Below are 144,179 nucleotides of genomic sequence, written 5' to 3'. Positions count from 1 at the left end.
TGCTGAATGCACGCTAAGGAGTTGCAGTCGGATCATCTGCTGGCTTCCTGCTGCTGCTGCTGGCGAGCTGTGTGTTCTACTTGCCTCTTGTTGTTGTTTTAAGAGCTGGGAGCACATGATGTCTGTCTGCCAAAAGCATTCCAACAGCTGCTTGGTTAGATGTCCATGAACTTGTTTTAAATGTTGTCTCACTGCCTTGTCTCACGTGACATTAAAGTGTCTCTTGCAGGACGTCAAATTGCAATCTCTTGGCACCAAGTCTAATGTTTAAGGTCCCAGCGAGACGCTCCGTGGTCTTTAAAGTGTCTTCCGAGAAGGTCACATTTCGTCTCCCTGGTCTCCCTTCCACCAAGATTTTTTTTTATAATAGATGTATATATATATATATATATATATATATATATATATATATATATATATATATATATATATATATATATTATATATCAAGTGATGACAAATGAAAAAGGGGAATAAAGTCACTTCCCTGTTAATCGAATCAAAACACTGGAAAAAGGATAACAACAGTGTTAGTCCAGTAGACGTGGATGTTATATGTCCCTTAAAGCCTCTCTGTACAGGCTTTGGGGGACTCCTTTTCTTGAGGAACTTTGTGCTTTTGTTTCTTGGGTTCTTATATGAACTTCTAACTTCTGCAAACTCTGTTATTGAAGTAGCCTGCAAGACAGAAAAGGAAGGTTTTTTTGACCAAACCCAAAGTAACATTAGTGGGAGCCGCTCTCTGGGCTGCAGGCAAAAGGAAAGAAGGCTGTTAGCTGTTCCTCCTGGTGACATCTGTATTCATCCATCCATCCATCCATTTTCCAACCCGCTGAATCCGAACACAGGGTCACGGGGGTCTGCTGGAGCCAATCCCAGCCAACACAGGGCACAAGGCAGGGAACCAATCCCGGGCAGGGTGCCAGCCCACCGCAGGACACACACAAACACACTCACACACCAAGCACACACTAGGGCCAATTTAGAATCGCCAATCCACCTAACCTGCATGTCTTTGGACTGTGGGAGGAAACCCACGCAGACACGGGGAGAACATGCAAACTCCACGCAGGGAGGACCCGGGAAGCGAATCCAGGTCCCCAGGTCTCCCAACTGCGAGGCAGCAGCGCTACCCACTGCGCCACCGTGCCGCCCCCATCTGTATCCTTGCCCCCATAATGCCTCATATATGATCCTGACTTGCTTGTTGGAGAAAGCAGGACAAGACAAAATGAGGCGTTGGGGTGTCCCAGAGAATCTGGCTTAATAGAAACAATGCTGTGAATGTTTAAACACAAAGGGAACTGAAAGAAAAGTGCAGAACCAAGGTATCGTTATGATCTCTTCTAATTTAAAAACTTCTGTTGGTCGGTGTGGCTCCAGCAATAATGAATACCAACTTCTGGTCGTTTTGTTTCTTATATAGGGGCAGGACCAGAAAGGGTGGGACTTCTGGGGTGGTTCAGAAGTGAGGCTATGGTCTTCTATGGGCTTCTTCTCCACTCATGGACTGAAAGAGGAAGAGAGGTTAGTACCTGTGCATGAGTATAATCAGGGCCCAGCTTGTGCTCTTGCACAGAGCATCCAACACACTCTCACAGTGTGTGTGCATAACAAAATATATGTACAGTATATACAGTATATATATATATATATATATATATATATATATATATAATATATATATATATATATATATATATATATAATTTATGTATATGTATATATTTGTATATATATATTTGTAGTGTGCATAGTATAATACATATAGATATAGATACATGATACCATATGCATAATGCTTTATATAAAGTTGTTCATTGAAAACATAATTGTCTAGCAGTATCATTACTTGTATTGAGTACAGTGAAATTCTTATTTGCATTTTTGACCAACATGTACCACATTGCCAATCTCTAGTGCCATGATAACCAATAAAGTATTAAAATATATAACTGCATGTTATTTAATGGAAAACTCAAACCAGCCTATGTGATGTACTACTTACCTCATGCCCATTAACAAAGCTTCAATCCACAATGCAAGCCTTCAGGGACAAATGAACCAAATAACTTTGACTTCAAAAATGCAAAACTTATTTGTCAAGTCTATGTGAAAACATGAGCAGTAAAGTCATGGGGGAGTAAGGCTTGATAACAAGAACTTGCTGAAGTCCATCATAACTTAAGTAAATACCTCAAACTATATAAGGAAAGAAGATTATTGTTATGAAGATAATATACTGTACATGAAGGCAGTCACAAACATGCAAATACAGTGCCCTCTAAGTTTGTCGGCAGCACTGGCAGAGATGAGCTGAAAGAGCCTTAAAAATATGTCAGACAAGATTTTAACTGTGAAATATCTGAGGGTGCCCTGCCCCCATGGAGCTCTGGTGATGCGTTGTCTGGAGTTTTTGGTGTCACTCTTGACAAACAGGTGTGAGGTGAGGGGCCAGCAGAGTCTCACTGGCCTGCTTTCATGTCTGTCTGTAGCTTAGTTGAACATTTTGTTGAGCAACTGTATCTGCTCAAATGATTGCCCCAGATCCTGAGAAGGCAGAGGCAAACACCGTAGATTTGAAAATCATAAGACTTTTTTTTTATTACATTTAAGGCTAACTATGGCGTGCACTGGAGTGTTGCTGTAGTGGTCAGGAAGCTGTCTTTGCTAGCTGAGGTACTCTTGGTGCCCTCAGATAATCTCCCTTTCTCCAAACATATATGCATTATGGAGAACCACAATTTAAAATTTCCAGGGTTTAGTAGGTCAGTGGTTGTGGTGCTCCAACGTTTCTAGGGTTCAGTGGTAATGGGGTTCTCAAATACCAGGGTGTGGTAAGACATTTTATAACTGTTGGTTCTATGGTGAGCCTATTTTTCCCTTTAATACTCTTTATTGGATGGTCAGCACAGACTTCACTATAGAAAGCCCACGAGCGGATAAAGGTCTTCAGGACTATGACTTTATTTTTGATTTTCTTTTGTATGATTTTAATCACCACCATTGTCAACTGGCCATAGCTTATCGATTAATTAATGAACATCTATGTTTCACCTTGTTATTTGTGTATGTGTAACCCGATTTGTACATGGTCCGAGATGTTCGTGACCCGAAGTTCCACTGTATAGGGATGGATATCCATCCATCCATTTTCCAACCCGCTGAATCCGAACACAGGGTCACGGGGGTCTGCTGGAGCCAATCCCAGCCAACACAGGGCACAAGGCAGGAACCAATCCCAGGCAGGGTGCCAACCCACCATGGATGGATATTTGAGGAGTAAACCGCAAGATAATGATTATATTTTTATAGCTTGTACATTAAAGTATCATCAACAACAAATCAAATTAATAATATTGTAGCATCCCAACCAGGTTGAAGGCCTTTTGGAGTGACTGTTGTGTCCGAATCCGATTGAGGGAGGGTGGAGTACAGCGCGGAGGACTGACAGCGAGGGTATGATTGATGCGGTAAGGGGGGGCAGTACCCGGAGGTTCGTTAGAGTAGGGCAGGGGTGGCGAACTCCAGGCCTGGAGTGCCGCAGCGGCTACAGCTTTTCTTTCTAACCCTTTTCCTAATCAGTGACCAGTTTTCACTGCTAATTAACTTTTTCCCCATCACTTTAATAGCCCTGTTAGAAGAGTTCAGCTCTCTGAATTGATTCCTTTCTTCATTAAATGACAGCCAAGCAGAAATGAGATGTGAAACGAGCCAACAGATGACCAGTTAAACTGGGGCTTCAAACTCCAACCAATTTCACTCCAATCACTTTCTTAATGAGAAGCCAATTCTTGCTGTTAATTAAACCCGTTATTTAATTCCATGGCTTGTTGCTGCTCTCATTCTACCGCAGCACACTTTTTGAAAACTGTTGTTTTTCTGTTCGTTCTAAGAGCACCGTCAAAATTTTTCGGTGACCTGAGAGAGCATCCTTACCAAGACCATCACCTCTCTTTAATTTCAGATATTATGTAATGGGCATAAGGGAGCTGGTCATGTGGTGGCTTGTTTTGTGTCTCATTATTATTTGGCTGCTAATTAAAGAAAAAGAAACAACTATGGAGCCTGAGTCAAGTTAATTAAAATTAAGGCAAAAGAAGTTAATTAGCAGCAAAAACTGGTCACTAATGAAGAAGATGGTTAGAATGAAAACCTGCAGCCACTGTGGCCATCCAGGACTGGAGTTGATCTAGTACATTTTAACATTTTATCTTTCTTCCTGGACATTTTAAGGACTAAACCCAATTCGGAATAGTTCATTTTTTTGCCATACTAGTGTGTGTGATTTGTTTATTTTGTGTCAGGTATAATTATTGAGACGGTTATTGAGGGTTAACACAATGGGGATTAGTACTTGTATTATTGTTTTAGTGGCTTTCATCATTTTGAATGCATTTCTCTTTGTATATGCTTTTTTGAATCATCATTTATGGGGCCATTATAGATTTAACTGTGTCATTATTCTGTGGTTAACAGGAAATTAGTGTTTGCTGACACTCTAGGGAAGCATGGCATATACAGTGGTACCACGGAACATGAACTTGATCCATTCCAGAAAGCTGGTCGAGTTTTTATTTGGTCGAGTTTCAAACTGAATTTCCTTATAAGAAATAATCTAAATAGGATTGATCCGTTCCAGACACCCAAATGATTGCTTATTTATACCTATATATGTACATAACTAATGATAAAAATCATTTTAAAACCATTGAAATCAATGCACAGAAGAGATAAACATATAAAAAAATAGAAATGACAATTTAACTGAACATTTGTTTGCGTCTTTATTTTTCAAAAATGTGGTTATCGTCGACTTGGCCATCCCATACTCTTCTGCAAGAGTTGACACACATGAATCATTTTCATGTTTCATTATTATTTCCTTTTTTAGTTCAATTGAAACATGTACAAGCTTCTTCTTTGCTTTCCTACTCTCACTGATAACTTTCTTAGGGGCTTTGATAATTACTTTTAACTGGAACAAACCCCCAAAAAAGCAAAAAAAGGAACACGTTCACAGAGAGCACTTTACAAGAAAAGATCTGCGGAGATCCTGAGACTGAGTCATAGGCATGTACAGCGTATGTAGGCCTGCTTGGCTTTGTCTCGGCTCCTCACGGCCATGTCTTGTCCAATGCAAGTTTTAGCAGGATGTTCATGTTCTGGGTTTTTGTTCGAGGTTGCAGGCAAAAAAAAAGAACAACCTGTTTGTGTTCTGAATTGTTTGAGCCTGGAGACGCTCTTATTCTGAGTTTCAACTGTAGTCATGTGCCATCCAGTTTAGTTCAGAGTGCATTACAAAGGGGAGCTCATGGACAAACTCCATGAGTACTTGTATGGTGCTCAACATGCAATAAGGACAGACAAGAGCCCCATAACTTATATACTCACCACTTACAGTTTTGATCTACAGTATTGAGAACATTGGGCTAACATGCATGCTGATGCTCTACCAATTTAGAGAGCACCAATTCCTGTGGCATGTTGTTAAAGTAAGATCCTTCTCCAGCAAGTGAAGTACATTATCAACCAAGAAACAATTTACAAAGAAGGAGGTGCCTAAAATATCAGTAACATTATGGAGCTTATCGCGCATGGATTGTCCTGTGGTACAAGGGAATGCATGGGAGATGTCTGTTACCAAGATGGTGACTTCCCTGTGAAGTTAGCATTGAAAAGGAGAAGAACTGTCATTGAGCCAGGAAGACACGAATTGGGCATTACGGGGTCCTACTGGAGTGACTCTTCCTAAAACATGACTAATCAGATTGGCATGCTGGATATCTCAGAGTACATGACTTGAAATCACAGGAGTGCACAGCGACTGCCTCCAACTTGCGACTGGAAGACATTAAATACATCATGTAATGTGACATAGTCTGTACATGGGGGAAAAAAACAACACTGTGCTGTGATATAATTAAGAACGAATATACAGTGTTTATTATGTGGACACTATGGCGTAATGGCTACAGTAATGGTTTGCAAACCACAAGGCTGCTAATTCCGTCCCCATCAATGATCCACAATGGGAGTCAATTAACCTGTCAGGGCTTCACTGCTCATTAAAATGAAGGGATCACTTAAATCACACATTGGACCTCCATGAATGAAATATTCAAGTTGAAAATCTTTACTGAATGATACTGTGAAATTTGTTGAGAACAAAATGATGTAACAACGGTCAATGGAAACCAAAATCACCAACCCCTTGAAGGTTGACTTGAACATCATACTGAACATAAAAGTCAAAAATTGAAATCACAGGCTCTTCCAGTTTGCATGACTTACATAGCAACTCATAATGTGACTTATAGTGTGTATGTCCCCCACGTACCTGTATGTGTTCCTGACAACGTCTGGGCATGTTCCTGATGAGGTGGCAGATCGTGTGCTAGGGGATCTTCTCACAGACCTGGATTGGGCCATCAGTGAGCTCCTGGACAGTCTATGGTGCTATTTGGTGGGCTTGGATGCACTGATACATAACATCCCAGAGGTTCTGAATTGAATGCAGGTCTGAGGAACGTATGGGCCAGTCAATGGTATCAATGCCTTTGTCATCCAGGAGCTTCCTATACACTCTCGCCATATGAGGCCAGGGAATGTCCTATACCAGGAGGTATCCAGGGCCCACTACATTAGCGTAAGGTCTGACAATGGCTCTGAGGATTTCAGCCTGGCACCTAACAGCAGTCAGGGTACTGTTGTGGAGCATACAAGGTATGCCTCCCCAGACCATCATTAACCTACCACAAGACCAGTCATGCTGGATAATGTTGGAGACTGCATGATGTTCACCACAACATTGCCAGACTCTTTCTTGTCTCAGTGTGAAACTGCTCTCATCTGTGAAAAGAACGGGGTGCCAATGGAAGACCTGCCAGTTGTGTTATTCTCTGGTGAATGCCAATCAAGCTGCACACTCATGTACTGTGAGCACAGGTCCACTAGAGGACGTCAGGCCCTCATGCCACCCTCTTGGAGTGTTTCTGACAGTCTGATAAGAAACATGCACACCAGTGGGCAGCTGGAGGTCGTTTTGTAGGCCTCTGGCAGTGCTCATCCTATTCCTCTTCACACAAAGGAGCAGATACGGGTGCTGCTGCTGGGTTGATGCCCATCTACAGCCCTGTCCAGCCCTCCTCATGTATGTACCATCTTCTGGTATCTCCTCCATGCTCTTGAGACCTTCTGGTGACAGCATGTATGGATGTGCCATCCTGAAAGAGTTTGACTACCAATGCAACCTGAATCGGCTGCAGGGACCACCTCATGCTACCAGTAGTGTCAAGAACACTTGCAAAACTCAAAACTAGAGAAGAATCAGTCAGGAAGGATAAGGAGAGAGCAGTTGTCTGTGGACACCACCTTCTAAACCATTCCCTTTTGTGAAGTTGATACACAAGACTGGTATCCTTAAAGCTTAACTGACTTGGTGCTAGACTGTGATGATTAAGTGTTGCCTTCATTTATTTGAGCAGTGTATATGGAAGCAACAGAACTGTAGTTTTATGCTTTTTAAATTCCTTGGATTTGTTTTCACTATACAAAATTAAGGATACGTGTGTGCATGAATTGCTCAGCCTTTCTTTTTTTTTGCCTTCAGAGTAATCACGTGCATGTTTTTCTAATTAGACAGGGATGAACTGAGATGTTTAAGAATAGATCGAAGGGGGCATATTTTTATTGTCAATGCATCCCTGGAAAGATGAAACGCTCCAATGCCACTGACCTGAGTAACGGCAGCCGCCCTAACTTGTGAAACTACAAATACCGTATGTGCTCACATCTAGACGTGCTCAATGAAATTGAAATGAAAATGAAATTAAATTCAAAGGTCTTCTGCAAGTTTTGTAAAAAAACCCAAAATGTATTGTTTTCTTCTATGTTTAAATGCATCTGTGAGAGAAGGCTATCCCAATGGGAATATTACAAATAAAGTTGGGAATACAGTGTTTCATCTGCTAACTCACCAATTACTTAACTTCTAATAATTTGATGGAACTCTTTCAGTCTGGTTTCAGGGTGCAGCCCAGCTGTGAAACTGCTCTTCTTCGGGTAACCAGCAATTAGCTTATGGTAGCAGACTCTGGACAAACCAACATATTACTTCAGTTTGATCTTAGTGCAACATTTGACACTGTCAGACATGACATTCTGCTGTCCTGAATGGAGAACATGCAGGGTATCTCTGGCACTGCCCTCCAGTGGTTCAAGTTCTATCTGATAGGCAAGGATTTGTTAGTCTTGGCAACAGTGGGCCCAGCTCAGTGCCAGTCACACAAGGAGATCCTCAGGGCTCTGTCCTTGGCCTCTGCTCATCTGTATCTATATGCTTCCCCTTGGCCATATTTTTCATAGTGTGGACCACCAGGGGGATGCACCACTCCCCAAACCCTGACACAGACAGGCTGAGACACAAGGCTTACTAGACAACACACCTTTATTTAAGTGGGGAAGTGTTTTTCTTTCGCTCCCCACTACACATCACAGTACAAAACACTAAATATATATAACACAGTCTTTTTCTTCCTCTTTCTTTCTCTCTATTTCCACTTCACCTCCCGCAAGCTTTGTCCTCCACCTCCTGACTCTGGCTCTTCAACTGGTGGTGAGGGGCTCCTTTTATAATGCACCCAGAAGTGCTCCAGATATTTCTTGACCTTCTTCCGGCTGCACTTCCGGGTGTGGCGGAAGCGGTTCCTCTAAGGACTCGGCTACATCTGCAGCACCCCCTGGTGGTGAACCCTGGAGCTCAACAGGGCTGCTCCAAAGTACAACTACCGGCATGCCCTGTGGGAATCCGTGGTGCTGTAGCAATCTAGGGGGGCTGCCCTCTAATGTCTCAGGGAGGATAATGTCCTAAATATGGTCTCTCCCTCGGTCCTTCCACCCAGCCAGTGTCCCAGCTGGGTAATGGCCCTGTCCATCCGTCACAGTAGCTATGGACTGGGTTATCATTTTTATGCAGATGATGCTCAACTCTATTTCAGTGTTAAAAGTGAAACTTCATCAGGGCTTTCTCAGCTCACAACTTGCATCAGTGAAATTAAAACCTTAAGAAAATGAGCTCCTTCTCAGCCACTCTTGACGGTGATCTCATCAGACCTTCTTCTGATGCAAGGACTCTTGGTGTCATTTTTGATTCCTCCCTTTCTTATTCCGCCACATAAACCACATTAAGAACTTTCTTACTTTCACCTCCGTAACATATCCCGTGTTTGCTTATCCCTCTCCTTTTTTAATGCTTAGAAACTTGTCCGTGTTTTTATCACATCCCGAATAGATTACTGTAACTCCCTACTGCCAGGTGTCACTTCTAATCTTACATCACAGCTCCAGTTGATTCAAAACTCTGCTGCAAGAGTCCTAACACAAACCAGCAACAGCGAGCACATACGACCCACTCTGCTTTCCCTCCACTGGCTCCCTGTGTCTTATGGAATCTATCTATATATATATATATATATATATATACAGTGGTACCTTGAGATACGAGGGCCCCAACATACAAGTTTTTTGAGATACGAGCCGACACTAGGTCGATTTTTTGCCTTGAGTTACGAGCCACAATTTGAGATACGAGCCATCAAAGAGCTTGTCGCTGCACATTCCGAGGAGCTGACGACGGAGGAGTTGATGGAACTACAGACACAGCAACATACGGAGGTTCTGCAGGAGATTGGTATCGCAGAGGAGCCAGAGGCGAAGGAGGTTATCTCTTCAAGTGAGATAAAGGAAGTGTTGGCAATGTGGGAAAAAGTTTCGGACTTTATTGAAAAGAAACACCCTGAAAAAGTTGTAACTGGTAGTGCAGTGGCGCTATTTAATGACACTTGCCAAATTCATTTCAGAAACATTCTAAAGGGGAGGAAGAAACAAAGCTCCTTAGATGGGTTTCTATTGAAACGCCCTGCGAATGAAAGTGACGAAAGCGTAGCAAAAAAGAAAAACACTAGTTAAGAAGAAAATAAAGTTAAGCAAAAGTGAAGTGAAAGAAAAAAGAATAATACAATATGCTAATCGGTTCTGCCAACATCTGTTTACTGTATTTCTTTAGATTCTTTTTTATGTATTAGGTTTTACTTTGTTTGTATACAATGTTTGTTCATTATAAATATATTTTTCTTATGTTGAAAACATTTAACAAAAAATTGGGGTGGTTTTCTGGGGGCTGCCGTGAATTAATCACATTTCAATTAATTTCAATGGGGAAAATTGATTTGAGATACAAGCATTTTGACTTACAATCTCAGTCACGGAATGAATTAAACTCGTTTCTCAAGGTACCACTGTATACAGTATATATAAAATCCTAAGCCTAAAAGTGCAATGGTGACATTTTTTGTCACACTTTAAATCAGGCTTATTTTAAAACCTACATATATATGTTTGGTTTCATTCGTTTCAGAATTTATCAAACTTTAATGTGATGCTGTTAGATTTTGAGATTCTTATTCCGTTTTTTAAATTATAAACTAAAAAATATCAAGAACTCCCATCCCGCGAGATGGGATTTTGTGCCAAAAGATTTAACCATGCCCGGGGCCGGAAATAAAACACAAAGAGTAGGACAGCTGCTGTGCAGGCTTTTAAATGTTCGAAGCGCTGTGTGAGATGCAGATCATGTGGCACGGCAGCAGCAGCAAGCCAGCAGCTGACTGAACAAAGAGGAGGGAAAAAAAACTGTATTTGTTTCCCATTGTCACCATTTCAGAGGGGGTTTCGGAGGAGCGACCACGTCTCCTTGGGGTGCGTTCAGCCCCCCTATTCACAACGTGAGTGGCAGAGATGCGAAGTGCTAGCAAGCAAAGCAAGCAGGGGGGAACCCCCTAGTTGAATATTAAACTATTATTAACTTACAAAGCTTTAAATGGCCTCACACTGGACTACATCAGTGACCCTCTTCATCACTAAGCTCCTCTGGCAATCTTGTTGTGCCCCACACTAACCTGTATTCTATGGGTGACAGGGCCTTCAGCTGTATAGCGTTCAGACTTTGGAATGACCTTCCTAAATTAATGAGATCAGTGGACTCCATTCATTCTTTTAAAAACACCTTACAACTCCTGTGTTCAGGAAGGCCTTTAACTTTACCTACCATTCTGCCTCCTCTCTCAGTCTTCCTCTCTGTTCAGGCGCTCAGTCTAATTTGTGTGTGTGTGTGTTATATCACAAATGATGTTATCTGCTAGGCATTCTTTTAGTATTGAATTTAGTATTTTACTCTGGTTTTTTGTCTGTTATTCAATTTAATGTTTTGTGTATCCTGTATCTGTCTGTTTTAATGTTCTATTCAGGAAACATTTGTATCCAGTGTTACTTATACCTGCTGTTCTTTCTAAGACTTTGTGAAGTGCATTGAGCATGGGAAGGGTGCTATATAAATTAAATGTATTATGATTAAGTACTGTTTGTTTGCATACTTATTTATTATGAAATGTTTACCTGAATTGCTGACTAGGAAAGGTACTTTAAATGAGAGAGGTGTAGATTATTTTAAATATTATGATTGAAGGTAATAATAACTACAATATTCAAGTTAACTGTCTCACCGCTCCCGTGTGGAGTTTGCATGTTCTCCCCCTGCCTGTGATAGTAAATTGGATGGGTGAGTGTCCGAGTGCATCTCAGCTTTTGCTTTGCACTTGATGGTCCTGAGACTACCAGATGGATGCTGATCCTTTTCATAGCACGTTGTAGTACTATGTGTACTGTGAGTACTGTTGCCATTTCTTACTAAAAACCATCAAAACACGAGTTACTTTCTACTCCATCGTAGTGCTTAAGGTAGCAATGAACTGATGTGTTGCTTTGTGAGTAATTTGTGCACAGATTTCAAATTCAATGCTTTGGATCACATAGCTATTTTTTAAGAGGACTCAAATGCAATCTTGTTAATTGCTAATTAAGAACTCCAAAATGCATTGGTTTGAAACATGGCTCATCATAAATTTTGTTTTCTGTATAAACGACCTTAAAAGTCAAGCATCTTTTGGTTTGCTGCACTTCTCTGGAGTTTTGTTTCTGCTGCTTCAGGGAAGGACACCACCCCTGCAGTAACCGAGCAAGATGACCCTCCTCACCCAGCATGATTAGCATTCCTGAAGATCTTTGCATTTCATTGGTTTATTTGATAACGCCTTGGGCATTACTCTATGTCTTCACTAGAAGCATTTAGTGGCTTTTATTGTGCTTTGGATGTGTGGTTCCCACAGCATAGTTTGGCGTGGAAGAAGTGTACTAAGTTATGCAGAGTATCATCTGATGAGTCAGATGCAAACTTTGTAAAGAATGCAGATTCACTGTACACACTATTTAAGATTAAATCTAAAAAGAAGGCAAGATGTTTGTTTACTACACTGGATTCAGAAAATATTCAGACCCCTCCACTTTTTGCATTGTGTTGCGGATATAATTTTAAATGGATAAATTTGCCATTTTTGCCCATCATTATACATTCAGTTACCCATAATAACAAAGTGAAAACATGTTTTCCAAAAGATTTGTAAATTTATTAAAAATGAAAAACTGAAATCTTTCATTTATGCAAATTTTCAGGACCTTTGCTGGGACACTTTAAATTGTTTGTCAGGTGTGTCCTGTTTGCTTTAATTCTCCTTGAGATGTGTCTAGCACTTGATTGGAGCCTGCCTGTGACAAACTGAATTGATTGAACATCATTTACGAAGGCACATACCTTCCCACAATTCACACTGACTCTCAGGACAAAAATCAAGCCATGAAGGCCAAGGAACCCTCTATAGACTTTCACAATCAAATCTGCGGTAAGGCATAGATCAACGCAAGGGTGTTAAAGCATTTCTAAAGCTTTGATTGTTCCCAGGAGCACAGTGGCTTTCAATAATTGTGAAATGGAAGAACTTTGGAGTCACTAGGACTCTTCCTAGAGTTGACCATCTGGTCTAATTGAATAATCAAGCAAAAAGGGCCTTGGTCAGGGAGGTGACCCGGAACCCAATGGTCACTCTAACAGAGCTTCTGCTGAGATGGGAGAACCTGTTAGAAGGACGGCCACCTTAACAGTACTCCATAAGTCAGGCATTTATAGTAGAGTGACTAACCCGGCATGGATTTTGAGAGCATGAGGAAAATGATTCTCTTGACTGATGAGAAAAAACTTAAGTCTTTTGGTAGAACACCAAGCACTCTGTCTGGTGAAGTCCAGCCACTGCTCATCACCTGGATAATACCATTTCTTTAGTGAAGCATGGTGTTGGCAGCATCATGCTATCGGGGTGCTTCTCAGCGGCAGGGACAGGGAGAATGGTCAGAATTGAGGGACGGATGAATGCAGCCAACTGCAGAGAGGACCTTGAAGAAAACCTTCTCCAGAGTGCCTACCGCCTCAGACTGGGGTGATGGTTAACCTTCCATCAAAGCAATAACCTGAAGCATACAGCCAAGACAATGCTGAAGTGGCTTTGAGACAATTCCTTGAGTGGCCAAGTCCAAGTCCAGACTTAAACACCATAGAACATCTGTGGAGACACCTGAAAATGGCAGTTTACAGATATTCTCCATCCAGTCTAACAAAGCTTTTGAGGATCTGCCATGAAAAATGGGATATGCAGCCCAAATCCAGGTGTGCAAAGCTTGTAGAGACTTACCCAGAAGACAGTTATAATTGCTGCCAAAGGGGCTTTTACAAAGTACTAACTAAGCGTTTGAATGCTTATATGAATAAGAGATTTCAGCTTTTGATTTTAAATAAATTTCAGACCTTTCTGAAAACATGTTTTCACTTTGTTGTTATGGGTTATTGATGTATATTGATGGAAAAATAGCAAAATTATACATTTAAAATTAAATGTACAACACAGTAAACTGTGCAGTAAGTGAAAGGGTCTGAATATTTTCTGAATCCACTGTATGTAGTAAATCAGAAATGTAAGGCTTTCAAAATTAAACATAGAAAGATAAAAAATAATACAAAGAGAAAGAGTCTAAATACTTTCTGAATCCACTTTACATTATTTGGATGGCGACAGCTCCTCTTTAATAACCAGCTACAGAAAAGAGCTAAAAAGACTGATCGTTTAAAATATGATCATGAATCAAATCGTGTCCTGGAAATTCAAAGAAGATTCTGCTTTTAACTTGGTCTATTTGTAAGGTGACACTTGCTGTAACTATACTGTACATTCTATTTCCTTTTCAGACACTTTTTTTTTTAAATCACAGTATTGAAATTTCTCCAATTAAATTGTATGTATTTTTTGGTAATCATTAAGTAACTAGTTTTTACAGTGCTATTAGACGTTTTCCTTTTGCCTAAGGGGACTGGATTGGCCAAATCCTTCACTCCAACTACACAAAGAAAACTAGAGGTGTGGGAATCTTAATACACAAAACAAGCTCATGTGCAGTTTCATACCTAGTACCTGATCCTGAAGGTGACAGGTAATTTATTTAAATCTAAAGTAATTTGACAAGTATCTACACAACTAAAGTGAATGATAGATAATTCATCCAAAATGTATTTGCATCTGTTCCTAATGTGAACACCTATTAAATTATCATGGCCGGAGACTTAAATCCTAACATGGTCTTCAACTTCAGTGGTGTTAACATCTAACACTGCAAAAATAATCACACAGTTTGTAATGGATCATAACTTATCAGACCCTTAGAAATTTTAAAATCCAAACTTAAGAACATATTCCTTCTTCTCATCAGTACCTCATAGTTACTCAACAACTGATTATTTTTTTATAGATATTAATTTAGTTCCCACTATAAATCTTGACAGTTTGATGCTATTGTTATCTACGACCATGCCCCTCTGATCATGAAGCTTAAATCACTGTGCCCTAAACACTCATCTTGTAGATGATGAGAACTGTGCAGAATTAATCTCTAAGCAAATTGATTATTTTTTACAGACAAATTCATCCTCAGAATTCTCTGCAGGAGTACTCTGGGGAAACTCTTAAGAGGACAGATTATTTCATGTCTTTCTCACAAAAATAAACTGGAAACAAGAAGGCATCGGAGCTTATCAGTGAAATTACCAGAATCACCTCCCTCCCATTTTTATTCCAGAGGTAATCCTGATCAGTCTTGGAGACTCCAACAGCATCTCAATAATATATAAAAACATCTTAAACTCCCTTCCTTTCAAAGATCCCAGGGTACTATAGGGGAAAGGATCTTTCACTTAACAACTCAGAAAAGGAGTGGAAAGCAGCCATGCATAAAATACACTCTAGCTCCATATGGACAAAACATTCAATTATTAAACTTAAAATCTTTCATCAATCACATTTATTTAATTTAAAATTGTCTGAAATGTTTCCAGGGCAGATCCACCCTGATAAAGTTACATTTGAGCTCCAGCCTCACTGGGCCACATTTCTTGCTCTTGCATTCTGAACAAAAATCTTTGAGTGACTATCAGACAGCATTGGTGTCACAAACACTCTTAACCCAGTAACAGCCGTGTTTGGTGGACTCCCAGATGGGCTTAAAGTGGAGAAGGACAAATTGATTGTAATTGCCTGTACCACACTACTAGCACACAGACTTGTCTTGCTCAACTGGAAGAATCCCAGCCCACCTGTCAAAAGTCAGTGGGTAACTGATGTTCTGTACTATTTGAAATTGGAAAAAATAAATTCTCACTTAGAGGATGGCAAGATCTTATTAATCAACTCTTAGAATAAGCATTTATATTGGGCAAAAGAACATTCTCCACTCTTTGCTTTTATTTTTATAAAAAAAAAAAAGATTTGCTCATGTTGTAGTCTCACCTCTCTTTCTTTTGGGCTGGGGGTGAATTTATGGTTTGTGAAATTTGACATGATTGTATGGAGTGTTGTTTTTTTCAAATAATATCAATAAAATTAAAAATAGTAATACTGTAATAATAATAATCAGCTACTGATAGACTCCCACTGAAGCCATTTTGGGGAATGTCTGTTATTTATTGACTTTAACAATAAAATAAATATGGACTGAAATTTGTTTGTTGAATCAAGTTATTCTGTTTTTATAGTAATTTTCTTGATTTTTATATAGTGAGCCTCATCCAGCATATTTTCTCTTTATAAGGCTGGGAAATGCTTGGCAAGTATTATTTAGTTAGTCAAACAACTAGTGGGCAAGTGAGGCATTGCCACCCCCTCATCTCCCAGTAGATGGTGATGTTGTTCAAAAATTTAAATAGTAAACTAGTATCAATAATTTAAGGTATTGTTAAAATATTTATAACAAACTCAACTTAGTCATCATAATAATTTTTTTTCAATTATCCACGATATGCTTAATGCATTTTGTTTATTTGGAGGGTGTGAAATTTTCTTTGGGCCTGGCGCCTCTAGCCTATTATGGGCTTATGGACCCTGCAGTCTTTTAGGTTTAGGTTAGGTTTAGGTTTATTTGTCATATATAGCTTAAAAAAAGATTACAAGTTAAAAATAGACAAGCCATATAAAATAAAATGTGTATGTTTTAAAAGAAGTTATAGAGCAATATGAGTTGAATGAGCAGCAAGTACAAATGACAGTTATTGCACAGATAATGTTTTATAAGTACAGATGCATATTCCATAAAGTGCAGATGCATGTTCCAGTCAGTATTCTGAGTGTGTGCAGGTACAGTTTGTGTGTGAGTAGTGCAATGTAGATGTAGTGCAATGTAGGTGTAATGTAAGTGTATGTAAGTGTCCAGGTGTTGCTGTTGAGGAGTCAAATGGCCTGGTGGTAAAAGCTTTTCAGCAGACCTTTGCTCATTTATATGAATGTGCAGCCTGAAGATTCAGGTCAGCCATGGAGTTTGAAGGCTGCAGCCCTTTTAAGCAATCCCAAAGGGGGTATGATATTCTATTATGGTATTTTGGAATAGTTCTTATCATTATCATGAATTACTTCCATTACATAATGCACGGTACAATTTAGCACCTTGGCCATTGAGCAAAAATGATAAATTTATTCATATTTATTGGCATTTCTGATTACAGTTTTGATTATTTGATGTTGAGATATCTTTTAATATTGTCATTTGGTGGTTGTTCTGTATGACAATATGTTGATAGATTTTCATTTTGTATGATTCTTTGTGGCATTATTTGGTTGACAGGTTATCATAACTGGTGCTTGTAGCTTAATACATTGTTAAACAAAGTGTTTCTCTGTCATTCGGTCAAATAAGGTTTACTGGATGCTGTCTCTATCCTCAGCCCTCCTCTAATGCTGCTTCCTCTGCTTCAGTCTATTAGAGCTCCTTCCAATGATGTGTTGTCTGCCACGTCCTTAGCACACTCATGCTGCCAGCTCTGCCTCACACTGCTTATTTGGGGGTCAAAGGAAACACAGTCCAAGTTAGGATCCTTAAAACATGCTGGGACAAAGTGTGTGTCTTCTAAGTTCTGCATTTTAAGTGCTTGATAACTCACTCACTGTCACTCACTTACACTCCGCCCTATGTGATTATGATTGCATTTCTCTCCAGAGTCGTCATGGCCCCACCATGATGTTCATGCCCAAAACACTTCTGCAAACAACAATTCAATTCAAGCAACAGTAATCATTTCTGAATCCACTTTTGCACTGCAGGGTTGCATAGATCCCATCAGCATAACACCCTTGGCAAAAACCAACTCTGTATACACCTAAAGTCTGTCATGCACTCTTAAAAATAATGGTTCTCTTAACAACACTCTATCTATCTATCTATCTATCTATCTATCTATCTATCTATCTATCTATCTATCTATCTATCTATCTATCTATCTATCTATCTATCTATCTATCTATCTATCTATCTATCTATCTATCTATCTATCTATCTATCTATCTATCTATCTATCTATCTAGTCAGGGTTATTAGACTCACCATTCAGCGTCACAGTTCTGGGGTTAATGTCAGTTTGCCATTGATAGTATGCACCTTGACAGTAACAGTGTGCAACCTTGTACTTACGTCAAGCCATAACCCAAATGTTTCTGTCTCTCAAGTCAGGAGTCTTCTCCTGCACCTCTTAAAGGGTGTACTCTATCACCGTAAAGGTTACCTGTGCAACATTTGCTAACTCCACACTAAAATGCAGGCAAGCCACCTCCTTAATTTCAGCAAGCAAGAGTTTGAGTTGGTGGATCAGCTGTCATCTGCCGCAGATGTACACCTCTTGTGAGCAGGTCTTGTTAAATGAAACCTCCAAGAAGTCCAACATCTTACAGGACTTGCATTATATTTTCCATAAAATTTGTTTGAGTGACTGTTGCCTGTATTTGCTATTAAAATACTTTCACTTGTAACTGACATGAATTATCTGTTTTGTTCATTTTTTTCTGTACATTTATTTTCATTTGCATAAGCAAATGATGTATGTTTATGATTTCAAAGACCAAATTAAAATGAATGAGGACACAAATGGACCAATTAAAATCTGTCATCAAAAGAAGTGTTATGTTTCAGCCTGGGACTCATCTTGGCTTAAGCGTGTTTTTTGTTTATTTTATCTTTTTGTTTTTTCATATCTCTCTATGGGTGGCATGGTGGCGCAGTGGGTAGCGCTGCTGCCTCGCAGTTGGGAGACCTGGGGACCTGGGTTCGCTTCCCGGGTCCTCCCTGCGTGGAGTTTGCATGTTCTCCCTGTGTCTGCGTGGGTTTCCTCCGGGCGCTCCGGTTTCCTCCCACAGTCCAAAGACATGCAGGTTAGGTGGATTGGCGATTCTAAATTGGCCCGGGTGTGTTTGTGTGTGTCCTGCGGTGGGTTGGCACCCTGCCCAGGATTGTTTCCTGCCTTGTGCCCTGTGTTGGCTGGGATTGGCTCCAGCAGATCCCCGTGACCCTGTGTTTGGATTCAGCGGGTTGGAAAATGGTTGGATGGATGGATAGCTCTCTATTATATAAAAAAATCTTGGGATGAGACGAGACATTTTCAGAGAGCTAATTTCACGTCCTGCGAGACTTTGTGCCAAGAGGTTAATTGAAAACCTAAAAGAGATATGAAAGTACTAAAATTTCAAAGACACCACAGTTTGTTCAGGTTTATATTTATGATCACGGAGAAGCGATGCAACATAGAATCGAAAGAGTTAAATTATCAGACGTATTAAAAATTCTACAGCCAATAATGGATGCAAATATATACATCCAAAAGTATTGTACTTTACACGAAATTTATCTGAAAAACACAAAGCAGTTTTCTTGGATTTCTATGTGAATTTGAAAGATCACGCTCGCAAATATAATGATCCAACATGTGACGAATTGTCAGCGATAATAGTTTTGAAAGACGGAAATATCAAAGACAGAGTTGATATTCGTGTTTATCCAAAAGCACAGCACGATTCGTCGTACCCCCAGGTATATTACAATTTTACAACTTTGCATCCTTTCCTGTGTTGTCTGACTTAACTAATATTGTTTTTTTTCTTGCTAAGTTTGTGTTTATGAGTAACAATAGTGTTGTGGTGTGTAGTTGTTTAAGTTCTCATCCTTACCTTTTTTATGTTGAGCCTTTCACCTGATGCCGCCCCCACTAGTATTATGATGTCCAAACTTTAATGCTTTTTTACATAAATTCCTTTGTAGTTCCTATTAATCTGTATAAGGATTATATGGTTTTGAGACCAAAGGGATTCAAATATGAGGTATGATTTTATTTAGTACCTGTTTTGAGAAAGTTCATTGTTTAATCCCATTTTGTCACAATATAATATTTGCTAAATATCTGTTTCTTCATTCTCTATGGGGATCTTGCCCAGAATTCAGGTTGTGCTCATTTGGGACATCAGTTTGGTGACAATACAAAAGTCACCCAGGCATTTCTATGGTATACAAGCTTGACACATAAACCTTGCTTTGCTGTATTAGATGATCTTCAAATCCCTGCTATTGTTTTTGAGTTAGATTTTTCAAATCATGTTTTGTCTTTGATGAAACATCTCCTTAACTGTCAGTTTTGTTCTTTAGCTGATTTTTTGACTTATAATTCTCCATGGCCTCATTTATAATACTTTGTGTGGATTTGATTGTGAAAATATGTACACGCCAAAAAAAAAAAAATAAAATGCGTAAGGCAAAAAACAACCATATTTATAAAACCTGGCATACGCACTTTCAATACAATTAACTGTTTATAAATCCCAATCACCTTTTAAGTATGAGTACATGAACACTCCTCCAGTGCTGCCCTGAAACATTCATATATGGGGCATGCTAATCAACCTCATAAATGTGCAATCAAGATGCTGCAGAACTTCATTGGCTGGTAGAGCAGCTTCCTCCTAAGGCACTGAGATCCCAACACCTGCATTCAAGATTATCTGGTTGTGATCCGCAACTGACAGCGTAAGATCACGCGTAGCATTAAAGAGCCTCTCCTCTGCAATCTGGGGATTCGGAAAAGGCGTACAGCACCAGCGTCTGAGCGAAGAGCCACTCTCACCTGACACATTTAATGACATGATTGCTGTTACAATGATTAATACAAGCCATTTGAAACACTCAAGGTTCCAAGAAGCCATCCAAATTTTATAGCATCATTATGTCTGTCAAAGATAGTTTGCCTCAAAATAAATGACTCACTGGTTGACCTAGGCTGTGTCACACACGTGCGCATGGGAGGCAGCTAAAGGGCTTGAGTGATGGCAGTTCTGAGGCATGCCGGGAGGTGGCAGAGTGCACTGACTCTTTTTCTCCCTTTCCTGTAGACCATCCACGGGAGATTCCACCTGGCTCTCTTGACATCACTTCCGGGACCGAGCCAATGAAAGGAGACTTTACCGGCTCCGGCCCCTGTGATGTCACGTCTGGGCTCAAACCAGTGGTTGAAGAACATGGGCCAGATCCTTTTGACCTCACTTCCTGTCTTTCCCTTTAAAAGCCTGCCCCTTTTCCCTATTCCCTCAGTCTTGTTTTGGACTCGGTTGTAAGCACATCAGTGCTGTATATTTTGAGAAAAGCAACTTTGCAGCCAGGATACCAAATTATATGGGTGGCTGCCCAAACCTTTATGTGATTATGTCTCGTTTTTGTGACAGCTGTTGAGACACAATGTTTGCCAGTCACATTTTGCATGACTTGTGTATGTAGTAGCTGCATAGAATGTAACTACTTATGGTTAACAAAAGCAGCTTTGTTCCCATAAGGTGCCCTTTTTGCAATATGAGTGCAGTAAATTGCTCCAGTTACTATTGCAAATTACTTTTTTTATGTTGGCAAAACATGTTATGTTTTATGTTTGTACACCCACACTTTATCAAAATGGAATATACCGTATTTTTTGCACCATAAGACGCACCTGACCATTAGACGCACCTAGGTTTAGAGGAGGAAAACAAGAAAAAAAATATTCTGAACTAAATGGTGCACTAATATGTTTAATAAAATATAGCAGAATAATATTTCAACCATGTAAATTCAACAGCGGTATTAAGAAACATCATCACTGTCATTAACAAATAAGGAGAGACTTTAAGGTTCAAGCATTCTTCTAGTTTTATGGAAACCCCAAGAACTCCACATCGCTAGTGTCAGAATTTATTAAGCTCAGTTGCTCACAATCACTTTGCAGCACCACGTACCTATCATCACGCGACATAACCTGTCCAAAACCACCAGGGGACAAAGCACGTTTGGACCAATGCTCCCTGAAGTTATATCGCCAGTCTAGTCCCATCTATATTTGTAATGCCACAAAGCCCTTCATCTCGTGTTTTGTTGTGGGTTTCCAGTTTGAAAAATGAGAATGCGGTGCAAGCACAGCCCTCGATTCAAAAAATTGCTCTGCATACCTGTTTGTCTCGTCTGACAGTAGCTGAAAGGCAGCTTCAGGAAAGAACAGCCTGAAGTAGTCCAGCGGCTGGTAATCTATCGAGTCCAGAGTCCAACTCAGTGATAATGCGCTTCGCTCCCTCATGAGATGTAGACGCTATCTTGCCTTTGTTTATATTTGTTTAGATTTCGCAACTCACGCACACGCAAGGATTAGATGCCGAGTCAATGAGTCTAACATTCCTCCAAGCACAGAGGGAATGCCTGTAACGTAACAGTGAGTTTTGTCGCCCTCTAGCCCTGGATGTCGACTTTTGTCAGGTATTACACATCATGGTCTGTGATACAATATTCGCACCATAAGACGCACAGACATTTCCAACCTTCTTTTGGGGAAAAAAAAGTGCGTTTTATGGTGCGAAAAATACGGTAATCCTTGTCAGTCAGCTAATGGCTTCCAGCATAGCACCATGATGAAGTGCAGTTTGGCTGAGATATTCCTGACCTGTCAGCCAGTTCTCTGAGAAGTGACAACTGGTAGCCAATAAAAACTGACAAAAAAATCAAAGTTCTGCAGTGCAAATACATAGCATTGGCCTTTTAAAAAAGGGAACTAAAATACAGTCTGTGCATCATATTCATTGTTTTTGAGGTGTAATATGTTTGTCACATCACACATTATAATAATGGCTCAGCAATAACAATTATTACACATGTGAGTCATCATTTAACTGGTTTGGCTGCATTTCCCTGCTTGATTAAGGGTATCCTCATTTCCCAGTTTGTCTGAAATGGTGCGTACGCACGGGTCAGAGTTGCCGTAAATATACACACGTTGTTTATGTTCTGCTGTCTCTTGTGAGTCACTATAACTGGTATTTAAGTTAAATCATCAGATACAATAACTGCTTTAGCACTGAAATCATTCCTGTTATTTGGTTTGAGCTTTCTGTTTGTGGATTTCTACTTTTTATTTATGATTTTCCCTCTCTCCTTTTGATATTTGCAAATTTAAAAGCCTTAAAAGATATTATTCAGTGTTACAGCACCTAGATGACACATAGTTGATGATTCTTTGTTACTGCCATGTAGACCTTAGGATCTACACGTTATCAGTCAACATGCAACATGCTCTGAGCATTGTTGCATTAGAGACACATTTATAAATTTCACTAACATACACAGGTGACTCTCCACCTTACTAGGAAGTTATTGGCTATTCATGGGAAAGCACAGCAACTTTGACATCCAAAAAAACAATGAGCTCAGATTAACTTCAACTGTTGGTTCATTTTATTGGCAGCTAACATTACTGATTTAGTTAATGCCTGATTGCGATCTGCTGTCACTGGAAGGACAAAATGAAGTTTAGATAAATTCGTAAGTGGAGGTGACACAGGCACATGTTCATTTTTAAAGTATCTAAGTATTCAACTTCATTTTGACCCTGTAGTAGAAATTGTTGTATTTTATATATTACAATTTCTACTACTACTAGTACTAATAGTATTTTATATTATTGTTGTTATTATTAGTACTGGAAGTATTTTATACTGTATATTATTACTTTCAGTAATAGTAGTAGTAGTAGTTTATATATTTTTATTAGCAGTAGTTGTATTGTATATTATTATTATTATTATTAGTTGTAGCAGTAGTACTTTATATGTTAGTAGTAGTAGTAGTAGTAGAAGTAGTGTGTGTGTATATGTGTGTGTATATATACATATATACTGTATATTAGTAGAAGTAGTTGTATTTTATATTATTATTATTATTACTAGTAGTAGTGGTGGCAGTAGTTTTATTTTATAGTTATTATAATTATTATTAGTAGTTATGGTTTATACATTAGTAGTAGTAGTTGTTGTGGTTGTGTTTTATATTATTATTAGTAGTAGTAGTCATATTTTATATTATTGTTATTATTAGTGGTAGTAGTAGTATTTTATAGTTTTTGTTATTACTTTTAGTAGTAGTAGTTATATTTTTTATTATTATTATTATTATTATTATTAGTAGTAGTAGTAGTAATTATATTATTCTTATCAGTAGCAGTAGTAGTAATAGTAGCCATATTTTATATTGTTTGTTATTAGTGGTAGTAGTATTAATATTTTGCAGTTTTTATTATTACTATTAGTAGTAGTAGTTATATTGATATTATTATTAGTAGTAGTAATAGTTAGTAGTATTAGTAGTAGTAGTAAAAGTTATACTTTATATTATTATTATTATTAGGAATGACTGGTAGCTGTATCAAGTATCAAAGAGTAACACCATATTGATACCCTGGACTATTATTACTATTGTTATTATTATTATTATTATTAACTAGGCTTTCATTTATAATGGAAACAAATCATTGCCATTAAATACAATTAAAGACCACATTTATAGACTACCCTCCAGATTGTAGCAACTCTCCCAGTTACAGTTGCATGTGCAGAGCAAAGCTTTTCAAGATTTCAGCTTATCAAGACATACTTGAAGTCATCCACAGCACAAGAACATCTAAGCAGCTTGGCTATCATGAGCATCATCTCACAGATGACTTTGCCTCCATAAAATGTAGATGTGTGCTGTTGTAATAAGCCACAAAGACACTGAAGAAACCCCTAAAACATTCACTTTCAAGTTTCAATTATTTTAAATTTTTAAAGTATTTTTATTTAATTATTTAACCACATTCTTGCATCACACTCATTGTAAAGATGTTTTCTGCTTTCCTGAGGCAGCGAGAGCTGTGCAGTTCATCCAGAGAGAGTAAAGAACAGCCGATGATCTGCTGGGCAGTCTTTACAATCCACTAAGGTGTTCTCCTCTGTGCTGTTGTGCAGCTGGAAAACCACACGCAGAGGCAGTAGCACAGGATACTCTCGATAGAGCAGCGATAGAAGGACACCAGCAGTTTTTGGGGGATGTTATTTTTCCTGAGGACTCTAAGGAAATAAAGTCTCTGCTGAGCCTTCTTCGCCAGCTCAGCTGTGTTCACACCCCAGGACAGGTCTTCCATGATGTGGACTCCCAGGAAGTGGAAGTCTGACACCCTCTCCACACAGTCCCCTCTGATGTAGAGTGGTTTGATGTCCGTTTTCTTTTTCCTTTGTCCACAACAAGCTCCTTGGTCTTACTTGTGTTCAGGAGCAGGTTGTTGTCAGTGCACCATGCTGTCTGCCGCTCCACTTCGTCCCTGTAGGCGGACTCATCCTCCCCAGAGGATGGTGTCATCTGCATATTTGATGATGGTGTTGCTGTGGTGGGCGGGGGCACAATCATGTGTCTAAAGCGTGAAGAGCAGGGGGCTCAGCACACACCCCTGAGGAGAGACAGTGCTGATGCTGATGGCCAAGGAGATGTCAGGGCCCACCCAAACGCTTTGTGTGCAGTCTGTCAGGAAGTCTTATATACAGGTGGAATAAGGGAGTCCCAGGGCTAGCAGCTTGCACACTAATCTGTGAGGGAGGATGGTGTTAAAAGCAGAGCTAAAATCAATAAAGAGGAGACGTGCGTAGCTGCCCTGGTGCTCCAGATGGGACAGGGTAGCATGAAGAGCTGCAGCAACAGCATTCTCAGTAGACCTGTTAGCCCTGTAAGCAAATTGGTGTGCATCAAAGGTGGGAGGGATGAAGGACATGATATGACTCTGGACCAGTCTCTCAAAACACTTCATCAACACAGGGGTGAGCACTACTGGCTGATAGTCATTCAGGCAGGTTATGGGTGATTTTATTGGTAAAGGGAGTAAGATGGAGGATTTCAGACAGGGAGGAACTGAGGCCTGGAACAGTGACAGGTTAAAGATCTTTGTAAAGACCCCAGCCAGCTGCTCTGCACAGCTTCTCAACACATGTCCAGGGACACTATCAGGACCTGCTGCCTTCCTAGGATTGACTGCCTGGAACGAGCGTCTCACCTCGTGTTCCTCCACCGTAAGGGAGGGGGAGATGTTGTTGTGCGTTGCTGCTGCGTGTGTAACAGCTGCCTCTGGTAGTTCCATCTCAAAGCGAGCAAAGAACTAGTTCAGATCCTCTGCCATTGAGGCGTCACCTTCAGCAGTTCCATGGCTGGTCCTGTAGTTGGTGAAGTCCTGGGCTCCCTGCCAAACCTACCTGCTGTTATTACTGTCCAGGTGCTCCTCAATCATTCTCCTGTAGTCCCTCTTAGCCTTTCTGATGCCTCTCTTCAGGTTGGACCATGTCATACTGTAGAGAGCCTTGTCACCACACCTAAAGGCAGGATTCCTTTCCTTTAGCAGCCACTGAACCTCTGTTGTTATCCAGGGCTTCTGGTTTGGATAGACACGGATATGTTTCTCCACTGTGACAGTGTCAATGCAGATTTTTATCACAATACACTGTCGGTGTAGAGTTCCAGGTCTGAACTTTCAAAAATGTCCCAGTTAGTCCTGTTGAAGCAGTCTTGCAGCTGCAGAGAGGCGTCATCCAGAGGCGTGACCACAGGGGGGCTGGGATGGGCACTGCCCGCCCACAGACAAGCCGTATCCCGCCGCGAAATGCTCTGTCTGTCCATTAAAAACTCTGGAGAACAATAACATTTGATTTTCAAAACTGAGTTGCTTTCCAATCGGCCCGTTTGAATTTGGGGCCTATCCGGCAGTGTCTCCTCCACTAGACAGGCACCATGCTGCTCACATTTCACTTTGCCGCACATTTTGCAGCATGTTTTGAACCTGTTGACCGCATTCTTTAATTAAAATCGCGTATACGTTCCGTTGTTCTTTTATTTTCTGGGTGGTAACACCAAAGGCTATGCATAGGTGGCTTATTAAAAAGCAGACATCTTCAACCTCTGTCCCTCCGCAAGCTGCTGGTTCCACGGTTGAGCCCAGCGCCGCTGCTACCAACACGGAGCACAGTGCACCCACGTCGGGAACTGAAACTCCAAAAGATGTAGATAAGCCTACACAATCCTCCAGCTCTGCGCCCGTGTTGGGTACTCCAAACCTCTGCCTTCAACAAAATGTACAGTCCGGTCTGCCTGACTTAAATATGGAAAGCCCATTCCAGCCCATTTTAATTAATTATCCCAAGCGTGCATTTGGAAAGACACTCAGATGTTTTAGTGCAAGATGGTATCAGTCTCGACCATGGCTTGAATATTTTGTTGTCTGTGATGGCAGCTTTTGCTTTGCCTCCCACAAATTTAGTGTTTCCAATTCGGACAGCGAAGACATATTCACCAAACACGGCTACACTAATTGGAAAAAAGCTCTAGAAAAAGACGGTGGTGGCTTCCACAAACACGCGTCTAGTATCCCACACGTCAGAGCCATGTCTGCATCACAACACTCATCATTGGTGTGTCTTCAGCTGCATGCGAAAGCTCTTTCTCTACTTTGAACCGCATTCTCACTCCACTCCGCCGAACAATGCTGCATTCAAGGAAGAGAAATTTAGTCATTCTGGCACATGAGAAAAACATCACAGAAAATCTAGACATGAATGAATTTATTTCAGAATTTGCCAAGAGTAACCACAGACTGGTCCTGTAGATAATATCCAGGTTAAACACTGGAAACTGATGTCCTATAGCCTCCCATGACTACAATAAGCCACGTTTCTGTTCTTGCTCTCGAATATGTTGTATACATTTGACTTTATTGATATTTACCTTGTAGATGTAGTTCTATATTTGTTCACAAGAAATAATAATACAAGTTCCATTGCCTCTGTTAATTTTATTGAACAATAGGTTATTATTTTTGCTTTTATATGTTATATAAAACTATGTTGTTATTATTATTTGACCCCCCTACAAAAATGGGGATGGATGGATAGATGGATATTTTTTGCCCCACCAGACAAGCCAAATGCCCACCCACACATGATGTTCTGGTCACACCTTGGGCGTCATCAGGCCAGGTTGTGATGGATCTTTGTTAGTAAGAGCAGATTTGAGGAGAGGGGTGTATGCAGGAATCATCATCAGTGACATATGGTCCGGCTGGGCCAGGTGTGGAAGCTGTTTAGCTCTGTAACCCAGGTTGATGTTTGAGTAGACATTGTCCAGCGTGTTGGCTCCTCTAGTAGCACACTTTATGTGCTGGTGGAGTTTGGGGAGCACTGCTTTTAAATCCACTTGATTAAAGTCCACTGCGATAATGAACACTGCATCAGGGTAACGGCTCTGTTGGCTGCTAATGCTGCTGTATAAATGTCTCGGAGCCAAGTTAGCATTAGCAGCTGGTGGTATGTAAACAGCGGTGATCATTACCACATTGAACTCCCACGGTAAATAGATAGGTCTACATTTCACAGTCATATACTCCAAGTCAGGGGAGCAATAGCTATCCACTATCACTGTCTCTGCACCAGTTATTATTGATGTACACACACACACCCTCCTCTACTCTTACCGGAGTCTCTAGTCCTGTCATAGCGCTGCGATGTATAGCCTGTTAGCTCAATAGCCGAGTCCGGTATGCATGAATGGAGCCAGGTTTCCATGAACACAAACAAGCTACTGTCCTTGATCATGCGGTCTGATGCAACCTGAAGTCTCAGTTCATCCATTTTGTTGACAATAGATCTGGCGTTAGCGAGGAAAAGGCTTGGAAGCGGAGGTTTGTGAGGCTGTCTCCATAGTCTAGCTAGCGCACATCCTCGCTTCTGCTTTCTCTATCAGCACCGCCTTCGTCGTCGGCCTCTGGGGATGGTAATCCAGGGGAGCTGGGTGTCCTGGCTATATCCACTGGAATGCTGTGCGAGTGAATGAATTCCGCTGTAAAACTCCCCATACAGATAGAACTTTATTTGTCCCCAAGGAGATATGGCTTTTTATAGAAGCTCTTTAAACAAGGAAATGCATGAATGTACAGTGCATCCGGAAAGTTTTCACAGCACATCACTCTTTCCACATTTTGTTATGTTACAGCCTTATTCCAAAATGGATTAAATTCATTTTTTTCCTTAGAATTCTACACACAACACCCCATAATGACAACATGAAAAAAGTTTACTTGAGATTTTTGCAAATTTATTAAATATAAAAAAAACTGAGAAATCCCATGTACATAAGTATTCACAGCCTTTGCTCAATACTTTGTCAATGCACCTTTGGCAGCAATTACTGCCTCAAGTCTTGTTGAATATGATGCCACAAGCTTGGCACACCTATCCTTGGCCAGTTTCGCCCATTCCTCTTTGCAGCACCTCTCAAGCTCCATCAGGTTGGATGGGAAGCGTCGGTGCACAGCCATTTTAAGATCTCTCCAGAGATGTTCAATCGGATTCAAGACTGGGCTGTGGCTGGGCCACTAAAGGACATTCACAGAGTTGTCCTGAAGCCACTCCTTTGATATCTTGGCTGTGTGCTTAGGGTCGTTGTTCTGCTGAAAGATGAAGCGTCGCCCCAGTCTGAGGTCAAGAGCGCTCTGGAGCAGGTTTTCATCCAGGATGTCTCTGTACATTGCTGCAGTCATCTTTCCCTTTATCCTGACTAATCTCCCAGTTCCTGCCACTGAAAAACATCCCCACAGCATGATGCTGCCACCACCATGCTTCACTGTAGGGATGGTATTGGCCTGGTGATGTCGGTGCCTGGTTTCCTCCAAACGTGACGCCTGGCATTCACACCAAAGAGTTCAATCTTTGTCTCATCAGACCAGAGAATTTTCTTTCTCATGGTCCGAGAGTCCTTCAGGTGCCTTTTGGCAAACTGCAGGTGGGCTGCCATGTGCCTTTTACTAAGGAGTGGCTTCCGTCTGGCCACTCTACCATACAGGCCTGATTGGTGGATTGCTGCAGAGATGGTTGTCCTTCTGTAAGGTTCTCCTCTCTCCACAGAGGACCTCTGGAGCTCTGACAGAGTGACCATCGGGTTCTTGGTCACCTCCCTGACTAAGGCCCTTCTGCCCCGATCGCCAGCTCTAGGAAGAGTCCTGGTGGTTTCGAACTTCTTCCACTTACGGATGATGGAGGTCACTATGCTCATTGGGACCTTCAAAGCAGCAGAAATTTTTCTGTAACCTTCCCCAGATTTGTGCCTCGAGACAATCCTGTCTCGGTGGTCTACAGACAATTCCTTTGACTTCATGCTTGGTTTGTTCTCTGACATAAACTGTCAACTGTAGGACCTTATATAGACAGGTGTGTGCCTTTCCAAATCATGTCCAATCATCTGAATTTACCACAGGTTCACTCCAATTAAGTTGCAGAAACATCTCAAGGATGATCAGGGGAAACAGGATGCACCTGAGCTCAATTTTGAGCTTCATGGCAAAGGCTATGAATACTTATGTACATGTGCTTTCTCAATTTTTTTATTTTTAATAAATCTGCAAAAATCTCAAGTAAACTTTTTTCATGTTGTCATTATTCACGTTGTTGTGTGTAGAATTCTGAGGAGAAAAATGAATTTAATCCATTTTGGAATAAGGCTGTAACATAACAAAATGTGGAAAAAGTGATGCGCTGTGAATACTTTCTGGATGCACTGTATATGAATATAGTGTATATACAATGTGAAATAAGCACAGAAACACAAAGAGAAAGAGTTTGGGTTACCACCTTGATAACCCTGTATAGCTGAATTAATGGTGGAGACGAGCAAAGTGTGTGCATCTATACACCAAAAAGACTAAAAAGGAAAAAAATTAAAAAGTATAAAAGAAAGTTCTGACTTGGCTGTCACAGTCCCAGTGAGATATTTTGCAGACGTATTGCTGTTGATATACAGTTAGGTCCATAAATATTTAGACAGAGACAACTTTTTTCTCATTTTGGTTCTGTACATTACCACAATGAATTTTAAATGAAACAACTCAGATGCAGTTGAAGTGCAGACTTTCAGCTTTAATTCAGTGGGGTGAACAAAACGATTGTATAAAAATGTGAGGCAACTAAAGCATTTTTTTAACACAATCCCTTCATTTCAGGGGGTCAAAAGTAATTGGACAAATTAAATAACTGGAAATAAAATGTTCATTTCTAATACTTGGTTGAAAACCCTTTGCAGGCAATGACAGCCTGAAGTCTTGAACTCATGGACATCACCAGATGCTGGGTTTCCTCCTTTTTAATGCTCTGCCAGGCCTTTACTGCAGCGGCTTTCAGTTGCTGTTTGTTTGTGGGCCTTTCTGTCTGAAGTTTAGTCTTCAACAAGTGAAATGCATGCTCAATTGGGTTAAGATCAGGTGACTGACTTGGCCATTCAAGAATTTTCTACTTCTTTGCCTTAATCAACTCCTGGGTTGCTTTGGCTGTATGTTTTGGGTCATTGTCCATCTGTATCATGAAACGCCGCCCAATCAATTTGACTGCATTTAGCTGGATTTGAGCAGACAGTATGTCTCTGAACACCTCAGAATTCATTTGGCTGCTTCTTTCCTGTGTCACATCATCAATAAACACTAGTGTCCCAGTGCCACTGGCAGCCATGCACGCCCAAGCCATCACACTGCCTCCACCGTGTTTTACAGATGATGTGGTATGCTTTGGATAATGAGCTGTTCCACGCCTTCTCCATACTTTTTTCTTGCCATCATTCTGGTAGAGGTTGATCTTGGTTTCATCTGTCCAAAGAATGTTTTTCCAGAACTGTGCTGGCTTTTTTAGATGTTCTTTAGCAAAGTCCAATCTAGCCTTTCTATTCTTGAGGCTTATGAGTGGCTTGCACCTTGCAGTGCACCCTCTGTATTTACTTTCATGCAGTCTTCTCTTTATGGTGGACTTGGATATTGATACACCTACCCCCTGGAGAGTGTTATTCACTTGGTTGGCTGTTGTGAAGGAGTTTCTCTTCACCATGGAAATGATTCTGCGATCATCCACCACTGTTGTCTTCCGTGGACGTCCAGGTCTTTTTGCGTTGCTGAGTTCACCAGTGCTTGCTTTCTTTCTCAGGATGTACCAAACTGCAGATTTTGCCACTCGTAATATTGTAGCAATTTCTCGGATGGGTTTTTTCTGTTTTCGCAGCTTAAGGATGGCTTCTTTCACCTGCATGGAGAGATCCTTTGACCGCATGTTGTCTGTTCACAGCAAAATCTTCCACATGCAAGCACCACAGCTCAAATCAACTCCAGGCCTTTTATCTGCTTAATTGATAATGACATAACGACGGACTTGCCCACACCTGCCCATGAAATAGCCTTTGAGTCAAACGTCCAATTACTTTTGAGCCCCTGAAATGAAGGGGTTGTGTTAAAAAAATGCTTTAGTTGCCTCACATTTTTATACAATCGTTTTGTTCACCCCACTGAATTAAAGCTGAAAGTCTGCACTTCAACTGCATCTGAGTTGTTTCATTTAAAATTCATTGTGGTAATGTACAGAACCAATATTAGAAAAAGTTGTCTCTGTCCAAATATTTATGGACCTAACTGTAAGGGAGCCCCCATAGCATTTCTTGTCACACTTCTACTGAATAATTAATTGGCTGAAAGTCCTCAGTGTTAGTGTGTCAGAGAGAGGATGTGCAACATTGTTCATAATGACACTCAATTTTGTTTCCATTCTCTCCTTCACTATGATCCCCAGGGGGTCCAGTGTGCATCCCATAGCTAAGCCTGCCCTTTTAACTAGCTTGTTAATTCTGTGGGCTTCCCTAGAAGTGATGTTACCGACCCTAGCACACCACAAAGTAACAAATCATACTGGTCATCACAGAGTTATAGCAGATGTGGAAAATGTCACTTCCCACATTAAAGGAGCGCAGTCTCTCAAGAAAAAAGAACCCTTCTTATACAGTTCCTCTGTGTTATGAGACCACTAAAAATTGTCATTAATGTGGACACCCGAGTACTTGTAGGAGTGGACCACCTATACATCCACTCTCTGAATGGTGACCGCACATAGAGGCTCTTTGGTGCAGTGAAAGTCAATAAGCAGTTCCTTGGTTTTGCTGATGTTAAGGCGTAGACAATTCTCTTTGCACCAAAAACAAAGTTCTCCACCTGACTCCTCTCCTCTGTCTCATTCCCTTAATCAAAACATCCATCAGTGCAGAATCATTTGAGAATTTCTGTAAGTGACATCACCTGCTATTATATTTATAGTGTACAGAGTGAAGTGATTAAGAGACAGGACTGTTCCTTGTGATGCTCCAGTGCTGCTCACATCCATTTCAGATACACAGCCCTTGCCCGGCAGTCTAATGTCCAGGACACCACAGGCTTATCCACCTGCATACCTCTGAGTTTAACCCTTAACAGGGATGGCTGGATGATACGGAAGGCACTGGAGAAATATAACAATATAACCCTCACAGTGCTGCCAGCTTTGTCTGACAGTCAAACTGTTGTGGGTCCAGGTGGTCTACCACAAGAGGACTCCTGTAGTCCAGGACCTGTCCCTCAAAGGTCTTCATGTTGTGAGATGTAAATGTCACTGGTCTGTAGTCATTAGGTGAAGAAGCACCTGCCTTCTTTGGAACAGACACAACACAGGATGTTTTCCATAGTTTTGGCACTTTCTGAAGCCTTAGGGACAAAAACTGAACAAGTGACAGAGGACACCACAAAGTTGATCAACATAGGCCTTAAGATCTCAAGGACTGACTCCATCTGGTCCCGCAGATTTTCCTGTTTGTAATTACATTACTGCTTTACAAGAAAGGCAAATGGTGCAAAATGCTTTTCCTTATCTGTTTTACATCAAAGAGTTTATTTATATTGTTTTATTATTACAGTTCTTCCATATAAGAATTTTATTACTTCTTTAATTATCGTACATATTTTTAAGCTGATAACATCACTTCATTTATTTTTCAGGAACAAAGACGACATTTCCAGTCGGGCTACTTCGCTGCCTCAAAGCTGTAACAATTTTACTTCAAAAGTAAAGGAAAATTCCACGTAAAAGCCATGCCACCAGGTATACATAATTATTTAAAATTAATTCAGTATTTGCCAGATGTAAAAGCTGTAAAATTGCATTTATCAAAATTATTCCAGGATACAACAATGGGACAAAGTCCTAGGCCCAAATCCCTGACTGGTTATTCTGTGATGTTTGTAGGCCCTTTTGCATGTTTGCATGAGTTTTCCTGTCACATCCCAGAGACACGTGTGAGTCCAATAGGTACGCCTGTGTGAAGGTGCCCAGTAATGGATTGCCACCCATTACATGAGTTAGAGATAGTGTTTGTGTTTGTTTGATTCCCTCTGGTCCCTTTCTTTATGATGTTCTGTGTTTCCTCCAGTAGTTCATTCGGTTTAGTAATGCGAATTTTGCAATATGCAACTGAATCTGAGAGAGAGCCAGTGTGTTCCGTCCAGTGTTGCTTCTGCATTGTGCTCGTTTTTGATGAGTTCAGAAAGAGGAGAGACAGGGTGAGGCTGTACATTCCCAAATCAGAATAAGTTGGGATGGTATGGAAAATGTAAAGAAAAAAGAGTGCAGTGATTCTTAAATCTACTTTGACTTTTATTTCATTACAGACAGTATGACCCAGAGATATTTCATGTTTTGTCTGGTCAACTTCATTTTTTTGTTAATATACATCCATTCCTGCATTTCAGGCTTGCAACACATTTCAGCAAAAGTTGGGATGGGGGCAAAGTAGGGTCAGCAATGAGGTCAAATAATTAAATAATGATGTGATTTCAAACAGGTGATTGTAATCATGATTTTGGTACAAAAGGCTTAGCCTTTGAGGGGCATAGATAGATAGATAGATAGATAGATAGATAGATAGATAGATAGATAGATAGATAGATAGATAGATAGATAGATAGATACTTTATTAATCCCAAGGGGAAATTCACAAACTCCAGCAGCAGCATACTGATAAAGAACAATATTAAATTAAAGAGTGATAACAATGCCGATAACAATGCAGGTATACAGACAGAAAATAACTTGGTATAATTTTAACGTTTACCCCCCCGGGTGGAATTGAAGAGTCGCATAGTGTGGGGGAGGAACGATCTCCTCAGTCTGTCAGTGGAGCAGGATAGTAACAGCAGTCTGTCACTGAAGCTGCTCCTCTGTCTGGAGATGATACTGTTTAGTGGATGCAGTGGATTCTCCATGACTGACAGGAGCCTGCTCAGCGTCTGTCACTCCGCCACAGATGTCAAACTGTCCAGCTCTGTGCCTACAATAGAGCCTGCCTTCCTCACCAGTTTGTCCAGGCATGAGGGCAGAGGATCTCCAGTTTGCAAAGAAATGCTTGAGGAAATTATTGAAATGTTGAAAAGAATTATTGGAGGGGATTTGAATATTTCTCCCTCTGTGGTGCATAATATCATTAAACGATTCAAGGAATCTGTTGGAATTTCAGCGCCTAAAGGGCAAAGGCACAGCCTAAGTTACACCTGTGATCTCCGATTCCTCAGACTGTACTACAGTCCTGGAAGGCCCCAGTGGCTGCAGGTTTTCATTCTAACCCTTTTCTTAATTAGTGCAATGTTTCTGCTGCTAATTAACTTCTTTTGAATTAATTTTTTTGTTCCCCTGAATTTCTTCATCGTTCCTCTGAATTGTTTCATTTCTTTCCTTAAATGTCACCCAAACAGAAATTAAATATGAAGTGGGGGAGCCAACAGAAGACCAACTAAGTCAGGGCCTCAAACTCCAACCAATTTCACTCCAAACAGTTTCTGGATAAGATTTGGATAAGATAACTGTCCAACAAAGTCTTGTTGAAGTTTGTAATGAGTTTTGTTTACATCTCTCAGAATGACAGACAACCTGTCTACAGATCCACATTGCTTTGAAAAACTCATTACAAACTTCAAAAGACTTTGTTGGACAGTTATCTTATCCAGAGATCTTGACAATACATTGTTCTTTTCTCTCTTGTTAAATTAACCCTAGCCTGAATGAATCTATTAATTTTTTACATACAAAATTTCTCATTTAAATATTTACCAATGTTGTTTCTTGTCCTAGAGTGTGTATATAAACACTGGGAACTCCAGTCTCTGTATTACATCTTGCCTGAAGAAGGGGCCGGAGTTGCCTTGAAAGCTTGCATATTGTAATCTTTTTAGTTAGCCAATAAAAGGTGTCATTTTGCTTGGCTTTTCTTTACAAATATAAAAATGTAACATATTTGCACTGATGTTTACTCATTTTCAGTTCATGCAGAACCCTGTAGCAGTGAAGAAAGCTCATTTTGCTTGAACGGTGGTATTTGTTATAGAATACCATCAGCGTCATCCCCCTCGTGTGTGTAAGTAACATTTTTCCTATTTCTTCACCATATCGATGTAGAAGATAGGCTTAATTTCCTGTACATCATTATACATTATAATTGAATTAAATATAATTGCAGAAGTTATTTAAAGTCAGTAAGAAATAGTGAAAGACAGGGAAATGGTCAGAAAGCTCAAATGTTATTATACATTCATGCATTGGCAGAACAATAGTTACCACTTAATCAGGACTTAAAATTAGTGTTACGGTAAGTAAACAATGCAGATGTGTTTAATAGAAGCCAATTTCTGTCCATCTGGCAGTTACACCTTGTTGTTGGCCGTATTCAGCATTAATGTTTGTGATGTGCCAGCTGTTGGAATGTGTTTTGTTATGAATTCCCTGGATTTACAGCCTAAGATGATGGATGGATGGAGTACAAAAATAAATTGCATTAATCATTCTAAGGGCTTGCTTATACTTCATGCTCAGAGGCGTATGCGCACGCATTATGGCTGCCACGCGTTTCCAGCGTTCATTTGACCCGTCCTCTGAGCACGTCCTCAGAAATTAACATGACGGGTGTGCGAGTTGCAGTACCAGCAAAAAGTCGGGGTGGGGGGTAAGGCATGTCAGAGTCTCTGTTTACTATCTACATGTGACAGAAAGCCACTTTGGAGATCCTACAGGATCGATGTGCCTGCTTCGATGTTTGATGAATGGTTCGATGTGGTGAAGCAAAATGCCGACATACAAATACATTCGTGGTGCTTTTATATTCAAGCGTCGCATATTCCTGATCGTAATGACACGATACATTTTAAAAGTCTCACATATCATGTTCTGTGCTGTCTTTTTTTTTTTTTTTTTTGCACTTTCACAACTGCATCAGAAAGCACAGCAGCGTATTTGAGCCACAGAGAAAAAAATTAAGGACATGGTGAAAAGGTGTATTTTGTGATTAAAGTGGAAATTTTGGCTTTAATCTCGAAATGGCCATGTTAACCTCGTAGTTTACTTTATCATTAAAGTAGACTGTCGTAAATGTCATCTTAAAACCGACCCAGTTGTTAATCGTTACATGCTGCTGGGGCTACCTCCTAACCTGACAGCAGCAATCGCCACACAGACCACATTAAATGTATGATATTCCAGCTTGCTGCACAATTAGAATGCTTAGATTTATACTTGATATCACTTTTATGATGAAATGCATTAAAGTATTTATGTTACATTTTACAAATAAGTCATTAACGTCCTTTAAATAATGAATACTGATATTAATTACACACATGGGGGTGACACGGTGGCAGAGCGGTAGCACTGCTGTCTCGCAGGGAGTCACGTCGCTGGAGTTCCCTACGTGGAATTTGCACGTTTTCCTGTATGGTTTCCTTCCAAAGACATGAAGGTTTGGGGATTTGGTGACGCTAAAATGATACTAGTGTGTGTGTGCTTGTGTTTACCTTGCAATGAGCAGATACCCTGTCCAGGGATTTTGTTTCTGTCTCACGTCTGATGCTTGCTGGAATGGGTGCATCCCTGGATTGACGTATGTAATCATTAAACATCCTTTTCAGAGATATTGTGGCTAGGTGTCCTCAGAATGTAATGGGTGTTTCAGGCAATTCACAACACAGCGAAGCCGAACCTGTTCTCAATGTGATGATGTCTCGCACTGCCACCTGGTGGAATCTTCCAGAGTTACGTAAAGTACGCATGCAAGTATAAACAGTACAACGCTTGTGTAACGGTAGCGTCTGCTGGAGTACGTGTCGTGTCACGTGAAGTATAAACCTGGCTTAACAAACAGTCCATCAAAAACATTACTGCTGGTGTTGAGGATCCTTTAGCAGATATTGTATAATTATAATTATTATTATATTATAATATAAAGGCAACAGAAAAACTGACTCGATAAATTAATAAAGCAAAATTTAAAGAAAAAATATGAAATAAAAAACATTAATAATGGAGAGAGTACTAATTTCAATTGAGTCCATTAAAAATTCTGGTGATCTGCACTCGTTAGAGTAGCCTGTCATTTTTTTCGATTTATCATTTACTTTTTTTACGCTATAGTGTTAGTTGTATGCACCATCTGTTGGAATGGAAAATGCTAAGCATTTTATGTTTACAGCCAACAAACACCTTGGAAAGGGTATGACGCCCCCGAGTGAGCGTCTCATGAGTAACATCGTATGCATTGTAGATTGCAGTTGCAGTCTGTTAATTTCTTGGGTGATGTAATCAGGTCAACATTGACTACAGTCTCAGAGGAGTGTACCTAAAATCTTGTGGAATCCATTTAAAAGGAGGCCCTACCCAGTATTAGTATAGTGGTGCTAAGAATTTTCCTAGTGAATGTACTGTATATCGATTTTTTTATTGGAATTTTGTTTTTACAATAATTTATTTCACACATTTGTACTGCAGTTGCAATGAAGACTTCAAAGGAACACGTTGTGAAGAGTTTCAGCTCCCCATCAAAACCGCCTCAGAAAATGACAGAGGATTGATTGCCGCAGTAGTTATTATTTCAGTCCTGATTGCTTTAGTATTAATTGCGGTCATCTACTGTGCACACAGGTAAGGCTCAGCGATGAATAAACTTTAATAAACACACACTAACACAGTTTATTCAACATAATTACTACACTTGAAAGCCAACACCCCATTCGCTTTCTGCTTCAATGTTATCCTTTTCGCCATCTGTATGTGGTAAGTGAGAGATCTGTTATTTTGCTTTTACTGTTGTCCCTGCATTTGTTTGTTTCTGTGAATTTGAATACAGGGCTTGGATTAATCCTATACCTCGATTCATTTTTTTGAGACAGAAGAAGGAATTAAGTGTTTTTGTGCTTAAGAGAAAAAGTAAACGTACTGAATCAGTCAATAACTGGTTTCTGACAGTGTGGGGCTTGCACTTGATCCTTGTGGCTGCAGGGAGTTTTATGAAATGCTCCATTTTCTTCCCATATACCCAACATGTGCAAGCTACTTGAATCAGTGTCATTAAAATGGTTAAGTGTGGGCAAATGTGAATATGTAGATTGTTAACCTGTTTAGTCTTGAGCGGAGGCAATTGCGTGGGGTCTTCTAAATTTCCAAAGGCTTTGATAAGGTAGATAAGGTCAACATACTTCAAGAAAGACACAGAATATGCAGCTAAATGACAACTCACTCTTACAATAATTCATATCACTAGGCCTTTATAATAATGTGCGTTGATGTGACAAACATATTAAAACTCAAAAGTGATGAATTGAATCTATTTTTGTTGCCTTTTAGGAAGGTCAAGGACTGAACAACTCTTTTCTTTATGTCGGCCTCCTGTTGTCACTACTAAGGATTACATCGAAACCAATGTAATAATAATAACAACGATAATTCTTTACATTTATATAGTGCTTTTCTCACTACTCAAAGTACTTTACATAAACAGAGGGGAACCACTTCAGTCACCACCAATGTGTAGCACCCACCCGGATAATGCAACATTAGATAGATAGATAGATAGATAGATAGATAGATAGATAGATAGATAGATAGATAGATAGATAGATAGATAGATAGATAGATACTTTATTAGCCATTATTGCGCCAGTATGCTCACCACACATTAGCTATTAGGTGGCATAAGGGTGAAAGAGATAGCCAGTTAGAGACAGGGGTGATAACAGTGCCAGAATGGATGAAGCCATGATGAGCAATTTATCCAGGTTATTAGGATACACTCTACTGTTTTTGATAGATGCCCAGTGATCTTTAAAGACCACAGAGAGTCAGGACCTTGGTTTTGTATCTCACCCACAGGACGGCACCGTATTTACAACACAGTGTCCCTGTCACTTCACTGGGGCATCAAGATTCACACACAGACCACAGCGTAAGTGCCCCCTGCTGGCCTCACCAACACCTCTTCCAGCAGTCACAACAGCTTTTCCTGGATGGTCTCCCATTCAAGTGCTGCCTGGTCCTGAAAATACTTAGCTGCAGGTGGATGACCTGTTCTGAAGTGCATGTGGTATGGTTGCTGATGCCAATCCCATGTTGTAAGTAACTGCATGAAGTAAAACACAGATGTGATTCGCAGAAATCTCACGTCCTACAGCCTATTTATGGTTTAACACAACATGGCTGGTTTAGCTCTGTTTGAAGACTATGCAGATAGCCAGGGAATTTTTTTGCCCATCATGGGCTGGCACGGTGGCGCAGTGGTAGCGCTGTTGCCTAGCAGTAAAGAGACCTGGGTTTGCTTCCCGGGTCCTCGCTGCATGGAGTTTGCATGTTCTCCCTGTGTCTGTGTGGGTTTCCTGCGGGTGCTCCGGTTTCCTTCCACAGTCCAAAGACATGCAGGACAGGTGCAATGGCGATTCTAAATTGTCCCTAGTGTGTGCTTGGTGTGTGGGTGTGTGTGTCCTGCGGTGGGCTGGCGCCCTGCCCGGGGTTTGTTCCTGCCTTGCACCCTGTGTTGGCTGGGTTTGGCTCCTGCAGACCCCTGTGTTAGTATACAGTGGGTTGGATGGATGGATGGATGGATGATGACCGATTTATGAGCTGATTTAGCCTTCCAAGACCCATTCCCCTCAAACTGTATGCTGAATTGGACCTGGCTTTAGCAAGACAACCTGACTGTTACCTGTTCATATCCAGGTTTGTAACAATTGTTGCCTGTCTGGAAAGAGACTCATACCAGAGGAAACTAGCCAACAGGTCAAGTGCATCTCAGCCATGCTTCAGCTCCATCACGCTCATTGTGTTGGAAATCATAAACACGCAGCACACAGCACTTTGCATCAGTGTCCGGTTTTATTATGTAATTGCAGCAATTGACTGGACTCATCTCTCTATTATAAAAGTAAATCTTGAGACGAGACTATTGTCAAGAGATTATTTCAAGTCCTGACCTCCTGTCAACCATTTTACCACACCCACAGTCCTCTCACCTCTCATTGGTGTGAATGCTTTTGTCAGGCACAGTTTCTGTGCTCTCAGCTCTTATAAATTTTTATGTGTTCCTCACTGTAAGTTCCCAATAAAAGAAGACTTATTATGTCCAAATCTTATTGAAGAATTTCACCCTGAACTGTTATCAACAGAAGAAATGAGTACACGGGCAATCCTAGCACCGAGAAATGATGAAGTTAAACGAATTACCGTGAAAATTGTCGATCGGCTACATGATTTTTAGTTAAATGCATATCAATAGACTATGCTGAAATAGTTGGTGGTGATGTTGCAGAAGATGAAAACATCAACTTACAATATCCTGTAGAATATCAATAAACCGTTAAAACGTCTGGTTTTCCGCCAGCTGAATTACTGTTGAAAGAAGGATGTATCGTAATGCTATTGCGTAATTTATGTCTGAGTGATGGGCTGTGCAATGGGATGAGATTAGTTGTATTCAAAATTGGTCGAACAATTCTGACATGTCTGCGGTGGGCCGGCGCCCTGCCTGGGGTTTGTTTCCTGCCTTGCCCCCTGTGTTGGCTGGGATTGGCTCCAGCAGACCCCTGTGACCCTGTAGTTAGGATATAGCGGGTTGGAAAATGGATGGATTCTGACATGTAAAATTTTAACAGGTGACAAGAAAGTTAATGTAGTACATTTTCCGCGGATAACATTAGAAAGCTAAGGAGATCTTGATATGCCATTCGTATTAAAACGTCTAGTTTCCCGTTAGAATAGCTTTTGCTATGACAATTAACAAATCACAAACATTTGAAAAAGTCGGTTTATTTATTAGAGAGAAAGAAACAATACCTGCGGTGGGTTGGCACCCTGCCCAGGATTGGTTCCCTGCCTTGTGCCCTGTGTTGGCTGGGATTGGCTCCAGCAGACCCCTGTGACCCTGTAGTTAGGATATAGTGGGTTGGAAAATGGATGGATTCTAACATGTAAAATTTTAACAGGTGACAAGAAAGTTAATGTAGTACATTTTCCGCGGATAACATTAGAAACCTAAGGAGATCTTGATATGCCATTCGTATTAAAACGTCTAGTTTCCCGTTAGAATAGCTTTTGCTATGACAATTAACAAATCACAAACATTTGAAAAAGTCGGTTTATTTATTAGAGAGAAAGAAACAATATTCACTCATGGGCAGTTATATGTTGCATTGTCACGATGTAACTCCAAACACGGAATCAAAATTCAATGCGATATTGACAAAGTTAATTCAAAAAATTGTTTTTACTGAAGTTTTGCAGTAAAAGGGTAAGTTTAAAAAGTATTTGTTAATTTCAAAGCAAAACAGAACAAAAACGTATAACACAATGAATACCTCTAACGCAGCATGAAACATCATTTTCTTTCAATTTATTATGTTTTACTCTTTTCTACTATGGTTAATTACTTGCTGTGATGTAAAATAATTAGGTCTATTATGCATATGCAACAATTACCGTGAAAATAACAATCTGTTTAAATTGTACATCCACTTCCCCAAATGCAAGTGCCATAGATGCGAAGTGGCTAGCGTGTAGCACCCACCCGGGGATTGGCGAGCGAAGTGAGCAGGGGGCAGAGCCCCCTAGTATTGCAAAAAGAGCACCTAGCGAGAGTGACGCTGCTTTTGCTAACAGTAAGAAGGTTCTTTCCATTAACATACAAGTCATCTGTGATGCCAAGGTGAGACAGGCTAATGTTGTGATTCAGTGGCCTGGGTCAACTCATGATTCATTGATTTTGAGGTAAAGTAGCACTGGCAGATGCAGACGATTTGCTGCTGGTACTGTATATGTTGGCTGGCTGGTGAGTAACATGACTGACTGAAAATGGAATGATTCTCAAAACTGCTCAGGATCTTTTTTCCCCCCCCAAGATATCTTGAAATACATTTCATATCTGTAAACGTTATTTTGGCTTGCCATAGGTTTTGCATCTTCAGCTGTTTCTAAATATTGATTTTTGTCTTATGCCTTTTCAGATACATTTGCCTGTTGTTGATTTCTTGTGTTTTATGTTAAATTTGGTTTAAATCTGCTAGCTTAAAGTTTTTGTGGTATAGTTTATATGGTGCTTGAACTTGCACATCTCATTATTTTGGAGTAGTCGTTGTCATGAGTCACGTCTATTGCTTAGTTCAACACAATTTAGCACTTTTTTGACTGAACAAAAATTGAAAATTTATGTCCATTCATGTGCAGTGTTGAATATTTAATGAGTTATCTTTTAATTGTGCCCTTTGTTGTTTGTATTGTATGACGATATGTTCATCTTATGCCATTATTCGTGTAACATTTTATCATCACTGGTGCTCATAGACTAATTCTGTCATTATATATATATAAATTCTTCTTGATTTCTAAAAAAATATTTGACCTTGTTTTAGGGGATTATAAATCAGAAAATCTCATGGTTTAATATGTTTTGGTGCTTGATACATTTTTAACAATGTTGAAAATAAGTATCTTTTTTCCCCACTGCCATTTTGAGGGGTATTGGTGGATGGTTGCCTTGCCATTACTAGCCGAAGTTAACCAGAAGAGTGTGCCGTATAACGTTTCCAGTCAAGATTATAAAGGTCGTATCATGCACTTTCTGGTTGTCTTTGATTGGATTAATTCCAAACCTTAAAACATTAAATCCTTTGTTTCTATGAAATATTTCTGGTAAACAAACTCTAGCTCTGCTTTTTGACTGCGATTTAAGATTCGCGTTTCGGCTCTGGTTACGTTGTGTGTTTATTAATTTTTGAATTCCTGCCCTCCCTATTAAGCCCTGATTTTTGTTACTTGTTTTGAGTCTTTCTGTTTTTCTTTGACTTAGTAGTTATGACAAACTGGTTGTTCTCATCTTCCAAATCTTTTTTTAATTTGGCTGATGTCCCGTGCTTAAATACAGTGCATCTGGAAAGTATTCACAGCGCATCACTTTTTCCACATTTTCTTATTTACAGCCTTATTCCAAAATGGATTAAATTCATTTTTTTCCTCAGAATTCTACACACAACACCCCATAATGACAACGTGAAAAAAGTTTACTTGAGATTTTTGGAAATTTATTAAAAATAAAAAATTTGATAAAGCCATGTACATAAGTATTCACAGCCCTTTGCCATGAAGCTCAAAATTGAGCTCAGGTGCATCCTGTTTCCCCTGATCATCCTTGAGATGTTTCTGCAGCTTAATTGGAGTCCACCTGTGGTAAATTCAGTTGATTGGACATGATTTGGAAAGGCACACACCTGTCTATATAAGGTCCCACAGTTGACAGTTCATGTCAGAGCACAAACCAAGCATGAAGTCAAAGGAATTGTCTGTAGACCACAGAGACAGGATTGTCTCGAGGCACAAATCTGGGGAAGGTTACAGAAAAATTTCTGCTGCTTTGAAGGTCCCAATGAGCACAGTGGCCTCCATCATCCATAAGTGGAAGAAGTTCGAAACCACCAGGACTCTTCCTAGAGCTGGCCGGCCATCTAAACTGAGCGATTGGGGTTGAAGGGCCTTAGTCAGGGAGGTGACCAAGAACGTGATGGTCACTCTGTCAGAGCTCCAGAGGTCCTCTGTGGAGAGAAGAGAACCTTCCAGAAGGACAACCATCTCTGCAGCAATCCACCAATCAGGCCTGTATGGTAGAGTGGCCAGACAGAAGCCACTCCTTAGTAAAAGGCACATGGCAGCCCGCCTGGAGTTTGCCAAAAGGCACCTGAAGGACTCTCAGACCATGAGAAAGAAAATTCTCTGATCTGATGAGACAAAGATTGAACTCTTTGGTGTGAATGCCAGGCGTCACGTTTGGAGGAAACCAGGCACCGACATCACCAGGCCAATACCATCCCTACAGTGAAGCATGGTGGTGGCAGCATCATGCTGTGGGGATGTTTTTCAGTGGCAGGGACTGGGAGACTAGTCAGGATAAAGGGAAAGATGAATGCAGCAATGTACAGAGACATCCTGGATGAAAACCTGCTCCAGAGTGCTCTTGACCTCAGACTGGGTCGACGGTTCATCTTTCAGCAGGACAATGACCCTAAGCACACAGCCAAGATATCAAAGGAGTGGCTTCAGGACAACTCTGTGAATGTCCTTCATTGGCCCAGCCAGAGCCCAGACTTGAATCCGATCGAACATCTCTGGAGAGATCTTAAAATGGCTGTGCACCGACGCTTCCCATCCAACCTGATGGAGCTTGAGAGGTGCTGCAAAGAGGAATGGGCAAAACTGGCCAAGGATGGGTGTGCCAAGCTTGTGGCATCATATTCAAAAAGACTTGAGGCTGTAATTGCTGCCAAAGGTGCATCGACAAAGTATTGAGCAAAGGCTGTGAATACTTATGTACATGTGATTTCTCAGTTTTTTTATTTTTAATAAATTTGCAAAAACCTCAAGTAAACTGTTTTCACGTTGTCATTATGGGGTGTTGTGTGTAGAATTCTGAGGAAAAAAATGAATTTAATCCATTTTGGAATAAGGCTGTAACATAACAAAATGTGGAAAAAGTGATGCGCTGTGAATACTTTCTGGATGCACTGTATATTGTAAAAAATAGTGTGTCTCCCTCACTCCTTCACATGAGGTTTACTCCCTCCTCTGAGTGCAGATGGTGGTGTCAATGGCCTCAAGGAAGCGGTTTGAGGTGGAGTGACACTCACACAATTCCACCAGCCAATCCAAGCTGATATCCTACACGAGACTTGCCTGCAGCCACGTACCCAGGGAAGTGAATTTAAGCAGAGGCGGGGGTCTTTGTGTGCTCCAGATGTGCCTGATCTCTATCCTCTCTATGTCATTGACACTCACACAGACCCTCCACAAGGCTTCTCAGGGTGGCTCTGCCCCTTCTGACGCCACCTCTCTCTCCCAGTCCCATGTGGCTCCACCATGTGGCATTTAACTTCTTACTCAAGCATTGCAATATTGTTGTGTGTGTGAGGTATAAAAAAAACACTTCTTAATTTGAAGGACAGCTGGTCACCAATGCGTACTGACTTGGATAGATAGATACTTTATTAATCCCAAGGGGAAATTCACATACTCCAGCAGCACCTTACTGATACAAAAAAACAATATTAAATTAAAGATTGATAATAATGCCCCCGTGACCCTGTGTTCGGATTCAGCGGGTTGGAAAATGGACGGATAATAATGCAGGTAAAAACAGACAATAACTTTGTATGATGTTAACGTTTACCCCCCCCCCCCCCGGGTGGAATTGAAGAGTCGCATAGTTTGGGGGAGGAACGATCTTCTCAGTGTGTCAGTGGAGCTGGACAGTGACAGCAGTCTGTCACTGAAGCTGCTCATCTGTCTAGAGATGATCCTGTTTAGTGGATGCAGTGGATTTTCCATAATTGATAGGAGCCTGCTGAGCGCCCGTTGCTCTGCCACAGATGTCAAACTGTCCAGCTCCATGCCAACAATAGAGCCTGCCTTCCTCACCAGTATGTCCAGGTGTGAGGCGTTTTTCTTTTTAATGCTGCCTCCCCAGCACACCACTGTGTAGAAGAGGGCGCTCGCCACAACCGTCTGATAGAACATGTGCAGCATCTTATTGCAGATGTTGAAGGACGCCAGCCTTCTAAGGAAGTATAACCGGCACTGTCCTTTCTTGCACAGAGCGTCAGTACTGGCAGTCCAGTCTAATTTATCATCCAGCTGCACTCCCAGGTATTTATAGGTCTGCACCATCTGCACACAGTCACCTCTGATGATCACGGGGTCCATGAGGGGTCTGGGCCTCATAAAATCCGCCACCAGCTCCTTGGTTTTGCTGGTGTTCAGGTGTAGGTGGTTTGAGTCGCACCATTTAACAAAGTCATTGATTAGGTTCCTATACTCCTCCTCCTGGCCACTCCTGATGCAGCCCACGATAGCAGTGTCATCAGCGAACTTTTGCATGTGGCAGGACTCCGAGTTGTGTTGGAAGTCCAATGTATATAGGCTGAACAGGACCGGAGAAAGTACAGTCCCTTGTGGCGCTCCTGTGTTGCTGACCACAATGTCTGACGTGCAGTTCCCAAGACGCACATACTGAGGTCTGTCTTTAAGATAGCCCACGATCCATGCCACCAGGTATGAATCTACTCCCATCTCTGTCAGCTTGTCCCAAAGGAGCAGAGGTTGGATTGTGTTGAAGGCGCTAGAGAAGTCTAGAAACATAATTCTTACAGCACCACTGCCTCTGTCCAAGTGAGAGAGGGATCGATGTAGCATATAGATGATGGCATCCTCCGCTCCCACCTTCTCCTGATATGCAAACTGCAGAGGGTTGAGGGCGTGTTGAACCTGTGGCCTCAGGTGGTGAAGCAGCAGCCTTTCCATGGTCTTCATCACATGTGATGTCAGAGCAATAGGCCGGAAGTCATTTAGCTCACTAGGATGTGATACCTTTGGGACTGGGGTGATGCAAGATGTTTTCCAAAGCCTCGGGACTCTCCCCTGTTCCAGGCTCAGGTTGAAGATGCGCTGTAGAGGACCCCCCAGCTCCGACACACAGACCTTCAGCAGTCGTGGCGATATTCCATCTGGGCCCGCTGCTTTGCTGGCACGAAGTCTCCTCAGCTCTCTGCTCACTTGCGCTGTTGTAATTGTGGGTGGGGATGTCTCTCCTATGCTGGTATCAGCAGAAGGATGTGTGGAGGGTGCAGTACTCCGAGGTGAGAGTGAGAGTGGGTTAGGGTGGTCAAACCTGTTAAAGAAGTTGTTGATTTGGTTTGCTCTCTTCATGTCTCTCTCGATGGTGGTACCCCGCTTCGAGCTGCAGCCAGTGATGATCTTCATGCCATCCCACACTTCCTTCATGCTGTTATTCTGCAACTTCTGCTCCAGCTTTCTCCTGTACTGCTCCTTTGCCGCCCTGAGCTGGACTCGGAGTTCCTTCTGCACACGCTTGAGCTCATGCTGATCACCGTCTTTAAAAGCCCTTTTCTTCTGGTTCAAAAGGCTCTTGATGTCACTTGTAATCCATGGCTTGTTGTTAGCATAGCAGCGTACAGTTCTTACTGGAACTACAATGTCCATACAGAAGTTGATGTAGTCAGTAGTGCAGTCATCACCCACCTGGTGTTTTAATGTCTATGTCTATCTATATTATACACACTTGCTTTGTTATAGGTATTCTAATCGGGTTTTATTATTATTATTTTTTTTATGCGTTTCTACTCGGGGTTATTTTTTGTCTTATTTGTCAACAACTTCCTCAATGTTCTCACTATGTGATCCCTGCAGGATATCCCAGTCCGTAGTTCCAAAACATTCTCTTAGAGTATTCTCAGCCTCCGGGGTCCATTTCCTGAATGATCCTGTGGTTGTAGGTAGGACCCTCACTTTTGGTTTGTAGTGAGGCTGAAGCAGAACCAGGTTATGATCTGCTTTCCCAAGCGCAGGCAGCGGGGTGGCGCTGTATGCGTCTTTAACGTTTGCATACAGTAAATCAATAGTCGTATTTCCCCGGGTGTTACAATCCACATACTGGGAGAAGGCAGGTAATGTTTTGTCCAGCGTCACATGGTTAAAGTCTCCAGCGATTAGCACAAGCGCCTCAGGGTGCTGAGTTTGTAACTTAGCAACAGCAGAATGGATGATGTCACCCGCTATCTCCAAGTCCGCCCGAGGAGGGATGTAAACAATAACAACAATGACGTGTCCAAACTCTCTGGGCAAGTAATAGGGACGCAAACTTACGACCAACAGTTCGATGTCCCTGCAGCAAGTGGAGATTTTGACATTAACATGTCCAGAGTTACACCACCGTGTATTAACATAGAGAGCGAGTCCTCCTCCTTTGTGCTTCCCACATGTACTTGCATCTCTGTCCGCTCTAACGGTGCTAAACCCGGGTAGCTCCACGTTAGCATCTGGGATGGTGGTAGTTAGCCACGTTTCGCAAAAACACAACAAACTGCATTCTCTGTAGGTTCTGACATTTTTCACCAGTGCAGCCAGTTCGTCAATCTTATTTGAGTTTGAGTTCACATTCCCCAGAATCACAGAAGGCACCGAAGGCTTAAAACGCCACTTTCTCGCAAGCCACTTCATTTTTCTGAAGCCTTCTTAACTCGTCGGGTAAATAGGGAACCACTCCGGCACTGGTTCTCAGCGCTCGAAGTTGAGTACTTGAATAGACGAGTCTCGGCGTGTAAAAATCCATGCCCACATTGTAAAAGTAAGTGTTTCCAGGGAACAAATCCACATAAAATAAAGTGATAGGAGTGATCAATAAATAAAAATAGAAAAATAAAAGTAGAAAAAGTACACATACACATACAGTCATGCACAGAGCTGCTGAAAAGGCTGCCACTCTCGGCGGCGCCTGAACTAACTAACGATGTGTTATTGATAGTAAGCCGAGCTGAATAGGGTTAGTCATTAAATAGATTGATGAGCAGGATGACAAGGAAGTACGTCTTAGACTGGTCCAGCTGGAGATGGTGCTCCTTCATCCAGGTTGCAGTATCAGTAAGGCATGCAGAGATTCTGGATGACACTGTGTGGTACTACAGATGGAACAACAGGTGCAGCTTTATATTATCGGCATGGTACTGATATGAGAGAGTATGAGACTGGATGACAGGGCCCAGTGAGGTGGTGTATAGAGAGGAGAGGACCCATCACCAGGCCTTGCCTGAAGCACTCTTGACATCTCTCTTTGCCAGTACATATAGTAGGATTTGCCCAATAGACTGGACTCAAATCACCTGAGGGCAGTCCAGTGATGCCAAGGTCAGAGAAGCTGGCCTGGTGGACCTGACGGTTGACTGTGTTGAAGCTGATGGAGAGACCAAAAAGGGATAGGACAGAAGACATGCTGGTAGCTCTAACCAGCTGTAACCTGTTGACAACAGGGAGTAGAGCTGTCTCAGTACAGTGGCCTCTCTTCAGGATTGACAGATTAGGATCAAGCAGTTTGTTCTTTAGAAGAGAGGAAGAGATTTGGTTAGAGATAGCAGGTTCAAGTGTTTTGAATAGAAAGGAGAGGAGAGAGGCTGATGTGTAATTATCTACTTGAGATGGGTCAAGAGTTGGCATTTTGAGAAAGAGGAGTTTTTAGTGCCCGTTTGAACACAGTAGGAATGGTGCCTGTGTGACTGAGGTGTTGATGATGTGTGTGACTGCAGAAATGAGTGAGAGACGGAGAGCTTGGAGAAGATGTGAGAGTATGGGGTCAAATGCACAGGTAGGGGGGGAGGAGACCAATTGGAGAGTGTTGTGCTGCATTCAGGAGGGAGCAGACTGGCTGGCAGGGGCGATTAAAAAAAAAAACTCTTAAAAAACTCTTTAGCGTTATGTTTATGCCTGGAAAAAAATAAGCCGAAAATGCTGAATTTTTTTCAACAAGAAAAAATGTTATTACATGTAAATACCAAAACAACATTTTAAATACAGTAGGTGAAGGTATGTCTCGTGCCAACTGCTGTACTGTGCAGATTTAGAACACGTCCTTCACGTGACATGCTTTGAAACACCCAGCCTCACGTCACACGAGGAGAGTAAAAGCAGTTTTCTTTGTGTTTCTTCTTTTATATTTTTTTTTCTACTGTTTGTGTATGAAAGGGTAGAATGTCAGTTTCTGAGCCACATGATCAATGTGCCCCTTGTGTTATTGTAGGCTACCACAGCACCCGGCTTAGTGACTTCCATGTTTCCCCTGACACAGACAATGACAGTTGACACATTGTAAACGGTGCTTAAGGGGATATCTTTCTTGTTCTTCCACTTGACTGTAATCATTTTGCCTTTTTTTACTCCGTAGATACTGAATTCCATTTGTAGCATTACATGACTGAAGTCACTAGACATTCTGTATCACATATGCCTCAGTTTCATTATTAACGTCTGATGACCAATACACATCATCATCATCATCACTATTGCTTGATTCAACTAATAATTCATTTTCAGTTTGTTCTAAAAATGGCTTCACTGTTTTTTGTTGACTCGCCTTTGTATGTTTTGGTTGAAGGCTCCGCCCCACTCATGAATATTAATGAGTTACCATAAAGAGGCAAAATGCATAGTGATATTACTTTTTTTGCAGTGTTATGTTGTTTTATCCACTAGATGGCAGCAGAATAATGTTCTGAGCATTAACACTTGACTTTTGATTATAATGTAACATAAATGCTTTAATGTTACTTCATCATGAAAATGATATCAAGTGTAAATCTTAGCATTCCAATTGTTTAGAGCACTGTAATATCAAGAATTTAATGTATGTTGTCTGGTGCATGAGGAAGGCCATTTAAGAAGTACATAGCAATTAATGACTGGGTCGGGGAGCACTTGGAATAAGAAGCATTTAACGTGCTACTTTAGTTACAATGGGATTTGAGAAACTCTAGTAAATTAAACATTGATTAAGTCATTCATTAAGTCGATTATGAAGTTCTAGATACAGTAGATAGATAAATAGATAGATACTTTATTAATCCCCAAGGGCAAATTCACAACAATTCTACTTTAAGAATGAAATAAATTACATGATTAAAGTGGAAATTTCAAGATTAAAGTCTAAATTTCGAGATTAAAGTCAAAATGTTGTCTTTAATGACAAAATAAACTACAAGAATTTTAATTTTCAATCACGAAATACACCTTTTTTCATTACCGTGGCCCTAATAGTGTTATTTGTTTTTATTATACTGTATTTATTTATTATGGAGCATCTGTAAATATTGTAATTTTCCCTTGGGGACAAATAAAGTATAATCTTTAACTAGCTCTGCACTGTCATAGATAGATAGATAGATAGATAGATAGATAGATAGATAGATAGATAGATATGTATTTGTCCGAAGGATGAAATTTGGCTTTCAACCCACATATAAAAGTTAACAAAAATGGATTATTAACAGAGGAAAGAAGAAAAAAAAATAAGTACAGCACAATTTTATGTAAGCATCCAAACTTCTGATTTTCTCATTTTTTAATCTGTAGGACCTGGAAGGAGAAGAAAAAGAGAGCAGCAGAGTCGCTTTCCAAAAAACAGTATGTAGTAACGAAAGTCCACCAGTTTTTAAACATGTTAAATTTGCTATTACAATTTGTTGTGACGTTATTGTGTTTTTCATTTCAGAATTTTGTAACATACTGGCATATATAAACCAGACGTGAAGACACAAGCATTCCTCATCTTCTGGGCAAACTTTTTATACTGGGATCACTCAGCTAAGGTGCTTTGTACTTGGACTGTTTGCTAGGATTCATATTATATATTTCAAAATTCACCAACTCAGAACAGATTCAATTGGTTAAGTTCATTTTTAAAAAAGCATTGCCAGAGAAAACACTCTAAAGGAGAAAGAAGTGCAGAAGTCACTTTCAGTCTGACTCAACACCACCAGACACCGATATGGGCCTTCCATTCTGGACTTGTGCAGTAAATTGGTTCTTTTTGTATTATAATCAGAATTAGAGTCTAAGCACTAATTTCTTTGTGTTGATTATCCTCGCTTCATTAAGCTGGACCAATGGCTTGTAATGACAGCAGCAAATGGGAGGCTTCGGTTACTAATGAATTTAACAATGAAGCACATCACAGAGTGATATTCTTTACTTAGTGTATATGTTGTAGGTTTGTGAAACTTTTCAAACAGCATACTCCTAATGAGTGGTCTGCAGAGCCTTGAATGGACCCTGACCTCCAAGGACGTCTGAGGAAGAGGACTCTGAACACACCTGGAGCTGGAGTTGTTAATGTCTACACTGCAAATTGTGCAGTCAGCTCACATACAAAAGACTGAAGACTTGGGGAAACTCCTTCACAAAGTCTGATCATAACGTAACATCAAATCACTTGGTTTGCCCTTTTCTGTCTAAGCTGTGATGCTCAAAGTGATTATTTGGGACATGAGAACATAAGGGTACACCTGTAAGGCACTGAGAGAGCGGGACCAATCCCAGTTATGTCATACATGTAGGGGAAGAAAGAGACAGACAAGGGTGCGTGATCCTTACTTTTGCATTCATACAAGGCTCTCCATTGTATAGCAGCACCATTATAAACAGAAACCATTTTTGACTCTTGTATGTGCACATAATCTAGAGTTGAAAAAACTGCATAAATCTATTATCAAATACATTTAAAGGAATGCTGTACTCAAAAATAATACTGATTTATATGATACCCCATGTAGTTTGTAAAAAAAAAAAAAAAAAAAAAAAAAAAAAAAAAAATCCCATGTTTTCATGCAGAATGTAGATAACAACATTTCTGACGGAATGGGAGTCTTTGGTGATCGATGCTGGACAACAGCAAACAAAATCAAAAACGTGTGTGAAAAATTCTCATGTTACTTACGGTATGTCACATAATTCATATGTTATCTGGTCGTATGCTCACAACATTTTACTAAAATATTGTTAAATAAACACGCTTGTGAATGAAGATGGAATGCGTTCAGTGCATTTGAATTTAAGACCCGCCTCCCCTTCTCATTCATTGGTCAGCAGTCTGCCCCAGTAACAGCTTATTCATTGGCTAGCATTGCACTTCACACAACTCACAAAGTGGTAACATTCAGTTCATTCTTTTCAGGTTGGAATTTCAGTGAGATTATCACTAAGGACGTTACCTCCTTCCCAAATACTGACCCCATAAGCTATTTGTAGAAATTGATTTTAAATTCTATAATTTGGAATATGTTCTCAAAAATGAATTCCATCTGCATTAATAGGTTATTTCAAAGAAGGTTTACCAATTCAAATAAGGTATTAGACAATAACATGAATAAATATTTACAAAAACAATAAAAACTGATGTTGAAATTTGTTGGAGTACAGTTTACACTGATTTGATGCCAACTGCTATGTGTAGAGTTTAATAGTTAATATCCCGTCACTAGGTGGCAGTGTTCCAATTGCTTTTTGCTGATAAAGTGTGGAGTGATGTTTCCGTTGTTCTCTACTTGTTCATGCTATTTTGCTATGCTGTATAATAAAAAGGATGCATGCTAGACTGCTGCCATGTTAAACAAAATGATTTAAGATTGTGAATGTGAATGATTGTGAGGGTGGAGATAGCGAACTCCAAGTCCCAGGATGCCCTGTGGGAATCCAGAGCACCGCTATACTCCATCACACCCATTCCTGCAGGATGCTCAACGGAGAACAATCCACCCCTTGGAGTACTGTTCCAATGCAGGCCTACTGACTGCTTTGCCACCTCTCCACTGTACTGGCTCATGCTCCCAATTCTGCCCTTCTTTTCTTCATTTTACTTTTTCTTTTCTTATTTTGATCTAATCCGTTTTATACTTCCATGGGTGTGCCATTGTAATCACCTGCGACCTGTGGAGTGCCGATGCGGAAGAGCTAAGTAATTAGGCAATCAGCTCCTAGGCGCATGGCACACCCTGTGGCCAACCAACTCCACAACTGCATGCTGTCACAGACCTCAACTTCATTACAGGGATCAGTTATATAACTGGTGGCAGTACTCATAACATTCTCATTATGGTCAGCTAACACAATGTTTCTCAGCCTTGATGGTATAGCGACACAGTTTTGCCTTTTTAAATTCATTGATGATAATAATAATAATAATACATTTTATTTATATAGCACCTTTCCCATGCTCAAGGCACTTACAGAATATAAGAAAGAACGGCAGGGTATACAGTATATAGTGTTGTACAATCCAGATAAATAAATAAAGAAGATTACGACAGTGAATTCATAGAAAAAAAAACAGACAACTTGATTGATGGTCTCGTGCACACACACACAGGTTACATGAGCATCTTGACAGAGAGGTAAACTGAGAGAAGGGTAATAAAGTCAAGTAGAGCTAAAAGCCTTCCTGAACAGATGAGTTTTGAGTTGGTTTTTAAAAGAATTCATGGAGTCAGCTGACCTGATTCATTTCGGTAGGTCATTCCAGAGTCTGGGCGCTATACAGTTGAAGGCCGTGTCACCCATGGAGTGTAGATTAGTGAGGGGCACAACAAGATTGCCAGAATCAGAGGACCTTAGTGGGCGGGCAGGCACATAGTGATGAAGGTGGTCACTGATGTAGTTTGGCGCGAGGTTATGTAAGGCCGTGTAGGTTATTAGTAGGATTTTACATTCGATTCTGTAAGACACATGGAGCCAGTGAAGACGGAGCAGGATGGGTGTGATGTGCTCACTGCTGCTGGTTCGAATAAGGACACTTACAGTTGAGTTTTGAAAAAGCTGGAGCTGTGATAGAAGATTAGAAGGGGCACCTGCCAGTAGGGAATTACAATAATCGATGCGAGATGTGATAAAAGCATGGACAAGTTTCTCAGCATTAGAGAAGGAGAGGAAGGAGCGAACACAGGATATGTTACGGAGGTGAAAGTAAGAAAGTTTCTTAATGTGATTTATGTGGGCGGAATAAGAGAGGGAGGAATCAAAAATGACACCAAGATTCTTTACAGTAGAGGCAGGTCTGATGAGATCACCGCCAAGATGGACTGGGAAGGATGATCCACTGACAGCCAACGTAAACCTCGCCCTTGGTGACACAAGTGTGATCAAAAGCGTTGGGGGGATTGCCCCTTAGTGAAAGGAGCATGTTTGTAAGATGTGGGGAAGAGTCCCCTTAATTAAAGACAAACTCACTTCGAAATGCGGAAAATATCAAGTCAGCACTGTTAGGTGACCCACTTGTGAACAAACAATGGCAACCTGACCCAGTGGTTGAGAAACATTGATCTAAAGACACCTGAAATGTAAAAACTGCAAAGTTTCTTAGTACAAGCAGGATTGAAATCTGGCTGGAGTGCTGATCAGATTATTGAGGTCAACAACTGCAAAACAGACCTGTGTGAAAGTTCTGCGTATGGCTTTTACAGGTCTGTGATATGATGCTGGCCTCACAAAACATCATTGGACTCTAAATAAATAAAAATATTAAAGGAACACTTTGAGAACACATCAGATCTCAATTGGAAAAAATCCTGCTGGATATCTCTACTGATATGGACTGAGTAATGTGTTAGGAACGAAAGGATGCCTCATCGTTTGATGGAAATGAAAATTATCAACCTACAGAGGGCTGAATTCAAAGACACCCCGAAAATCAAAGTGAAAAAATGATGTGGCAGGCTAGTCCATTCTGCCGAAATTTCACTGCAGCAACTCAAAATCGTACTCAGTAGTTTGTATCAATCAATCAACCAAAATCTTTATTGTCATTGTAGAAATGAGACATTGTACAATGAAATTTAGGTGCAATTTTCCAATACAAAATAAAATAAAAGAAACAAAACACAATTACTCAAGTTAAAACTAAAATTATCCACTCATACATATGTCCATCCATCCATCCTCTTCCGCTTATCCGAGGTCGGGTCGCGGGGGCAGCAGCTTGAGCAGAGATGCCCAGACTTCCATCTCCCCGGCCACTTCTAGCTCTTCCGGGAGAATCCCAAGGCGTTCCCAGGCCAGCCGAGAGACATAGTCCCTCCAGCGTGTCCTAGGTCTTCCCCGGGGCCGCCTCCCGTTTAGACGTGCCCGGAACACCTCACCAGGGAGGCGTCCAGGAGGCATCCTGATCAGATGCCCGAGCCACCTCATCTGACTCCTCTCGATGCGGAGGAGCAGCGGCTCTACTCTGAGCCCCTCCCGGATGACTGAGCTTCTCACCCTATCTTTAAGGGTGAGAAAAGATAGGTATGTATGAAGATATGTATGTATGACATACATATGTCATATTGCACTTGTCCCTTAGCCAATGTTGACTTAGAGCTGTATTGTAAACATCAGAGCATATTATATTGTAAACGTGAAGGTGCACTCGGTCAGATTGACCACTTAGCAGCATTCAGCATGGTGATGGCTAAAGGATAGAAACTGTTTCTCAGTCTATTTGTCTTAGTCTTTACAGATCTGAAACATCTGCCTGAAGGCAGGTGTTCAAACAATGCATGTCCTGGGTGTGATGGGTCCTGAAGAATTTTCTTGACGTTCCTGAGACAACAGGAACTATGTAGTTCTTCTAGTGAGGGGTGAGGATGGCCAACTATCCGCTGGGTGACCTTAATGACCCTGTGGAGCTCTTTCCTCTGTGCTACTGGAGAACCACCCACAGAGACAGTAGGCCAAGATGCTCTCTACTGTGCAGCGGTAAAAGGACACCAGCAGTTTCTCAGGGATGTTGTTCTTCCTGAGCACCCTCCGGAAGTAGAGTCTCTTTTGGGCCTTCTTCACTACCTCAGCAGTGTGTGTTCCCCAGGTCAAGTCCTCCCTAATAGTGACTCCCAAGAAGTGGCAGTCTAAGACCCTCTCCACACAGTCCCCATTGATGATGAGTGGCTGGATGTTGTCGGCCTTCTTCCTGAGGTCCATGATGAGTTCCTTGGTCTTGGCTGTATTTAGGAGCAAGTTGTTGTTCCTACACAATGCTGTCAGCCGCTCCACTTCATCCCTGTAGGCAGACTCATCCCCCCAGAGATGAGCCCTACTACTGTGGTATCATCAGCGAACTTAACAATTGTGTTACTGTGGTGGGCAGGAATGCAATCGTGGGTGTAGAGCAGGGGTCCTCAACCCCCGGTCCACAGCCCACTACATCTATGTCTACATCCTAGCAGTACTTGAGCAACTGTTATTTAAATACACATTACAATACATAGGCAGTGCAGGGACACCAGTGGCTTATGGGATCATCGCGATATTAAGTCAAGGTCCTTTACAGATGCAGCAATATTTTAATAAAGGCAGCCTGAATATTTTTAATCACATCTTATTGTATTAGGCCTTATGTGTCAATCTGGTAGCCAACAAAATAGAGACTAACTGCAGGACACAGCATGCTGGCTCTTTATAGAGTGCGGATTTTAAAGCATTATAACAAAAAGAAAATCTGAATTAAGAAAAAGATCTTGGCATTAAACAACAGTCTGAGATCTCAGGTTTAAGAGTGAATGGGACAAAATCAAATGCCAAACAATACTTTTAGGGCACCAGAAAAACTGCTGGTTCTACAACTGTAGGATCAAATAAAAAACTACATTATGAAGGGGTCGAGCTTAAAAAACTACATTATGAAGGGGTCGAGCTGTAAATTTTGCTAATAAAGATAACAAGCTAACTATTCAAAATTACAAAATGGAAAATTGTGGAAGTGAAGTGCAAAAAGTGCTTTACATAGAACGTCCACAGAAACTCAATGCCAAAATTAGTGCAAACAAACAAATGTGAGTTGTTGCCTTGGAATGAGATCTTTTTAAAATAAACTGAAATATTATATTGAAATACAGCTGTTCAGTCTGACAGCTGTGACACACCAACCTGCTATGAGATCCACTGTGTTGAATATTTAAAATGATGGGGGAAAAAAACAACATCATGAGACTCACATTTAGAGACTTAAAAACCAATTCTATATTTAAGGACTGTACTTCTCTTAATTCCATATCTATCTTTGTTAAGTGTGTGTTTTGTTGTAAAATATTTATTCATTATTATTCTTATTCCATTTATATTTGTTGTTCTTTGCATGTAACTACTTCTTTGACATCTTGTAAAGATGCTTTGAGCTACATATCCTTTCTAAGAAAATGTGCTATAAAAGTAAACATCATTGCTGTAGTTTGCTTCAGCAGTAGTCAAATCACATAAAAACCTTTTGAAACAGTGCAAAGGTAAATGGTGGGTTAAGAACACACAGATCAAAAATGGCTAATTAATAAGATGACAGCTAATTTAACTTGTTTAATCTCTGCTAAAACAAACCGACATGTTCAAATCAAGTGAGCTAAATACAGAAATATACAAAATTGTTAAGCTGAAACTGTTAGCATACTGGCATAAGAAAAGTTACTAAATGTACCTTGGTAATTATGAAGGAATTCCTGTCCAAAAATGTAGTCTTTATCCAGTTTTTAAGTTTTCATTGTGGAATGCTTTTCAACAAAAATTCTTGCATTGCTAAAATTGATTTTTGGAAAGTGAAAGGAGAAAGGTGGATTAAACACGACCCATTTTGTGCTTAACAGTAAACAGATTTACCAGTCAATGCATCACCTTCAAATTTTATGAGAATGGCCTGTTTTAAAAACACTGTAAATGAAAATCAATCTTTCAACTTCTGCCACTGAATTTGCGCTGGTATTTTCAGTTCAAATTTGGGTTTCTTTTTTATTGCTGACAGACTAATACTGTATATTGATCACAGTATTAAATATATATCTTAATGGTAATCTTAATTGCAGGAACATTATTCACTTTTGACGTCTAGTGATCTGCATGCACTAAGAAGTCTTTCCTTTTGTTCAATAGTGTACAATCCTTAAACTCTCTTGCACATTAGCACACAAGCCCAAGTTTTCAGGCTGTGTACTTTGAAGTTGCTCAGAAAAGTCAAGTCCGACCAGTCTGAAGGAGATGGAGGTCTCTCTGTTTAGGTGGATGTTGTTTCCTTTACCTGTTTGTCTATTAACAGGGACATCACCCACACATGTGGCGAGTGTTTAGCAAATTCCCATATTTCCCATTTAGCACACAACATGCTTTTCCTTTTGACAAAATAAAGATGCTTCTATTGTTAACACTGCACACTAATTTTCATTGGTTGGGTTATTCTCCACTTTCATGTACTGACAAAATCAAATCCTCAGCCATAAAGTTCTAAGATCAGAAAATAAGCAGCCTAAAATATTGTGTGTGCTTAAACAGTACCATAAAGGCCACGAGTTGTGCGAGGAATATTCTGAGGACATTTGTTTTCTCATGTGGTTCAGTTTACCCAACAAAAACAGAGCCTGGTAACTTTTGGTGTGATTAATTCCAGATGTTTTTGCAGTCAGGGTGTTTCATCAATGGGAAAGCGGTATAAACTCAGATTGAGAATATTTTGTTTAGAATTTGAACATTAAGTAACACTACACAATCTTCTTTTCTTGAAATTTTGACATTGCTTTGAGTACCTGGAAAGAGCGTTTACCTGTCGACTATGCCTCATTTGTCTACAGCATGCTGACTAGAAAATGGGACGGTAGGTTTTAAGAATAAACTAAAAATATGACAAAATACTCCTTTGTATTGCAGATTCGACTGGCTGATAAATATTACAAAGCAGTTTACAATTTTAAAAGTATTCACAAGTGATTTCCTGCTGATTGGCTAAACTCCAGTTATGACATATTCTAGGATAAGTTATTTTTATTAAAATCATGCATATAATTTAAGATAATAACTGAAAAAGTGCCAAGCAGTACTGTATTATACTACTCCCAGGGAAAACATCATCAGTTTTTATTCTTTACACTTTTCATTAATAGGTCAAGTTTTTTTTTTAATTCTTCATTTTGCAGAGATACCTTAAAATCTTTCATTTATATTTTGGAGTCCCTTTCTGCTGTAGCCTACATTTTGGCAAACTGTTTCAGAAGCTCGTTTTCATTCGTACCCATGACCTGCAGGTCTCATGTGCTAATCTCTGCTGTAAAAAGGGATTATTTTTTCTATAGCACAGAAGTCCGGATGAATGAATGAATCCATGCATATTTTTGACTAAACAACTTCATAATTTTATTAATAATTGAGAGAAAACCAATAAAAATATTCTTTAAATTTCACCCAATATTTATAAAAAAATGTGAATATATACATATAAAGAGTCACAGAGCTCTAACAGAAGAACCTCATATTTCCATTTTGAAAAAGAAGATAAATGTTCTACTGCTCATCTCACGTCCAGCCAATTCTAAGCAGAAGCCCCTGGACTACTGGATCTGTTCTTTGTGCCCCTAAACGTTTTAGGGTAAAGAATCTCTTGTTACTTTTCAAACTCCAACATTATAAACTGTAGACTGTTAAAACAGACTTTACATATTAGTTTTTTTCTTCAACAATTGTTTCAGTATTGCCTCCGATTATTTATTTCCCTCTCCTCTTTATCCATATACTGTACTTCAAACAATCTCTTCTTTTGGGCAAATTGCACTTTACAAAAAAAAAAAAAAAAAAAAAAACCTGCTTACAATACAGACAACAGTAGTAATGGTAACAAATAAAAATGCAATACGACACAGGACAGAGTTTGGAAATGCTTAGGAATACAAGAAAACAACAAAATGAATGTTTAGTATGAATACATGGAGAGAACAATAAAATTGGAAAAGAAAATGCAGTTTCTACAGAATTACAGTTCTAAAATACAAACCAGAAAAATGTGAGTTTTCAGTTTTTTGAATTTCTGGTGTAAAACAGTTTTAAGGGCAAGTATAAGGAAAGAGATCCAGAGAGTGGCAGTCACACATTTTTTAGTTGTTTACATGAGTCATTTATTCAAAATAAAACACTAGCCACTTAATTAAATGAAAAGAAAGCCTCCACGTTAACCCAAGTAATGCTTAAAATGTGTTATTTAGAAAAAAAAAAACTGCATTTTGTTCACAGAAAAAAAAAAAAAAAACAGACGTGGCAACAATTGTTCATTTTCAACAAACTGTAAATAAAAATGAAAAAATATTCTTCAATGCATATCTAAATTTACTTTATAGGAAACCAAGTTTCTTTATCCTAAACAATTACATAATTCTAATGACAAAATGAAAATGCCAAATACATGTAAAATGTATGCCAATCCAGCACTCCGTCATAGGTATTGTTAGATCATTCCTCCATGCCACAAACATTAAAAACAAAAACATTTCTTCATGAAGCTGCAGTGGCCTGCGGAATGTACAGAGCTTTTATAAAATAGGTATTAATCACTTTTTTCATCTACAATGCTAAGCTTTCAGAACAAATACTTTAAATTTTGTTGCAACTAATATCAAATACTGCTAAAACGAATTGCTTATTTTTTCCAACCGTTTGCAATAGAACAGACAGTAAGAAGGCAAAAAGAAAAAGTAGTATTCTTGTAAGTTAAATATTCAACAATTAGTTGACAGAAATAGAAACAACACTTCCCTGCTACAGCGTCTGTTGAATAACTTTAAATCAGTTAGCTTCACAATGCTGAAAATAATGTGATTATTAATGCAAGTCACCAATCAAGAATGGCACATAACCATGTTAATAGTAAAACAATTTACAGAAGAATTTGAAGTATTCTTTGCCATATGGGTGTCCAACACTTTGTATTAGTTAAATGAATGAAAGTGCGCACTGGTTCTTTCAACAGTCTCAGTCTCTAAAATATTAAAGGAATGCCACACGCATCCTCTCCGAATCATTATCCTAAGTGCACAAGTGCCATGACTGTTGTATAACCATGCTGAAGATTATCTGCTTCACTCAGTGTGTAGTTATCTGTGATAATTCGATCGCAACCAATCTCACCTTTCCCAAAGAAGCCAAACAAAGGAATGTTAGGAAAAACTACTCGGAATATGTCAGCTTCCACGTTTTTTTTTAAAATTGTAGTGGTTCTGGCCACGTCCTACGCAGGCAAACATAAAGCCTACAGTGTTGTGCTCTGGAATTTTGGCAGCTTTAAGTCTTTGAACAGCTTCTTTTGCAGCCTTCTCACTATTCACATCTTGTTCGAGGAGGACAGAAGCACCTTGGATTCTTGAGCCACTCAGTGCAAGACCCACCACTCCATAAGATCCATGGCAGCAGCTTTTAAAATAAATTAAAAAAAAACATACATTAATTTAAAAAGTCTCTCTTATAGTAAAGACTACAAAATAAAATGATATGTTAAAAATGAGGAAGCTCCAATACTGCTAAAATCACTGATGCTTAAATTGTTCAAAAACAAATTGTGGAAATTTGTGGATCATTTTTATTATGCTGCATCAAACGGTTATTTATACAATTAAACATTTAATGCCAGATAAGCAACTATTATCTCATATTACATAAATGTCTCAAATCAATTTGCCAATATTAGATATTATGAAAAAATACTAATAATAAATTTGTACTGAAAGCTAATTAAACAGAAGCTCAGTGTACTCAATGAATTAATTCTGACAAAATCTCAATAAGCCAACCCAGATCTCACCATCAAACTCAAAAACACACAATGTACGATATATAGTAAAATAAGCAAAATTACAATAAATAGAAATATAAAGGGTATGTAAAGCTTCATGTTGCACTCAAGGCAAAATGTATTCAAGCTAGAACTAAAAAACTAGTTATCCCAAATATAAATATTTTTCAAGCAAAAAATGGATCTAAAATAAACAAGGTAGATTATAAAATAAACTCTTGATATACTTTTTCCAGTGTTCTTCTAACAGGTTTCTCCAACATTAACCTAGACATAGACAAGGCTAACTAAAAAAAATCCTAAAATAACTCAGGTTATAATAAAATACACTGGAAATAAAACTGGCTAAGCAGAGCCCACTTCAAAACTTTGTTCCAGTAACTGTTTTAAAATTCATGTTAATGGAAAACCTAAAAGAAAATAATTTTTATGTTAATATGTTTAAATTACAACATAAAAATAAAACTCACAAAATGATAAATCAACAAATAAATGTGAGCAGTAAATGTTAGAAGTGAAAATTACATTTTTATATTAGTAGGTAATGATACACAATTGATTATCATTAAACCATTTTAAATCAAATAAAACTTAAACACATCTCAATTAAACATAAGCGGATTAAACAGAATAGGTCAACACATTAATGCAGAATTAAACTGTCTAACAACCACACACATATACAGTATTCTTCAAATATTGATGCTTTCTGCTTCTTAAAGATCATGGTTTAGATGTGACAGTAAGCTCTGTCTACATAAACAGATCCTGCAGAACACAAAATACCCCTTTGAACTGCATTCTGAGTAGCAATATGACATTAAGAGCTTCAAGTTCAAGTTTATTGTCACGTGCAAATAGTACAGCGAGATTCTTATTTGCATGTTTAACTAATATCATCTTTAATAACAGCCAATTAAAAACAGATCAATGCACACAAGAAAAATGCCTACTCTTAATTAAAAAAAAAAATTGTGCAGCGCATTTCCATGGCAGGGTGTAAAATAAATGTGTCATATAGTGTGTGGTTGTTTTACCCTTGTGGATGGGGAATAAACAAAACAACTTCTCCAACATCATCTACCACTGATTTATATCAGACTCTAAAGAGTGTATTTGGAGTTAATGACAGAAAAATGTTTAATCTAGATAAAATGATATCCTTATGTACTAAAATGATAAGGAAAAATATATCTGTTGGTCAGTGAAAGACGATGACAACTAAGGAGCTTGTCAGCTGGTTTTCAGAAGAAAGTAGAAAAGTAAAACCATGCTGTACTTGTACTAATACCTAAAATATACACACCTACTGACATTTAAAGAGATATTCCGCCTAAAAATGATTTTAATATGTTATTTATATTGTGTAGTTTGTAGTGATGGCAGAGAAAAATTTTTAATCTTATGTTTTCCTGGAAAATGAAGACAAAACGTTTAATCATATACTAGACCCCAATGATGACCAATGCCTTCCAGCAGAAAATAATGTGTTACATAATTCACATGTCAGTTATGCTAAAAACATGGAAAACACATGTTTTTTTTGCTATAATATTGCTATAACATTGTTAAATATTTAATTACAGAAAAATCTGTGCACATTGTAAACAGGAAACTAAAGCCTAATTTTCACAACCATCACTGCAAAAGTATATGGTGTTAGTAATGTAATAAAAATATTTTTGGGTGGAATATTCCTTTAACCAAAAAACTTTAGATAATATCCATTACTGTCAGGCTGTCATTCAATACTACTATTTGAAATCATGAGTTGATAACATCTATATTCTTTCTATCAAACTTTAGTACCACATCTTTTTGTTTAAAAATAAAATTGATTCTCAAAGAGCAAGCAGAAACTCCAAGGGGATAAAGGTAAAAAGCCTTGCTCACTCATAATAATAATAATAAGTACATAACAAATAAATTACTAGGGAAGTTGATGACAGTTTTTCTCTGATATCTAATTTAGAATACACAGTTACTTGTTAGAAATTGTTTTTATTATTAGTGGTTTTTAATTTAGTTTGATATTGGCTTGACCTTTGGTTTTGAATAATTAGATAAAATATAAGTGAATATTGAGATATTAACATTTCTTAACATCTATCATAGAGGGGATATTAAAGCAATTTCCCAAGAAAGTTCTAAGCAATCTTGTAATTGAAAAATGATACAAAAATAAAGCAGAACATTAATATCAAATAATACCAAAGGTATAACAGACAAATAAATGTTCAGTAAACCTTTATTAACTTGGATTAAATATAAAAACACTTTGTTTTGATCACCAGATAAAACAATGTTGCCATACATGTGTGGCATCTAAGTACAAGTTTCCATATGCCAGCATGTGCAACATTTAATATATGAAGCTGAATGTTTGTTTGCCTGGTATGTAAATCCACACTTTTTAATTTATTTCCAGCAAATTTTGCAGAGATTCCCCATTTAAACAGGGGAGGACCATAGGCAGTGTTTTGTTCCAGAATTTAGTTGGTACCCACACCCTAGTCAGTACCGTATTTTCATTCTAGTATGTATTCATTTTCTAACTAAAATGATAATTTTGTTAAAAATTATTTGTTTTATATATTTTTGTTACTTTACAGTAACTTTAATAGAATTTACCAACTACAGTGGGGCAAAAAAGTATTTAGTCAGCCACCAATTGTGCAAGTTCTCCCACTTAAAAAGATGAGAGAGGCCTGTAATTTTCATCATAGGTATACCTCAACTATGAGAGACAAAATGAGAAAAAAAAATCCAGAAAATCACATTGTCTGATTTTTGAAGAATTTATTTGCAAATTATAGTGGAAAAAAAGTATTTGGTCACTAACCAAAGTTCATCTCAATACTTTGTTATATACCCTTTGTTGGCAATGACAGAGGTCAAACATTTTCTGTTAAGTCTTCACAAGGTTTTCACACACTGTTGCTGGTATTTTGGCCCATTCCTCCATGCAGATCTCCTCTAGAGCAGTGATGTTTTGGGGCTGTCGCTGGGCAACATGGACTTTCAACTCCCTCCAAAGATTTTCTATGGGGTTGAGATCTGGAGACTGGCTAGGCCACTCCAGGACCTTGAAATGCTTCTTATGAAGCCACTGCTTCGTTACCCGGGTGTTGTGTTTGGGATCATTGTCATGCTGAAAGACCCAGCCATGTTTCATCTTCAATTCCCTTGCTGATGGAAGGAGGTTTTCACTCAAAATCTGATGATACATGGCCCCATTCATTCTTTCCTTTACACGGATCAGTTGTCCTGGTCCCTTTGCAGAAAAACTGCCCCAAAGCATGATGTTTCCACCCCCATGCTTTACAGTAGGTATGGTGTTCTTTGAATGCAACTCACGACGAGTAGAGCTTTTACCAAAAAGTTCTATTTTGGTTTCATCTGACCATATGACATTCTCCCAATCCTCTTCTGGATCATCCAAATGCTCTCTAGCAAACTTCAGACGGGCCTGCACATGTACTGGCTTAAGCAGGGGGACACGTCTGGCACTGCAGGATTTGAGTCCCTGGCAGCATAGTGTGTTACTGATGGTAGCCTTTGTTACTTTGGTCCCAGCTCTCTGCAGGTCATTCACTAGGTCCCCCCGTGTGGTTCTGGGATTTTTGCTCACCGTTCTTGTGATCATTTTGACCCTACGGGGTGAGATCTTGCGTGGAGCCCCAGATCGAGGGAGATTATCAGTGGTCTTGTATGTCTTCCATTTTCTAATAATTGCTCCCACAGTTGCTGCTTACCTATTTCAGATTCAGTCTTCCCAGTCTGGTGCAGGTGTACAATTTTGTTTCTGGTTTGACAGCTCTTTGGTCTTGGCCATAGTGGAGTTTGGAGTGTGACTGTTTGAAGTTGTGGACAGGTGTCTTTTATATTGATAACGAGTTCAAACAGGTGCCATTAATACAGGTAACGAGTGGAGGACAGAGGAGCCTCTTACAGAAGAAGTTACAGGTCTGTGAGAGTCAGAAATCTTGCTTGTTTGTAGGTGACCAAATACTTATTTTCCACCATAATTTGCAAATAAATTCTTTAAAAATCAGACAATGTGATTTTCTGGATTTTTTTCTTCATTTTGTCTCTCATAGTTGAGGTATACCTATGATGAATATTACAGGCCTCTCTCATCTTTTTAAGTGGGAGAACTTGCACAATTGGTGGCTGACTAAATACTTTTTTGCCCCACTGTACATATTGTACTGCTAAAAGTATTACTTCATACTAGTCAATCATGCATATAAAATATTTTATCCACATTAACTCTTTACTATAGGTTTTTTTTCTTCAAAAATAAATCTTGTTTTTTGAAAGATTCAGCATTTTCTTTACATTGTGCCAAATAATCTAGTGATAAATATTTCAAAGCTTCACATTTATTTATTTCAATTTATGCTCAATCAGAACAGAAATATTTATCATTTTTATATAGTTGCATGCAATGGGTGTAGTCTACTTCCCAAATTAAATCTTTCTTTTCACTTGAAAAACATTGATTCTTAATTTTAAAAAAAGTACTGTCAAGAAACCACTTGAGTAAAATTAAATTAAACAAAAGACGCTAACTACTTGAAACTGACCTTTCAGGATATTAATTGTTCTGATCATGGCTGGATGCAGTCAATGTCAGTAATTCCATGATAATAAAACCACATTTTAAAGTCTGTATTTTAATAAATCTGATTTGTTAAGCTGGTTTTATTTAAAAGCACATAAACTCAACAGAATGAATACCAAATTTTACCAAAAATTTAATACTTACCATTTAGTATCCGGAGACATCATATACTCTACATGTCCACCAGCAAGTAGAATATTTTCTTTTGAAAGTGGCTCAATAATATGATTAAGAAAGCGCAGAGCTTCTGGTCTAAAGGCTTCATATCCAAATAAAAGAACAACACGCAGACCTGGGTTGTTGACAAGCCCTGTGATGGATGGATATATAAACTAAATAAACAAGCAAATAAATTCTACTTCAGAATATTAAAGAAATGAGTTACCTGCCACCAGTTTTCTGAGGAAGAGATTAAGTTCAATAGCTACGCTAAATTGCCCTAGTATGAGTGTGTGTAGGTATTTATTTTGTGATCTCAAGGAATGTATGACTGGTAGTAAAACCAATACTGTATATGAATGATAATTTAAGAAGAAAAATGCATTTAAGTTTAAATTGGAGATAATATAGCATTATTTCATTAATTCATAAAAATCTCTCACATACATTAAATGCAAAAATCTCAAAACTTTGAGGCTATTCTTCATGCCATAGAGTAGTCCAGGTGCCATCCTTGCAACACCAAGTATTTGTTAGGAACCAGTCCTGGATGGGCATCAGAGTGTTGCAGAAGAAACATGATCTCCAAAGTTGTAATCTCTCTAAAAATTTTACCCTATTAGAGTTTCTGCTTTTTTCTCATCTGGCAGTACCTAACATTAAGTAAATAGCTTTATAGGGTCATTATTTTCATGTGTACAAAATTCAGTGAAATTACAACTTGTACGTTCTAATCAACATGCAACATTGCCATTCTACGACCTCATGATCAGTATAACTAACTTACATCAAAACATCTGTCTTTCTTATTCGAATAATCTCAGAATACATTTTTCATAATAAAGTTGCAATTAAAGAATGTAATGAAGATATAAAAGTCAAAAAAATGAACAATAATGTTGATCTGCGTCTTAGTTTATTTTTGTTATAGGCACTACACTCTTAAACCTGGGGCTACATTTGATCATAAATGATGCGGGATGAGCACAGATAGAATTCCCACTTTAAAAAATCTTTAGAACATAAAAAAAAAAAAAAACTAACAGGCACTGTTATGCTCATAATTTAAAACTTTTTAATTAATAATTTTAATTCAATTACATCTTAACTGGATAAGCACGGTGGTGCAACAGATAACACTGCTGCCTCACAGATTCAGCATCCTGGCTTCAAACTGTGTACCTGGTCATCGTCTGTGAGAAGTATGCATCCTGTCTCTATGCAAGTGTAAGTTTCTCTCCAGATTTTCCTCCCTTATTTCCACAAAGGTATGTGTCAGAATTGCCAACTAACCTAAATTAGTCCCATGTGCATTAGTGGGCCTTGCAATGAATGAGTTGCCTGTTGACTTACACTCACAGATGCTGGAATAGACTCCACCAAAATGTGACACTCAGAAGGAATAATGTTCCATTCATTATGCATATGGAAGTTCACTGCCTGTGACAGGGTGTAGGAGGCATGCCATCCAATCCAGTCCCACGCATGCTTAATCAGGTAGAGATGCTGTAAGTGTGCTGGCGGTAGTGTTGATGAACAGTTCCAAAAATACACTGAATTGTTTTGGAAGGATTTGAGCAGGGCTTTGTCTTGCTGGATGAACAGATTTCTAATTTCACACAGAAGTGAAATGAAGATCAGCTAGATGGTATCCCCAACAATGGCCAATATCATCTCCACAAATATCTAATGCAAAAATGCAATGGAGCTGGTAGCACAGGTGAAGGCCCTATGTGGTGTAGCCATATACAAAATAAATGTAGCCACTCAGTAGTTTAGACGTGACCTGGACTAATTCTACATGTACCGAGCACAATGAAATTCTTACTTGCATGTGCTAATCAACATATAACATGCAGCAGCAGTAAAGACGCAGGATTTTACTGACATTCCTCTGTCCAATAACTGACCTGAGGTACCACTGTGGGGGTGGGGTGGGGGGCTGGGGGGGTGTTTGTAGTGGTGCAGTGATCACAAGGGAGTGGTGGTCATGCCTAGGGAATGCATGACTATCGTTCTGCGTCAAGAGAAGAAACACATATGATCCATAGGTATCAATAGTGGCTTTGATGCATGCCGCTGTGGTCAACTGGTCTACCTCAGCCTCCTTTCTAACATGCTGGTGCTACATAAAACATAAAGTGTATCTTTATGCCCAGGCTGTCTAGAACCAGGTCTCCGGCAAAGGGTATTCTCCTCTTCTCATCATTATCAACATCAATGCACTTTGGTGGAAGAACCATCTTGCTTCTCAGAGATCAGCACATTTCAATATTACCAGTGCTTCTTAAACTTCCTTGTGTTGCGACCTACAATTTTCCATGACAGCGTTGAGGTTTGATAGGGGGTTTGGGGCAATGTGGCAATGCCAGCATGTGGCAATACAAGTTAACAATTTCTGCAATGCTCTGAGCACCACCTATTGATGACAGTGATGTAACCTTCGCCATACTCTGTATCGCCATGAGGTGCTCCAACGACCTTTGGACTCAATCAGAACATTATGTGCTATCTAGCTTTGCCATAATGTATTAAAGTATTTCAAACTGTAACCTTCTGGGTGCTTCTTTCATTTTCTACTAGTGTATTTATAGATTATAGTTTTTTCATCTTGTAATGCTTTTCCGCTACTCTCATTTCCCAGTATGTATATGAATACTGTAGCACTTTTGTTTTCAATTTTATTTATTCATATCTTTATCTTGGTGGAACATTCGGATTCTTTTTGAGTTCTCCTAAATTGCACTGTAAATGAAAATCAACTTTCTAGTGGGCACAAAGTCTATTCATTTTCAAACCCATGCACCTCACAATACTTATTTGTGCACATTAAAATAAAGATAAGATACCTATTATAATATAGCAGAATTGTATTTTATTGCACAGGCAATACTCACCTGCTTCTTCAAGAGCAGTGGAACTGAAATTTTTTTTTGCAGAAATGGAAGGAGCGGAAGTTTACTCCTTCAACTTTAGGAAACAAGACAGCAAAACCAGCTTCTCCATCTTCAAATTCTTGTGGCTGATTACAACTTGATCCCATTGGAGTTACTATCAAAATAATAAGTTCTAGTCAGGTATTAGTTTTCAGGTAATTAACAGATGCTTTATTATATTTTAAACAATATTCTATCCTAAATGCTAATACTAATGTGTTCACTCATATACTGTATATGGTTTTTGAATGTAGGGTATATGTACACATATGTGTGTGCATGTGCATACACACTATACACTCAGTCCTTCACTTGCACATCATCATTTACACATCTCCTTTTTAACTGAACTATTCTGTAACTGGTTATAAAGCATGTTATTCAATCTATGTTATTTGTATGTGATGCTGTTTTCTGATATAAGCAGCTCCAAAGTTACTAAGCTAAATCCCTGTACATTAAGTTCTAGTGAAAAGAAGCGATTCTGATTTAAAAGCATTGTATTTTTTAAGAAGTCAGCATTTATTACAATCCTATTGGTGCACAATTTTATATTAAGGTTTGAATAATTTTTATTTTGTACTCCAAAACTGTAATATAGTTATAATGTATGGCCTAAGTTTATACAAGTATACACATTTCATTGGTGAGTTTATTTAAAAAAACACATGTTAGTAAATTCAACTACTATGTAATAAGTGGGTAGAAATTACATTTACTCTAATACTCCAGTCTAGTCATAAACTCAGTCATATACTAAGATTACTCAACTTTGAATTAAGATATATGGATGTTCTATACATTTAAAAATCCATAGAGTATTAAATTAAATATTAGTAAAATTATTATACTATTGACAAATATCAGTGTGACTTAGAAGTTAAAATCATCAGTCACTGGTGACTCAGCTATAAAGCATATTCTCATGGTATTTTATTGATTGAATGACAGAAATTTTGTTTTATTAGGGGCTCAGACGTAAATCATAATTAACCACCTTAGTGTTACATTATTTCTCAAAAAAACGTAAAAAGTTTTTGGCTTAAAAAATTACATTTTTATTAAATCTTATCTTTTTACTGTAAAGCATGCAAACACTAAAAAGTAGAAAGTCATAAGTATGGAAACTATAACAATGATACAAATAATAATAATGATGAATAATAATAATAATACATACAGCACATGTGTGAGTGACACAAGCATTGCTTTCGGATTCACCAGAATCACTTTCGGTTCCACAGATCGTTTCAATTTCACTGCCTGAACACAGATTCACAGCCCCATCACTGCTGATTAGAGGCGTTTCTTACAAGATGCCATTATGAGACTAGGAGAAGACACGTCTACACTGCTGCCAGAGAAACACGCTGTTGGCACATTTACAGCCTGAGTAATCCTCGGGTCTTATATGAGTTGCATCTATACCACTGCACGAGTGACACTTGGGACTAACGCTTTTAGCACTGTTTTTACAGCCCGAGTGATGCTCGGGCCTAACGCTAAGGACATTAATGTATGTAATTTTAATATGCCTTAAATCATGCAAAAAGTATAATTTTTTTTTTCTAAACACGATATGCAGCACATTTCCATTACTTTACAAATATACAGTTGAAGTCAGAAATTTACATACACTTTGGGTGAATTCTTTAAAACTCACTCTAAAGCCCCTCCCCAGATTTTATACTAACTATATTGTTCGAGACATTTACTTTGTGCCGGGCAGAAGTAATTTTTTTCAACAACGTTCACTGGCAGAGTATTTCACTTTTAATTAACTATATCACAATTCCAGTGGGTCACAAGTTTACATACACCTTGTTAATATTTGTTAGCATTGCTTTTAAATTGTTTAACTTGAGCCAAATATTTTGGGTAGCCTTCCACAAGCTTCTTACAATAAGTTGAGGGAATTTGGGCCCATTCCTCCAGACAGAACTGGTGTAACTGGGACAGTTTCATAGGCCTTTTTTTTCAGTTCTGCCCACATATTTTCAATCAGATTGAGGTCATGGCTTTTTGATGACCATTCCAATACCTTGACCTTGTTGTTCTTAAGCTATTTTACCACAACTTTTGAGGTATGCTTGGGGTCATTGTCCATTTGGAAGACCCATTTGTGACTGAGGTTCACCATCCTTGCTGAGCTCTTAAGATGTTGCTGCAGTATGTCTACATAATTTTCCTTCCTGATGATGTCATCTGTTTTGTGAAGTGCACCAGTCCCTCCTGCAGCAAAGTACACCCACAACATGATGGTCCCAGCCCCATGCTTGACGGCTGAAATGGTGTTTTTTGGCTTGCAAGTCTAACCCTTTATCCTACAAACATAAATGATGGTCATTATAGCCAAACAGTTTGATTTTGGGTTCATCAAACCAGAGGACATTTCTTTATCCCCATGTACCATTGCAAACTTCAGTATGGCTTTTCTATGGCGACTGTGGAGCAGTGGTGGTTTCCTTGCTGAGCAGCCTTTCAGGTTATGTTGATACAGGACTTGTTTTACTGTGGATATAGATACTTACCTACCTGTTCCCTCCAGCATCTTCACAATGATCCTTTCTATTGTTCTGGGATTGCTTTCCTTGTCAAAGTATGTTCATCGCTAGGAGACTGAATGCGTCTCCTTCCTGAGAGGTATGATGGCTGTGTGGTCCCATGGTGTTTATTGTTTATATAGATGAACGTGGAACCTTCAGGTGTTTGGAAATTGTTCCCAAAGATGAACCAGATTTGAAGAGGTCCATAATTTTTTTTCTGAGGTCTTTGCTGATTTCTTTTGTATGTTAAATAAATAGGCAGTGAGTTTGATGGTAGGCCTTAACATGTATCCACAGGTTGTCACCACTTAGAAGTTAGTTAGGTATCAGTAGCTAATTGTCTAAAGGCTTGACATCATTTTCTGGAATTTTCCAAGCTATTTAGTGGCACAGTTAACAAAGTGTATGTAAACTTGTGACCCACTGGAATTGTGATATAGTCAATAAAAAGTGAAATACTCTGCATGTAAACATTGTTGGAAAAAATTACTTCTGTATTGCACAATGTAGAGCTCTTAAACAATATTCCAAATTTATAGATTGTTAGTATAAAATGTGTAGAGGGGTTCTAAAGTGAGTTTTAAAGAAATCACCCTAAGTGTATGTAAACCTCTGACTTCAACTGTATATTTTATATATGTGGAGGTAATCACGGACAAATTTACCAAACAAACATGCTAGAGCACAAAGATAAAACTGAGAGTAGCCAGCCATGAGGGAAGTGTAACCATACCTGAGCAGCAGCCCAAACCATGACAATGTAGGTTCATCTCTCTTATTTAATATGTGCAGTTTTTTTTTTTTCTAATATTATCTTAACAAGATTCTGAATGTCAAGTTATCGGGTCAAAACTGATGGGCACTGGTAGAACACAAATACCCTTCCTTGAAAAAAAAAATATATGATGAATAAAGTGAGCTGGATTTCTAATTTTTATTGTATTTGACCACATTAAATGCAGAAAGTTTAACATGTGAATGGTAGGTGTTGTCTTGCATAACATTGGCAACTTAAAACAAGTTTTTGTTTTCCAAAACAACACTGAATAGGATTGAAAGTTTTAGCTCTTTCTATGAAACTTTAAATTCAGTTTTCACAAATACCATTTTTTAAGCATTCAGAGTGCTGTAAAAAGTATATATTGCATACAGGTAGTCACTGACTTATGACCACATTCGGTTCTGATGGACTGGTCATAAGTCGATCTGGACACAAGATGGACCGGTATATGTTTTCAAACCTGAAGGTAGGTACAGTACTGTATAATAAGTCCCTTAAGTCACATTGTTTGTTTAATATCCTTTTTTATCATCATTCTTAGTACATTGGGTAGATTTTCTTTTTTCTGCAAATTCATTTTTTCTTTTAATATTTTGTTTCATTAAATCCTTTCTTTGCCTGTTATGTTACATCATCAGTGCATTTTTCCTATAATTATAAGTCAAATATAACTGAACATAGATGAAACTGCTGCAGGTAATAAACTGAGACTAAGTTGAATGAGTCACATCATATGGAGCTGGAGTGGCAAAAACTGTCATTTGCCAGTGAGACGCAGTAGCAGTCGTTAGTCAAATGATCTAACTCAATGACTACCTGTATATTATGTTAGTGTGTGAAATAAATTTAAAAAAAAAAAAATCAAGTTTTTCATAAATACATTAAAAAATGTAATACTATGGATATTGTCATTTAAGCTTTAACTGTATTTGAAATCTTAACAGCTAATGTAGGTAATTTGTTAAAAATAAGATTGCGGATTATGCTATAGATCGTGAATAATATCTAGTATTTCCGTGGTAAATTCTTTCAAGCTTTTTGCAAGATTTGCCATAACAGTCCTTTTGATTTGGGCTACTTATTAATCTTTTCCCTAGTTAAGTGATTCCACTTAACTAGTTATGATGAGGCTGGAGCGCCAAGGAGGTCAATCTGATATTAGTCATACTTCACCTGCAGACATCTACTTCAAACAGGTCTTAACTACATTTTTAATAATTAAGGTACAACATGATGGATCAAATCTGTTTGAATGAAAATGTGTTTGCTCAGCCATTTCCAAACCTCTTCATTAGTCATTCTAACATTTGTGGTTACCATAGAGAGTTATTTGTTGAATTTACTATCAAATCTTGTTCAGCTAACCACTACTTCATTAATTTGAATCAGGTGTGCTCTTGATAGGTTTGGGAACAAAACTAATTTTGTTATAGCCATCTCAAAAAATGTAATTTTATGGAAAAAAGCAGGACATTCTTGTTACTTTTTATTGCATCACTGTTAATTTGTATTTACTCTCCACACTTGAATAATAATCATTGACATGTCATAATATTTCAATAATGTTACCTACAATTGTACTGAAGCCTATGTAAATAAACATTTCCACACCATCAATGATTACCTTGAAAATAAAAACCTGTAATTTAGATGTATTAATCCTGCTAAATCTACTATTTAACTGTCTGTAGACAAGGAAAAATATAGTTTCTATGCATAAACCAAAAGCAACATTAGAAATTCAGCTGCTGACTCTTACAGACAATCCCAGGTGTTACAATTCCAACGACATTGCATCCTTTTGGAAACAGTTTTTCATACTCTGCTGCTGTCCTTGAACGCCATGTTTTCCTAGCTATAAGCACAATAAAATTATTAAATCATCACAATTTTATATTTGAACCAAAGCATAATTTAGTTGTAAAAAGTCTTTTTTAACAGGATTAATAAAATAACTAAGGCAGGTAATACCTGCTTTAATTCAAATGTAAGACAACAGAACAAACAAATACAGCACATTTCTATATTCCAGGCACCTCTTAGTTATTTCATTATGCTCATTACTTTTGGTTTGACACTCATACATTCCATTCCTGCCAAATACACTCATCCTTAAACATTGGGGTACAACTAAATATTGATTCTTGTTTTTAGGATGAAGTAAATAAAAATACTTGCCTATATTTTATGTAACTGGTTAGCAGACTAATTTATAGGTGCTGCTCCAAGAGGACTTATACTAGCTTGTTGTCAATATTCCTCACAAAACAGCCATATTTATAAACATTTTCACATTTCACTTTTTTAAGAAACTGAGTTTAGTAGGTTCATCAGAGCAGCAATTAAGACAATTTAAAAAAAAAACCAGCATAACATGACATTCTTAAACCTGCTTAATTCAATTTAGGGTCCATGAAGAATGAGAAATAACATGTTTAGAAAATACAACAGAGATACATGGGTTGCATTTTTCTCTCCTGACACAAATTACATCAGAAATTAGAAAATTTTAGGTTTTACTGTGCATCAGTCATATTCTCAAATAGTAACCTGGCAATGCTGCCACTTAAAATAAATTATAAGACTTAAATATTGTATAAGCGCAAAGTAAATATTTCATTGAAAAGCATTCTAATAAAGGGGTTTATAGGTACACAAATCATGGCTAAATCTGATTAAGCATTGTTCTTTAGTCAAAAAAATATGGTTATACCTATTGGCTGCAGAATAAGATACTGACACATGCCCCATCTGCATCTCTCATATCTACACAATGATTATGCATCATTAACAAATTGTTACAGACTGATAAAATAATGATTATGTATGTGAAAGTTATTCCATTAGAATTATGAGCACAATAGGAGATACTTAATTTGCAAATGAAATTACAGATTTCCAAAGATACTTACACTTTTTCTCTCTGTATTGACATTCTGATGAATTTAAGGTGTCTTCAGCTGCCATGAGTAGCACAGTGTGAGGAAGCAAATATACATTCTGAAACACAACATTTTACAACATTGTTATGCCTAAATGTCTACAATTCTAATTAAATTTCTTGTGTTTTAAAAGCAATAGTTGATTATAACACTTCTGGGTCAATCCATGACAAATCAACCAATGACCCACACACTTTAGACTCAAACAAATCTGGAAATATTACCAGGTATAGTTTCCATGTTAGTTTTGATATAAGATTCATCCTTCTTACTAACCGAAGGTTGTAAACTGGATATGGACGCAGGGCGCTGGGCACATCGAGGCGCACGCGCACTGCCGCCCGCCACAGAGCAAAAAAAGAAACGAGAGGATTCAAAGGTTGTATTACAGTACGGAAACCCCAGAGGTCCACACTGCGCACTAACGCACTGCAATGCTGGGCGCAGGGCTCACCGGATGTACGGAATCCCCACAGGTCCATGCTGTGACAACGCATGCGCCTACAACGCGCTTGCGAAAGGAGTCACGGCTCAAACCAAAGAAAACACAGAAACGAGACTACGACCTGTGAATTACACCTGGGGTAAAGCGTGCACGCCAGGTTGTACAGCCGCCCGGACGCGACCGCCCACACCATCGCATATACCTTCCATTATATGTCTTCACGCAGCGGCTTCGCACCGAGGCGCATATTGCGCTATGGTGCTCGCCCCACAGTCAGACGCAGCGGCTTCCCACAGTCAGTAGGTGGCCCCCAAACAACACAACCTGTTCAAGTAGTCGGTGTCAGCGAAGGCAACAGACTCACGTCTCCACAAAACGAAACCGCTTTAGTACAGATATGCTTATTGGATTAAATGACATTTCCCCAGACGCACCCACCCTCCATGATATGTCATCCATCCACACATTGGACGGAACAGAAACTGATTGCCATTCTAGGATTTCCGATTCGCTGGCGAATCACGGGGTTACTTGTACTTTCTAAGATAGTCAGTTTTTTTCATCAAATTTCACAAGTCCATACCTCAACAATTAAGTCTTCAAGCAGGCTGGTATAATATGTGACAAAATTAAAACATTTGGTCCAGATGACCCTGCATGGTTAAAGCAGCCCCTTGAAATTGACAGATACACTGCCTGGCCAAAAAAAAAGTTGCCACCTGGATTTAACTAAGCAAATAGGGACGAACCACCATCCATCCATCCATTATCTTCCGTTTATCCGAGGTCGGGTCGCGGGGACAGCAGCTTGAGCAGAGATGCCCAGACTTCCCTCTCCCCGGCCACTACTTCTTGGTCTTCCGGGGAAATTCCGAGGCGTTCCCAGGCCAGCCGAGAGACATAGTCCCTCCAGCGTGTCCTGGGTCTTCCCCTGGGCCTCCTCCCGGTTAGACGTGCCCGGAACACCTCACCAGGGAGGCGTCCAGGAGGCATCCTGATCAGATGCTCGAGCCACCTCATCTGACTCCTCTCGATGCGGAGGAGCAGCGGCTCTACTCTGAGCCCCTCCCGGATGACTGAGCTTCTCACCCTATCTTTAAGGGAAAGCCCAGACACCCTACAGAGGAAACTCATTTCAGCCGCTTGTATTCATGATCTCATTCTTTCGGTCACTCCCCTTAGCTCATGACCATAGGTGAGGGTAGGAACATAGATCGACTGGTAAATTGAGAGCTTCGCCTTGCGGCTCAGCTCCTTTTTCACCACGACAGACCGATGCAGAGCCCGCATTACTGTGGATGCCGCACCGATCCGCCCGTCGATCTCACGCTCCATTCTTCCCTCACTCATGAACAAGATCCCGATATACTTGAACTCCTCCACTTGGGGCAGGATCTCGCTCCCAACCTTGAGAGGGCACTCCACCTTTTTCCGGCTGAGGACCATGGTCTCGGATTTTGAGGTGCTGATTCCCATCCCAGCCGCTTCACTCAGCTGCGAACCAATCCAGAGAGAGCTGAAGATCACGGCCTGATGAAGCAAACAGGACAACATCATCTGCAAAAAGCAGTGACCCAATCCTGAGTCCACCAAACCAGAACCCCTCAACGCCCTGGCTGCGCCTAGAAATTCTGTCCATAAAAGTTATGAACATAATTGGTGACAAAGGGCAGCCCTGGCGGAGTCCAACTCTCACTGGAAACGGGTTCGACTTACTGCCGGCAATGCGGACCAAGCTCTGGCATCGATCGTACAGGGACTGAACAGCCCTTATTAGGGGGTCCGGTACCCCATACTCTCGGAGTACCCCCCACAGGATTCCCCGAGGGACACGGTCGAATGTCTTTTCCAAGTCCACAAAAGACATGTAGACTGGTTGGGCAAACTCCCATGCACCCTCCAGGACCCTGCTAAGGGTGTAGAGCTGGTCCACTGTTCCGCGACCAGGACGAAAACCACACTGTTCCTCCTGAATCCGAGGCTCGACTATCCGACGGACCCTCCTCTCCAGAAACCCCAAATAGACTTTTCCAGGGAGGCTGAGGAGTGTGATCCCTCTGTAGTTGGAACACACCCTCTGGTCCCCCTTCTTAAAGAGGGGGACCACCACCCCGGTCTGCCAATCCAGAGGCACTGTTCCTGATGTCCATGCGATGTTGCAGAGACGTGTCAACCAAGACAGCCCTACAACATCCACAGCCTTGAGGAACTCCAGGTGTATCTCATCCACCCCCGCGGCTCTGCCACCAAGGAATTTTTTGACCACCTCAGTGACCTCAGTCCAGAGATGGGGGAGCCCACCTCCGAATCCCCAGGCTCTGCTTCCTCATTGGAAGGCATGTTAATGGGATTGAGGAGGTCTTCGAAGTACTCCCCACACCGACCCACAACGTCCCGAGTCGAGGTCAGCAGTGCACCATCCCCACCATACACAGTGTTGACACTGCACTGCTTCCCCTTCCTGAGACGCCGGATGGTGGACCAGAATCTCCTCGAAGCCGTCCGAAAGTCGTTCTCCATGGCCTCCCCAAACTCCTCCCACGCCCGAGTTTTTGCCTCAGCAACCACCAAAGCCGCATTCTGCTTGGCCTGCCGGTACCTATCAGCTGCCTCCAGAGTCCCACAGGAGAAAAGGGTCCTGTAGGACTCCTTCAGTTTGACGGCATCCCTCACCGCCGGTGTCCAGTTTGACGGCATCCCTCACCGCCGGTGTCCACCAACGGGTTCGGGGATTGCCGCCATGACAGGCACCGACCACCTTACGGCCACAGCTCCGGTCAACCGCCTCAACAATAGAGGCACGGAACATGGCCCATTCGGACTCAATGTCCCCCACCTCCCTCGGGATGTGGTCAAAGTTCTGCCGGAGGTGGGAGTTGAACCTACTTCTGACAAGGGGCTCTGCCAGACGTTCCCAGCAGACCCTCACAACACGTTTGTGACGAGCACAGAAGTCCAATAACAAAACACCACTCGGGTTCAGATTGGGGGGGCCATTCCTCCCAATCACGCCCTTCCAGGTCTCGCTGTCATTGCCCACGTGAGCATTGAAGTCTCCCAGCAGTACGAGGGAGTCCCCAGAAGGTATGCCCTCTAGCACCCCGTCCAGGAACTCCAAAAAGGGTGGGTACTCCGAACTGCTGTTCAGTGCATACGCACAAACAACAGTTAGGACCCGTCCCCCCACCCGAAGGCGGAGGGAGGCTACCCGCTCGTCCACCGGGGTAAACCCCAATGAACAGGCTCCAAGTTGGGGGGCAGTAAGTATACCCATACCCGCTCGGCGCCTCTCACCGGGAGCAACTCCAGAGTGGTAGAGAGTCCAGCCCCTCTCAAGGAGATTGGTTCCAGAGTCCAAGCTGTGCGTCGAGGTGAGTCCGACTATATCTAGCCGGAACCTCTCGACCTCGCGCACTAGGCGCAATAGGTATGAGCCTCCTATTGGATAATTACTGCATGGGCGATTATCTTTCAGCTGGCAACAAGTTATTTAACCCCAACTGGTGCAATGAGTTGCTTCTCATTTCTTAAACAACCATGTCGAAAGACACATCTCGTGGAAAAGATGTTAGTCTGTTTGAGAAGGGTCAAATCATTGGCATGCATCAAGCAGAGAAAACATCTAAGGAGATTGCAGAAACTACTGAAATTGGGTTAAAAACTGTCCAACGCATTATTAAAAACTGGAAGGATAGTGGGGACCCATCGTCTTCGAGGAAGAAATGTGGCCGGAAAAAAATCCTGAATGATCGTGATCAGCGATCACTTAACACTAGAATTACCAGAGTCTACGAAAAAACTCGTAGATCCGGCCCACCTTAAAACCATTCTCACCTCTCTTTTGTCTTCTAAATGTGCCGATTAAGAGGAGCAGCAAGCAGCCGGCTATTCCATCCCCCACCGTCCCAGAACGTTCACTAAGTTTTCCCAGCTCATGCCTTGTTTGATTACCTGGGAGTGACTGAACTGCTGGAGTTTTAGAATAGAAATAATAGATCGCTATTTGGAATACATGCATTTCATGCGTGTTCCGTTTCTACAGTAATCTGTGTAAACACATTGCTAAAACGGAAACTTTTTCATATTTTAGTAATAAATGTTACAAAATGTAGGCATAAACTATAGAATGTGTAAAGCCCGAGTTCCTAAGATCAAATAAACACTTCCACAAAAGCTTCACACACCATATAACAGCTTCCGTGGCGTAGCGTGCTAAGATTTGCCTCTCAGACCAAGTAGCTTTTCTCTGCCTCACAAACATGAGTTCAATTCCCCGCTGGGGATAAAGTGTTACTTCTTTTTTTTTCTTTTTAACCTCAAACGGACATAAAATTTGTAAATTGGTATGCACTGTCAGTTAATGAGATCGTTATATTTTCATGTGGGATGCTCCTTTTAAAATATTTTTTTTAACAATTGAGACTGCAATTAACATGAACAACTGTCCTTATAACTTATTTTTTTCAAGATCCATAACACACAGACAGGCAGAGCACTGCGTAATACAGAGACAGACAGGCAGAGATCCCCTCATCACCCCTCCCCCGATCTGGCTCTCTAAGTAACAGCGCAAGTACAGACGCAAACCAAGTGTAATCAAGAGTCCTGGTTCGATCCCCACTCACTCCTATATTTGCCGTTTTCAGTAGTAAGCTGCTCTTTTTGTTAATATTATACAGTACACACATGCACTTGATTTGTGTCTGTACTTGCGCTGTTACTTAGAGAGTCAGATCGGGGGAGGGGTGATGTTAGAGCGGGTGAGCTTATTCAGTGCTGCAGAAACAACGCACATGTTGATTTTTTTTTTTCTTTCAGTACATGTGCCTTCCCTGTTTATTTGTATATCTCTGCCTGTCTGTCTCTGTATTACGCAGTGCTCTGTCTGTCTGTGTGCTATGGATCTTGAAAAAATAAGTTATAAGGACGGTTTGCTGACTTGGAGCACCACTGCCTTACTGTGCCACAGAGACGCGAATTCGATTCCCAGCTTTGAAGAAAGTGGTTTTTTTTTTCCTCAAACGGACATTGAATTTATAAATTGGTATGCACTGTAAATCGTTAACTTTAAAATGTCAGTCACGGTTATTTCTGTTGATTAATTCATGCTTTTTTAATTAGAGTCAGAACAGGAGCTTTTTCAGCTTATTCAGCTTCTGATCTGACTCAAACAGCGCCAGTATAACTTCACACCCAACCTGACGCTGTTCGTTTTCAAATAATACTGCATTACTTCGACGATGTTTTCTGATTGGTACTATTCACGTCATAAAATGATTTCTTCAAAACGTCACATATATTTGTCTCTTTCTTTTTTTAAAATGTGCGTTGTAGCACTCAGCAACTGGCCACCTGCATGTTCTTGTGCACACTAAATCAGACAGCGCTATATGCAATCATCAGATTCAAATGTTAAGTTATATAGCACAGAATGGAAATCAGCAGTTCTTAGCATTCCACCTACTGTAACTTGCTTTCTTTTTTCTTCGGTTATAGTCTTGAATAAAAGTGCACTTGTTTTGTTATACTTTTACATCAACATATGTTCCTGTGTTTGAGCTACATGGGCATGCTCAAAAAATACACGTATAATGCCACGAAAAGTGCATGCAGACACTTCAGTTCGCAAGCATTGGTACGACAATGCAGTCACAAGTACACTGCAGAGCTTTAGCGCGTCTTTATGTGAAAACAGCATCAGATGGGGAGTGTCTGATGATTGCATATACAGTAATCCCTCCTCCATCGCGGGGGTTGCGTTCCAGAGCCACCCGCGAAATAAGAAAATCCGCGAAGTAGAAACCATATGTTTATATGGTTATTTTTATATTGTCATGCTTGGGTCACAGATTTGCGCAGAAACACAGGAGGTTGTAGAGAGACAGGAACGTTATTCAAACACTGCAAACAAACATTTGTCTCTTTTTCAAAAGTTTAAACTGTGCTCCATGACAAGACAGAGATGACAGTTCTGTCTCACAATTAAAAGAATGCAAACATATCTTCCTCTTCAAAGGAGTGCATGTCAGGAGCAGAGACTGTCATAAAGACAGAGGAAGCAAACAAATCAATAGGTCTGTTTGGCTTTTAAGTATGCGAAGCACCGCGGCACAAAGCTGTTGAAGGCGGCAGCTCACACCCCCTCCGTCAGGAGCAGGGAGAGAGAGAGAGAGAGAGAGACAGAGATAGAGAGACAGAGAAAAACAAACATGCAAAAATCAATACGTGCCCTTCGAGCTTTTAAGTATGCGAAGCACCGTGCAGCATGTCGCTTCACTAAGCAGCTGCACAGAAGGTAGCAATGTGAAGATAATCTTTCAGCATTTTTAGATGAGCGTCCGTATCGTCTAGGTGTGTGAACAGCCCCCCTGCTCACACCCCCTATGTCAGGATCAGAGAAAGCGCAAGAGAGAGAAAGAGAAAAGTAAGTTGGGTAGCTTCTCAGCCATCTGCCAATAGCGTCCCTTGTATGAAATCAACTGGGCAAACCAACTGAGGAAGCATGTACCAGAAATTAAAAGTCCCATTGTCCTCATAAATCCGCGAAACAGCAAAAAATCCGCGATATATATTTAAATATGCTTACATATAAAATCCGCGATAGAGTGAAGCCGCGAAAGGCGAAGCACGATATAGCGAGGGATCACTGTATGTATGTATATATATGTATGTGTATATATATATATGTATGTGTATATATGTATGTATGTGTATATATGTATATATGTATGTATGTATATATATGTATGTTTATATACATATATACATACATACATATATACATACATACTTATACATATATATACATACATATATACTGTAGCAGTAGAGGCGTGTGTCCACCTCTTGAACCCTCAGGTACCACTCCAAACACCAGGTAACAGTACAGTTCTTCTTTATTGCACAGTAATCACGTGCACAAAGCACCCTCCACTCCACACTACTCATATAAACAATAAACTCACAGTAATACTCTTTCCTCCTCGCCCAGACACTTCGCCACCCTACCTCCCAGCTCAGCTCAGTGTCTGGGCTTTCCCAGAGTCCTTTTATTCACACTGACCCAGAGGTGTTCCTGCCCAACAGTCCACAGTTCCTTATTCCTTCCAGGTCAGGGTAAAAGTCCTTTTCTTCAACCTGGAAGTACGTAATCTCTCCTGCTCACGTGACCAGGACGTACTTCCAGGTTATAGGGCACATATGAGTCCACAGGCTTCCCGACAGCGACTCCCAGTGGTCCCCAAGGTATCCAGCAGGGATGTGTATAAAAACTACATAGTCCATGAGGCCCTGCTGGAACTCGGGGCACGTCCATGCTGTTGGGAGAGCTCCTCCTGGCGGCCTGGGGGTGAAGGCCGGAATAGGAAGCCGGCAATCCACCACAATACATATATATATACACATACATACATATATATATATACACATACACACACACACACACATATACATATATATATATATATATATATAAATATATATATATGTGTGTGTGTGTGTGTGTGTATATATATGTATATGTATATGTATTTGTATATATATATATATATATATATATATATATATATATATATATATTATATATACACACACACACACACACAGTGGAACCTTGGACTGCGAGCATATTCGTTCCAGAAACGTGCTTGTAATCCAAAGCGCTCGTATATCAAAGCAAATTTATACAATAAGAAATAATGGAAACTCAGATGATTCGTTCCACAACCCAAAACTATTCATATAAAAATGATTAATACAAAATATAAAGTAAAAATACATTAAACAAATTAACCTGCACTTTACCTTTGAAATAAATCATGGCTGGTGTGAGTGAGTTTCTAAACTCTTTTGGGAATCCACCCAACGGGACGACACACGAAAGAGCGTCCCAAAGCAACCGCTGGCTCCCAGTGCTGTAACAGTTCGCCGTAAAAGCGAATCCGAAAAGATCACAGACATGCTATAAGCGCCTACCGTTGATGGGTGATACAAGGAACAAGGAACATTATAAATGCGCAGGGCACAGTATTACTTGGCCACGACCCTGCCTGACTGCTGTGTCTGTGTATAGGAGAGTGACAGTCCCGCTACAATAAATAACCGTGCTGTTCCTGTTTCAAGTTGAATAAAGCTGGTGTTGCTAAAGTACTGAGACTCAGCTTTGTGTTTTGGGGTGCAAGACAGGGACTCACACGTTACAACACACACACGTGGTCACAATGTTATACTAAACAGTATACGCTCGTACGGATGCCGACTGTACGAGTGAGGCATGCTGACTGAGCCGAGAATGGGAGACGATTACCCACAATCCCGCAGTGAGAGAGAGAGAGGAGAACCATCAGCTCAGTTGTGATCACATGATGCTAAGTGGATAAAGCGGATACAGACTACTCATATTGCAAGACCTCGCTCGTTCATCAAGTCAAAATTTACTAAAATTTTTAGCTCGTCTTACGAAACACTCGCAGACCAAGTTACTCGCAATCCAAGGTTCCACTGTATATATTTATTAACTTAATGTTGTGAATAGTTTTAGTTATGTATAAATATATTATGCATTATCAAAGGAACAACAGCAGCATGTAAAACAGACAATTATTATTATTATTATGACTTGACACTTAGCAAAAATACTCCAGGTAAAGTACAAAAACCTGTGTAACATGCACATTCTGGAAAACTTAAGAACATCAAAACACCATGCCATTTGATAACATGGCATTGGATATATAAACAAAAAATGAAGGATATTCTTTATGCCACAATCAGACACATTTTGAAAGAACTGAAAAATCAACAAGTTAAGAAACTTTGACCTGTATAATAAAAAAAATAATAAATTAATTTTAGGTTGATGTGATTTGTGGCAATTAAAAAACACCACCATTAACAAAAACTTCATATTATGTTATTAGTTGGACGTAAAATGATGGGTCATATAATTGGAATTTTAAACTTATATCAAATGTTTATTGTGTCATTTAATGGGTATTCACTTCAATAGACTCCGCTATAGAAAACCCATGATAAGTTAGGTGGCAACTTGGCCGAGAGTCTCTCAGACAGCGAATTTGTTTTTAACTTTCTCTTTAACAATAATAATCTACTCTGTTGTTAACAGCTATTGTTCATCAATTAATTAATTAACAGATATTGTTGATTTCCATTTATGTTAAATCATTGCCTGCCTTATTCTCCATGAGTTTTAACAAATCTGTATTCATATATTTACCAGTTCTGTATTTAGTAATTAGTATAATCTAGACTTGTATTTTAACTGAGAATTGTTCACTGCACTTTGCCCCTGCGCTCACTGAAGTCTGCTATATAAGAAATACGGCAGTGCAGAAAGTTACTGAATCTTTCAGAGTTTTACATATTCCTGCATAAATATGATTTAAAGCATCATCAGATTTTCACACATATCCTAAAAGTAGATATGCAGAACCTAGCTAAACAAATTAGATAAAAATATCATACTTTGTCATTTAAGTATTGAGGAAAAATCACCCAGTATTACACACCTGTGAGTGGCAAAAGTATGTGAACCTACCAGATAATCTGAAGGTGAGATTAGAGTGAGGCATTATCAATCAATAAGATGGCAATCAGGTGTGAATAGGCACCCTGTTTATATAAAAAAAAACCAGTCCTATCAATGCCTTCATCTTCAAACAAGTATGTGCAGTGTCAGTGTATCATGTCACGAACAAAGCACATTTCAGAGGACCTCAGAAAAAGAATTATTGATGCTCATCGTGCTGGGAAAGGCTACAAAACCATCTCTAAAAAGTTTGAACTGCACCAATCCATAGTCAGACAGATTGTGTACAAATGGAGAAAGTTTAAGACTATTGTTACTCTCCCCAGGAGTGGTCGACCAACAAATATCACTCCAAGGGAAAGGTGTGCGATTGTACACAAGATATCAAAAGAACCAGGGGTAACTTTTAAGCAAGTATAAGCCTCTCTCACATTAGTTTATGGTAACAATCATGAATCTACCATCAGAAGAACACTGAACAACAGTGGTTTGCATGGCAGAGTTGCAAGGGGAAAGCTACTGCTTTCCAAAAAAATATTGCATCTATAGTTTGCTGAAGAGCATGTGCACAAGTCTGAAAGTAATGTTTTATGGACGGATGAGACTAAAATAGAACATTTTGGTTCAAATGAGAAGCGTTACATTTGGAGAAAGAAAAACACTGCATTCCAGCATGAGAAACTCAACTGTGAAACATGGTGGTCGGAGGATCAGGCTTTGGGACTGTATTGCTGTGTCTGGGCTAGGACAGCCTGCCATTGTGGATGGGAAAATTAATTCTGAATCATATGAGCAAATTCTAAAGGGAAATGTCAGAACATCTGTCTATGGACTACATCTCAAGAGAAACTGGGTCATGCAGCACGACAATGACCCCAAGCACAGAAGTCATTCTACCAAAGAGTGGTTGAAGAAGAATACAAAAGGTTTTGGAATGGCCAAGTCAAAGTCCTGACCTTAACCAAATAGAAATGTTGTGAAAGGGCCTGAAGTTGAAGTAATTTTGTATGGAGGAATTAGCTAAAATTCCTTCAAGCCGATGTGTAGGAGTGATCCACTCATACCAGAAATGTTTAGTTGCAGTTACTGCAGCAAAAAGGGGTCATGCCAAATACTAAAAGCAAAGATTTACATACATTTCCAATATTTTCCTCAAAAAATAAAAGACCAAGCATATTTTTCTCTCATTTCTTCAATTGTTCTTTACCTACTATCAGGACAAGCATGTAAATCTGATGATGTTCTAGGTCCCATTTATGAAAGAATATGGAAAATTCTGAAGGATTCTCTAACTTTCAAGCAACACTAAGTTGTTGATGTGATATGTAAAGTGTGATGCGTGTCATATAATGAGCATTCTATATAAAGTGTGATGCGCTTTTAAGAGCTGAAGCACAAACCGTTCTACACTGTAACACTTTGTATTGTGCCTTTAGATATTAAGAAAACACAGCACAATGCTGGATTGATTTTATATTAAAGTTATGTTTGTATTAAAACTTGAGTAGCTCTTCTTTGAAATATTTTACAGTTTGGATGCAGGGGACACAACTTTCATAAGGAAGAAAACTTAAAAGCTAACTGGATTTCAACTTGCAGGTGACTCAACTATCCAAAATGGTAAAACCCACAAGCTATGATGCTGAAATTATAGTTTTGCAGGCAATCTAGCAAATGAGAATTCCAAACACCTAGCAAAAAAGGTGAGGCAGTGTTTTTAACTTGGCCCTTTTTGTTTAACACTAGAATTACCAGAGCCTACGAAAAAACTCGTAAATCCGTCCCACCTTAAATCGCGTCTTAAATCCGTTTGCACCTCTCCGCCAGAGTCCTTTGTCATCTAAATGTGCTGATAAAGCTACTAGCAGCCAGCTATTCCATCCCCCCACCGACTTAGAATGAACTTCTCTCCTAGCTCAAGCCTTGCCTTGATTTGATTACCTGGGATTGAAGTGGAGTTTTACAGTGGAAATAATTCTAGCGTTATTTGGAATACACGCATTTCATGTGTGTTCCATTTCTATAGTTGGCTGTGCAAACACATTTTTAAAACAGAAACGTTTTTCATATTCTAATAGTAAATGACAAAATGTAGGCATAAACTATATAACGTATGAAGCCTGAAGTCCATATATCAAAGAAACACTTTCACAAAAGGTACAAATAAAAGAACACGTGCGCCTTCATTCAAAAAAAAAAAAAAAAAAAAAAAAAGCCGCGTTAGCATGCCACATTGACACTCTTACTACAACCGCCGCGGTGGTGTAATGGTATCAGCGCCTGACTGGGAATCTGAGGGTGGCGAGTTCGATTCCGCACGGCTCCACTTCGAGAAATTAACTGCTCTTATTCTTACAATTTTAGAATAACAATATAAATTTGATTTCAGTCTGTAACAGGCGGTGTAACTTATGATACTGGTAAAGGTTAGCTTTTTTTTTTTTTTTAATTCACTTTTCATTCTCGCAGTCACATTCAGAATCAATCCATACAACCCCATCTGACACAGCTGGTTTCACATAAATAAAAGTGCACTTTTATTCAAGACTATAACCGAAGAATAAAGAAAGCAAGTTACAGTTGGTGGTTGATACGACAGCTTGCGTGGTGCAATGTTAAGAACTGCTGATTTCCGATCCGTGCTATATAAAATCATCACATTCAAATATTAACAGTTCCCACACACCCAAGGTCCGCCATTCCTACATTTACAACATATGTACTTGTTGCAGTGTACACACCTCTCTGTGCTATGGTTCCTATTACAGTGAATGAGCACCTGACACTGTACTTTCTTCCCTGGGGGAAGCTGAGGTCTTAGAACGGAAGTTTGTTGATGCTGTATCATCTTTTCTTTTTCCATCGCCTTTTCCTGTAAGAAGCGACGACTAAGTTCCTCTGCAAGGTGAGCCATGAACACTCTTCTTTCCTCAGCGGACCCCGTGCATGCCTTATACAGTACGTGTGCGTTCATCGCTGCTAGGTCAAGGATGTTGTACAACACAGCAACCGGCCACCTGCGTGTTCCTGTGCGCACTGAACAAGCACGCGCCTTCTGGTCCATGATGTCAACGCCACGCTGGGGAAAAAAGAAAGACAAATATATGTGACATTTTGAAGAAATCATTTTATCACCAGAAGAGCACCAGAATACTTCGTCACACTAATATTTTTTTTCATTAGCATACCTTCATGTGGTTGTAGTCTGTGACCGTGTTTGTTTTTTTTTTTTTTTATCTTGCCCAATCTCCACATCATGGTGCATTGTGCTGAGAATGCAGACAGACTTCATCTTTTTGGGCACATACACTGTCAGCATGGCACTGGGAGATCTAAACACCAGCGTGGAGAATTGTTCGTGTACTGAACTGACTTTAGCTGCAGGTGGAAGTTCCCGTCGCACTTTATTCATGGTGCCAAGCAGAGTTGTATTGCGGTGCAGCAGTCTATTAGCCAGCGAAAGTGACGTGAAGAAGTTGTCTGTTGTTACGGTTCTGCCTTTGTCCAGAAATGGCTCCATAAGCTTTATGACCACAGACTCGGAAAGTCTTTCTCCCGTGGGACGACTGGGATCTTTTCCTAAATAAGGAGTGGCATTGCACATGTACTTTGTCTCCAAATCTGCCGCAATCCAAAAAGGCAGAACCGTAACAACAGACAACTTCTTCACGTCACTTTCGCTGGCTAATAGACTGCTGCACCGCAATACAACTCTGCTTGGCACCATGAATAAAGTGCGACGGGAACTTCCACCTGCAGCTAAAGTCAGTTCAGTACACGAACAATTCTCCACGCTGGTGTTTAGATCTCCCAGTGCCATGCTGACAGTGTATGTGCCCAAAAAGATGAAGTCTGTCTGCATTCTCAGCACAATGCACCATGATGTGGAGATTGGGCAAGATAAAAAAAAAAAAAAACAAACACGGTCACAGACTACAACCACATGAAGGTATGCTAATGAAAAAAATATTAGTGTGACGAAGTATTCTGGTGCTCTTCTGGTGATAAAATGATTTCTTCAAAATGTCACATATATTTGTCTTTCTTTTTTCCCCAGCGTGGCGTTGACATCATGGACCAGAAGGCGCGTGCTTGTTCAGTGCGCACAGGAACACGCAGGTGGCCGGTTGCTGTGTTGTACAACATCCTTGACCTAGCAGCGATGAACGCACACGTACTGTATAAGGCATGCGCGGGGTCCGCTGAGGAAAGAAGAGTGTTCATGGCTCACCTTGCAGAGGAACTTAGTCGTCGCTTCTTACAGGAAAAGGCGATGGAAAAAGAAAAGATGATACAGCATCAACAAACTTCCGTTCTAAGACCTCAGCTTCCCCCAGGGAAGAAAGTACAGTGTCAGGTGCTCATTCACTGTAATAGGAACCATAGCACAGAGAGGTGTGTACACTGCAACAAGTACACATGTTGTAAATGTAGGAATGGCGGACCTTGGGTGTGTGGGAACTGTTAATATTTGAATGTGATGATTTTATATAGCACGGATCGGAAATCAGCAGTTCTTAACATTGCACCACGCAAGCTGTCGTATCAACCACCAACTGTAACTTGCTTTCTTTATTCTTCGGTTATAGTCTTGAATAAAAGTGCACTTTTATTTATGTGAAACCAGCTGTGTCAGATGGGGTTGTATGGATTGATTCTGAATGTGACTGCGAGAATGAAAAGTGAATTAAAAAAAAAAAAAAGCTAACCTTTACCAGTATCATAAGTTACACCGCCTGTTACAGACTGAAATCAAATTTATATTGTTATTCTAAAATTGTAAGAATAAGAGCAGTTAATTTCTCGAAGTGGAGCCGTGCGGAATCGAACTCGCCACCCTCAGATTCCCAGTCAGGCGCTGATACCATTACACCACCGCGGCGGTTGTAGTAAGAGTGTCAATGTGGCATGCTAACGCGGCTTTTTTTTTTTTTTTTTTGAATGAAGGCGCACGTGTTCTTTTATTTGTACCTTTTGTGAAAGTGTTTCTTTGATATATGGACTTCAGGCTTCATACGTTATATAGTTTATGCCTACATTTTGTCATTTACTATTAGAATATGAAAAACGTTTCTGTTTTAAAAATGTGTTTGCACAGCCAACTATAGAAATGGAACACACATGAAATGCGTGTATTCCAAATAACGCTAGAATTATTTCCACTGTAAAACTCCACTTCAATCCCAGGTAATCAAATCAAGGCAAGGCTTGAGCTAGGAGAGAAGTTCATTCTAAGTCGGTGGGGGGATGGAATAGCTGGCTGCTAGTAGCTTTATCAGCACATTTAGATGACAAAGGACTCTGGCGGAGAGGTGCAAACGGATTTACGAGTTTTTTTCGTAGGCTCTGGTAATTCTAGTGTTAAGCACATATTTGCGGCACAGTTTACCCCGTACTCTTATGCCTGGCCCCTGCAGGCTGCCCTGCAGTGCCAACCATGGGTTAGAGACATGATGATACTGGTTGGATATTTTCTATGCAGTGTATTAATTTGTGGGTTGGAAAAAAAAATCTCAGAAATCCAGGACAAAAGGGCTTTTTTTTTCCCAGAAAATTTGGGACGTCTACTCAGTCTAATTTAATTATTAATACTAAATTATTTTTCCTCGGCAGCAAGCGAATGTTGTTTTGCAGACACAAATCTTGAAGTATTTCTTCATAGGTCGCCCAACAATGAAGCAGTAGTGTGTTTTTTGCTTACTGAACTCCATAATCTGTCTTGCCACACTTGCTAAACAGATGTTTAAGTACTTCCACAGAATGAATCACATTCACAACTATTGATAAATGCATGCTTATGTCTTTAGTAAGTTGCCCAAGTAGTTCAAGTAATCATATTTTCCACAAGTCCCCACTGACGTGCCATGAGAGACACAGGAAGCTTGTATTCAGCATCTTACGCCACAAGTGTGCACTTCTGATAAACCAGACTTTTCAACATATTTTGCATGCTCTTCCAAAGAGTTGGGACAGCTTGCTATAGCATTCTTATTAGGAAGCATAGCTCTGTTTGCATTTCACCCAGCTGTGAAACGGGAAGCTGCGAGTTCTTAAAATGAGTGACTATTTGTCTCCCAATGGCAATGCAATCAGAGATGATTCTCTGGCTCAACAAGTCTTCATTCACAGTGAGCTGCAATGTGTGAGCCATGCAGTTTAAACTTTGATTGCCACTTTCTTCCATAGTTTTCACCATTTTGCAAGCGCAGTCAAGAAGTACAATGTGCACATTGCTTTTTGAAATGTTCCATTTTGCTAGCCCAAAATTGTTCTCATCATATGATGCAGGCAGTAAGGTATCTGCAAAGTACTGCCAGCTTGGAAGAATGTACCAAGGTTCTACATGGTGCAGTATCCTTTAATTGTGAAGCTGTCTTGAGGAACAGTCTTCACATTTTGAAGGGATTGCTATATGAGGCTACTGGCTGTAAACGTACTAGCATCTCATTTAACTTTCATTTTGGTAGTATTAGTATTTAGAAATTCCATATAACATTCATTATGGTAGTTCTTCAGATGGGTAATTAAATGTTTGGTATTGAATGATTTAATTCTGCTGCCTCCTTGAATTATCTCATTTTTGAAGGAAGAGCGGAGAGCATCACTGTTAAATTCTTTTTTAGCAGAGCAATATGACCACTTGGTCAACATGCTGCTTTACTAACAATAGTTGTCCAGTGAATAAACAATGCACTCCATGTTCCTGTCCACAAAACTGGGAAACACCATTTTATTTTTGTTTTATTGTGTGTGCACACACACATACACACTGTTGCAGCATATACACTTAAAAATATCTGTTCACAATAATGTCTGCCACACCAAACAATGAAAAAATATATTACAATTATTCAATTAACTGATAATGTTGGCAAGTCTGAAGTGTTGATCAGTAGTTCTGCCACACCAAACAATAAAAAAATATAATAAAATTTTTCGATGAACTGATAATTTTGGCAAGTCTGAAGTATTGGTCAGTGGTATCTGCCACAATTTACACATCAGACCGATGCTAAAGTCATCACTATTGATGAACATGTAAAATGTAACAATACAGTTGCCAATATATCATGCATCTCTAATCACTGCAATAAAAGTGAATACTAACATTATTAGGAATAAAGGAAACCATGGATAAAAGTCACAATAGTAATCCAATACTAGTCAACCTGCAGTGAAGGTTTCAGCAACAGATCCAACTCTTATCTCCTTCACCCCCCACCCCCTCGATAAACTACCCCTTGAGGGCACTGAAGCAAAGACAGCCCCACCTCTTCCAGTCTGCCTGATATAAAAGGAGATAAAAGGAGAATGCTCCCAAGAGTAGTTAGTTCGTTAGGTGCCACCGTGAGTGGCAGCCTTTCCAGCAGCTCCATGTAGGACTTTATCTTCTTTATCTTTCTACCTTTTTCTCTATCTCTCTGATCACTCCTACCACTTTCTTTTATATGGACTCGCGTCCTGGACACTTTTTACTACTTGGACATGGACTTTTACACACAGAGACTCGTCTATTCAGGTAGTCAACTTCTAGCTCTGAGAACAAAGGCCCGTGCTGGTGTGGTTCCCTATGTTCCTGACGAAGTAAGAAGGCCGTATCGTGGCAGCAGAGCCGGCGCCAATGTAACGGTTGTCACATATTTTTTTTTGTGTGCTTTTAACTGTTTCTGCCGCTTGCTTCCCTTTAAAGATTATGTCCAAAGGAATAATTGACTGTGGGATATCTCTTTAAGGGGAGTAGGGGTCCAAACAACGCCTGGGGGTCCTTGCCAAAATGCACTTTGGTGTGACGTAAGAGGAAGAACAGACTAAAAAAGGCAAGGAGGCGCGTATTTGAAAAGAGAGAGGAGTGAGAAGGAAGTTTGTTTAAAAGAGTTATCTGGGAAGGTGAATTGATAAAGGAAGTGATTGGTAAAGCATGTAAAGTTCCCAAAAATACAAACGGTTGGACGCATCGAAAAGCAGAGGTGCTGGCTAATCGGAGAGGAACCTTGGAGCGCACGGCTTATCGTTGCATTTGCGATGCGAGCAGCGGCCATGGAGGGACGCTAACGCAGAGACACCCGGGTGAGACGGATTTCAGCTTGTAACAAAGAATCGTCGCCAGGCAGGTGAGATTGCTTCTTTTACCATATTAAATCAGAATACGAGTCAGCGGAGAGTATCTGACTGGATTGCTGAATTTATCACAGACTTCCCAGGCCGTGTGATTTAGAGACTTTAAACAAATATAAAAGGGACTGGTGAACGTATGGGGATTGTGTGTGCATGTGTCTAATTTATATTTGTATATTTGTGTGTACAGTAATCCCTCGCTACATCGCGCTTCGACTTTCACGGCTTCACTCTATCGCGGATTTTATATGTAAGCATATCTAAATATATAACACGGATTTTTCGCTGCTTCGCGGGTTTCTGCGGACAATGGGTCTTTTTACTTCTGGTACACGCTTCCTCAGTTGGTCTGCCCAGTTGATTTCATACAAGGGACGCTATTGGCGGATGACTGAGAAGCTACCTAATCAGAGCACACAGTTAAAGTTCCTGTGTGCTGATTGGCTCAGCGACGGAGTGCTGCATTAACCAGGAAGTCTCATCTCACTCATTCAGCATTAACGTGCTCCTGCTACTGCTTCAGGGGCCATGTCCAAGCGCCAACAGAAGATGCAAATGATTGCAGAAAAGGTAAAAGTTTTGGATATGTTGAAGGAAGGGAACAGCTACACCGCTGCAGGACACCATTACAGCATGAGTCCACGATTCTTTTTATTTAAAAAGGAGGAAAAGCATATAAGATCTACAGCCGCAGTGTATTTTAACGAGTTGCAAGTGGACGTGATAAGGCAGTAGTCTGGATGAAATCTGCTTGAGGGATTTGGATTGAAGACTGCCAGAAGAACAACAACGGCGATGCTACACAATCGCCTGAAGAGGCTCCTTTAGAAGAGCTGTAACGCTATCCTTTGTTGTGCAGTAAAATTAAACTCATCGTTATCGGACAAATCGTCGTGTCATTGTTGGTGAGTAACCATAATTAATTATCTACGTACAGTACTTATTACATGTACATAGTTTAGTGTCACTGTACACACATTTTACTGTATACAATTTTTCTTGCATTGTACGTATTTATTGCTGGTGGCCTGTCTGTCGTAATGGCTGTAACATATGTGATATCGGAGATGCTCGATACCTTTAAAATAATATTTAGGTTTTACTGTATATAAACTGTGTTTACATACATAATTTCAACGAATCTTACCTAATATCTAAGAGAATACAAAGGGTTTATGCTGTATAATTGTGCGGGAAATGTTTATAATAGTGTGGGAGAGTTTATAAGGGCTTAAAATATATAAAAAGAACCATATGAACATATGGTTTCTACTTCGCGGATTTTCACCTTTCGCGGGGGGTTTTGGAACGCAACCCCCGCAATGGAGGAAGGATTACTGTGTGTATATATATATATATATATATATATATATATATATATATATATATATATATATATATATATATATATATACACTAGCAAAATACCCGCGCTTCGCAGCGGAGAAGTAGTGTGTTAAAGAGGTTATGAAAAAGTAAAGGAAACATTTTAAAAATAACGTAACATGATTGTCAATGTAATTGTGTTGTCATTGTTATGAGTGTTGCTGTCATATATATATATATACATATACATACACACATATATTATATATATATATATATATATATATATATATATATATATATATATATACACACACACACACACATATACAGATATATCATATATATATATATATATATATATATATATATATACATATACATACATACATACATACATACATACATACATACATACATATACACACATACATGCACTTACAATAACATAGAAATCAATATAAACAACATTAACATCATTATCATATGAGAATATGAAGTAATATATAAGAACCACATTTCATATAAATATAAATTATTAAACAGTAAAATCTTCTTCTATAATTTGCTACCGTGGCTATTCGTTTGTCTGTCCAGGATTTTAAATCACCTGTAGCTCGCAAACCGTTTCACCTATTGACTTGAAATCTGGTACACATATAGTACGTCACGTCTGCTATCCGCTTTATGGGTGAAGATTGTATTACTCTTTTTATCTTTATTTTATTTTATTGTAGAATCAACTCCTATCTGCGCACACCAGGGCGGCCGTGGGCGGATGCGTATGGTGTATTCACTCCATGTTATCGTGCATTGCGCTGTCACTGGTATTTTGATAAAAGAATTTGAACAACATATAAGAAGCGTATAAATTATTAAACCGTAAAACATTAACATTTAAGAAATAAAGTTACATTGAGTACTACTGCAGTGCCTTCGGGTATACCTCATTTTTTCTTGGCCCATTACATGCTTAAATGCATACATTTTTTGGTGCTCCTACCCGAGAACACGCGACATATAACCGACCGTGGGAGAAGCATGGATTTTAAACACACGTTGAGTTCATCTGCTGGTCTCCCTCGTGGAATAACTGGTAATGTTTGACTAAAATCTACAGCGAGTAAAACGACATTACCTCCTTTTGTTTTTTTTTTTTACGATCTCTGAGATCTTGCTTTTTTTGGTTCAAGGCTTCATAAGCTCTTTTATGTTCCATGGTGTACTTATCCCAAACCATCATCTTTGAATGTTGCAAGACTTTCGCCTTGTATGTAGATCGGGGTAATTACATTCATTGCATTCCTAGTCTGAATCACAATCTGATTGTATGGGTGGTTAACTGGCAGGTAACGCTTATGCTTGGTCATCAAGTCGTCTAACATCCGCTACGTGCCCTCTTTTAATTGCGAGCAGATATATATAGCCAAATTCTCGCGCTTTGTTGCGGCGAAGTACTGCTTTTAATTTTTTATTAAGAAGAAAAGAAAAACCTTTTTAAATGGATCGAAAATATACCAATAACAATTTGTTAAAGGATCTGTTTTTTTGTGAAGCTCCCTTTTCACAGCTGTCGCGCTACGGCGTGTGCTTCGTTTATTTGACAGTATGTAGATCGTGGTAATTACATTCATGGCATTCGTTTTCTGAATCACAATCTGATTGTATGGGTGGTTACCTGCCAGGTCACGCTTGTGGTTTGTCAGCAAGTCGCCTTACGTCCGCCACGTGCCCTCTTTCTGTTCCCAGAAGCAGATCATAGAATGGTTTTAATAGTTTACTTTCAAATAATGCAAAGAGTATGCGACATGTGTTTCTCCCTAATTTTGGGCTCATCAGGCGTACACACTCACTGCAGCCCCTCTCTGGAATCGAATCTCGAACGTCAGCGCCAGATTTGAAGCCCCTAACGTTCCGCTACGGCGTGTGGTTCGTTTATACCTCGTGTCTTCTCATTAAACTTTTATCTTGCGAATATGTTATTGCAATCCGCAGCGGGAGCGTTTCTATAAACTTAATTTAAACTTACGTTTTACACCGTGCTTTTTTCCCTTATGAAGATGCTTGTATGCTTCACTCGCTCGCTTCTTATTGTTTCGCTCCCTTCTCAATTGTTTAATGAATTTTTTGTTCTTCGCTGTTTGCGGCGCCAGAGTTGAAGCCCCTAACGTTGCGGTCAGCAAGTCGGCTAACATCCGCCATGTGCCGTCTTTCAGTTGCGAGAAGCAGATCATAGAATGGTTTTAATAGTTTACTTTCAAATAATGCAAAGAGTATGCGATATGTGTTTCTCCCTAATTCTGGACTCATCAGGCGTACACACTCACTGCATCCGCTCTCGGGAATCGAATCTCGAACGTCAGCGCCAGAGGTGAAGCCCCTAACGTTGCGCTACGGCGTGTGGTTCGTTTATACCTCGTGTCTTCTCATTAAACTTTTATCTCGCGAATATGTTATTGCAATCCGCAACGGGAGCGTTTCTATAAACTTAATTTAAACTTACGTTTTACACCATGCTTTTTTCCCTTATGAAAAAGATGCTTGTATGCTTCACTCGCTCGCTTCTTATTGTTTCGCTCTCTTCTCAATTGTTAAATGAATTTTTTGTTCTTCCCTGTTTGCGGCTCATCCTTCATTTCTCCCTACTGCGTTCTTTTATCTCGTGAATATGTTATTGCAATCCGCAGCGGGAGCGTTTCTATAAACTTAATTTAAACTTACGTTTTACACCGTGCTTTGTTTCCCTTATGAAGATGCTTGTATGCTTTACTCGCTCGCTTCTTATTGTTTCGCTCCCTTCTCAATTGTTTAATGAATTTTTTGTTCTTCGCTGTTTGCGGCTCCTCCTTCATTTCTCCCTACTGGGTTCACAGTCTTTTCACGTGATTACGTGACACTCAACTCCTCCTCCCACGGTCATCGAGCTGCCGTCCATTACAGTATATTGTGAAAAAAGAGGTGCCAGTTATGACCATTACGCGTTGAATTTCGAAATGAAACCTGCCTAACTTTTGTAAGTAAGCTGTAAGGAATCAGCCTGCCAAATTTCAGCCTTCCACCTACACGGGAAGTTGCAGAATTAGTGATGAGTCAGTCAGTCAGTCAGTGAGGGCTTTGCCTTTTATTAATTAGTATTGATATATATTTATATATGTGTGTATTTAGACGGGTATGTTTTGTTTGATTTATAATATATATTCTTTTTGTTTGGCTAAATAATTGTTGGGGTGATTATTTCTTTTTATTTTGTATAAATTCATAAAAGACAACTCCATCTGGGGACATCAAATTGGGGCTCAGGTTCTGTCGGGTTTCGTACCTAATAGAATTTAATTTACCTAAGAGTAGGAGTGTGTGTTCCGGGCTCCTTATTCAATTTAAGAGGAACTCGCTACACCAAGCTAAAGGCAAGGCGGCTAGCGAGGAAATGGTGATACAAGCCTTCGGTGCCTTTTGTGATCCTGGGAAGTGTGAACTCACTACCAAATAAGATCGATGAACTGGCTGCACTGGTGAAAAACGTCAGGAACTACAGAGAATGCAGTTTGTTGTGTTTTTGTGGAACATGGCTAACAACTAGCATCCCAGATGCTGACGTGGAGCTACCCGGGTTTAGCACAGTTAGAGCAGACAGAAACACAAGTAAGCGGAAAGGAGGAGGACTCGCTCTATATGTGAATACAAGATGGTGCAACTCTGGACATGTAAACATCAAAATCTCCACTTGCTGCAGGGACATCGAACTGTTGGCCATAAGTTTGCGTCCCTATTACTTGCCCAGAGAGTTTGGACATGTCATTGTTGCTATTGTATACATCCCACGTCAGGCGGACGTGGAGATAGCAGGTGACATCATCCATTCTGATGTTGCTAAACTGCAAACGCAGCACCCTGAGGTGCTTGTGCTAATCGCTGGAGACTTTAACCATGTGACGCTGGACAAAACATTACCTGCCTTCACCCAGTATATGGATTGTAACACTCGAGGAAATAGGACTATTAACCTTCTGTATGCAAACATTAAAGACGCATACAGCGCCACCCCGCTGCCTGCGCTTGGGAAAGCAGATCATATCCTGGTGCTGCTTCAGCCTCACTACAAACCAAGAGTGAAGGAGCTACCTACAACCACACGCTCATTCAGGAAGTGGTCCCCTGAGGCAGAGCAGGCTCTTAGAGACTGCTTTGGAACTACGGACTGGGGTATCCTGCAAGGATCATATAGTGAGAACATTGAGGAGGTTGTTGACTGCACTACTGACTACATCAACTTCTGTATGGACATTGTAGTTCCAGTAAGAACAGTACGCTGCTATGCTAACAACAAGCCATGGATTACAAGTGACATCAAGGGCCTTTTGAACCAAAGAAAAGGGCTTTTAAAGACGGTGATCAGCATGAGCTCAAGCACGAGCAGAAGGAACTCCTAAGTCTAGCTCAGGGCGGCGAAGGAGCAGTACAGGAGAAAACTGGAGCAAAAGTTGCAGAATAACAGCATGAAGGAAGTGTGGGATGGGATGAAGACCATGGAGTGGCTGTTGCTTCACCACTTGAGACCACAGGTCTGCCACGCCCTCGACTCTCTGCAGTTTGCATACCAGGAGAAGGTGGGAGCAGAGGATGCCATCATCTACATGTTACACCGAACCCTCTCCCACTTGGACAGAGGCAGTGGTGCAGTAAGAATTATGTTTCTGAACTTCTCTAGCGCCATCAACACCATCCAACCTCTGCTCCTTAGGGACAAGCAGACAGAGATGGCAGTAGATTCATACCTGATGGCATGGATTGTGGACTATCTTACAGACCTCAGTATGTGCATCTCGGGAACTGCAGTGCAGGTCTGACATTCTGGTCAGCAACACAGGAGCACCGCAGGGGACTGTATTTTCTCTGGTCCTGTTCAGCCTATATACAGTGCATCCGGAAAGTATTCACAGCGCATCACTTTTTCCACATTTTGTTATATTACAGCCTTATTCCAAAATGGATTAAATCCATTTTTTTCCTCAGAATTCTACACACAACACCCCATAATGACAACGTGAAAAAAGTTTACTTGAGATTTTTGCAAATTTATTAAAAATAAAAACACTGAGAAAGCACATGTACATAAGTATTCACAGCCTTTGCCGTGAAGCTCAAAATTGAGCTCAGGTGCATCCTGTTTCCCCTGATCATCCTTGAGATGTTTCTGCAGCTTAATTGGAGTCCACCTTGTGGTAAATTCAGTTGATTGGACATGATTTGGAAAGGCACACACCTGTCTATATAAGGTCCCACAGTTGACAGTTCATGTCAGAGCACAAACCAAGCATGAAGTCAAAGGAATTGTCTGTAGACCACAGAGACAGGATTTTCTCGAGGCACAAATCTGGGGAAGGTTACAGAAAAATTTCTGCTGCTTTGAAGGTCCCAATGAACACAGTGAACTCCATTCATCCATAAGTGGAAGAAGTTTGAAACCACCAGGACTCTTCCTAGAGCTGGCTGGCCATCTAAACTGAGTGATCTGGGGAGAAGAGCCTTAGTCAGGGAGGTGACCAAGAACCCGATGATCACTCTGTCAGAGCTCCAGAGGTCCTCTTTGGAGAGAGGAGAACCTTCCAGAAGGAGAACCATCTCTGCAGTAATCCACTAATCAGGCCTGTATGTTAGAGTGGCCAGATGGAAGCCACTCCTTAGTAAAAGGCACATGGCAGCCCGCCTGGAGTTTGCCAAAAGGCACCTGAAGGACTCTCAGACAATGAGGAAAAAAAATTCTCTGGTCTGATGAGACAAAGATTGAACTCTTTGGTGTGAATGCCAGACGTCACGTTTGGAGGAAACCAGGCACCGACATCACCAGGCCAATACCATCCCTACAGTGGAGCATGGTGGTGGCAGCATCATGCTGTGGGGATGTTTTTCAGCGGCAGGGACTGGGAGACTAGTCAGGATAAAGGGAAAGATGACTGCAGCAATGTACAGAGACATCCTGGATGAAAACCTGTTCCAGAGCGCTCATGACCTCAGACTGGGGCGACGATTCATCTTTCAGCAGGACAACGACCCTAAGCACACAGCCAAGATATCAAAGGAGTGGCTTCAGGACAACTCTGTGAATGTCCTTGAGTGGACCAGCCTTGAATCCGATTGAACATCGCTGGAGAGATCTTAAAATGGCTGTACACCGACGCTTCCCATCCAACCTGATGGAGCTTGAGAGGTGCTGCAACGAGGAATGGGAGAAACTGACCAAGGATAGGTGTGCCAAGCTTGTGGCATCATATTCAAAAAGACTTGAGGCTGTAATTGCTGCCAAAGGTGCATCGACAAAGTATTGAGCAGAGGCTGTGAATACTTATGTACATGTGATTTTTTTTTTATTTTTAATAAATTTGCAAAAACCTCAAGTAAACTTTTTTCACATTGTCATTATGGGGTGTTGTGTGTAGAATTCTGAGGAAAAAAATGAATTTAATCCATTTTGGAATAAGGCTGTAACATAATAAAATGTGGAAAAAGTGATGCGCTGTGAATACTTTCCGGATGCACTGTACATCGGACTTCCAATATAACTCGGAGTCCTGCCATGTGCAAAAGCTCGCTAACAACACTGCTATCGTGGGCTGCATCAGGAGTGGCAGGAGGAGGAGTATAGGGACCTAATCAAGGACTTTGTTAAATGGTGCGACTCAAACCACCTACACCTGAACACCAGCAAAACCAAAGAGCTGGTGGTGGATTTTAGGACACCCAGGCCCCTCCTGGACCCCGTGATCATCAGAGGTGACTGTGTGCAGAGGGTGCAGACCTATAAATAACTGGGAGTGCAGCTGGATGATAAATTGGACTGGACTGCCAATACTGATGCTCTGTGCAAGAAAGGACAGAGCCGACTATACTTCCTTAGAAGGCTGGCGTCCTTCAACATCTGCAATAAGATGCTGCAGATGTTCTATCAGATGGTTGTGGCGAGTGCCCTCTTCTACACAGGGGTGTGCTGGGGAGGCAGCATTAAGAAGAAGGACACCTCACGCCTGGACAAACTGGTGAGGAAGGCAGGCTCTATTGTAGGCACAGAGCTGGACAGTTTGACATCTGTGGCAGAGCAGGCTCTTGTCAATAATGGAGAATCCACTGCATCCACTAAAATGTCATCTCCAGACACAGGAGCAGCTTCAGCGACAGACTGCTGTCAATGTCCTGCTCCACTGATAGACTGAGGAGATCGTTCCTCCCCCACACTACTCTTCAATTCCACCCGGGGGGGGGTAAACGTTAACATTATACAAAGTTATTGTCTGTTTTACCTGCATTTTTTATCACTCTTTAATTTAATATTGTTTCTTTATCAGTATGCTGCTGCTGGAGTATGTGAATTTCCCCTTGGGGTTAATAAAGTATCTATCTATCATTTTCATGCTGACCTTGCTTCTGTGCAGACCTAAGCCAGAACCAGTCGTTCCTGAGAGAAAGACTGTATTCTCCAAAAAGCACACTGAAGCAAAATATTTTTCATTACCTTTCTTAATTTTTGTTCCAGTGGAACAGTGTTTTGCCCAGTTGGCACCCCAAGCATTTGGCTTTATCCACCCTCTTTATGCACCCTGCTACAACACCTAAATATAGAATTCAACCATGCACATTTGATCTAAGACTCTGCTATACAAATTTAAAACATTGAGAATATAGAGCAAAATTCTAAAAGGACGCGACTTTTGCCACAAATCTGCCCAAGCTTTTATGCTGTTCAAGGTCATCTGTAAAAATTTAACACATTCTAGGCAATCTGCCAGTCCATCTAAGCCTGGTATCATCTGCAAACTAAACCATCTTGTTGTTTATATTCTATCCATATTATTTTTTTATATTAATAACAACAGTGAGGAACAGCACTCTTAACATTATCCAATTCCAAAAATGTTCACTGTACCGTAACCCTGTGCTTCCTCCGTTTTAGCTAATTCTGTGCCCATCTACACACGAAACCAACCTCTTTTAGTTTGATGCCCAACTGTACATGTGGGATCTTATCAAATGCTTTCTGAAAGTCAAGATAAATAAATTCATATGTTCTGCTCTGATAGTATCCTATTGTTGCTTCCTTATGAAATTCCAGGATGTTAGTAAAACACAACCTCCCTCATCTGAACCCATGCTGATTGTTCACTAACACTGCTGTTCTTGTCATGTGTTTTTTGCACTAAATGCCCACAGTAAAACATGCTTTTACCAAGTTCTATTTACCTCTAAATCTTCTGCCAGGGCCTTGGACAAAGTATGGTTGGAAAATGTTGAAATCCATGTCATTTTTTGCTGCCTTCGAAGGACTCTACGGGAACAATCCTTCCATAGCCTACAGACACTGTGCAAAAATAGGCATATGTTAAAAATATACATTTTAAAAGCAGAATTTGCTTACAGAATTACAAGGTCAAAGTAAGAATACTGTACGCATGTATGAATAAATCTATATTCAGCACTTTTCACAGAAAAGGAGGCACAGAGTTAGCACTATTGCCTCATAGACGCTGCCCCCGGTCACAGTTAATGGGGAATTTGCACATCGTCCCAGTATGGGATATTAGGCTGCTCAAATGGATGTTACTTATCTCTCAAGGTTGAAATCTTAAGCAGCTGTACTTTTACAACAATGGGCTGCTTGTTTTTTTCACAGTACACACTATCCTTGACTTTCATTAGCAAGTGAAAAAGCAAGGCCAGGCCGCTGCATTAGGTTTAACGCCATCTTTTTATTATGCTTAATAACAAGAACCATATACTTACTTATTAGTTTGTAAAATTCTTTTTATATTAAATAAAAATACCATAAGGCTGCCCTATACTCCTATATGTCCTAGCAAGTCAGACACTTGATGACTTTGTTCACAACTCTGGTCTTATCCCAAATATATTCTGGATAATGTTAGTCAAGATAGGTATGTGTGATGTAAAGGTTTTAACTGAATAACACAACTGGACAAACCACTGAGGCTCACTGAAACTCAGAATGCTCTAAATTTAGTACATAGTGGGAAAGTTGTGGGTCCAGATGGTTATACAGTAGAATTTTTATATATATATATATATATATATATATATATATATATATATATATATATATACACACACACACACAGTGGAACCTCGGTTTGCGAGTAACTTGGTTCACGAGTGTTTTGCAAGACGAGCAAAAATTTTTAATAAATTTTCACTTGATAAACGAGTGAGGTCTTGCAGTACGAGTAGTTTGTCTGTGAGCGTCATGTGATCACAACTGAGCTGATGGTTCTTCTCTCTCACTGCGGGATTGTGGGCAATCGTCTCCTATTCTCCGTCTGAGTCGGCGTGCCTCACTCATTTAGTCAACATCCGTACGAGCGTATAGTGTTTACTACAGCATTAGCATTGTGACTGTGTGTGTGTGCTCGTGTGTGTGTGTGTGTGCACGCGCGCGCGCGCGTGAGCGCTGTGACGTGCGAGTCCCCGTCTTGCACCCTAAAACACGAAGCTGAGTCTCAGTACTTTAGCAACACAAGCTTTATTCAGCTTGAAACAGCAACAGCACGGTTATTTATACACAGACACAGCAGTCAGGCAGGGCCCTGCACATTTATAATGTTCCTTGTATCACCCATTGACGGCAGGCGCTTATAGCATGTCCACGATCTTTTCGGATTCGCTTTTACGGAGAACTGCTACAGCGCTGGGAGACTGCGATTGCTTTGGGACGCTCTTCAGCGTATCATCCCGTTGGGTGCAATCCCACAAGAGTTTAGAAACTCACTCACACCAGCCATGATTCTTTTCAAAGGTAAAGTGCAAGTTAATTTGTTATGTATTTTTACTTTATATTTTGTATTAATCATTTTTATATGAATAGTTTTGGGTTGTGGAACGAATCATCTGAGTTTCCATTATTTCTTATGGGGAAATTCACTTTGATATACGAGTGCTTTGGACTACAAGCACGTTTCCGGAACGAACTATGCTCGCAAACCGAGGTTCCACTGTATGTATATATATATATATATATATATATATATTATACATAGTGGGGCAAAAAAGTATTTAGTCAGCCACCAATTGTGCAAGTTCTCCCACTTAAACAGATGAGAGAGGCCCTGTAATTTTCATCATAGGTACACCTCAATTATGAGAGACAAAATGAGAAAAAAAAATCCAGAAAAAATCACATTGTCTGATTTTTGAAGAATTTATTTGCAAATTATGGTGGAAAATAAGTATTTGGTCAATAACAAAAGTTCATCTCAATACTTTGTTATATACCCTTTGTTGGCAATGACAGAGGTCAAACGTTTTCTGTAAGTCTTCACAAGGTTTTCACACACTGTTGCTGGTATTTTGGCCCATTCCTCCAAGCAGATTTCCTCTAGAGCAGTGATGTTTTGGGGCTGTCGCTGGGCAACATGGACTTTCAACTCCCTCCAAAGATTTTCTGTGTGGTTGAGATCTGGAGACTGGCTAGGCCACTCCAGGACCTTGAAATGCTTCTTACGAAGCCACTCCTTCGTTACCCGGGCGGTGTGTTTGGGATCATTGTCATGCTGAAAGACCCAGCCACGTTTCATCTTCAATGCCCTTGCTGATGGAAGGAGATTTTCACTCAAAATCTGACGATACATGGCCCCATTCATTCTTTACTTTACACGGATCAGTCGTCCTGGTCCCTTTGCAGAAAAACAGCCCCAAAGCATGATGTTTCCACCCCCATGCTTTACAGTAGGTATGGTGTTCTTTGGATGCAACTCCGCATTCTTTCTCCTCCAAACACGACGAGTGGAGATTTTTCATCTGACCATATGACATTCTCCCAATCCTCTTCTGGATCATCCAAATGCTCTCTAGCAAACTTCAGACGGGCCTGCACATGTACTGGCTTAAGCAGGGGGACACATCTGGCACTGCAGGATTTGAGTCCCTGGCGGCGTAGTGTGTTACTGATGGTAACCTTTGTTACTTTGGTCCCAGCTCTCTGCAGGTCATTCACTAGGTCCCCCGTGTGGTTCTGGGATTTTTGCTCATCGTTCTTGTGATCATTTTGACCCCACGGGGTGAGATCTTGCATGGAGCCCCAGATCGAGGGAGATTATCAGTGGTCTTGTATGTCTTCCATTTTCTAATAATTGCTCCCACAGTTGATTTCTTCACACCAGGCTGTTTGCCTATTGCAGATTCAGTCTTCCCAGCCTGGTGCAGGTCTACAATTTTGTTTCTGGTGTCCTTTGACAGCTCTTTTGTCTTGACCATAGTGGAGTTTGGAGTGTGACTGTTTGAGGTTGTGGACAGGTGTCTTTTATATTGATAACGAGTTCAAACAGGTGCCATTAATACAGGTAACAAGTGGAGGACAGAGGAGCCTCTTACAGAAGAAGTTACAGGTCTGTGAGAGCCAGAAATCTTGCTTGTTTGTAGGTGACCAAATACTTATTTTCCACCATAATTTGCAAATAAATTCTGTAAAAATCAGACAATGTGATTTTCTGGATTTTTTTTTCTCATTTTGTCTCTCATTGGTGATTCTAAATTGGCCCTAGTGTGTGCTTGGTGTGTGGGTGTGTTTGTGTGTGTCCTGCGGTGGGTTGGCACCCTGCCCGGGATTGTTTCCTGCCTTGTGCCCTGTGTTGGCTGGGATTGGCTCCAGCAGACCCCTGTGACCTTGGGTTCGGATTCAGCGGATTGGAAAATGGATGGATGGATGGATTTTGTCTCTCATAGTTGAGGTATACCTATGATGAAAATTACAGGCCTCTCTCATCTTTTTAAGTGGGAGAACTTGCACAATTGGTGGCTAACTAAATACTTTTTTTCCCCACTGTATATATAAAAAGATGTCTGTTATATTATCCATATTAATACTATGCTAGAAGAAACTAAAGAAAACTACCCTACACTTTACATGTCATTGATTACTGTCTTTCCAAAAAACAATAAAGACTCTCATATAGACTGTTTTCATTACCAAACAATGATATCAAAGTAATGGCAAAAATTCTATCCCGAAGAACTGAGAAATTGTTTCTTATAATTTTAAAAGATTCATCAAAGGCAGGCAGCTGTTTGTTGAACATATAAACTCCCTCAGAAAATGAGTCTTCAGAAATCTTAGTGTCTCTAGGCTCAGAAAAAGTACTTCATAGAGTGGAATGAGAATATGTTGGGATTAATAAAGTATTTATCTGTCTTAATTTTAATGCACAGACTGGGTTTGGTCCAGATATTTGTGTCTGGATCAAGATACTTTTTTCAAGCCCAAACCTTCGTTTGGGTAGAAAATATAATTTCAGATTACTTCAAGTTAGAATGTGGTCCCGGCAAGGCTGTCCATTATCCCCAATCGTATTTGCAATTGCTATCAAACCACAGGCCATACCAGAAGGTGACAAAGTGACATTAGGAGAGAAAAGTCCACGAACTATGCTGCACAAATAACAACATGAGTGAGTGAGAGAAATTTGGCATGCCAATGTGGTAGGCAGAAATTGCAAGAAGCAACAGAACCTGTGTAGTATTGTGGCCCAGATACACATTGGGCTGAAACACTAGAGCAAATAGAGTGGCAGCCAGGGTTAAAACATGTTCCACTTCACCAAGACACTAGTGGGAAGGTGAGCCAGAATAAATGCAACACTTTAATGGAAAATAATTAGAGAAAAGTGACTAATAGTCTTTTGATTGGCATGTGTAGAGCCTATGATATGACCTGCACAAGATATTAAAATAAAAGTGAGATTTTAATTCTGACTGTGCATTCATCATAGTACAGTATATTTTGGCCACACTAATAACATAAAATATTAAATAAAAAGGGGCACTGTGCTTTGAGTTCTGAGACAGTTCTCTGTATCAAGTTTACATAGTGTCCCCATGTCTAGTTTTCTCAAGTACAATGGTTTTCCTTCCGCTTCCTAAAGATGCTCGTGTTGGGTACAGAACAGTTCTTAATTAGTTCCATGGGAGAAATGGAACTAGTATGGAGACTGCCTAGCATTTGATGTTGCTGGAATAGGCTCGGGTCCCCCTTATAGCTGGTCTGAGTTATTAGATTTACTGGGATCGAGAAAAACCTATTCCACCTTTACTACAAAAGCTGCAAACAATACAAAGAAGGTGAAAAAAAATCAGAAACTGTTTGGTGAAAAAAAAAAATCATACAAAACAATGACTACCAAGATCAGGATATCACTCTAAGAATGAAAATTCAATGAGAAAACTGATCAGGGAGGCCAATCAAAAAAAAACTCTCTTCATCAGACCATGCAAACCGCTCCGCCATTCTCGTTTTGATTGCACGTGATGAAAATGTGACACATTTATTTGCGTTAAAGCCCTTTTTTCCGACAAAAAGTGTTTCCAATGTAGTTTTTGCGACATCTGAAGTTTCGATATGGAATTTATGCGCTAAAGTTAAACGGAAAAAATATAATGTCGACATGTACAACATTTTATCGATAATTAGCATTTCCATCAGTTATATCGGTAAAAAAATTTGAAGCGCTAAATATTTTTTCGCAAAAACTCCTTGGATGGAAACCTGGCTATTAAAGGAGCTGCAGGATTTTCTGGCCAATACTGGTTGTTCCCTACATATGACAACAATCAGTGGCTTGTGGGGTAGGGAAGCAAGACGAAAGCCTTTTCTCACAAAGAAAAACACCTACGCCAGGCTAAATGAAAAATATATTATGGTCTGATGAGCTCAAGGTTGAACTATTTGGACATACAGTCATATGAAAAAGTTTGCGATCCCCTCTTAATTCTTTGGATTTTTGTTTATCATTGGCTGAGCTTTCAAAGTAGCAACTTCTTTTTAATATATGACATGCCTCATGGAAACAGTAGTATTTCAGCAGTGACATTAAGTTTATTGGATTAACAGAAAATATGCAATATGCATCATAACAAAATTAGAAAGGTGCATAAATTTGGGCACCCTAACAGAGATATTACATCAATACTTAGTTGAGCCTCCTTTTGCAAATATAACAGCCTCTAGATGCCTCCTATAGCCTTTGATGTGTGTCTAGATTCTGGATGGAGGTATTTTTGACCATTCTTCAATACAAAATCTCTCCAGTTCAGTTAAATATGATGGCTGCTGAGCATTGACAGCCTGCTTCAAAGCATCCCATAGATTTTCGATGATATTCAAGTTAGGGGACTGTGACGGCCATTCCAGAACATTGTACTTCTCCCCTCTGCATGAATGCCTTTGTAGATTTCGAACTGTGTTTTGGGTCATTGTCTTGTTGGAATATCCAACCCCTGCGTAACTTCAACTTTGTGACTGATGCTTCAACATTATCCTGAAGAATTTGTTGATATTGGGTTGAATTCATCCGACCCTCGACTTTAACAAGTGCCCCAGTCCCTGAACTAGCCACACAGTCCAACAGTATGATGGAACCTCCACCAAATTTGACAGTAGGTAGCAGATGTTTTTCTTGGAATGTGGTGTTCTTCTTCCGCCATGCAAAGCGCTTTTTGTTATGACCAAATAACTCAACTTTTGTCTCATCAGTCCAAAGCACTTTGTCCAAAATGAATCTGGCTTGTCTAAATGAGCATTTGCATACAACAAATGACTCTGTTTGTGGCGTGAGTGCGGAAAGGGCTTCTTTCTCATCACCCTGCCATACAGATGTTCTTTGTGCAAATTGCGCTGAATTGTAGAACGATGTACAGATACACCATCTGCAGCAAGATGTTCTTACAGGTCTTTGGAGGTGATCTGTGGGTTGTTTGTAACCATTCTCATAATCCTGCGCATCTGCTGCTCCTGTATTTTTCTTGGACTGCCAGACCTGGGTTTAACAGCAACTGTGCCGGTGGCCTTCCATTTCCCGATTACATTCCTCACAGTTTAAACTGACAGGTTTTTGTAGCCTTCCCTTAAACCATGAGACTGAACAATCTTTGTTTTCAGATCTTTTGAGTGTTGCTTTGAGGATCCCATGCTGTCACTCTTCAGAGGAGAGTCAAAGGGAAGCACAACTTGCAATTGACCACCTTAAATACCTTTTCTCATAATTGGACACACCTGTCTATGAAGTTCAAGGCTTAACGAGCTAATCCAACCAATCTGGTGTTGCAAGTAATCCGTATTGAGCAGCTATATGCATTCAAATCAGCAAAATTACAAGCGTACCCAAATTTTTGCACAACCAGTTACATCAAAATCAACAAAGCAATGCCTTCATCAAAGAAGGATCGTGTTCTGGAATGGCCTAGCCAGAGCCCAGACCTTAATCCAATTGAAAATTTGTGGGATAACCTGAAGAGAGCCTTGCACACAAGATACCCTGTACATTTATTTGACAGATCTGGAAATTTTTTGCAAGGAGAAGTGGGCAAAAAAATCACCAAGTCCAGATGTGCCAAACTGATAGACTCTCAACAAAAAAGACTGTGTTGTAATAAAATCAAAAGGTGCTTTCAGCTAAGTATTAGTTTAGGGAGTGTGCACACTAAACCAACCAGGTTTTTATATAATTTTTTTTCCTTTATTTGCCAAACAGTTTCTGATTTGTTTTCACTTTCTTTGTATAGATTGCAATTTTGTAATAAGAGTGGAATAAGTTCTGACAGGATTTCTGTTGGTTTCATATTTAATCACACAAAACCTGCAAATTTGACAGGTGTGTAGATGTTTTATATCCACTCTAAGTCAAACATTTGGGGTTCATTTTCACTGTACTCTGTACATATAAAAATACTGATTGTCTGCACTTACTGTATTCTGAATATTGTCATGGTAAGCTTAAAATGAAAAAATAAATCTCGTTTAAAAAGTAGCAGGATTAAGAGCCTATCTGAACTGTGCTGATATCATAGTAATAGTATACCAAAGTGTACACAAAGAGTATGAAAATAGTAAGGAAATTCCTGGTGCAACACTTCTTTAAGAATGGATGCTGAAGGTAGATTAAATCACAAACTCTGGAATTCAATTAATCCATACCAACCTTCCTGAAAAAGTGGTTGAAAATCTATAAAAGGGCAGCTTATAAACATCACAATTGCATCCATTGTTTCAAAAAGCTCTTGGGCATCGCCTCCCACCCAGTCAGACTTAAACAGAAAAGCAGCAGCAACTTGAGCAGTCTGTCTGCAAAATGCTTTTGAGCAACTCAATTTTTAAGAGGTGCATGGTTAAGTATGCTACCAAAACACTAAGATGGAGGGCTTTATGTGGAAATTGCAGGACTAATATTTCTTTAGAGCATATTTTTAGCATGGTGAATACAAATACAGTTCCATGCAAAGGTTTGGACACCCCTGGGAAAATTTCATATTTTGTTGATATTTTGAAGTAAAAATAGTAAATTCTTATTCAGCAAACAAACTAAAACAATGGCATTTTAAGAAAATATTAAGATACTTGTTACAGTCTATTTGAATAACTGGAAAAATACACAAAAATAAAACAGTAAATGCAGCATTTACAAAGGTTTGTGCACCCTTTACAAAAAACCTCCCAAAACTTGTTAAGTCATTAGTCTGGTTGGCTTAGCTCCTTAGATGTTATTCTGGTCAATAATTGTCATTATGAATGGTCAGCTCATGGCAATTCCAGAATCTAATAAATTCTTTGAGTCTTTAAATACTGTGCAACACATAACACCTATGGGTTCTAAGCTAATGACAGTGGATCTAAAAATTAAACGAGATGCCTACAAACCAGGGGAAGGCTATAAAAAGACATCAAAGTACTTCCAGCTATCGATTTTCACAGTCCAAAATATCATTAAGAAATACCAGTTAGGGGAAACTATGGAGTTCGAGACAAGATCTGGAAGACCAAGTCAGTTGACAGATAGAACAGCTCATATACAGTAAAGGACAGCAAAGCAAACCCCCCACATGACTGCAAGGGACCTGCAGACGGGCGTTAGCTGAGAAACGAGTGGTGGTGCACTGCCTCTACTGTGTAGCATTACTTACACATACACGACAATCATGGAAAAAGCATCAGAAGGAAACTTAACGTGCAATCTGATCACAAAAACAACATCTGTATAGACATTTTGGGACCAATTGATGTGGAGAGTTGAAGTTAAAAGCAAACTCTTTGACCACAGCCACAAAACGTTCCTCCGGGGAGGAAAAAAAACAATAGTTACATTCGAAGAGAAGAAAAACTTGCAAATTGCCAAGTACAGGAATGGATCTGTTTGGTAGCTAGTGACAAAGATAATATGTGTGAGTACAGGAAGGAACGGATACCGCTAATATCAAAAAATCCTCAAGTAGAAAAATCAGTCAGTCAGAAAACTGAAGCTGAAATAAGGATAGCTTCTATAAGACAACAATCCAAAATACACTTGAGAATCTACTATGAAGTACCTCAAAAAATATAAGGTAAGTTTCGAAATGGCCCTCACATCCCCTGGACTTGCATCATTGAAAATCTGTGGATAAATCTCACATGTGCTGTGCATACAAGACAGCGCAAGAATATCTTACAGCTGAAAGAGATCTGCAAGGAAGGATGGATAAAAATTTCCATAATAAACAAATCAGAGACTCACACCAAACTACCAAAAAAAAATAAAAAAAACATTTGTAATCTGTAATTTTTGCCAAAGAGGCTGTATCTAGGTACTGAATTAGTAGGGTACCCACATTTTTACAAACATTATATTTACTTTTATTTTTCTACAATTCTTAGTTCATCAAATACACTAACTGTTCATTAATCTGTATATATAAAATTCTTTTCGCGTTTGAAACGGAAATTACGTTTGACCACGTGATATGGAAATTATGTATGAAACAGAAATTACGTATGGACTACACGATATGGAAATTACCTATGACCACAGAACATATTATAATACAAGAACTAATCACTTCGTTTGTGGATGCCACTTTTATATCGTCTTTATGTCTGGACTACAGCGATGAGCTGTCCGCCGCCAGATGCGTTCTGACAGAGAAGATTTATTTATTCATCCACGTGACTGTCGCTGAATACTGCCACATTGTAACTTTTTTTTAGTTGGCAGTACTTGATAGTAGAAGAGATGAAGAAAACAGCTTTGCGTCTTTCAACTTTTTAACTGTGCCGAGCTGTAAACAATGTGAAGACGAGACCGCCTTCAGCTGTGAGGGATCGTGAGAACAAAGTGGATGCTGGGAGGTGCGGAATGTCGGGCTGCTCTGCCGAGTCGAGAGCTTCGCAGTTTCGGGCAGCGTCCTCTCTTCTCACACTGTTTGTGACACTTCAAGTCCCCCATCGGCTCCTGGGAGAGTGGAAATCTTGCGAATGAGTGTAATCAGCACCATCAAAGCAGAACTCTGTTTGTAAATTGCCCTGCACAACTACTTACTGTCCCTTAAGGTGAGTTCGGGTCACTAAAACCCCACAACATTCAAGGTTGCTTTTGTGATTAATTATTTTAACAAGTAAATCACAGGCACGTAGTGCAAGGTTGTCAGGCAAAAATTTGGACGATCACATCGAAAATGTAATTTCTATACCACAGCGGCCGTGTAGCGCCTTTCACAAGGAATCTACTACTTACCTGTTGTGTTATAGTGCCTTTAAAATGTAGTTTACCCGAAACCACTCCAGTAGTGCTCAATGTATCTTTACTTCTTAAATGTTAATGTTTTACTGTTTAATAACTTATACACATTTTATTTTTTTCCCTTGCACTCAGTAAGTGAAGCCACTGGGAAATAACTAGTATTTTAATAAAAATACCATTGCTTTAGAGTGTTTGCTGTTGAAGATTTACTTAATATTGTTTACTTCAAATCTCTTAATAATTTTGCCAGAGAGGTCTGAACTCTTGCATTACACTTAATTATAGTGCAGAATAAACCGCCTTGTAAATGACGCCATACAGAATAATCATTGCTGGCAGGAGTTGGTTCAAAATAGTAGTAGCAAACCATCAAACTTAAGCTAGCAGATGACAGGTCGATTATAGAGTTGTTGCTTTTTTTAAACACAGTACACACAATTTAAATTTAAAAACATTTTTAAACGCACAGATGTACATTTTTTATTTTGTCCTAATTTAATAAAAGACCTGAAACAATGGCACTAAACCCATTAATAGCGCGTCAATGTATTAGTGTTTGCATGCTACATATATGGCCCGCCTACTTTATTGAAAACTGTTTATATGCATCCACAAACAAAGGGGCTTTCTATTAAACACCACATCAAAAGAAATTCAGACGTCTCAGATCTTAAGCTTACGCCTCCTATGACCATGAGCTGCAGCAAATCAGTATGATAATGGAAAGATGAATGCATAAATGATATGACACCGCAAATGAGATATAAATCGATGTGCCAAGGAATGTTCCTTGAAAGCCAAAGCTGCAAATTTTTCATTTCTGTTAATTATGTAAAATAGTAAATACTTTTAAAAACAGCATGCCAGTTTGGATTTTTACTTTATTCACTTCATGAGTATGAAAATATTCAACTTTTTTATTAACTGACCAATTCAGAGTCTTTAAGTACTTCTATGTATAACTATACGGTAGTTGTAGAATTAAAGCAGAAGCAAACAGTATGTTTGAGGAATATGAAAGGAATTTGAAAGAAGGCAAAATATGCAGGGGTAAAAAAAACAAAAACAAAAAAAACGTCACAAGTGGATTACTTATTATTAGGATACATTCAAGACAGTCTTAAGGTCCCGGATGTCGTGCGTATTTTGCAAACTCATTTGGTAATAGAACAGCCTAGTAAAAATATTATTGTTTAAATGTATATATATATTCACAATTCCTAAGGGAGAACATCACAAACAAAACTGACACACAATATAACCGATCAATGTTCAGTTATATTTTCTGTAACACTACAGAAGCTATATTAATATAACATACACAAAAGGACTCATACTATCATTATGTCACCTTTGATTCCTTTCTTTGATTTCGTCTACAACGTACATAAACCGTTATCCTTACCAGGCGGCGTGCAGCAGCGACTTGGTTGGGACAAATGTTTAAAAATTCTCTCCACAACCTCGGCTACATTGCTGAGAATGTATCCAGCTTTGCTTTTGCCAGGGCGTATCCGAAAAATCGATAACAACATCCATTTGTTTACGAATTTTTAAAAATTCACCAACCCTGTGCAGAGATGTATCACAGGGTTCCTACTATGTTAACTATGACCGTTCAACTATTAGCCCAACACGGAAGTAGTTGTACGACGCCCGCCTCCTTACTTCCGCCAGGGAATGTGACGCAATCGCCCCACTGACTTGTATAGAGCGAGTGGTGGTTCATGCAATGAGCAACCGATAATTTATTTTGCGTCGCTTTATTTTACGTCAACAGGTCGTACGTAGCCTTTTTTCTCGGGGATATTCTAGTGTTTTAACATTTTTTTATTTGACATGTTGTGGTAATATACAGTATATTTGATATATCGTTGGTTTTCAGTTATGTTTAACTTTTTTTCAGTTCAACTTCGTGTCTTTTGATAAATCTCCATTTGTACCAGTTAGATATTTAATCTGTACTTGTATTTTAACTCAGAATTGTTCATAGCGCTTTGCTCCTGCACTAAGTGAAGAGCGCTGTACAAAAATAAGTTGTATTGTGTCACTAAATTAGAAACATTGATTTATACAATGAAGCACTTTAATGTTTTAAGTAAGACATACAATGAATAAACACCACAAACGTAAATGAAAATTCACTTAAATAACAAGATACATGCATCAGGGAGATCAGTTGATTCTTTTTTTTGTATTTTATGTACTGTCAGTGATTGCGCAAGACCTTTACATTTTTTTATAATGCATTTAAAACAAAAAATAGGCGGAAGAAACAGAATGAATGAATGTCACTGGCAATCTTAATAAGGTGGTGCTGATGAATTTAGATCGTAAAATGCCCAGGGCCCCCGAATCAAACAAGCGAAATAGGAAACTAAATAATAAATAATCTGTCCGTGACAGAATCTAGAAATAGTCTGTTGGCCAGCATTAAATGTGACAAAAGGAAAAATGCTGTGGAATAAAACTTCATCCAATTGTCAAAAAAAAAAAGTAAAAATAATCAAGTTGACTTTCATCCTGTGTGCTTATTCCATTCATTAAACGTCCAGCTAATCATGGCGATGTTGTTCCAGCAAACTATGATTTATTTAAAAAAATACTTTTCACAGTAACATCACGACAGTATGAAAGTTACTTGACAGAGAGATGCGGATTATGTTTTAGGGCATTTGATTAAGTCACTGGAACTTAGGTAATTACCATTAGTGTAGCAGACTCTAGTATTACTGTAATAAATTCAGTAATAGAAACCCTGTTTAAATTTGGTATCTGTACCAATTTAGCAGAATATATAAAGTGAAAACAGATTTATTTCTACGTAAGAAGACTAAAAACTCTGATGTGTAAAAATTACTCTCCCAAATAATACTTAGTGAAGTCGTGGCACTATGTGGACGGTCATAAAATGCAACTAAGAAAGACAACTACATCCTTGTGCCAGTTTTGTCCAAGTTATGATTCAAGTAAAAATTCAGGTCTTTTAAAAACCATAGACATTAATATATTTAAGAAAAAAAAAATTACTCTACTGACAATGCCTTTCTGCTTTCTCAAATTCCATAGCAATCTTTTGGGCAGTCTTCTGAAAGCTTACTGATTGCATGTTGCAGATGATAGACACCACTACACCCCGTGGAAAGGAGCAGGTATCTTGTCCACTGCTAGGTGTTGCATATGATTGGTCATCAGGAAGCACCAAAAGAATGCTGCTGGCACCCACAGCCGCACCAGTGTGAGAGATGCAATGCCGGGCTATGTGACAACTGCCCACACCGTTGCTTTTTCTCTACAACAACCCAGCCCATTCCATATTTCATTTCTTTGTCCTTGGGCATCTCAGTATTAGCCACTGGAGTCCACATTTCCTTGACAGTCACTGGTTTGAGATAACCAGGAAGGTTCTGGCAATAGTTTTCATTTATTTCCTGCTGCATCTGATAGCTGTAAAGCGTAGCATTTCCAAACTGAAGAAGGTCACCAACTGTCGATAAGAAACCGCCACCTGCCCACTTGTAGGAGTTGTCAACATAAGGGCAGTTGACAAGTCGACCCTTCTTATTAAATCTGTAATACCTAAACAAAGAAATTTAAGAGAAATATTAATTTTCAAAATATGATATCACACAGACATATTTATACTATTACTGCTGTTAGTTTAGGGAATTACAAACAAATGCCAGGTTCAAATGTAATATTAAATATCAGTTTACACACAGCTTCCTCAGTTTTGGTTGTTTTGTTTAACATTTCAACTTTTATTTGGTGTAAATGATTTATTTAAAACTGGTTAAACAAATGATTAAATGTGTCAACTATTTCAGAAATAAAACAAATGCCTCTATTGTTTTATGAATCTCTAGGCGTGCATGCATCTTTTTGAAATCATTGAAAAGCTTATTTCCTGCCTTGCACTCACCTTTCAGGCTTTAGCCATGGAGAATCTGAATTGGACTAAACATGTTTATGAGTGTTTTGTTACTTTTATTTTAGTCAAAATAATGTTAAATTTAAATATAATAGTAATTCATTACATTTATATAGCGCTTTTCTCAGTACTCAAAGTGCTATCCACCACAGGTAGGAACCGGGAAGTGAACCCACAATCTTCCACAGTCTCCTTACTGCAAAGCAGCAGTTGTTAACATTAAACAGTTTCATCCCAAGAACTATAAATGCACTCAATCAGTCCATCAAGTGCTCCTTGTAGAACTGTTTGTACTTATTAGTACAATTACCTCACTGTAAACTTGTGATACAGTTATAATATTGCACAACCTGAGCCACTTTAGTGCGTTTTTTACATATTATGACGATATCATTTTTAAGATGAAATGCAGCAAAAATATGTTTATTACATTATACAGATAAAATGTTAACATCATTTAAATAATCTATATTGTTAATAATTAATCAAGTGTGGACACAGTGGCGCAGTGCTTGCGACGATCTCGTGCCCTGTTCAGAGATCGTTCCTGCCTCGCGCTGTATGCTTGCTGGGACTGGGGTGACCCTGGATGGATAGATGAATGGAATAATTAAACATGTACTATGAATATTTTTCAATGTTCCTTAAAAGTTTTTGAAGAATCTGCATTCTAAGCTTACAGATGGCTTAACATCTATTACAGAGCTGATTGTGTGGCGATTGGTTACTTGGAGAAAGAAAAAGAAGGACAGGAATTGGGGTTTAGTACGTTTGAAAGAGACAGTACTGCTGCAATAAATTATTTCATTGAAGGTCTCGCAGCAAGCATCTTGCAGGAGGCAGGAACAATTCTGGATGTGGTGCCAGCTCGTCACTATCACTGCCGCCACAGTGTTCCAAGGTTTAATACATGCTTTAACTCATATAATCATGAAAATGATATCAAGTATACATTCTCAGTATTTTAATTATTCAGAGAGCTGTAATATCATGAATGTAACGGATTCTGTGTCCTGTCCGAGGAAGAGAAAGCCTGTTTAAGAAGCACGTAGTGATTCACACACATAGAGCACATAGAAGAACATATACAAAACAAAGCATTTAATGTGCTACTTTAGTTACGATGATTTGAGAAACTAGTAAATTAAACAATTTAAAGATGAAGTTTATGATGTTCTTCTTTAATGACAAAATAACTACGTGATTAAAGCGGAAATTTTGAGATTAAAGTTGACATTTTGAGCCTTTTTCCCCACTGTGTGCCTGTTCTTTTTTCTTTTATCTGTACCCTAATAAGCTTTCATATGACACTCAGACGGTGGGCTACGACTCGCCTTTTCACGGGCAACTTTAAAATATGACAACTTCGTTTTTATTTCGGGCACTGTGTGACTTTGTGAACTTGAGCTTTCGAGTTTCTCATACACTCTATATCACTCGATCAACTTCCTTTTGTTGTTTATATCACTGTTTAAACCAACAAATAATAAGTTTTTCCTTGCCTCCACTTGGTATTCTCTGAAATTCTTCTATTTTCCCCTGTGCTTTTGCACAGAACGCTGAGCTTAAGGGCTATTTATATTGATTTGCATAATCAAAGAGGCGTAATTCTGGGAGGAGTTTGTGAGTGGCGGCAGGCGTGTACACGTGCGTTACTTTTCACACTGACCGGGATTTATGTAGTGGAAGAACGTGGAAGTTGGCGAACACACACATTTATGCATCTGGATTTTTTTTGTGTGTATGCACATTTCCGCTTTTGCCAGTATGCCATGTTTTAGTGTGAATTCTACGCACGTCATTATGCATGAGGCCCAAGGACACCAGTCCCACTACAGAGGTCACTCACATATACACCCAAGCTAATTTGGAAACACCACTTAACCTAACCAGCATGTCTTTGGGACTGCAATGCTGTATTTTTTAATCAAAAAATTAATATTAGAAATAATATAGTACATCTCCCCAATACTGATCCTCTTAAACCCTGATACTCCATATTTAACAAATTTAATTCTTTCACCAGGATAGATTTGCCTGATTTATATAAAATAATTTCTCAACTGAAACCCTCCACCTGCATCCTTGACCCAATACCAACAAGTTTTTTCAAAGAAGTATCGGGTGTGCTAATTGATAGTCATTAGATATGGGGGTCTTCCCCAGACTGTATTAAGACTGGTTAAACCCTTGCTCAAGAAAAATAATCTTGACTCCTCTGTTTTTGAAAATTTTAGACCCTATTTCTAACCTGCCTTTCTTAAGTAAAATTCTAGAGAAGTCAGTCATTATGCAGCTAAATGATCACTTGAATAAACATGCTATTCTTGATAAGTTTCAGTCGGGTTTTCAGAACAAATCACAGTACAGAAACTGCACTCATTAAAGTAGTAAATCACTTGCGGGTAAATGCAGACAGAGGCCGTTTATCTGTTCTCATCCTTTTAGACCTGAGTGCCGCATTTGATACCATTGATCACAACATTCTTAGAATCGCCTTAGTCAATGGGTGGGCCTCTCTGGCAGGGTCTTAAATTGGTTTGAATCCTACCTGGAAGGTCGTAAATTCTTTGTTAGTTGTGGTAATTATACTTTAAAGACACATGATATTCCTATATGGTGTTCCACAAGGCTCTATCCTGGGTCCGCTGCTAGTTTCAATTTACATGCTTCCATTAGGTCAGATTATCTCAGGGCATAACGTGAGCTACCACAGCTATGCTGATGACACACAACTAGATTTATGAATAGCGCCTGATGACCCCGACTCCTCTTGATTCACTGACACAGTGTCTCACTTGCGTTTCTAAATGGATGAGTAGTCATTTCTCTCAACTAAATAAAGAGAAAACTGAAATTTTAGTGATTGGCAAAAATGGATATAATGAAGTTAATAAAATTAAACTTGGTGCATTAGGATTAAAAGTCAAGACGGAGGTAAAGAATTTAGGGGTAACTATTGACTCTGACCTGAATTTAAAATCACATTTTAATCAGATCACTAGGACAGCATTTTTTTCACTTAAGAAATATAGCAAAGTTAGACCTCTTATAACATTGCAAGATACTGAGAAATTAGTTCACGCTTTTATTTTCAGTCAACTAGATTACTGTAACGCACTCCTTCAGCACTACCCAAAAAAGACATCAATTGATTGCAACTAGTGCAGAATGCAGCTGCTAGAATCTTAACTAGGAAAATAAAATCTGTGCACATTTCTCCAGTTTTGATGTCACTACATTGGTTACCTGTGTCATTTAGAATTGACTTTTAAAATCCTGCTTATGGTCTACAAAGCTTAAATAATCTCGCTCCATCTTATATTTTGGAATGTCTTACACCTTACACTCCAAATCGTAACCTTAGATCCTCAAATGAGTGTCTGCTTAGAGTTCCAAGAGCTAAACTTAAAAGAAGTGGTGAGGCGGCCTTCTGCTGTTATGCACCTAAAATCTGGAATTGCTTGCCAATAGGAATTAGCCAGGCAAATACAGTGGAGCACTATAAAAAAACTGCTGAAAACGCATTGCTTTAACCTAGCTTTCTCATAGCTTCATTTTAGTTTAATCCTGATGCTCTGTATATTCAATTAATTATCATTATTATTCATGATGGCTTCAAAATCCGTACTAACCCCTACTTTCTCTTCTGTTCTTTTTCTGGTTTTCTGTGGTGGCATTCTGCACCACCACCACCTATCAAAGCACCATGAAGTCCCTACATTGATGGATCACACGGCCAGAAGTCCACATGACCGTCATCATCAAGTTCTTCCATGAGAACCCTGAATATAATGAGGACTGATTGAGGTCATTTATGTTAGGTAGGAATGCCTAGAGGGGGCTGGGTGATCTTGTGGCCTGGAACCCCTGCAAATTTTTTTTTTCTCCAGCCATCTGGAGTTTTTTTTTTGTTTTCTCTGTCCTCCCTAGCCATTGGACCTTACTTTTATTCTATGTTAATTAGTGTTCCCTTATTTTAATTCTTATTTATTTTGTCTTTTTTCTCTTTCTTCATCATGTAAAGCACTTTGAGACCCACATTGTTTGTATGAAAATGTGCTATATAAATAAATGATGTTGTTGTTGTTGTTGCAAGAGGAAAACTCACATGAACTCAGGGTTTATCTGTAAGTTTACAGTGCCACCCTTGTCTCAAGTAATCTTTTGTTAATTTTTTAGTCTATATACACCACATTTTTTAAGTGAGAAGAAACACTGCAAAACAGGCCATTCTGCATTCTGACTATACTGAAAAACCCATATTGCAAGTACAAATCAGAAGTAACAAACCATCTCACCCAAGTGACTTGCATGTATTACACTACTGAAATAATTCCAAGTACTGTATAGGCATAGAAAAATGATGTATCTCCACTGATTAAAAGGACAGCTAATCGTCTATTAACAAACCTACTTTGTCCTGCCCAGAGTCATAGGGTCCAAATCCTTTCCAACAGCACTGTGCGTGTAAGGCAGGTATGAATCCCAAATTGGTTTCTAGTCCATCACAAGACACACTCACACATATAAACAAAACTAAATCAGTTTATCCCAAATAAGTTATTTGGTCTACATGAGAAAACCCCATATAAAATATTTGCATAAAAGAACACACTTTACAGAGACCATCCCAATTCAAACAGGACCTCTGCATTCAAATGCCAAAAGGCTCTTGCAACATAAGTCACGCACCATCATGCTGCCTAATTTTAACATCAATGACTTGCTACAAAACAAACAAAAACGTGAACCATCATGCTGCCTAATTTTAACATCAATGACTTGCTACAAACTACAAACAAAAATGTGCCCTACAAGATCTCTTGAACCATACATAAATACATCTGAACTATCCAAAATAATTGAGACAAATGGAAAAACAAGAAATTTACTATACAAATATAGTTTGGTTAATTACACATAATGCATACTCTAGTTCTCTTACTACGCACAAAAAGGTATGCTAGATGTCCAAAATAAAGATGTGGATAGAAACAATCATCAGTGCCCGTAAGAATGCAAGGGGTAAGAAGTGAGGTGCAGGAGAAGGGTACAGAAGAAAATTCACTAATTTTATGGGAAGCAATATATGTTTTTAAGAAATGATAGGATTGATTACTAAGGCAATAAAGGTGTCATCATGACGGGCCAGAAATAACATGTCTTAACATCTACGTGTGGATGTGTGGTGTGTTTGTGCTGTCTGTCCTGTCTAGCCCGGAAGTACGAGGCTACAGCACGAAGCTCAAAGAGCCAGCAAAGCGGCCCCAAGTTAACGAGTCTGAAGATGAAAGAAGTATTAGGCAACAGCATGAAGCTAAAAGAAATCGATTCTGAAATGGCCTGCCAGACAACTTTCTTAGTTCAGTGCTATGTAAGAAATGTGTTTTACTTTGTCAAGATTTACTAATAACTGAAATGATTCAAGTCTTTCAGTGTTTGCTAACATTGAGACTAAAACAGTACACAACATACTGGGATATTCCCTCTCAAGTGCAGTACATACTGTTGATCTGGGTAATGTAAACTGGAATTTTATTAGGCTTTTGAGCACTCCTATATGTAAACAATCTAGTTATAAACAATAATGAGCCCATATCTTGTTTCACTAACATGTCCCAAGTCCAAAGTTCCTAATTTTAATGCATATGTAACATTTTTCTTCCTATACACAGATCTTGATATTTATTTATATTAAGCCTCATTTAGTACTTCTCTATCTTAAATGTTAATTATTTTTATGTCAAACAAATATGCATTAATCAAGCTCTAGGCTATCTGCCTAATTTACTGTGACCTGGATATTTTACGATCTTGTTTTTTTTCATTTCATTTAAACTATAAATAATTAATAAAAAATGCATACAAGCAATTCTAACCACTTCCTGAATCCTAGAATTCTAACAGCAAGAAAATTAGACTTTCAGAATATTTACATACTGTACAGTTACCTGGATCTGTTGTAAATAATGGGATCATTTTCATCTGGAACAGTATTTAGCATGCCCAAATCCTGGAAAAGAGCCATCATATGTTCAAGAAACTTTTGTCCTGATGCTCCTTCAACAACAGCACTAAGAAGAGTAAAGGCGTGGGTAGAGTACAAAAACTGGCATCCTTAAAAACAAACAAAGCATATTTTGTGGGAAAAAACTGAATTAAGTCTTTTTTTTCTTTTAATACAATATGATTAATTTATATTCAAACCATATTTCATCAAGATTGATAAAATGTTGTAGCATTCTAAATAAGCAACATAATTGTTTGCATTTAGTGGGGCAGTGGTTTGGAAAACACCTCAACAAACAAATCCACTACTTGATAGTAATGGCTGGAGGCAGCAGTTACAGGACAGATACAATGTGAAGGAAGCTTTATGGAAGAGCGCAACACTGATCAAAGGTTTCACTCAGCCACTGTCATCACAAATTCCTTAGCATGCTTACCTGGTTTAAAAATAAGAGGGTCATCTTTAAAAAGTTTTAATGCCTCTGTTACACTGTCAAACTTTTCTTTAAGATAATATTCTTCCTGTTCAAACTCTTTTTTATTTGTTGAGAGCTTAGATGGTTTTTCTTTCACATCAGCATTATCATGTTGCATTTCCGAGGATGACATTTGGTTCTTGTTAGTCATCATGGATTTTTTCCTCGCAGAATTCCCTCGTTCTGTTTTACTGTCATTTCCATCATTTATGGCTTTCTCTTTTTTCAATTTCAGCGTTTGGTTTGTTTTTTCTTTTTCTTCTTTAACTTTGTTAGGGTCTTTCTCATAGTGGCGAATCCCACTTAAATGTGATACAAGCATTCTAGTAGTAATTTTGACCTAGGGAAACCAAATCACAAACAGGACTTGTTCAAAACAATTTTTTGCTCTTTACTATACTGATTTTTACCTCACGGTGGTTATGATAGGGATGCTTTCAGGTGTTTTGGGAGAAGGGAGAAAGGAGAAGCAATACTTTTTCAATAACATCAATATTAAATTATGTTCAAAATTAAAGGAATACAGTAAAGTTCCAAAAAGAATGAACAAGTGGATTTCAGAGACAACAGAAGGCTGTGCTATCAAGGAAGAGTGAAAACAAAATAAGACAAAGTCTTTGCTAAGTTTTAAAGCCAGGATTAAGTTAAATTAAAAAAACACAAACATACACACACAAATGAAAATTAGGTACTTAAAATGGCAAGATGAAAAGCCATTTTAGGACAAAATCAAGTTTATTTTGTTGGCAAAACAAACCTGCTTGTACTCCTGTAAAACCTATCTACAGTATAAACAGCTGTTAATCCATACATCCTAAACTTATAAACTACCTTGCATAAAGTCATAAGTGAAAAGGATTGTGATATAAGCTTTACACAGCCAAACAACATGAGCATTTTTGTTATTTTATTTCAGTTTTCTGCATTGCACTGTTCTGTGGTAGCAACTAAGACTTCCTTCTTCTAGGCACTGAGCAGGCAACTGCCTTTTACAAAATCTCTGCATTCTTTTGTTTTTCTGGTAGTTACTAGTTTTTGATATATTTTTATTTATTTTTTTAACAATTATTAATGTTAAGATTAGATGTGATCTGACATTTGGTCTGTCACTAGAAATATATAAATGCAGCTTAAATTGGTGATATTCTGATAGGCAAGCATTGTTGAGCTGAATTGCCTGTTTTCTTCTATTGATCTAACCTTCACCAAAATGAACAGAGAGCTACTACAGTATGATTGGTGACAGAATTTGAGTCACAGCACTCTGAAGCACTCAGGATACTGTCAGAAAACAACAATAGCTTTAACCCTAAAACATTACAATTCTCTACTTTACACTCAAACCACCCATGGACTAGAGCAGTTTCTTCATTTTTAGCAACTGGCTTAAATTACTTTGGTTTTTAGTATTCTTTTAGGTTCAGCATGCCACTTTCCATATTCTTCAATTATTCCATTTTCACTTCAAGTGTAATACCCCGTAGCTGACACTATTACTTAGCTGGATCATTTTTCAAAATATTCTGCAATCACTATTGCATTGAGTACTTGTAATGTGATCTGCATGCCTTATAGTTTTAAAGTCATCACTCTTAAACATTTTCAACACCTGGACACATTAATTTATAGTTATTTCTTTTGATGTGTTAAGCAGAGCCTTTCAAAGTTGTGTAGTACTTCAAATTTGTGTAAAGGTGTGTCAAAATGTACACACTAGGCATGCTCCAATCAGGTTTTTTAAGGCCAATACCGATCACTGATTACATGTTACTTGATTGGCTGATTCAGATTTTTTTTCCTTTGTCCCTTTAAAAAACCTTTTACACTAAGCACTTGTATAACCATATGCATGGAAGTGTTATGTCTTTTATTAAAGTGTTAACTTTGGTATTTTTATAATTAAACCATTGACCACAGGTTTTAACTGTTCATTTTTTATTAATAAAATTAAATTATGTAGGCTAATTGTTCAGTGACCATAAATATACTAAAATAGATCAAATTTCCATACAATATTTGTTACCTAATAACATAAATACAAAAATATTTACCCATAATATATAAGGCATAAAATAAAATATATATAAAATAGCTTATAATTATAGGCTGTCATATTGTTTAAATTTTTCTGTAATGTACTTGTCTGAAATATGTTTTTTTTTTCTTCACGCAATCAATTAATTGATATTGGCAATTAACACTGCTTAAATGTAAATATATAACCACTTATATGATTTAATCATTTTAAATCATTAGTTGTTCTACAGCTGTTTGCTGTTAAAATATACATTTATACAGGTGTTTTTTTTTCTTCAGTGTATCAGCTAGACATTCAAAATTCTTGAGGTTTAATTATAAAACATGGAATTTGATTATGTAGAACTTGTTTCTTACCAAAATGTACAAATCTTTAAAAAAGCCTATTGTTTACTAAGCAGCAATCTCAAAATCTCCCTTACCTTTTCTTTTTCCAGTTAAAAAAGTATACTGCTGCACTTAAAAAAAGCTTGCTGTCCACACTCAAATGGTGTCCATTTTAATTTAAAGGACAAAATAAAAGGTCTCAATTCATTAAAGTAGCTTTTCTTACCGTTTATCTAATTGCACATGATGACTTCTCCAATTCCTTTTTCTCAGTTTATTACTCTACTTTCTTTAACGTAAAGGCTAATATTCCAATCGCTATAAAACAAGCCTCCACGGCTGCTCTTTGTTTACACTGCAGGGTCATTCCATGTCAAATCAACCAACAGCCTTTGGACTCACAACAGTCTGGAAAAATTACCAGGTGTAACCATGTTAGTCATGAGACACCCTGCAAAATTGTTTTGATATAAGATCAATACTTTCCAAGATACAGCCAATTTACTGAGGGGAGGGGCATGTCAATTTTATGTGGCCTCATTTTTTCATCAAATTTCACAAGTTCATGCCATCCATTGTCTCCCGCTTATCCGAGGTCGGGTCGCGGGGGCAGCAGCTTGAGCAGAGATGCCCAGACTTCCCCATCCCCGGCCACTTCTTCTAGCTCTTCCGGGAGAATCCCAAGGCGTTCCCAGGCCAGTCAAGAGACATAGTCCCTCCAGCGTGTCCTGGGTCTTCCCCGGGGCCTCCTCCCGGTTAGACGTGCCCGGAACACCTCACCAGGGAGGCGTCCAGGAGGCATCCTGATCAGATGCCCGAGCCACCTCATCTGACTCCTCTCGATGCGGAGGAGCAGCGGCTCTACTCTGAGCCCCTCCTGGATGACTGAGCTTCTCACCCTATCTTTAAGGGAAAACCCAGACACCCTGCGGAGGAAACTCATTTCAGCCGCTTGTATTCGCGATCTCGTTCTTTCGGTCACTACCCATAGCTCATGACCATAGGTGAGGGTAGGAACATAGATCGACTGGTAAATTGAGAGCTTCGCCTTGCGGCTCAGCTCCTTTTTCACCATGACAGACCGATGCAGAGCCCGCATTACTGCGGATGCCGCACCGCTCCGCCTGTCGATCTCACGCTCCATTCTTCCCTCACTCGTGAACAAGACCCCGAGATACTTGAACTCCTCCACTTGGGGCAGGATCTCGCTACCAACCCTGAGAGGGCACTCCACCCTTTTCCGGCTGAGGACCATGGTCTCGGATTTGGAGGTGCTGATTCTCATCCCAGCCGCTTCACACTCGGCTGCGAACCGATCCAGAGAGAGCTGAAGATAATGGCCTGATGAAGCAAACAGGACAACATCATCTGCAAAAAGCAGTGACCCAATCCTGAGCCCACCAAACCGGACCCCCTCAACGCCCTGGCTGCGCCTAGAAATTTTGTCCATAAAAGTTATGAACAGAATAGCAGGCTCACATTTTGCGGGCTGGTATAGTATGTGACAAAATGAAAACATTTGGTCCAGATGACCCTGCATGGTTAAAACAACCCCTTGAAACTGACCAAAATTTGAGTTTTGGGCTTAGCCATGTTTAGGCCTCAGAAACACATATTTGTAACCAACACTGACTTTTGATTTTTTTTTCCTTATGCAGATAACTATATAGGCTTTCTGAAAAATCAATAAACAGAAAAGTAACTATCAGGGTTTGAACAGCAGACCTATCAAATACAAAAAATCATTTTGGATTTCATTTTCAGAGTACCCTAATGACATGTGGGAATGTGCAGATAATTTTTTAAATATATTTTTTATTTATTCTACATTGTCCCTTCTTTCTCAAAACACAACCTTACTTTTCTTATGCAAATGTTTCATGTTTATTTTCCATCTTAAACATAGGCTGAATGTGCCATGTGTCAATAATGGTAATCATTGAGGTTTCAATCAGTAAGTTATTAAAAATGTCAACATTTTTTTCATATCAAATGACAATGTCCTCTCTCACTTTGCTGAACAGAGAATGTGATTCTCCATAGCTAAAAGAGTACCTGGTACTTGAGAATACCACTGTTACATCCCTACAGAAGATGGCAAACTCAAAGTCAGCCAGGTGTCTGGTGAAGAGAGTTAATTGACTATCCGAATATTCACCACTTAAGCAGCAGCTGAGATCCCTCCCCTCTCACAATCCTGATGGATCAGATACGTCCCTCACATTAGACCAGTGTCCTACTGGAGGCTCTGTTGAGTGCATGTATGATGAAAAATGCTGAATTGGTGTGGGTTCGTTGACAAGAGTGAAGTGGAGTCAGACATCCTGATATGTTACATGCATCCAAACTATCCTGTACCATCTTTCCATTGGCCACCTAGAGACAATATTTGTTGGGTGCCATTACGGTGTGTCATTTCACTGCTTAGTGCCCCTACAACTGTCAGTGGGAGGCGAGTACCATCTTGATCTCAAATATAAAGATGCCCTACACTTGAATTGAAAACAGAAATAAACTGGGTCACATTCCTGCTGCTGCAATACCAAGATGTTAATGCTTCATTATAAACTAGTGTTGTATTTAATGATAAATCAAGCAGCTGTTGTTTCATCAGTTGTGCTTAATGTGCCTTTGGTGATTTATGTTTTTCCATTAATCCTAATACCCAAGTTAGTGATGCAGTACTTGAAGATTACCAGTACTGAGAAATGGTGAATTTAACCCATGTTTAGAATGGAAAATAAAAATGCAAGATTCACATAGAAAAGTAAGACTTTTTTTGTTGGAGCAAGAAGAGACCATGTAGGATACAGGAAAATAATTGTAAAATTGTATGGACATTCCCACAGTACATTAAGCTGTTCTGAAAATTAGACCCAAAATTATATTTTTCACATTCGAGAGGTCTGCTGGTCAAACTCTGATGCAATTTCCTTGTTTATTTAAAATATTTTGAAAGACAAATGTAGGTCTCTAAACATGGAAATAATATCAGCAGGTTGTATCAGTTACAAGTATGCTTTCTAAGAGCCTAAACATGGCAAAGCAAAGATGCAAAATATTTTGTTTTCCATTTTTGAAGGTCTGTTCTTATCAAGTGGTGTCATCTGCACCAAGCACTTTGATTTCATTACGTACTACACCTATAAAGGTACCAGTATGCCGGCCTAAGTGGCTTAGTTCTTGTAATATGGTCCTGTGAAACTGATGAAAAAAATAAAGATGTATCAAATTTGACACTACTCTCCTCTCACAAAATTGGCTGAATCTTAAAAGTATGATTTTACCTCAAAATAATTCTACAGGGTGTCATCTGGAAATATGGGTAAACCTGGCATTTTTTCAGACTTTTTTGAGACCGAAGTGCGTGGGATTTCTGGAAAATTGATTTGACATGGAATGACCCTGCAGGATGCGCAGGCTGGCTCTATTATCGTAATACCTTGCGTAAAGGAGCACTACAACTAAATTACCTGTGAAAGATGCCCAGACACAGACAGACACGGAGAAAAGCCAGAATTCCAAGAACACACGTTTATTTCTGCTCCTGCAACACACAGTACCCAAAACACCACAATAATGCTCACAGTCCTTTTCTTCATTCCTTCCTTCTCTTCTGCCGCCTCCACTCCTCTCTCACAAGCTCTGTCCACTACCACCTGACTCCGGCTCCTGAATGGAGTGAGACGGCCCCTTTTATAATGCACCTGGATGTGCTCCAGGTGCTCCCTGATGACCTTCCTGCAGCACTTCGTAGTGTGGTGGAAGTGCTGTATGGGCACCAGGAAGCACTCCGGGTGTACATGCTTCCTGGTCCAGCAGCACTACCTGGTGTGGCGGAAGTGCTGCATACCATGGCTTCTGAGCCATCCAGGCGCCCCCCCCGGCAGTGGCAATGGGTCCCCACAAGGTTCAGCCTCCAAGCTCTGTTCCCGTGGCCCCAACACCCACCAGGTCAGCTGCCTTCTCGCGTTCCAGGGGAGGTACTGCTCATCTCCTGGTCCTTCCATCCTTCAGGCGTCCCGACTGGGCATGAGCCCCAGCTGTCCACCACATACCATAAAGTTTAGAAGAGCGGGAGCTGAAAATATTGTTTTTTTTGTGATCAGCCAATTTACAGATCAAGTCTTTTTTATTTTTTTTTTTGTGAAAATTAGCTGATTTAGATTGGCGGTCAATCGATTGGAGCATCCCTAGTACACACCTAATATTTTTAAATTAACATAATATGAATACAGAGCTCAGAAGTACACTGTTTCTCAACATAGTCAATCATTCTTTCCAGCATGTGTCTTAATTTTTATATAGATCTACAAAAAAAAGATTGAAATTGTTTGCTCAGTCCATGTACCACTTTCTCTAGTTCTTAGTGGTTACAAAAAGGGCAGATTTTTAGGAGTTGAAATAAATTACAATTTGATGGAGCCTGGCAAAAACAATGATTACTCTTGTTGCTAATTTTGTTGTTGTGCAATAATCCTTTTGCCTATTTCCCTAATTGCAGTATTGTAATTACACTACCATGTGTTTAAATACCTCAAATAAATGATTAAGCAGTCATTTATACATGCAACCATAGAATGAAGGAGGCAAAAATAAAAGGCTAACTAACTGGTCTGAAAAAATTGTTACTTTGTTAATGATAAATGATGTACTATGCAAAGGAGTTATGTATGGCTGATTTTTTAGTTGTAATAAATACATTAATTATCCTTATGAATTTCAATTGCAGAGTCATCTAAGCAGTTTGTAGTATTTCAGTGGCAGAAGCTATTACATGAGCATTAGGCAAAAGATGGGACCAAACTCTCATATAAACGATTGTCAAACACAGAATATGTGGTGAGTCTCTTACAAGGGCTGATTCAAGGACACCCAGGAGAAAGGACATTGTGTGGAACAGTTATTCACTTGGTCTCCATTTACCTCTGTAGAATGGAGAAGCACAGGCAGAACAAAGATAATTGGCATTACTTTCACCCATTCTCCAGCGTTGTCCCTTTAAGCCAGGATGAATGAAATACATCACAGAAGTAGTTGCCATTTGACCAGATTCGGGAGACAGAGTGCTCCTTTCTTTTGAATACAGCAAAGTTTGCCATTTACAATTTTTTTTTTTTTGTGGATAAAATACACAACAATTAACAGGGATTTCCCCGACAGAAATCAAACTCTTCTGTCAGTTTTGGTTACATTCATTTACACAGTATACAGTATATTCAAATCAATTTACTGAATCGGCTTTAGCCAATTTTAGAATCAGCACTAAGTGCAAGCTAAGAAATAGCCCTGCTATATACTAATCTCATTTCAAGAAAGATGTCAATGAATTGGCCCTGTCCTCTACAGGGGAGTGCAGATGTGTACAATAATGTGCTCTGTTATTGACTGGTGTTTTTTCCCAGGATGGATTCGTTGCACTGTTGCTGGCGCCAGAATGATCTCTGACTTCCATGGTTGTGAAACACTGTATATAAAGGAAAGTATGTGAATGGATGAATAAATTAATTTAAAAGACGTTTGCCGCTTCTTTCAGAAACAGCTAAATCATTTTACAGTACTGATGGAAATGGTACCAAATTAATAACCAACAATGTTTAGCAGAATCTGTCCATTTTTTTTCAGTATCTACTATAAAACATGCATTATAAAAATCTGTTTTTACATGCAACAATAAAATTCCTTACTTTCTACATAGGAGGGAGTGAAAAAAGGAAGTACAAACAGTATATAATATTAATTACAAGATCAATGTAACATATGGGTAACACCAATAAGTAAAAAGCTCTTAGTCAATAATATCAGCATGAGCCTGCTGTTGTGTCAGCCTTAGAGTGATTAATATACTGTGCTATTTAGTTTTACCCTGGATTGGGGCCCTGGACTATTACACTTGTTTTGCATTTTGTGTGTGACAGGCATGAGGAAATCATGTAGACCTGAATTACTGACACTGCTATTTATTTATTTTCTTTTATCTTCCTTATATTAATACCAGCTGTGCATCTTTTGTTTATGTACACATCTTAGGTAGTTGTTCCAGAATAATGGCACATTCATGTGTTACAGGACAGATGGGCAATGCAAGATTCCCAGTGGTAAACTTCATATGTATGTTCTTCAAGCTGGTGTTTCCCAGTGGAACAATTCAGAGGAAACAATACCACCAGAACTAGTGGTTTTAGGGCATAATGTTGAACTTCCATATCAGTTAATATTAAGAGATATTAAAAAAATTAACCCAAATATATAATTCACATATTTCACAACATACCTACAAGAAAACAAACTCAAATATATAAAAATTCACTTACACTTTCACCTTCATATTTTTTCTCTGGGAATTCTGGGACGTACTTCTGCACTGGAGCATCTAAATCCAACTTCCCTTGCTCCCACAATTTAGCAACAGAAGACACAGTAAGAGTCTTACTGATGCTAGCAATCCTCATCATGGTCTCAGGCTTACAAGGTACTCGATTTTCCACATCAGCAAAACCAAATCCTGAAAAAACAGTTCAGATTTGGTAAATGAATTGCTCGTAATACCACTATCCATTTCAAACCAATGCAAAATTGTAATTTTGCAACCTATTCTAATATAGTAAAGCTTAAAATCTGTGTGGGTGTTTGTGTATGTACTGTATACGAAGCCTTGAATTAATTTTCTTACTGTAAAAAAAAGGAGTAAGAAAAGGCCAGTTACTTTAATGAGGAGTTAAATTAGAAGCAGTATTAATTTAATAGTGTTCATGAAAAAATGTGCACACACACATGCAAATGACAGGGGCAGCTACTTCATTGTTGTTTCACTGATCTTTAGTAAGCTACAGATTGAATAAACAAGATTTTTTTAAAAAGGAAGAAAATAGCTAGATCTTAGAAAGAGAGATCAGGATAGCTTAATCATGCTTGTTACCATAAAGGTTGAAACTGGAAAATAATGGCAAATGTACCTGAGATAGCAGTCCAATTAACATCAATTTGTTGAAAGAAAGTCCTGCAACCACTGTCTCTCTTTATGGGCTGAGCTAAGTACCTAAACAACAGAGGATTGTAGAAAGCTGGCTCTTACTAAACTGTGCAATTGAAAGGTTTTACAGGTACAGTATGTTAGATCTATAACATGAAAAGAACAGTGCTAATAAGAAAGTAGGGTCAGTTCTTTGAAGTATGTTTTCAGAAATCAGAAATTTTTCAGAAATCAATTCACCCATTCTCTTACTAACCCACTCATTTCAATTCACTCTTTAAAGGTGCTGTAGTCTATCCCAGCAGCATCAAGATAAGGAAGAGAATAATCCATTGCAGCAAGCATGTCCAAGAAATAGTCCAGCTATCGCACTGATGCTAGGCTAGTTTAGGGTCATCTATTAACCTAATGCACATATCTTTGGGATATGGTAAAAAAATGGAGTACAATAAGCATGTGCTTAAAGTACAGCTAAAAATATATAAAAATTGAGTTAGTAATGGGTTTGACACACATTTTAATATTTTAATCAGTTCATCATGCTTTACTCTCACATCACCAAAGACATGAAAGTTAAGGTAGTTGGCAACTCTAACTTGATCCAGTGTGAATAGGTCCAATGATGGACTGTCATCTTATCCAGGGCTTTTTTCTACACGACTGGAGATGCACCCCACTGTGACCCTGAACTAGATTAAGCAGGTTTGAGAATGTTACAGCATCCAAATTTCCTATTGCACTTGTACTTTTTTTTTTTTAACAAGAATTTTATACAAAATGCTTTACATATCATGTACTACACAGATTACCAACCTTCAGTCCAAACTTGCTCTCCATTCACAGATACTCCAACCACCACACCTGGTACTCCCACTTCATCCTAAACACCAAATCAAAAAGAGGCCGTAAGTTACTTGTATACTGTTAAAGTACTTGTATTAAAAATTTACAACATGATATATCAGCTTGTATGAACATGAGATGCATAGTGAAGAAAATAACATCATGCAGTCAAAAGATTTAGGTCACATGCGTGTATGTAAATTAAAGCCAACAAGTAAACTATTTAAATCTCAAATAATGTAATTTTTGCTACAGCAGACATAGTTTCAGTGTTTTGTGTGAAGCGGTTTGCAAACAGACTGCCTTGTGTCAACCACGTTTTCATATCCACTCATTCTAAAGTAGAGTTGGAAGTGGAGGTTATCCTAGAACAGTAAAGCTGAAACAAACCCTTGATGAATGCCAGAGTACAATCACTCACACAACTACACTTACTCAGTTAGGGCTCAATAACCCAACCTGTGCATCTTTAGGAAATCGGAAGACTTAGAGAAAAACCCTAAGCAGGCATGGAGAAAATTGCAAGCTCAGCACAGACAGTGTCCAGGCTTAGACTTGAACTCATAACTCTGGAATTGTGATTTAGCAGCGCTACTTTCTTTGACAATATGCTGGCCTTATCAGTTTTACTTCCTCATTCATCTTTTAATGCCCATTGCATTTGAAATACCTTGGCTACCAAACTTCCAGGTGAAACAACTTAAAAATAAACTGGTTCTTTACATGTTTTAAGACATTTTACAAGTATATCTAAGTTAACATGTCCCGGAATTATACAGTTTTGGTCTTTTTTAAATATTCTTAGCCAAAAACTGGTAATTAGGAAAAAATCAAATACTGTAAATACATTAGAGCTTTTCATTTGTGGGGTTTAATGTCTTTGGTAGCACTATACAGTACAACATGTACACCAACTGCACAACTTTGCCCTCACTTGCAAGTAATGATGGGCGGTAACAATTTACGAAAAGGTTTATTAAAGTACACAGTAATGATATTTAAAACTCTCTTTCACATTCTGGTTCTTAAAGTGTTTGTAGTCATCTGCAAAGTATAATTGCTGAATGTGTCAATTATGAAAAAAATACAAGTAATAATGAAAATGAAATATCAATCATTTTAAACCAGAGCTTTCCAAACAGGGTGTCACAAAGAAACCTAAGGGGCAATGCAAAGTAGAGCTGTAATTTTGTTTTCAATTGAATCACAAATAAAAAACAATTATAATCCTTATTATTAACATCCCAGCTATGTTATATGGGTTGGAGACGGTGGCACTGACCAGAAAGCAGGAGACAGAGCTGGAGGTAGCAGAGTTAAAGATGCTAAGATTTGCACTGGGTGTGACGAGGATAGATAGGATTAGAAAGGAGTACATTAGAGGGTCAGCTCAAGTTGGACGGTTGGGAGACAAAGTCAGAGAGGCGAGATTGCTTTGGTTTGGACATGTGCAGAGGAGAGATGCTGGGTATATTGGGAGAAGGATGCTAAGGATAGAGCTGCCAGGGAAGAGAAAAAGAGGAAGGCCTAAGAGAAGGTTTATGGATGTGGTGAGAGATGACATGCAGGTGATGGGTGTAACAGAGCAAGATGCAGAGGACAGAAAGATATGGAAGAAGATGATCTGCTGTGGCAACCCCTAACGGGAGCAGCCAAAAGAAGAAGATTATTAATATTTTTACTTTTTTGCTTACAGTGTGTCTGCAAAGCACGACACATGCATAGTTACTTAAAATAAGCAGGTAAAAACTTCAGCTTGAAAAAGAAAGCAAAAGGGGGCACAGGTCACACATTAGTTAAAAAAAAGGCAAAAATTACATGCAATTGCTCAGACATGTTAAACTCAATTAAAAAAAAAAATACAACAGGTGGATAACAGGTTAGGTCAAGACTTGATAGCTCTCAGCACAAGACCCCAGCAGTACTGCAGGTAGGAATCAGTAACTAGTGAATAATACACAAAGCTAAATGTACGATAGGTGAGCTTCATATTTATTTATTTATTTTACAACACCTTTCTTTTTATGAAGGAATGTTTTGGACAAAATGAAATAAACACGCAAATTAAAATACTGTGAAATGAAACAGTAAATAAAGAAAAAGCATGAAATGTTAGCCTAAATAAATATGTCATCGAACATTTTTTTGTTGCTTATTTATTTAATTTTGTCTGTACTATTTTTCCAGACTCAACATCAAATATAGCTTGAATTTAAAACTCATCAAAGCTGAGAGGCCAGGATCTAGCAAGTGCTGTGTTTTAATTGGTAAACTGACAGTACACAGGACTTGAACCTTCAGCCATCAAATGCAACTTTAGATGCAGGCTCCTAATAATCAATTCGGAGTTTACAGAGTTAAAGCAGCTGCTTTTTCTTGTACTCGTTGTTGACATGCACAGTCACAACTTTGAGCTTGTGCATGCGCCACAGGATTTCCAAGTCAAACAAGGCACATATGTCAGTTCTGTGGATTATTCTTTGTCAGCTTTGTGGATTATAGCTTTGATGTGTGAAAGTGGTAGTTTGAAATTAAAGCCGTATTTCATGTTGCATCTGGAGGAATATAATGGACAAAATTAACTAAATAAACAACTCATTTATTTATTTATGCCGATATTTCATGCTCATTACCTTTATTTATTGTCACATTTCACAGTATGTACTTTTATTTATTTAATTTTGTCCAAAATATTCCTCTATACCTTTTAGGAATTGTCTGTCAAGCCAGTAGCAGCCACCAAAGTTTCAGTCTGTGCACTGGCCAAAGTAGCTAAATAAGCATTGGTAATACTGTACTGAAAAGAATCTTTAAAATTGAATCAAGTCACTATTAAGTTAAGCCTTGATGAAGAAATGTGTGGCAGCTTACCTCACATTTGACCTACCTAACTCTTGGATAAAGTAACTAAATAATGTGAAATTCACCAACTTTTGTATCAGTTAACGCACCTAACTGTTATACCATGCTCATCTTTTAAAACTTGTTTTAACTTGGTTTTCAAAATTTTCATTCTGCCTTTCTGGTTATTTAACCTATTATTTATTAACAAACACGTTAGTGGGTCTGACGCTGCCGTACTTGCAGTCTTTCAGCATTCAGTGTCGTTGACCCGGGTGTTTGCTCTGCTCATTGTACATTGTAATTGTTAGGATACAGGAGCAAACTGCACAGGAATGGAGCAAATTAACAGGAAAACAACAAAAGAGAGTTAAACATTTAAAGCTGCAGAAAAACAAAAATATTTCTGAGTACCTCTGAAATGTAAAAATGAGTGATGTGCAGTGAACAAACAAACTAGTCCTTTTGCATTTGTCTTGGTCTCTGAATGAACGTACTGGTTCTCTGACATTAAAGAATGAATCTTTTCAAGGCATGTACAGTGCGTACTATGTCTTATATTGGATTTCACGACCGTCCGGAACTATCATCATAACTTCTCTTAAATGGCTGCTGTCTTTGTGAAATAGCCTATCAGGAAATTGTTTCAGCAAAATGGTATTGATGATAACTAGCCAATGACTGACTTGGTGGAAGAAACAAAGCACCTCCCATTGATCGGTTCATTTGAACTGAGAGACCATGACCGTCTCACTATAATGACTGATTGAATGAAGCAGTATGGCCCCTACAAATCCGGAGAACCATGCAAATTCATTCACGAACTACAGGCAAGAGACTTGCCGTACAGTACACTGAACTAGTTCACCAAAAGAATCAGCTCAAGTACTGAACTGAGGAAGAAACAGCAGACAACTGACTTGCAGTACATTGAATCGCAGTTCAGTTCACTGATGATATGTGTATGGTAGATTGCTTCAGAAAGGACAGATTATAAAAGAAGGAAATTGTGGGAGATTAATCCGAAACTGAAAATAAATTTTATTTAGTCATATTTCAATGTTCTCACAGTTTTGTTGTGATGTGCACACTATTCTAAGGTTCTATTTGTATGGTTCTTTTTTTTTTCTATTTATCCTTGAAATAGTATTTATTGTCAAAATTCATTAAAGAGGATTATTATTATTATAATGTGTGAATTACTTATTTTGTTTGGTTTTTATATTGTTTGGTTTTTAAAGTTGTTACACAGTTATTATACTATTCCTGATTTTAAACTAGAATATATAACTTGTAGGGTGGCGTGGTGGCACAGTGCATGCTACGCTTTATATTGCATTCCGCAACAGTCCAGAGCTATCATCTTAACTTCACTTAAATGGCTGATTTCTTCAGTAAACTGTTCCAGCAAAACAGTCGACAACAACTAGCCAATGACTGACTTGGTAGATGACACTAAGCACCTCCCATTAATCGGTTCACTCTGACTGAATGACTATTGACAGTCTCAGTACGTGGACTGATTGAATGAACTAGTATGCCCTCTACTGTTCTGCAGAAATATTACAAGTTCTTTCACTGCAAACAGGAGACTCGTAGTACAATACTATATGCTGAAATGAAGGGTTGCCCCGAAAGCTTGCATATTGTAATCTTTTTAGTTAGCCAATAAAATGTGGAATTTTGCTTGACTTTTCAGTACTAAATGGAGGAATGAATTGCAGACAAGAGACTTGCAGCACATTGAATCTCATTTCAGTTCACTGATGATATATGTATGGGAGACTGCATCAGAAAAGATGGGATGTAAAATAAGAAAACTGTGGTAGATTAATCCATTCATCCATTATCCAACCCGCTATATCCTAACTACAGGGTCACGGGGGTCTGCTGGAGCCAATCCCAGCCAGCACAGGGCGCAAGGCAGGAAACAAACCCTGGGCAGGGCACCAGCCCACTGCAGGGTGCACACACACACACCAAGCGGGACAATTTAGGATCGCCAATACACCTAACCTGCATGTCTGTAGACTGTGGGAGGAAACCGGAGCACCCAGAGGAAACCCACACAGACGCGGGGAGAACATGCAAACTCCATGCCGCCCCTGTGGTAGATTAATCCAAAACTTAAATCAGTTTTATGTAATCATATTTTAATGTTCTTACAAGTTTTATCGTTATATGTGCACTATTCTAAGGTTCTATTTGTATGACTGTTTTTTCTGTTTATTGTTGAACAGTCATTTATTGTCAAAATTCAATAAAGAGGATCATTATTATTATTACCATAATTATAAGTGAATTACTTATTTTGATGCTTGCTTTTTATATTGTTTGGTGGTTAACACTGTTATACTATTCTAGATTTTAAACTAGATTATAGCTTGTTTTTTGTTTGTGAAGTGAAAGAATCAGAGATTCAAAGATTCCAGTCATTTTGGTGAACTGAACGAAACAGAATCACTAAAAAGAATCGTTTTGCACATCACTACTGTTAAGAACACTATAAAAAATGTTGGTCGACTGTTAACGATTAAATTAATTAGAACAAACAGCGTGACTACCCTTCTGTGAAGCCTAAGCAGGCATACTTAAAATGATATTAGGTAAAAGTTGAATATTTCGTTTACAGATCAGATAAAGCCAAAAGAAAAAGAAAGGGGGGTTTGGTTTGGGTGAACTCTCCAGTACAAATGCAAACTGAACGTAGCCCGTGTCAGTCAGTAGATGTTTTACCAGTATAACCATTACTTTCTGCCTAACGTTTGTTGTAGAGGGTAGTTTTCGGGGCACCACAGGAACAGGTAAGTTTTCTTTAGGCGCTATATAAATGAAATGTATTATTACTTGGAACAATGCAAACACCACTCAAACGCAGCTTCCGACGCTGCCCACACATCACCAGACGCCACCGTAACCCCGACGCGGCGCCAGGCTTTAGCCCACGGGGCACACAACGCCTCTAGCTCCGGGCGTGAAGCGGCCTCGTTTACAACTGCTGTACCTTGAGCCTCTGAAGCAAGTCCCTGCTCACTTCTATAGCGTCTTCATACGCGTCTCTCCTCTTCGATTTGGACACCGCGGGTTTTTTCTCACATTTCGATTTGCTCACGAAAACCAGCCAGCCACTCGCTGCGAGTCCCACTGTAAAAAGCAGCCCGAAGCCAAAGCCTAGAAACCAGACGGATCGCCGGTACACTTTATAGTCTGAAGGAAAGAAACGTTGAGCGGACTGAAAGGCTCGGCTTGGGGGCAGTGCTGGAGAATTTCTGAAACAAAACTGAGCTTGATTAAGCTGACCGCTTGCATTTAACGATCTGTACGACCGTAGGCTTCTCCAACGCCACTTTTGGCTGCGTTCTCGGACACAGAAACCAAAAACAAAACGAAACATGCTCAGTACAAGTCTCCAGGCTGCCTGCCTAAGTGCCTCTGCACTGACTCCGCTACAGATGGCTCTGTTCAGACAGTAGCAATCAATCCTGAATCAGACCCGACGTGCAGAGCCAGGTTAGATTAAGTAATCATCGGCTCCGTCTTTAAAAGAAAGAGCTCGTACTTCAAACAGGTGTAGCTGTCCACTGTATAGATCATTAGGTTACGGGAAATATCTTGTCAGACTTCACCAAACAAATCAAATAGAAACCAGCGCTGAACAGGACATAGCACATAATGGTACTACTCATGTCTGTCTATGAATGTTTTTGACAGTTTTGGAGGAGACTGGAGCATCAGAAGATGAGACATGGTGACATGTCTCGTTCACACTTACTTAAACTACAATCCAAGCCCCAGATGTAATAGAGCAGAGATGGAAACATAAATAGATGTGTATGGTGGAATATTTCAGACGTAATAAATCAACAAGCAAATAAATGCATTGTGAAATGTCACTGTAAATAAAAACGGTGCTATGTGAGCATAAATAATTAAATGTAGTGGGGATAAAGTTGAGGAACACCGGAAATTTCTGGACGTTCAATTTCTCACGAGAAGTAAAAACTTTGTGACACTTCCTATATATTAATACTAGCCGAAGTATATTGTAGAATTGTTTAAGGAAAGACAGCAAAAGTCACAGTGTTTTTCAAATGGTGACCCTGTTGTTATTTGCTGACTGTACCATCCATCATCCACACTGCCTCTCTGTCAGTATCTCTGCTCATGTTGGTCGAGAATTTGCTGCTTTCAGGTCCGGCTAGATTCCAGAATTACAGTAACTCCTTGCTGGGAGTAACCATGAATGCTGTTGTGTCTCACTCATCTTCTTAGTTCAAGGTGGACATTTCGTAGTGCTTAAATTATGAAGCCGAAAAGGCGACAGAGCAAGAGTTAAACATCAATCTTTTGATTCTCATTTGTGTTGTGCTGCACTTTCACTCTTGATCAAGCCTCACCCAACAAATACTTGCAAAAACTCACAATACTCCTTTTTATATTACAGTAAATAGAAGCAGAATGTGACTTTGCCCAAGTAAGTAACGTTAAGCTCAGATCATTTTGTCTGTTAGTGAGGCTTCAGTCTGTTCAGATGTTTCACTTGCTCAGAGCCAGCAGGTGGCATTGGTGTGTAAATTGTAGCATACAGGAATTAAAAAAAAAAAAAACACACACACACTGGGAACTGTGGTGGGCTCGCACCCTGCCCAGGGATTTGTTTCTGTCTTGCACCCTGTGCTGGCTGGGATTGGCTCCAGCAGACCTCTATGACCCTGTGTTAGGATATAGCAGGTTGGAGAATGACTGACTGACACACTGGGAACCGAAGGGTCATCATTTTGGGTTCCAAATTAGTTTGTCTTGTCCGTATCGTCTTAGAGAGCAGCTACGCAAAATTTGGTCCTGATCAGTCAAAAGGAATAAGACTTTAATATTTGCTTTCAGGCAGCAGATGGTACTGGTGTGCAAACCTTAGCAATCGAGAAAAAAATCCACTAGGATCCCTAGGGTCAAAATTTTGGGTTTCAAAGTAGTCTTGCTTGTCCAAATGTTTCTAGTGTGCAACTATGCAAAATATGTACCGATTGGTCAAAGGGTGTAGGATTATATAGGGACTATACAGAAATATATTATTTACTTGGGGGCTCCGCCCCCTGCTCACTTCGCTCGCCCACCCCTGTGTTCGGTTTACCGGATATACAATACAATTTATTTTTGTATAGCTCAAAATCACACAAGAAGTGCCGCAATAGGCTTTAACAGGCCCTGCCTCTTGACAGCCTCCAGCCATGACCCTCTAAGAAGACCATAAAAAACTCCCCCAAAAAAAAACCCTTGTAGGGAAAAAAATGGAAGAAACCTTGGGAAAGGCAGTTCAAAGAGAGACCCCTTTCCAGGTAGGTTGGGCATGCAGTGGGTGTCAAAAAGAAGGGGGTCAATACAATACAGTACAATACACAGAACAGAATAAATCCTCAATACAGTATTAGAAGTACGGAGTAGAATTTCACATTAGATGATATCACATAATATGATTTGGATTTGTTTTAAGTCCTGGAGACCTCATTCATCAAGCTGCCTCCCCCATTTTGCCATTCCATGTCCCCAGTCATCAGGGATGACTTTACCTTAGGCAGGCAATCTACAATTTAAAGAGATTGTTATTTTCTTGGGAATTGTTACGTATACATTATTTTCACTTTTATTTTAAAAACTTTTGTAAAAACAATACTTGTCCTTTACTTTCGGCCACGTGCGTGGTTACATAACTTTCTTGCCAGACGTATAATGCTGCTTGTGTTGTGAAGGGGGGGGGCGTCTGAATACACGCTAAGGATATGTCTTTGGATCATTTGCTGTCTTTCTGCTGCTTGCGAGCTGTCTCTTCTGTTTGTCGCATGTCGTTGTTTTAAGAACTAGGAGCACATGATGTCTGTCTGCCAAAAGCAATCCAACAACTGCTTGGTTAGAGGTCTGTGGACTCCTTTTAAACGATGCCTCACTGCCTGGTCTCGTGTGACGTTGTAAAAACAATCCTTTTCCTTTATTTCTGGCCCCGGGTGTAGTTAAATTCTTTCTTGCAGGATGTACTGTATAACGCTGCTCGCGT

At 39.4% G+C, this 144,179-nt stretch overlaps 3 protein-coding genes across 3 annotated transcripts in view; 1 reads left to right on the top strand and 2 right to left on the bottom strand.

The window, feature by feature from the left end:
• The window catches only part of LOC114667842 (pro-neuregulin-4, membrane-bound isoform-like), a 60,413-nt gene extending 6,626 nt beyond the window's left edge, over positions 1–53,787 (top strand). The window contains exons 2-6 of the mRNA XM_028823345.2: positions 33,485–33,587; positions 35,799–35,892; positions 38,292–38,444; positions 51,744–51,794; positions 51,883–53,787. Of these exons, the coding sequence (XP_028679178.1) occupies positions 33,578–33,587; positions 35,799–35,892; positions 38,292–38,444; positions 51,744–51,794; positions 51,883–51,892 (318 nt within the window). The 5' untranslated portion in view covers positions 33,485–33,577 and the 3' untranslated portion in view covers positions 51,893–53,787. The remainder of the gene's footprint in view (positions 1–33,484; positions 33,588–35,798; positions 35,893–38,291; positions 38,445–51,743; positions 51,795–51,882) is intronic.
• Positions 53,788–60,280: 6,493 nt separating this feature from the next.
• fbxo22 (F-box protein 22) lies at positions 60,281–116,229 on the bottom strand. Its single transcript, XM_051920789.1, is given in 10 exon segments — positions 60,281–62,142; positions 62,144–62,348; positions 67,499–67,664; positions 70,411–70,442; positions 70,444–70,564; positions 75,536–75,631; positions 76,689–76,776; positions 104,384–104,501; positions 116,096–116,115; positions 116,224–116,229. Coding segments are annotated over 10 exon segments (1,035 nt in total). The 3' UTR covers positions 60,281–61,959.
• A 564-nt stretch (positions 116,230–116,793) lies between these two features.
• Positions 116,794–141,599, bottom strand: lactb (lactamase, beta). The gene is given in 7 exon segments (XM_028823315.2): positions 116,794–117,967; positions 117,969–118,269; positions 124,576–124,741; positions 125,071–125,449; positions 133,788–133,978; positions 135,260–135,326; positions 141,135–141,599. Coding segments are annotated over 7 exon segments (1,740 nt in total). The 5' UTR covers positions 141,525–141,599; the 3' UTR covers positions 116,794–117,721.
• Between the last annotated feature and the right edge of the window lie 2,580 nt (positions 141,600–144,179).

The sequence above is a fragment of the Erpetoichthys calabaricus genome, chromosome 17 (genome assembly GCF_900747795.2).
Source record: "Erpetoichthys calabaricus chromosome 17, fErpCal1.3, whole genome shotgun sequence".
Lineage (NCBI taxonomy): Eukaryota > Metazoa > Chordata > Cladistia > Polypteriformes > Polypteridae > Erpetoichthys > Erpetoichthys calabaricus.
This window is presented reverse-complemented; position numbering and strand designations above follow the sequence as displayed.